Below are 109,675 nucleotides of genomic sequence, written 5' to 3'. Positions count from 1 at the left end.
TGACAAATTCCCAGCCAGGCCTGATCGCGGCTGCATCGGATCACACCCCCTGGATCACGGCTGGGTCGGGAGTCGCAGGCAGGCAGCGCACTGTTACCCCGTGCTCCTGGCTGGAGGAGAGAGGATGGGAAGGAGGCAGGTGAGCAAACAACGGAGGGGGATGGTAATGGGCGCCGGGCACCTCGTCCTGTCCCTATGGGTGCTGTGCACCCAGTCTTGTCCTTCCCTATGGGTGGTTCACCCTGCCCCTGGGCGTGCCACCCCAAGTGCCCGAGAGGCTTCCTCTGCCACTGCATATGGTGGAGGCTTCTGTTTCTTCTTGCTTCCCTTCACCCTTCCCAGGGTGGAGGTGGAGCTTGTAGGGTCTCAGCCTCATATAATGTTAGCATATCTATTTAGTCCAGGGGTTGGCAAGCTTACCGAACAATGGGCCAGTCAATGCTCTGTCCGTCGGAGGATGGGCTGGAGAGTGTGCGCATGTGCGCTCTTCCGGGTCAGAGGAGCGGCTGTGCACGTGTGCACACACTATTTCCAGCGCTCCTCCGACTCAGATGTGCACTGGAAATAGTGTGTGCGCATGCGCACAGGCACTTCTCCATCCTGCATGCATGTGTACACACTATTTTCGGTGCACATCCAGGTTGGAAGAGTGCCCGTGCGCACGCGCACAGGCATCATCAACCCGGAGTCAGTCCCTGCACTGCACCAGTAAGAGCGGAGGGCGGGGGGGGGGCGGCAGGGGTCACCATGGGCCAGATAGACGAGCCAAAGACAAAGGAGATGGTGTTGGACTTTCGGAGGAAGAGAGAACTAGCCCCACTGTACATCGGGGAGGGCTGTGTGGAGAGAGTCTCTTCCTTTAAATTCCTAGGAGTTTATCTCAGTGAACACCTTACTTGGAAAATCAATACAACCCAGGTGGTTAAGAAAGCCCAGCAGAGACTCCATCTTCTCAGAGTATTGCGAAAGAACAATGTCAATCAACATTTGATAATCTCCTTCTACCGGTCCACAATAGAAAATGTCCTGGAATAGAAAGTGTATCATGGTCTGGTACGCTGGTTTGACATTAACTGATAGAAAGTGCCTACAGAGGGTGGTGAATACAGCACAAGATATTATGGGCTGTCCCGTGAATCCGCTGGATGACATCGTGGAAGAACATTGCCTCAGGAGAGTGAGGAAAATTCTCAGGGATGATTCACACCCTGGCCGGCACTTTCTGGATCTTCTGCCCTCGGGCAAAAAATATAGAAGCACCAACAGGGTAAAGAACAGCTTCTATCCTGGGCTGTTAGGCTGCTGAATGAAAAGATAACAACAGGGCAACTGACTTTCGGGTTTGGTGGGTGTACGTCAGTAAACGAGGGGAATTAAGACTAAGAGAGCTCAGTGGAGGGTGCTCGTGTAATCTCACTGTATACAAGTTGTACAAGTGACAATAAAGTATTTCAATTTCAATAAGCCTTAGGTTGCTGACCCCTGATTTAGTCAATGAAGAGGTTAAAACCATAGAGTAAGCTGTTCTATGCCATTATTCCCCACCTTGTGAGGAAATGGGTCACCAGCTTTTGTTATGTATCTCTCTCCATGTGGATTTCAGTAAGTAAGGTGGTATGAGCTGGTCTCTCCAGATATATGGCTTTAACTAACCTCTTTTGTTTCAGAACAGAACTGAGTCTGAAACTAGTTTTTTTCCCCCTATACCAGTAGTTTAGAAACTTTTACCATTTGTCACTGAGCAACATTTGGACTGCTTGTTCATTTTTTCTGAATACTGTATGGAAAAGCACAAGTAAACCATATGGAAGGTCACATGTTAAAGGTCACATGTTAAACTCACTGGAAGGTCACATGTTAAAGGTCTTACAGCCTATATTTCAATACTTTCCTTTGCTGCGTGTTTTGCAACGTTACCAAAGTGTGCTTGGCTCAAACTTGGGGCTTTGCTTCCAGGATTCCAACAGAGCAAACATATGGTGGGAAGAGCACTAATAAGTCCTAGCAAATGCATATTAATACCAACTTCCAGGGGTGAAACTAGGTTTTATTTCACCCAGGTCAAAGACTCAGTTTGGCACCCCCTCCATGTGCATTTGCATACATACACACAAGCTGGGAGCCTCAATGGCGCCCCTCTAGAGGCTTCACCCAGGCAAAAAGTCCAACTACCCCTCCCCCACATAGCTACAGTTCTGCCGACTTCTCTTACATCACAAGAGGCATGCTTCCCTCAACATCCCTCCTCTACCCTCCACCCCAGAACTCTCTCTCTAAGTTGGTCTTTAACAACTCTCAATTTTTCCTTTTCTTGTCCACGATGTTTCAAGTATCTACGCAATTCAACTTAATTTGCTTTAAGACTTTCATTGTGTGAGCCTTCCTTCTCACTGTGCTTCAAGCCTTCTTGAACCTAGGCTACCATTTCTTAGGGCATCACTACTCTACAACTTTAGACTGGTTTGAGACCAGATTAGTTCCTAGTGTTTAGTGAAGTTCCTAGTGAAGACTGTTTATTGCTCAGATAAGCCTTGGTGTCCAGCCCACTTCGGCTGTGCAGTTCTGCTAGGCTTCCGGACTTCAAAGGCCACATTCCAAAGGCTCTGAGCAAACGCAGAGTTTAACGCAGCGGTCAGAGAAAGCTGCAAGCTCCAATGCGTTCTTCAGTGTGCTTAAATAAAATCCACTCAGGATCTTAGCAGCTAGAAGCAGTTTTTTATTTACAGCAGACTATCCATTGTCTAGCACAGGGAACAGCATCATAGAATCATAGAGTTGGAAGAGACCACAAGGGCCATCGAGTCCAACCCCCAAACACGTCCTCTCTCCTCAAAAGCAAAAGTAGAAAGAACAAAGGCTGGAGACTCTCAGATATGACGAATCTCCCCCCTCCCATTAGTAGGCAGGGCGTACACTCTGAGCTGTTTTACCCTGTAAGCTCAGGTTCTCCTCACAGTTTACCCCCAAATAAGGGACACGGGTGGCACTGTGGTCTAAACCACTGAGCCTTGAGCTTGCCAATCAAAAGGTTGGCGGTTCGAATCCCCGCGACGGGGTGAGCTCCCGTTGCTCGGTCCCTGCTCCTGCCAACCTAACAGTTCAAAAGCACATCAAAGTGCAAGTAGATTGATAGGTACCGCTCCAGCGGGAAGGTAAACAGTGTTTCCGTGCGCTGCTCTGGTGTCAATGTTCCGTTGCCCAGAAGCGGCTTAGTCATGCTGGCCACGTGACCTGGAAAAACTCTGCGGAGCAGACAAATGGTGGCTCCCTTGGCCTGTAAAGCAAGATGAGCCCACAATCCCAGAGTTGTTTGCGACTGGACTTAACTATCAGGGGTCCTTTTACTTTTACCTACCCCCAAATAAATGTCCAAAGTGTAACTTAGTGAAGGTACTGAGGATTCATTGCCATGGGGGCACAGTTTTTATATTACAAACAAATTTAAAGACTAATATATATTTGTCAACCATGGTTTAACAGGATAAACATGTTTACACCTGTATAAGAGGCATGCTTTCATCATGTCACCCCAAATCAAGTCATGGAAAATATAGATTGTGAAGATATTGAATTTACACTGTTATAGATTTCCAACTCCACCACAGAACTATAGTTTGGTGGCAGAAATGATCAATGATGTAAAGCAGGGCACAAGCTGCAGCTGAGTTAAATTTCAACCACAAACCTTTACAAATGAACGGCTTTCTCCAGGATCTGAAATTTGGTGCTTGTGACCTTTTGCATCATTTCAAATTTACAATGCATTTATCAGTGGGTTGCTTGTGTATTCATGATTCAGTATTCAGGTTATGTAACCTATTTATATAACATGGTAGGATTTGCTAGGTGAATGGAATTTTAACTGAAGCTGTGGTGTGAATTAAGTATATGTAAGATACTAAAATTAAATCCAAGATCCCAATTCAGATACTTGCTTGGGCCAATAGGAAAAGATAAAGACAAGAATTTGGCCACGCTTGGAACATGGCATCTCTTTTTTAAAAAAAACCCCACACAATAACATCGACAACAAAGGAACACACTCATATAAATCAGGTACATGAACTTGTACAGAAAAGTTAGGGAAACTTGGACTCTTAAATACTGTTTGTTTGTGTGATGCACCTGGATCTATAGATGATGTTCAGGGTAAACCAAGACAAGTGAAGCAGAATCAAATTTCATAAAATTCACTGAAAACCTTCCGCTATTTATCAACCATCTGGCCATCTGGGTATGTTTTTTAGAACTCTCCCAAAAGGTTTGTAGGGGGAGAGAACTCCACATTATGAGCACTGCGAGCACCACCTTTCCACCCTCGCTGCTGGAATCTGGCATACAGACGTCAGCAGGAAAACATTGCAGTCCCTGGTGGCGCTATGCTGCTGAACTCAAAGTCAACTGATGACAAAGGGACATCACAAGAAGACTCCATCATGGAACTGGTGGACTAGACTGTTTAAGCAAAACTGATTCTATTCACCTCAATCTAAAAGGGGGGCTGTAGCCTTCTCTCCTTGTAGATGAGAAATTAGTGTAGTTAGAAAAATAGTACTCACCTATAGCTGCAGTTGAGGTTTGGACATACTATTCTTATTAGGGATATGCTTGGTTAATCAAATTGCAAGTGTTTAACCGACGGCAAGGCTGCCCCTGTTTAACTGGACAGCTCTGCTTTTCAAAACCATCAGTAAAATACAAAAGTGTTAATTCAGAGTGCCTCTAGACAGTCACTATTTTGCAGGTGTTCATGTGCACACTGTAAATTTAGGTTGTGGAATTTTTAAAAGTTGACTGTTGCCCTACTACAACAAATCTTACTTTAAAAAAGAATCAGTCTTTTTGCAATTTAGAAAGTGATGCGGAAATGCATTGAAAAATAGGGTATGAATGAATGAATGAATGAATGAATGATAAATGGGAAGACACAAACATCCCGTAAACAAATTAGGATTGAAGCACAACTATTGATGGGTCTGCCAAAGAGCCCTACATATAAGATTTTGCACCATAGTGTTAGAAGTATGCCATCTTATTTTCTGGTTGCTATTCTTTGATATTGTATAGTTTTCTTTGTTGAACAGGCCTGAAGCTAAATCCTAACTTTCAAACAAACAAAAAAAGATGCATTGCAGAGCAGGAAACTTATTCAAAGATGCTTATACTTCGGTCCTTAGAACAGTGTCAGTTTTTCTTCCTTGGTGTTGACTGCCAATCCATACTCCATAAGAACTCCACATTGACTGCAGATGTGTGTCTGTACTATTTCTCCTGCTTTCAGAGATACATTGGATAGGGGACTGTACAGTTTCATAAAATAGATTATAGCCTTACATTTTCAAGGAAGATACAGGTGAAACTCAGAAAATTAGATTATCGTGGAAAAGTTCATTTATTTAAGTAATTCAACTTAAAAGGTGTAACCTGCTTTATTGAACATCCCTCCGGAGCTGGCAGGAAGGTTATACAGCCTCAGTTGTTACCCCACACGCAAGCATTTGCACATCACTTTCCTTACTGTAAAAAGCCTAATGGAGGTGGAGATAGGTAGGTTTGTTGTGTAAGAATGGCAAATCCACTGTCATTTCACAACCTGGATTTTCCAGTATGCTATGCAAAACAGAAGTACAGTGGTACCTCTGGTTGCGAACGGGATCCTCGCAACCTGAACAGAACGCAACCTGCGTCTGCGCGTGCGTGAGCGGCAAAACCCGGAAGTAACCCTTTCCAGTACTTCTGGGTTGCCACGGGATGCAACCTGTGAAGACGTAAGCCCCAGCATCCAAAATGACCCCCAGGCTGCACACATGGTCCTTCAGGGGCAGTTATCCCATTCAGGATCAGGGAGTCCTCCACACCTGCCCACCTCGCCCCCCCAAAATAGTACTTTTGTCTTGTCAGGATTCAACCTCAATCTGTTAACTACCATCCATCCTCCAACTGCCTCCAGACATTCAGACAGGATCTTTACCGCTTTCACTGGAGAGGTAGAGCTGGGTATCATCTGCATACTGATGAACACCCAGCCCAAACCCCCTGACAATCTCTCCCAGCGGATTCATGTAGATGTTAAAAAGCATGGGGGAGAGGATGGAACCCTGAGGCACCCCACAAGTGAGAGCCCAGGGGTCTGAACACTCATCCCCACTTTCTGAACACGGCCCAGGAGGAAGGAGCGGAACCACTGTATAACACTGCCCCCAGCTCCTCTACAGTCCAGAAGGGTGTTATGGTTGATGGTGTCAAATGCCGCTGAGAGATCCAGCAGAACTAGGAAACAGCTCTCACCTTTGTCACTAGCCAGCCAGAGATCATCGACCAGTGCGACCAAAGCAGTTTCAGTCCCATAATGAGGCCTGAATCCTGATTTGAAGGGATCCAAATGGTCCGCATCCTCCAGGCATGCCTGGAGTTGTTCAGCAACCAGCTGTTCAATCACCTTGCCCAAGAATGAAAGATTTGAGACTGGGCGATAGCTGGCCGGATCTTAAGATGTTTTTTTAAGAAGCGGTTTAATAACTGCCTCTTTCAGCAGGTCTGGGAAGGCTCCCTCACAGAGAAGCATTCACCACCCCACAGAGCCCATCACCCAGCCCTTCCCAGCTAGCTTTTATAAGCCAGGATGGGCAAGGATCAAGGAGAGAGGTGGCTGGTTTCATTCGTCCAAGCAGCCTGTCCACATCCTCGGAGGTAACAGATTGGAATTGACTTGTTGCAATTCAGGACTCAGGACTCAGGATTCTATTGCACATGCGTGAACAATGCATTTTTAAAAAAGGTGCCACCACCCATTTCACCTAAAAGCAAAAACAGAGGCCGGGGTTTGTCAGAGAGAAAAGCCATTTTAATCTATTCTACTGGAGGGAATTTCTGCATTTTTATGCTTTTTCTTTTTTGCTTTTGGCCCTGCCCATCAATGGAATGTGGCCCTCCAGAAGTTTACCATATCTGAATCTGTTCCTGGGGCCCAAAAAAGGTTCCCCCGGAACTAGTTACAAACAAGCAAACCTGTTTCTTTCCATCTAACTCTTTCTCTGCACATCCAAGGATACTACGCAAGAATGCTTACTTGCAGACAAAGCCTATATCTGAAAACAGAATAGATGAGCAGGAGTGTGGACTGGGTGACCAGAAGTTTCCAGAAGCAGGGGCTGATCCTAGGCAAAAGAATGTTTCTCTCCATGAAATAGAAAGCAAATGTCTATGCTGCTTGATTGAAGGTGATAAATGCTGACAATATATGCCGTGCTTAAGTTTGATATTAGAAATTAGTTATTCCCTTAGGTTGGTGGTGGTAGTGGTAATACACTTATACTGCAACTGAAAACGTAAAATGGTTTATTTTAAATAATGGATTTTTATCTATACCACTGCTACTTAGCATTTTCAAGCCTCATTTCACAATGCAGTTGAGAGTGCATTGTGTGATGGATCCCTTTTCATTAGAGATGCTAATTATCAAGTTTCTATGTTGACACTTCTGACATATCGGAGATAAGCACTCAGCATATTTGTTATGCAAGGAGATTTTGTACTATATCTATGCCTCTCATCACCACATGGCAATGCAAGCATTTAATTATGTCTCTGAAATGGAGAGAAAGGGAGGGGGAGAGGATTTGGTCATTGGGGATGTTTCCTGCAGGTTGATGGTAGCAAAATTATTTCCAAAGTGGACTACAGGTTGAATATTGGAACCCGAGGTCCTCCTTTGAGGACTGCAGTTTCATAACATGTTCCGAAGCACATTTAGCAATACAGTTTTCAATTAGTTTAGGGAATCCAGGCATTAAAATTAGTCCTGTCATACTGTTTCAAAAACGTTTAGTTCAACAATCACCCATGCTTTAATCAATTGATGAAAATGAAAAGCTTGAGAAAGATGTCATTTGAGCTACTGAGGGAATCATACAAACTTACAATTTAAAAACAAATGCTATAGCTCCTTTCAGAAAGAAACTCTGTCAGCAATATTTTCATTCTCTGTTCCCTATGGAATAGGCACACTGGCTCAGAAAGTAAACAAGCGCACCTCTTACTAGCAGCCCCATCAATTAAAACTTTTCCTTTGTCATCATGATCCCTAAAACTTGAACCCAACACTGCCCAAAGGAAGACCCAGATGAGGAACAGATACAGGTGCCTTCAGCACCTCCTCCCAGGCTGAAGACAAAAGCAGGGAAGTGGACTGGCTGTGTGAATCAAGCATGGCAATCCAGCAATCTTGAGCAAATTTCCACTGATTTCTAATAAATCTGAGTAACCAGCAAACATCACACTGATCAGGCTGTTGAACCTTTGCTAGAACAAAAGTTGCAATAGTTGTTCCTATCTGTACTCAAATTAGAGACCAAAAGTGGTATTTTGATGGTGCTACCTGAAAATTATCAAATTCATTGAAAACTTGTAAGTTACTGAGTTTGAAATATTTCTGTGAAAAATCTTATCCAATGGGAACATCCATATTTTATCCTAGGATTCATTAAATGCGATTTAGGATTTATAAAAGAAAATACTTTTATCCTAGGATAAAGATGGGTATCGGTTAGGGTTATAGGGTTAGGGTTGGAGTTGGTTAGGGATTGGGTTAGGGTTAGGGTGAGGTTTAGGATTAGGATTAGGGTAAAGGTTAGGGTTATGTTAGGGTTAGGGCTGGGGTTCAGATTATGTTTAGGTTTAGAGTTGGATTAGGGTTAGGGCTAAGGTTGGGTTAGGGCTAGTGTTGGAGTTGGAGTTGGGGTTAGGGATGCAATTAAGGTTAGGGTTAAGGTTGGGGTCAATGTTAGTGTTAGGGCTGGGGTTAAATTTAGGGTTAGGGTTGGAGTTAGGATTAGAGCTGGAGTTAGGGTTAGGGTAAAGGTGAGGATTAAGGTTAAGGTGAGAGTTAGGGTTAGGATACAGTTAAGGTTGGGGTTAAGGGTTAGGTTAATGTTAGGGTTAGGGCTGGAGTTAAGATTAGGATTAGGGCTAGGGTTGGAGTTAGGGATAGGGTTATGGTCAATGTTAGCACAGGAAGCAAAGATTTCCAATAAAGAAGTGCAAACACATGTAATAATAAGTAATACACTGCTGTAATCCAGTTTTCCATAAGTTCGCCATAGAGATAAATAGCCAAACATATGTAATGCTGTATGAGCTTTTGCAAATATGTAGGAGGAGGAAGGCTGCTTGCATTCATTCTGACCTGGATCTCACATTAAATACAGGGTCGCTTCTGGTTGATGCCATAGCTCATCTTGGCAAGTTTTTGACGTATAGTTTTCAGTTTGAACAGCCTGAGGACAGAGTATCCTTGGGGATATAAACAAGTGTGCTTGGCCCATACTTATACTGGCTGATTAAAGCTGATTTTTAACTTGGCCATGTAAATCCTCATAGTTTCTTAGCTTGGGTTTTCTTTAAATAAAAACTAATAAAAGAACCTGCCTTGTGGCTTCACTGGATAGAAGAGGTAATTAGTACCTTGTTGCTGGAAGATTTAATTCTGTCTGCATTGCAGATGATTGTGACAAGGTCCATGTTAAAGAAACCCCCCTTAGATGCTGCCAATTTCACCAATTAGTAAGCAGTTTTAAACATACAAATCTTGGATAAACTATTGCAACATATGGTGACCTTGCAAGTCCACAGTTGTTAGTTGGCTCCCAGTTTATTTCCAGGCTCTGTGCAAGTTGCTGGTTCTTCAATTTAAAGCCCTAAATGAATTGGGACCTGTGTATCTAAATAGCTGTCTGCTTTCCACAGGCACAGGATTGGGCCTACTCATTAAAGGTAAAGGGACCCCTGACCATTAGGTCCAGTCGTGACCGACTCTGGGGTTGTGGTGCTCATCTCGCTTTATTGGCCGAGGAAGCCGGCGTTTGTCCACAGACAGCTTCCGGGTCATGTGGCCAGCATGACTAAGCCACTTCTGGCGAACCAGAGCAGCGCACGGAAACGCCGTTTACCTTCCCACTGGAGTGGTACCTATTTATTTACTTGCACTTTGACGTGCTTTCAAACTGCTAGGTTGGCAGGAGCAGGGACCAAGCAACGGGAGCTCACCCTGTCTTGGGGATTTGAACCACCGACCTTCTGATTGGCAAGTCCTAGGCTCTGTGGTTTAACCAACAGCGCCACCCGTGTCCCTTGGGCCTACTCATTAGGAGTGTCCAAATTATGGCATTTGCTGACCTGGGAGATTTGTCTAGCTACCTCTTTGAGCGTGCTCAGAGGGCAGATGGTCATTTGCTCTGGATTCCAATTGTTGTGATTTTTTGTTTAATTTTCATGCTGTTGTCTCACAATTGCTTTTCAATACAGCTTTATGACACTTGGCTATAAACTGCTCTGAGGACCTCATCCAAGTGCAAGACACACAACAGAAATAATTTTATGAATGAGCAAGCAGGGGGTTTGCAGTACCCTAAGGTATAATTCACCAATAAAAAAATGTACCTTGAAAACAAGGAATACTCCAGATGGAGAAGTCAAAGCTTTCTGGCTTGTAGAATATTTGTATGATTTTCTATGCTATTAACTGATCATTCATATTCAACTTGAAATTACCATGTGAGATAATCAGAATGAATTTAAACTTGTTAGTCAACTCATTTTGGGTATGAATCTGCATGTATGATGAAGATGATCACCTCAGAAGCTGAGAACCCAATGAGGGTCACCGTATCACATTCACTGTGAAACCTTTTGATTCCAGACTGAAAAAAGGAGAGAAGAAAAAGAACCTCTTGGGAAAACTACAACAATACATTTGTAATTCAATTCGCACTGCTACATTTGTAATTAAAGAGAAAAAATAGGTTTTAATATAAACATATACACAAAGTTTCTCAAATTTCTAGATGATTTTTCTCAGAACCAGCCTTTATATACATAATTTTAGTCCATGATGATATATTCCATATGTTCTTTTAATTTAATTTATACACTTATTGACAAAGACAAATTCTTAAATACCATACAGTGATGGTTTATTCCAATTCTCTCCCTTGAAATGAAACTGAGACCAGTGTACCTTAAAGCAAATTACCAAAATAGAACTCATTCATACTTTACATACATTGTGATACATCCAGGTTTTTTCAACATTTCACTCACATCACATAACAAAATCAATTCATATAATACCTTTGTAGAGCAATTGCTGCTCCTTAGCCACTCACACCATTGCTGATTCTCATGCTCTCATCATACAAATGTTCGTATCCACACACAGAAACCTCAAATGCTATATGTGTAATAAATTAATTAAGGCTGCAGCCCTAAACACACTCACTAGGGAGTAAGTGCCTTTGAAGACAGCGGAACTTCTGAGAAGCATGCACAGGGTTGCTTTATAAGCTTCTTACACTTTTCAAGCCATGGCTCTTCTTTGTGGACAAGTCTATAGATTTTTCAGCATTCTAGATAAATAGATTTTGTTTGTTTGTTTTTTGTAGTATTCCTGCTGCTGCATGACAGCCTGTTTTTCCTTGTATATCCACATGTAGGCCAAATTTCATAGATACTTCAAAATGCAAGCAGAAGTGATCCCGCAACTGAGGAGGGGTCCATCCGCAAGATCTGACCAAGCCATACGATATATGCATCCATGTGTTACTTGAGAGCTGAACACAATGGGATGGCTTAGCAATAGCAATGATGTTGCTAAAGCAATGGAAGACTTGGCCCATGATTAGGGCAGAACAAAGTTTTATCTGATGGACAATGAACTAAGTGTTTTAGCATCTGAACATCTATGCCCTTTACATTTTAGCAGCAACAGTATATTTATGTCAGCAGTAGATAGTCTTCCAGCACCTGATTAAAATGTTTACATGAACAGTAAAAGATACTTTGCTATCTGTATCTGAAGAACAACAGATTTTGAAACAGAGGAGCAGATCAAACAAACTGAATTTAAAAGCACCACCCATTTCAGAACAAACATGTGGAAGAAATAACAAGATAAAAAGCAATACAGACACAAGGAGCACATAAAAATAGCCAGTGGAAGACATATTGTATCCTCTTTCACATACAGTTGCCCCACTGCCTTTTCTGCATAACACATGATCTCTGCCTGCTTTAAATATGCTTATCAGTAATGCAGATAGATTTACAGAGGTTACAGTGCCGTTGCTCCAGCCCTTGGTATTTCATTTCATAAATATGCCTGAGCAAAGTAATATTGCCAACGTTAACTGGTATTGGGATGATTCAGTCCAATTTTGTGGGAGTTGTGGAATACGCAACTCTTAGGTGATGAAGGCACTTGGCTCTTCAAATAATTGGATTGCTTTTCCATTGATATTGCTGGTTGGTCTTTTTCAGTTCACAATGGAGAGCACTGGAATCTTCTAATGAAAAATGTTTTAAGGCAATAAAAGGTGCATACAGCGAGTACATCAAGATTTTCTTTTCTTGTTTTCTGTGTGCGTACATTCCACATTACATGCCTTTACAAATTTACCTGATTCATAAGTAGATTACATGGTTCAGTAATTTCCTACAGAATTTTAAAGTGCCACGGTACAAACTTGCTTTCTCTTCCCCAAAGCCTTGGCGAGCTCTGCCATAATCTACCACCACAAACCACTTGGGCTTGACATGTGTCTTTAGAAAGATGATCTCCATTTCTTCACATTTATGCTAACTGGAATCCAGCGGGTGTACTAGTCCTTCTTTATAAACATGAAGAATAGCTTCACAGACAAATTTGTACTGACTCTGCATAACATACACACACAAAAAGGGAAAAGGTTAAAAATAACCTAAGCTATCTTTCATTTATATAATATCAGTACAATGTTCAGCTTACAATGCCATCATTTTCATACACTGAAGTTAACACCAGCATTGCCTTTAAGACCCAGATGGATAGCATGCCCAGGGGGCAGGGAGAGATCAGCATTAGGTTCTTCAGGTGATTTAAATCCATCTTTGAAGAGCTGAGATAGGCAGCAGAGACAGGAAACAGAGATAAACCAGCAGAATAGAGAAGGACACACAAATCAAAATGTGTTTATCTAGGCCAAATGAAATCTATAGTGCACAGGAAACCACTGTTTCAATTCAGGTCTCGGTGAATACAACAGGATTTCTTGAATAGTTCTAATTCATGCTGGAATCTCGCTCTGAAAGTATTTTGTTGAAGCATGGCAACTTTAGAGGCAATTAAGTGTTCTTCAGTAGAGACAGAATCACTATGTACAATGACTGGCAGAATCCGAGACCAGGGAGAAGAATCGGTAGAAGAAGGTTGGAAGAAGTTTAAAGACTATCTACAGAAACATTGCAAAATTAAGGAATGTTACAAGGATGCTGGAATGAAGTTATGTGGTTTTAGCAGTAATGTTATAAAGGAGTATGTAAAAATGGGTTGTCAACAGGTGAGAATGCAAAGTTACAACATATTAAGATAAATGATTAAGATAAAAACAAAGATGGAAAGGATTTGCTGAATTAACTAATTGAACTAGAATACAAAAAAGGGAGGTGTGAGGAGGTCAAGGAAACAAGTAAATGAAAGATAAGCTATGGAAAAATTGATTTGTTTTTAATTTTTTAATTTTTCAGTTTTTTTATTTTTTTGCTTTATTACTTTTTTCTTATGTTTGTAATTTCTTGAAATTTTAATAAATATTATTATAAAAAAAAACCCAGAATCACTATGTACAAGGGATGCTGCAGCAATGAACTTCCTGCATCAGCTTGAGGGCAGGACTAGATGACCACTGAGGACCCTTTGAACATGACAATTATATGATTTCAATATACTGAAATTGGGTCAAACACATTGAAAATAGCTCCTGTACTTTTTACTTACTGATGTTTGCACCATCATAGCACGATGGTCTCGCATCTTTCGTACAATATCCAGTGGATAAACAGGTTGGCTTTTTTCAATTAAGCACAGAGCTGTTTCCATAGCAACCAATACTCCAGTCCGGCCTATTCCAGCACTGCAAGAGGTAAGCAACAAGACTGCATTTTTTTAAAGCAACAAGAACTAAAGCATATGTTTTGTCCTGAATTCATATTAAAATTATGGCTTTTTAAAAAATACTGAAAATCTCTTGAAAACATTAGGAATGCTGAATACAACAGAACACTTAAAAATCACTTCAGCAACATGTTCTTTGCAAATTTGTAAGAAAAACATTTCACAGAAAAATGGAGAAAACAAGTAAGTTTTGGTAATCAATGCTTAAAAATGTAATTTAATTTAATTCAAGCTAGGAGTTTTGCTCCCCCTCCCCGAAGTAACAGGATATCACAAAGAAAAATTCAATGGTCATAGATGCCCTATTGGGGGAGGGGGGGCAAAAGGAATTCTCTCCTCACAGTTAACAGACTGAGAGCAGGCCAGAATATGACATGCTCCTCCCTTACCCAAGGCAAGCTTCCTCCACCCACCATAACAGTGGTTAAAGAATACACTGGCATCAAAATCAATGATAGTTAAAAATAATCAGGTACACTGCTCAATCAGAAATTCCAGCCAGCTTCAAATCCTGGTTTCAAATAATTATAAACAGCAAACTTAGACAACTATGATTAAAATCATATTGGCATATATATTTAAGTATGGTTTAGAAAAGCAAGAATGTGCTCTATGCAACCAGAGAAGAGATTGTGCATATTGCAAATGAGATGTCTATGAGTGCACAATAAGGAATTGTGTGCTGCCACACAGAAGAGCAGCCCTGCTGGATCAGAGGAAGGGTCAATATAGTCCAGCATACTGTTTCTCACAGAGGCCCACCAGATACCTCTGAGAAGTCCACATGAGGGACATCAAGGCAATAACGCACTTGGTATTCAGTGACCTCTGAAACTGGAGGTTCCATAGAATCAGAGTTGCCAGGAACCATGGAGGTAATCTAGTCCAGCCTCCTAAAATGGAGGATGACAGATGACAGTCCAACCTCTGCTAAAACATCTCCAAGCAAAGCAAAGGCCACCTATTAGGCAAGCAGAATGTTCCACTGTTAAATAGCTCTTAGAATCAGTAAGTTTCTCCTAACATTCAGCCAAATATGCTTCCCAGCACTTTCCATTCATAGGTTCTAGGCCTGTCTTCTGGAACAGTTTTGCTCCATCTTCTGCATAACAACCCCTCAGATATCATGTCCCTCCTCCATCTTCTCTTATCCAGGCTAAACATCCAGCTCTTTCAACTATTAGTACTTAGTTTTCAGACTTCTTGCCATCTCCGTCACCTTCCTCCAGACATACTATTGTTTGTTGATGCCCATCTTAAAATGTGGTGCCCCAAATTGGTCACAGTACTCCAGATGTGGCCTAAACAGCACAGAATAGAGTGGAACTGTCACTTTTCCTTCTGGGTTCCAACCACTTTTAACTTCATAATATAACTACATTACTGGTATGTATCTTCTTTGAATTTTTCTACTCTTAAAGCTAGTTAAGCTAGTGGCCATCACCACATCATATGGCACAGAATTCTATGAATCAACTAATTGCCAGGTGAAGAAGTACCTCCTTTTGTCTGTCCTGAATATTCTGCCAATCTGTTTCACTGCATGACCCCAAGTTGTAATATGAGAGAGGAATAAATTAATAAGTCTTTGAATGACTACTAGACATGGTGATTATACGGAATCTTCAGGTTTAGAGAAAATATGCCATTGAGTGCCAGCTACTGAGTTACGTCTTCATGCCTTGTTTGTGGGCCACCACTAGGAAACAGATGCTGAACTAGAAGGACCCTTTATCTGATCCAGTGGGATTCCTATAAGTTCTATTTTTAAAAAAGAAAACAATAACAATAAACCCCACCCCACATAAAATCACGCAACCAAGTTGCATTTACAACCAGTCACATTTAAGCTATGTTTTCTGTCTTTTGGGAAAGTCCACTGAAAGAAATAAGCACTTCAAATACATCTGAACAGTCCCTAAGCAGCCTGAAGCAGCAAGAGCAGTTTTGATTCACTATCAGCTATAACACATTCAATATTCATAAAGCAGACTCAAGAACTATCACAAACTATTATGCCAAATGGTTATATGCACAATTATTTACTGCACCTGCAGTGAACAAGAACTGGCGCATTTCCCACTCTCTTTGATCTCATGTAGGTCACAAATTCCAAAAAGTCTGTGGAATCGTCAGGGACGCCATGATCAGGCCAAGCCACATACTGGAGATGAGTGACTGTGTGTTCTTCCTCTGTCTGAAATACATTAACATTTTCACTATAAAGGACTACAGACATTACTGTAAAAACAGCCTTAACTGAAAATTATGTAATGGGAAAATATCAAACAAACCATTTGTCAGTTCAGAGTCTTGCATTTAGATAGCTCAACAATAAATATTGTTGATTTGTGGTCAAAACCAGTGCATCATTTATTTATTTATTAGCTGAATCTCTTTCCCCACCCCCCATCTCCAGAATAGTATTTTCTGTTGTCTCTCTCAGTAGACCCTCACAATGTACAGTAAACCTACTAGAAATCTAGTTAAATTCTAATCTGAATGTTTTCTGTACTCCATAGACCAATCAAATATGTGAAACTGTGCTATAGCTATTTCTCATAAAAGCTCAATTATACATTCAACATAGCAAACTGTTTGTATTTCCATTTTTATGAAGGCAAAATACTGTCACACACAGAGAATCCTAACTCAAAGGCACCTGTAACACACTGGGTTCCCTGGGGACTCCCTCTTAAGGCACTTTGTCTCTTCATGGCTGGGACTGCCACCTGGTGGGAAGAAAGCTGCTTCAGCTAAATAACAGCTTAGGTGTTGGGAAGAGCTTGGAGGTCAGCAGTTTGAAGCAGACTGCAGCAGAAGGGAAACATTAAACCCACCTCTCTATGCACCTAATCTCTCTGCAGCCATTTTTTTAAAAAACAGGTGAGTTCAACACAGTAACATATATAATGCAATACATAGTTTGGTCCAAAGCGGGTGCTTCCATTTTGCAAAAAACTCTGCCAACTCTGTCACAGTAAAGCAGACACAAAATGTAGGCAGGGTCTGTTTAATGAAAAAATGATGCAACAACGAGAAATCAGCTCCAAACCAAATTTGCCATATACCAGTTATGCTGCCATAGCCAAGTCTACATGTGGCAATATTTTGCCAAAGTCTGCATGAATACTCAAAGCTCATTAGAAGTCAGTGGCCCTAGCCAAACTGAAACAAACAACAGCTGGATAGGTAAAGCTGCATCAAAAAATATGGACAGGGACAAGATGTGGTTTCCCAGTGGTTTCCATGCAGCTTCCTATGCTTTGTTCTTCTGCATTTACTGTTCATTCATCATAGGATGCTGTATTTGAAGTGTAATAAGAAGAGCCTAGCTGGATCAGGCCAAGGACCCATCTACTCCAACATGCTGTTCTCACAACTGTGAGATACTGTCCAGATACAGTATTCCAAATATGGTTGCACAATAGATTTGCATAGTAATATTATTCTATTAGCAGGTTTTTTTGTTATTTTCCAAATTACCCCTAAAACAGAATTGATGTTTTTCACAGCTTCTTCACACTTGGGTCATTTGAGCTATCCACCACAACTGCAAGATTTCATTCCTTCTCAGTCATCACTAGGATCTGTTTGTGATAGTTGTGAAACTAGGATTTTTGGTCCAATGCTTATCACTTTGCAATTGTTTACATTACACTGCATTACCATTCAGGTGTGTAGGATTCTCTCTCCTCATTTTTCTGTGCAGTAAAATAAGGAATTGAGTGCTGTACCACTGTATTGCACATAGATTTAGTGTTCATTTAGCAATCACTTATTCATATAGAAATGGGAGTTCTAAGTTTTGGCATGTACATGCAAACTTGTATATGTATTCTCACGCATGTAAGCATGCACATGCCTTGGTGACGAAGAAAGCATCCAAGCTCTATATTGAATCTCATACCACATACAGCTAAAAGCTGTTTGAATGGGCCCTTACTAATGAATAAAGACAAAATAAGTAACAGCACAAGCACTTATACTTGAGTTGCTTCTTAATAATAATAATAAACAACCAGAGGACTCGAATAATCTTTGTAGACACATATTCCAGTAAGGCTGACCAATGGACCAAGAGCAGCAGCATTTAGATCAGGCAGCAAGCAAGACATGTACATAACCACGTGAGAAGTTTTAATGTGTATTTTTTCTTGTAGCAAACTAAAAAAGTAAAAATCACTTACTTCAATATTTGTAATAACCATTTCTCTAAACACGTAAGCAATGGTACAATCTTCAGATCGACACTTGACACGAAAGTTGCCATAATCAAGAACGTCTGGAGGATCAGGCCAATAAGGATGGCATTTGGTCTAACACAAAAGAAAAACTCATCCTGTCACATTTATATCTTCTATGGAAACATATCTTAGAGGGTTGTTCAAGCAATGCTAATAATCAACATAGAACATACCATGTACTAATTGACATGGCAAAAGACCCAGGTCCAGGCCAAAGAGTTAGCAGAAGCAATCCCCAAAATATCTCCAGCCGCCACAGCAGCTGGAGTTAGCTTATGTTCTAGCAGGCCAGAGTATACAAGGCTTTCATCTTTAGCCTTTCAGTTGCTGGAAACAAAATAGCTCCTTAGTTCCTGAACCTTGATATGCTAAAAAATTTCACAAGCCACAACTTGTCCACCTGCTAAGTTACACCGAAGAATGAAGAAAGAGGGCCTAGTTCCAATGTGCCAAGCAGACTAGCAAACCACATCTCAATTCACATACAAACCTCCACCCCCAGGAATGGCTTGATAATCAGGAAAACTGTACCTACCCGCCCTCGTTCTGTAAGGGTTGTCAGCATGATAATCAGTGATAATCTGTGATCCCAAACTGCTTGCCAGAAATGAACACAGGTGTGTGGAAGAGGCCCTTGAGTGGCTATGTATTTGTTCACAATGCCTGCAGGAGGAATTTCCAGCTACGAGAAGAAAGCAAGCTGTAAATAAGGTTGATTCTTACTAGTAATTTTACTGACATATTAGCAAAGGCAAGAGGATAATAAATAACAACAACAACTACTATTAGTATTTCTAGTCATCCTCAAATACAACATCAACCCACACAATTAGGTCACTAAATCAAAATTGAAGAAGAAATTGTACAAGAAATTGATAATTCTGATAATTCTGATACTTTTAGTTCTGTAGATCCATTGAAATTAATGGACCTAAGTTAGTCCTGTCCATTAATTTTAATAGGTCCAGTAGCATGGAAACAACTTGTAATTATTTCAAGACATGTCTGTGTTACTTACGTTAACATAATTTGCATTTATGTAATCATCATTTCCTTGTAATATTACTCGAGTGATATCATCTAGCAAGAGAAAAAAATAGTAATTAGGTTTTATAGATTAGTATCACTTTTCACAGAGATGGGGAATCAATTAGCTGCACAATATGGTCTGCAAACACAGTATTTTGAAAACTTAAGTAAATGAACAATGACCAAATAGGACAGGAAATAATGGAATGTGCCGGATTCAAATGAATCCTGAATCTTGAGCAGAAGTGGTTGCTTCAGAAAGATCTGGGGCTTTCAAACCAAAGTGGGGTCACTCCAAAGGTTCCCAGATAAAAACAGGAATCTCCGAAGTGAGAAAACAGTGCAGGCAGTGGGTTTGCCAAAAGTGAAAAATTATCCTCAAGTGAATGCCATATAAGCAAATGTCAGAATGGGGAGGGGGGGGCTCTTTTCTTTTGCTGAGTGTTTTATAGCTTCTAATCAGAGGGAATTATTTTATCAGAAATCTCGAATCACAGTGTTCCGAAGCAGTGATGTAATATATCACCTTCTGCTCTGTTCTGTGCTAGTTCTGCTACTGCTGCTTACTTGAAACAGTCCTGTCAAGTCAGTTTACACTTCATTTCTGTGACTTTTAGTGCTAACTCAGCAGAGCCAAGTCTGAAGGTGAGTCCCCCACCCCTTCATCTTAACGCCTTAGCTCCTGCAGCTATACTTCTGACAGGTTTCTTAGGAGGACTTCTATGATTTATACAATGTTCATAAAATTGATGGCAACAGAATACAGGAGATTAACCCCACCAAAACTGCAAACGTTTGGCAGTGTTCATCCCTCAAACATACAAATTTCATTCAATTCAGTCAAAAATTTTAAAAACTTATATGCTGTTAAAAATAATAATCAAAGTTTAATGTGCCCAGCACAACCCCTCCTGAACCTATCCTACTGGAATTTAGCAGAATAAAGGAGGGTCTGCCCGAGGGCCTATTATGCCTGCAAATTCCATCTAATTCTGTCAAAAATGGGGAGAAAGAATTATAGCCAGAGTGAATGGGAAGACATGAAGTTTCGTTCCCCCAAAATTAGGCGGCCTCTAAATTTGTCTGAGCCAAATCAGGTTGTTTTCTGAAGCAATACTACAAAACACAGCACTGTCTAGGGGAGGCGGTCTCAACATCAAGTTCCTAGATGTTGTTGAGACAACCACTCCCTGATCTTTGACTGCTGTCCCTCCTGGCAAATGATGAGATTTGTAGCCTAACAACATCTGGTCCAGGTCAAAGGGGAACAGGGGGGAAACAACACTTTCCTCCTTTTGAAACCTTTCTGATTTCCATCCCCTGCTGTGCTATATGGTTCTAAAAAGCCCTGGTTCAAGATAGGCTTACCACACAAACATTCTTTATTATGGTCCAAAGACCCGCAAAAACAATTTCAAGAGCAATTTCAAAAGCAAAGTACAGTAGACATATGGAAAAGACATTACTAGATAGTCACTGTGTTTTATCCAAGACATGTTGATTTCTAATTCTAACTACCTCTGAGAGAAATTTTGCCATGACTAAAATTCCTTATCTTCAAAGAGATACTTGAGATAAAAGATATCAGAGTTTCCAGGTAAATTTACCAATAAGGACTTAATTAATTGGTTCTTGGCTTGTGTATACAGCCCACATATAGTAAGATACGTTTCATGCAACCAACAGCCTAAGAACATAGAGTATTCTGGTAAGTTATAGCGGTTAGCTTAGGACTTCAGATGACTCAAACTACAGTACTCTCTTGTTAAACTTTGAGTGGAGGACAGGAGCAGTTTGAAGCAGATGGGATATGGTCAACAAGCACTCAGGTGACACCAATCTCTCTTTACTCCACATACCTATAGCACAGATTCAGGGACTATTATGGTACTGTGCATGACCTGATGATTAACTGTTTGCTGGAGCTTTGTACTGTTCTGCACTGTGCCTCAGTGGCTTTCCCTTACTCCCGATTCTCCTGCCTTCCCATATGCTCTCAACACACTCAACTACATTGCATGCAAATGAAAAGAGGCCAACTAAAAGATCAGGCCAACATGCTACCTGCTGTTCTTTTACGAGCAGCAGGGATTGGTCATCCATTTGCACTAGTAGTCTCCTCTTGCACCTTGTTGTTTCTTTGTTGGGGTTGGCAGGTGGGGACAATGAATCCTGCTGGGATGCTACTGGGCAGGGCTAGCCTGTCAGCTAAATTAGTTAGCGGATGGATTGGTCCCATGGGTTGTCAAAAGGAGTGGTGGGTCAAAGAGGGATGATTATCTTAGGTATGCCTATTAGAATACTAGGGGTGGGCTCACCCTTTTCAAGACCAGGTTTGAACCACGGTCCTCTAGCATGCAAGACTTAAGTTGTTTTATGAGACCAGGGTTTCACCTTCAGTCCCTGTGCTCCTAACACTGATTGCTATGAGGGAAAGGCCAATGCCCCACAATGTCAAGACACCTGTCTGATGCTGTGGTTGAGCAGTTTGGGAACTGCTCTGTATAGGCTGCAAATTGGTTTGAGTTTTCTAGATGCCCAGAGATCAGTGGTAGCTTCCAGCCTTCTGTCTGGTGGGGCTCAGCCTCCAATTTCTGCTTTCAAATCCCATATCCTATGGGCAACTGGAGGGTACTGGTGTCAGTGTATGCTTGTGACTGCTTTTGTTGCAGTTTCTGTGTGGTAAAAGGGCATTACTCTCTGTGAATGGGTCTTGAATCACTGTTCCACAAGCACTGTGTATACTCTGTGCAAGCTCCCTGTGTAGGGAGATATTTGATCTACTAGTGGAGCTGTCATGGATCTTTAGATATGGCATAAGGTAAGTTCAGGATCAGTTGCCCCATTTATGTACAACAAATGTACTTTTGCTTACCGTGAATATGTAGAAATCACCTTATTTCGGTCCTGATTCACTTTTAGGCTGATAGGCATGGAATTACTGTTAAATATTACAAGCTAAATATTAAAGGAAATAAAAGGCAAAATGTAATTTAATACTCACATGGCAGAACATCTTTGTACCGATTTTTGTCCATGTTTTGAGGTAGCTTTGCACAAGTAATAGCTAATCCTGGCTTTTTTCTATAAAGTTGCTGAAAGAAAATAAAAGCTCTTCACTGAATAATTAAATAAGGATCAAGTTGAATCTAGGCAGTCTAGAACCTCCATACACACTGCCCAGACTTGCTTGAATTATAACAAATATAAAATAATTCCCCACAAATGAACAACTGGCAGTTCCCAATCTCTGTGGATGGCAGCTTGACTGGCACTGGAATTTGCGGTGGTCTTGTAATTGCTCCGTATCTCTGGCCAGATCATATGACAAGTGAGTTGGGGGCTTATTTTATTTTGAGGCCTTGTTGCAAAGTGTTAACAAGTTAATGACAATGCAAGATTAGGCATTTACAGAAGAGAGTTACAGGGCAGGAAGGCGTTCTTAATCCTTGGCTTGCCTATCAAGTCAGAGGAAAGCTGACTAAATACCCCTCAAATTTTGATGCTAGTTCTTAACAGGATTACAGATTAACAAAAATGGTAAAAAGATAAACTTATTATTTTGACAGCTGCGTGTCATTTAAATACACTGTTAAATAAAATCTAATTAGGGCATTATGGTATCTACATTGCACTTCTAAAACTGCCAATTAAAAGACTGCATTTAGTTTTTAATTTTGTGGTGAAACACAAGGGTTTGTAGGCCTATCCACGCAGCAATTATTATCAAAACATTACATTTTTCTGCTTTTATATTTTTAGAAACTTGCACTTCAGTATAGTTAAAACATGGTCATTGTGAGAATAGAATGCTGGACTAAGTGGGCCTTTGGCCTGATCCAGCAGGGCTCTTTTATGTTTTTAAAGTCATGACTTACAATGCTGCTTTGGCCAGCACCTGAATGAACCCTTAGCTTCTGAAACACCAAGTGCTCCATTTCTGGGCCAATGCTGTCAACAAATATAGCACACGATCACAGAGAGGAGAAGGTTAGGAGGAGAGTAGCCAAGAGAATAGTGGCTTTATTTGCATCTGTTTAGGAAGGGACACATTCAAACCAGGGGTCTGACACTGTGATGGTTGCTTACTTCAAACTGAATTAGGACAGTTCCACTTTCCAGTCCTTCCTTTAGTTGCTCCATTGATTCTTCTAAAGTCTCACCATACTCAGAACAGTTGGGAATAATTGTTTCCAGAAAACTAGATCCATCAGCTTCATCTTCCAACTTGTTCTCAACAAATGGTCTAAGAACTAAAAAGACACAGGCAAATCCAGATCTTTAACATTCTTCAAACAGTAATGTCTAGGTATTTTAAAGAAAATGTACATGAAAAAGGACAGATTTGTAAAAGCTGCTTTGCTAATTGCTGCTCTTTGACAGTTCCAAAGCAAATATCCTAAGGCAGGTGAATATTAGCAGGGAGGGAGATGCAATTCAATCTCTTTCTGTGTCTCAGCAACTATCTTTTTCTTTGGCAAATTGCTGAAATATTGCTCTCATGAGGGGGAAAACAATTTTAACTCCAGCGACTTATCTCAAAACCTTGATTTGAAACCATGCTGAGATCAGTTTGCAAAGATTGGGTCTACAGTCAAGGCCAATTTGGATGTCACAACAAACCATGATTACAGAAAAATCTTGATATAATGGCATGATGGGGGGTATCTTGGAATCTCAAGTCTCTAGTGCCTTGATCCAGACCAGTAGTGTTCTGAAATTCAAAGATGGAAGGGAGGGATCAAAACACTTCCTTCCCTTCCATGCCAGAAGGAAAGTCGAGCTCAAACTACTAATTGCCCTAGGAGTGGAGAGCTAAAGGGAGGCTATACCCTCTTCCTCCCCAGAGCAGCTTTAGTTAACTGTGAGATTCCAATGTTTCAAGTGACTCCTTGTAGAAATTTAAAGAAAAACTCGAAATAAAATAGCTTCTAGTGTACAGACAATAATCCTGATCAGTTATGCTCCAAGCAGCATGATCCCACCACAATCCCACTCTTCAATAACAATATATCACATAAATACTTACCTTTCCGCCTGATCAGAAGTACAAGCTCACGTGTATGTGACTCTCTGCTGGCTTTTATAAACATCACTACTTGGTCATGTGTGTGCTCAGAGATGTCCCGGCCATTGATTAATACTATCTGATCACCTTCAAGCAATTTTGGAATGCATTTATCAGACTGCCATAAGACAAAAGAAAATGAAGTCACCGTTTTCAAACCTTTCAGTCTAAGAAACAAATTGGATATTAACTTCAGTGTGAAGGATTTGACTGAATCTCTAATTAGCAGTGCTATTCTTTATCTTGATGAAGTATTATCTGCATTAGGAAACCATGGAAAATTTGTTTAATATATTTGGAACAATTTTCCATCAGCAATGTCTGACACTATTCAGTTCAGATTGAAAATGAAGCTGAATGAATAATCCAGGGGCCCACATTTCAGTTCAGGGGCCCACTATTCAGTTCAGATTCACAGGGGCCCACTATTCAGTTCAGATTGAGAATGAAGCTGAATGAATAATCCAGGGGCCCACATCCTGATGTTATGCATTTCTATTGAGATAATGTCCAAGTTTTCTTCCCACTCTCTTATTCTACTAACAATTAGCAGCAGCAGCAGTTATAGTTATAGTAGTAGTAGATTTCTATACTCTGCCTTTTCCCCTGATAGGGACTCAAGGAGGCTTATAGATAAAATAAAATACAAAAATGACGTAAGTTCAAAAGTTTATACTTACAGGGGAACCTGGAATGATTCTGGACACAACTAGAGGTATCTTCTGATCAATGCCCCCCTAAAACATGGTGCCAAAGTATTTTTATTTATTATATTTTTAATTATTATATTTATATCCAGCTACTCCTCTCAAAGCACCCCAGGATAGCAAGCAACAGTAACAAAACAATACAATCTTTAAAACATTTAAAATACAACTGAATAGTTAAAGTATTAATACACTTAGGCTGAAATCCTATGCTCTGGGGAAAACTTCAATTAAACGCAATGGGGTTTTCTATTGATTAGACATGTAATAAGCTGGCATTGTAACTGTGTAATACATGATTTATCTAGAACAGTTTTCAAACTGTGATGGGGCATTCCAGAAGTTTATGTGTCAGATAAGCTTAACTTAAAACAAAGCTTGTCCAAAATCTTCCCCCTGTGATCTAAAGCTGCCAAAGGTATGATCTAGCACATCTTCCTAATTGTTAATATTAGGGGATCATGAAATCCAACCAGCTTCACCAGAATTCCAAGCAAGCAGCAAGAATCCTATACAACAGAAGTCTGCAATCTTTCTATCACCAGAGCTTAGTTGAGAAAGCTGAAAATTACAGATATCCATCAGTCAACAAAATGGTAGGAGATGGAGGAAGAGTTTGGTAGACAATTACTATCATTTTCTCTTGTATTATTTCTCACCCCATCCCCACATGTATTTTCTCATCTCCTTTCCTTTCGTCTTCTCCTTCCAACACTCGACTTGTACCCTATTTCCTTCCTGCAATTTTCTTCATTCCTCCTCCCTGCTCCTTTTACATTGTGCGACATAATGATTAGTGTGTTGGACTAGGACCTGGGAATCCAGGGTTCAAATCTCATCCTAGCCTAAGCTATCTTACAGGGTTGTTGCAGGAATTCATTGAAGAGGGGAAGAACCATGTACACCACCTCAAGCTCCCTTGGAGAAGGGGGTGGGATGTAAATGGAATAAAATAAATAAAAACAAATAAGTGCCCTACTGTCAATCTTATCAGTATGAAAAAAGAACTATTTTATTCTACAATGAAATGAAAGAGTATATAATTTCTACACAGAGCCATGTGTAGGAAAATGAGCCATGTGTAGGAAAAGAGCTTATTTTTACACTACATTTCACTAAAGGTTGTTGCGAAAAGACATATAGCAAGAGCCAATGCTTCTTTTCTGGTGGTACAAATTGGTACGTCGTACTGGCACTTTTTCCCCTTCTGGCTTCTTGCCATGATTATAAGAAACCACCCAAGGAGGAAAAAGCAGCAAACAAATTATAATTTCTGTGCAGCCTTTTCAAAACCCAGAGCTGCAGAAGCAAGAGAAGGAGGCAAGACCTGATGAGAAGGAAGGAGGTGGCAGCAGCAGGAGCAGCAGAGGAAAAAGCTCCTGGGCACCTTGAGACAGGGCACAGCCAGCAGAAGTAGCGTTGTAGTTGAAAGAAGCTGCTTGGGATGGCTGCTGAGGAGGCGGCTATGAGGGTCACTTGGTCCAGGAAGTCTCGTCTTCTCCAAGTGGGAAGACTCTCTCCCCAATCTCACACTTAATAGAGGGCTGCTCCCAACTCTCCTCCCATCTCTTGTAAGTGGCTACTAAACAGAGGTGGGAAAAAGTGGATGGCTACCACGGGATGATCTATGTGCTCCACTCCCCTCTCCAGCAGGAAAGTGGTGCATAACTCACTGCATTCTTTAGGCATGAGGAGTCCCGTGCAAACAAGCACAGTAACAGCCCACCGTGGAAGGGGGCGTGGGGCCGGGGGCACTGTGGCAGAGACGGGGGCAGTACTGGAACCTTTTTTTCTAGAAAAAAGCACTGGCAAGAGTTATATATAGCTAGATAGATATATACTAACAGTTCCTGTACTAAGAGGTAGTCTCTAGACTAGGACTGGGTGATATCTGATTTTCAACATTGTGATATATCACCAGCTAAACAATGCAATATAGCAATATATTACGATATCTGAAACACAGAACTATATAGGGTGGACATGAAGGTCTGGCATGTGGATGGCCAAAGGAGCAGCCATGGAGATCTGCAGGAGGGGGGGTTGGAGATGGGGCTTGGGAGAGAAGGAGCAGGCAGTCTTGGATGTTGCATCAGCTGACAGAGAGAGGGAACTCCGCAGCTATCACAAGATGCTGAGGTCAAAACTGTTCTGTCTTCAGCTGAGACAAACCACTGTGAAGCAGCCAGAGCAGGGAGAGGGAACACCCCTGTTATTGCAAGGTGCTGGGGCTGAATCTGTTCTGTCCACAGCTGAGACGTATTGCAAGGTGCCGAGGCTGAAACTGTTCTGCCTTTGGCTGAGACAAACCACACACAGGGACAGGACTGCTCAAATTGCTCACAACTATACTGCTCTCTGGTGTTTTGAATGATATATTGGCAGGTCAAATTTAATGAACTAGTTATCGTGATGCATTGAACGATATAGCGATAAATCGCACATAGCTGTAAGATTTAATCTTTAAAAAGCATTCTGGGTGGGTGGGGGGTTTCAGCATGGTTACCTGTTAAAAACACATAATAAAAATCCTTTAATAGGTTTACTAGAAAATGCTTAGTAATGAACTAGGTCTCATGACCAATGTTTATATTTGATCTAATTTCTTTACAATCTGTGCGAAGATAGTTTTACTCCAGGAAATTTACTAGCATCGCTTGGGCAGATGACAAATGATATGCACATAACATTATTCCAAATCACTGTGTAGGGGCAAATGTACTGTTAAAACAATGCAAAATCTTTGACTAAAAGAGAATCAATATCTTAATCAGGGTCAATAATGACTTACACACAAAGCAAAACTTGAGGCAAATTTCAAAGTTTCTGTTCAAAACAAAACATGCATAGAATTTTACCCAAAAGGTGAGAATAGCAAGATTTGTCAGGATTTGCTCACCCCCAATATCCACTTGTAATTTGAAGACCCTTGCATTCCCATTTCTATCTAGTGCACAACGCTCTTTCATAATTAGCATCCACATGACAACACTAATAACTAGCTGAAGGCAATAAAATTTGGTTTATTCAGGGAGAAGATAGGGAGGAAGAACTATCAATACTCCATTAAACCAATCAGTGTTTTGACAGCACAGCAGCATAATACTTTATCACAAACTGGGGAAAGCATATTTTAAAAGATACAAGCAACATTTCCCAATGGTTCCCCTGCAATGCTCACTCCCAAGTTATATTTAATTATCAATATTGCTTTACTAGTGCCTTTTTACCTTCAGGTTAAATCCAAATTTTCCATCTTCATCTGGCAAAATGCGTATCAAAAGCAAGTCTCCATCAATAACTTCATTCTGGAAGACAAGGAAAAGAGGCTTTTTATCTGTGAAACAACAAGTACTATCTCAGTTGGAGGACTTGGATAATCTTCAATATACCTATCATGAGAAATTTTTGCAAACTGGGCATCCCCTCCACATAGATTTGTCCATTTCAAAGGAGCTATCTAGCCAAAGGCTGAAACTCTATGATAAGGCTAATTTCGCCCCTCTCTCTTAAAAAAATAATAATCCAAGCAAACAAGGCAATTGACAAGTCAACACAAATGTACAAACAAAGTATAAATAGAACCATCAGTGTAATGGAACATACAATTCACATCCAGAAACCCTCCAACTTCTCAATACATATTTACAAAGTATTTTTAAAAGCTTAGTGTACAGATACACACCTCCTCTACAAAATGACCAGGATGGGGGCTGGGTTCCTTAGGACTGGAATTGATGTATGAAAGAAATGGCTGCTTGTCAACTGAAAAGGTATCCTGTTCTGTCTCACCTACACTGCTGTTTCAGCTTATCAGGAAGTGCCAGTTTCATCTTGTTTATCATACCTTATCAAAGTAGTACTGATTGGAGTCATCCATTAAAAGTCCTTTTGAAACATTTTCATTTGTTTCTAAAGACTGTTTATCTTTTCCATTCAAAGGATGAGACCCTGAAAGGTTGCTAACTCCATTGAGAGTCTGAGACAAAACATTCTGTGTTGAATTATTTTCCAATATGTTCCTTCATTAAAAAAACAAAACAAGTTAAACATTAGTAGCCAGACCTCAATATTTAGTGTAAGCCAACAATTTTTATGCAAAATGATTTCTTCCGAATATAAGGATTTCTTTTTGACAAGCCAGTTGTGGGATTTTTTTCAGGATTTCAAATTTTTCATTTACTTTAGCTCACTATATTCCAGTCCCACACTTTAAGATACAAGAAGAACATAATTAATATTCACATTTTCACCTGCAATATCAGCTCAAGACTCAGAAAGTTTTTCTGGTGCAGCAAAAATTAATATGTTAATAAAATATTTTACACACACACATGCTCACATGTAACACTAAGTCAGACTTAAACTATGGTTTACCAGGGACCAGCTGAAATTGCACCCAGCCCCTCCTCCCTTTCCTGTCCTGGAGGTGTGAGCATCAAACAGACCACAATAGCAAGCCAAAAATAAACCATGGCTTATTTCAAGAGAAACAAATCAGCAACACTAGTTTATGAATGAACAAATAATACATCTTATTCTGTTTTCTGGGATTTAACTTGATTAGAATATCTTAAAATTTCAGCTACAAGGGGAATTTGTGACACTGTTGAAAAACTCACTTTGGTGATTCCTGTTCTGATGATCTGCTGAAGAAAACACACACAAGCAAAGGATAATTAAACAAAATGTTTTATAACAAAGATTTTAAGCAGTAGACAAGTGGTGTATTCAAAAACTAAGTATCAAAAGCTCATCAGTTTTATTTTATGCAGAAAGCAAAACTTGACAAGACTCTTTCTTCTATGAGACTAAAAATTATTCAGGCATTCACATGCAAATTCAAAACAGGTATACAGTGGTACCTCAGGTTAAGTACTTAATTCGTTCCGGAGGTCTTTACTTAACCTGAAACTGTTCTTAACCTGAAGCACCACTTTAGCTAATGGGGCCTCCTGCTGTTGCCGCGCTGCCGGAGCCTGATTTCTGTTCTTATCCTGAAGCACTATTTCTGGGTTAGTGGAGTCTGTAACCTGAAGCGTATGTAACCTGAAGCGTATGTAACCGGAGGTACCACTGTAGAACAAACTGCACTGGTACTCTACAAAATCATTTAAGCAACACTCATTTGTCTCTCTAGAGTCACTGTTTCACAATCTAGGCGAATTACATGTTCCATTTTAAAAATTGTAACTGTTGCAGAAAACATATACAGTACATTCTTAAAAAGATGCAAGGAAAATAACTAGTTTATCAAAATTCACTCATACACTGTTCCTATGCCCTTGAAGAAACGAAGAAAATATTTTGTTCACTCACACTGCCATCTGGGTCTATTAGTTTCATGAACCCTAAAGGCTGATTTGGATGTGAACAACAGATAGAAAAAGCAGAAATGGGAATGACATATGCCTTCTGTTTCTCCTGCTTGTTTATATAATAGGGGTATGAACTGGGCCCAAGATTTCCATCATTCCCTGAGTTCCAACCCCACCCCAAATGTTATGCATCATTTGATAAGTGTTCCATGCAATATTTGGATCCTATGAATCCTCAAATATCTTTATACAAAAAATTATTTTCAGTATAAGATTTAACTTTCTATGGTACAGATTTTGAGCTGCATGCATAGCATATATGTGAATGCAAAAAAGCAAAGAAACCAACAGTACAGTAGGGTGGAACTGTTTTGTGGTGTTTCCAGTGCTATTTAGATGGTAATTTCCAGAGTGTGATGCTTGGCGAGTGCTCTTTGGTCCCATGGAAACTTCAGTGCGCGTTTCCTCAGAGTTCGATTTTAATCCCTGTGCTGTTTAACATCTACAGTGGTACCTCTGGATATGCACACCTCTGGTTGCGTATCCTTCAGGATACAAATGCGGCAAACCCAGAAGTATTTTTGCAGGTTCCACCGAGCGTGCATGAGCAAAAGTGTTCTACTGCGCCACGCACATGCACAAAAGAGGCACCTCCGGTTGTGAATTCCTCAGGATCCGACTGGAGCTCTGGAACGGATCCTGTGCGCAAGCGGAGGTACCACTGTACGTGAAAATGCTGAGTGGGGTTATCCGGAGGTTTGGAGTACATTGTAACACTGATGACACATCTGCAGGTGAGGCAGTGGGTGTGCTGGACCACTGTCTTGCTTGGATGAGTAAGGGACTGGATGGGAGCCAACAAACTGTAGCTCACTCCACGTAAGACTAAGGCACTGTTAGTGGATGGTTCCCGAGAGCAGATGAATGGGGGGCTGCTTGCTCTTGAAGGAACTACACTCCCTCTGAAGGAGCAGGTACTTCTTGGGGCTACTTCTGGATCTTTCACTGTCACTTGAAACTCAGGTGGCCTCAGTGCCTTCCACCAACTTCGGCTGGTGGCCCAGCTGCACCCCTATCTGGACAAGAATAGCCTAACTTCTGTTTATGCTGTGGTATCCTCCAGGTTTGATTACTGCAAAGTGTTACACATAAGGAAGTCAATGGAGATGGTTCAGAAACTTCAGCTGGTGCAGAAATCAGAGACCAGGTTGCTCATTGTGGCAAGATGGTTTGAGCATATTACACCAATTCTGGACTGACTGCACTGATTGCCAATCAGTTTCCGTGCCCAATTCAAAGCACTGGGTTTGACCCATAAAGCCTTAAATGGCTCAGGACCACAATATCTCAAGGACCGCCTCTCCCCATATGGATCAACCCAGACCCTATTATCATCATCTGAGGCCCTTTCTTTGAGTGCCTCCTCGATGAGATGTCTGGCAACATGAAAACAGGCCTTTTCTGCAGTGGCTCCATTTGTGGAATGCTCTCTGTAGGGAGGCTTGCCTGGCGCCAATGTTCCCCTTCAACCAGGCCTTCGACTGATTGACATCCTATCCTTTTAAATGTGTTTGTGAGGATATTGGTTTATTTTGTGCTTGTTCTTATTTTTGTGTGTGTGTTTTTAATCTTTTATTTTTATGCTGTGAACCATCCTGAGTCCTTCAGATGAAGGGTAGTATACGGATTTAATAAATAAATAAAAATGCATTAGTGATGTCTCTAATTAGGAATTTGGTACTTCTGACTAAACACTCAGGGTTATGGTATCAGTCTTCGTTACTAGCATTATTATTTTACTACTGAAATATTTAATATGAAATGTCTTCTTAATTTTGTTGTTTACCAATTATCAGTGCAGAGTAGCACTGAAATCACTGTTTGTAGAGGTTATTTACCTTCTCCATGGGCTGCGACTCTGGGACAACTCTGAATCACTATCCTTGGAAGCTGGGGAAACTTTATAGGTGTAAAACACATCTTCTGTTTCAGTTATATAGGAAATCTCATTTGCAAGGTTATCTACAGATGAGTGTCGTGGTTTACGAATCTCATGACGTAATCTAGGACTTCGCCTTAAAAGAGGTAGGATTCAGAAGTTAGTTGTGATAGTATCTTTCTTAAACTTTTTTTAAATATGAGAAGCTTAATATATTATAACACACACTCAGAGGCTACAATTATTTTATCACTTTTTAAATAATATTTTTAAATTCAAAGCCCATTTATTCCAAGTAGACATGAGCTATAACATGCAGAACAGACCACAGACAAAACCTATATAGACGAAATGTGTTTACTCATTATTAAATGCTATTGTGTTCAATGAGGCTTACACTCAGATTAGCATACACAGAATTGCAATCTAAGCACAATTTTCTACTTTTAAGTAGAAAAACAGAATGTGAAATTCTGTTTAACTTCAAGCAAGTACTACAACTACTTAGGATAGGCTCCTCCTTCTAGAGTCAGGAAGTCAGTCTTTATATATTAGAATTGTGGGAGAAAGAACCCCTCACATATTGAAGCTGTTGAATCAAAAGCCATATCCAACAACCAAGCACTGACTATTGGAAATAATTGCAGTAACATTTTGAAATATACCGGTAGCTATTTTGAATCTTTATTATTCATCTTTAAGAGAGATCTTAATCACATCAAAATTATATTTTGACACAAATAAAACTTTGCCTTGTGCTCATGTCCCCACCCATTTTATGGAAGATAAAAAAGATAATTCTTACCAGTTTGGGGTAACTGGAGGAGACCGAGAAGGAAGACTTTTGGTCTCTAGGTGTTCAGCTGAAAAAGATCTCCTCATAGCTGCATTCCAAATCATACCACCTATTACTTTTTTGCAGTAATGATTGTTAGAAGATCTGAAATAAAACAACATACTTTGTGCATAATAAATCTTTATTTTAGGTGCAGAATGAGGAAATTCTTACTGGAAATTCTCTAAACTCCCAGAGGACATTTTAATTCTTCAGGAAGCTCTCTGCCCTTAGCGCATTGAGCAGAGCCAATGACTTGTACTGCCCCCTCCACAGAGAAGGATGCCTCTGCCCTCCCAGACTGGAAAAACAAAGATCCCTTCCACTTAAAACTATATCTCTATAAAAATTTAATGAAATCGTTAGAAATCAGCACTGCCACAGAAACATCCAGCAGCAGAACTTTGATGATGCTTTGTGGAAGCAAGCAGAGCTGTATTTAACCAAGAAATTAAGCAGATTGCCTCTAGCTCAGGGGTTGGCAACCTAAGGCCCATGGGCCAGAAGTGGCCCGCGGAGGCCATTTAACCGGCCCACAAGCTGCCCCCGAACCAAGCTGCCTGCTCAGCGAGTCCCCATGCACTGCGCTAAACTGGCACAGCGTGGTGCAGCAACTCTCTTCTGCAGCTCAGAAAATCGCTTCTGCGCATGCCCAGATGCCGGAAATCGCGTCTGCGCATGTCTGCTTCTGTGCAGGTGCGATTTCCGGCACCACGGACATGCGCAGACGTGATTTCCAGCGTTGCACTGCGCCGGTCCGGCCCACGGAGGATCTCTGCGGGAGTGATCCGGCCCATGCCTGGTAAGCCTTGCCAATGTCCCAACTGGCCTTTCAAATCCTGATGAAGGACTCAGGAAAATGTACTTTGTTAAGAGGTGCCCTGGAGAAACACCCCTTTAGTTCTTTTGGATGTTGACAGACTTTGTACTTTTCCTTCCAGCTTGTTCTCCATGAGCAGCAGCATGCAACATGTCTTGGATAGAATGACTGGAAACAGCCTGGATGGAAAGTAACCTGCCAACTCTCCCTTCAAAAGCTAATCCTCCTCTCTGTGACCAGACTCCAGAGAAGTTTGTGACCTGGCTTGTGGTAGCTGGGAAACAATATTATTTATTGAGAATTCTCACCAGCACCAGAACTAGGAATCACTACTGTATTGGCCAAACTGAGGTTTATAACAAGGAAAACTACGAACTCCACAGCTTCTGGGAAACTGAGTAAAGAGAGAAAAGAAGAAAAATCTAGTTCACACTCTGAAGAGCAAGGCATTAAACAGAAGTTCTTTAGAAAGCTGCTGCTGTGAAAGTCAAAAGGTTGCCAGAGAGAAAGTGGGAGCTACACCCCTTTACTGCATGCACTCAGAACGGGGACAGGCTTCCCTTCAAAATGCTCATCTTTCTGTCAAAAGTTCTGATTGCAGCTCTACAAGAGAACAGAACCTGTAATGCGGAACTGCACAGAGAACATGAAGAACATCAAGTTTCATTACACTAGTTGTCGGACACATGCCAAATATAGTCCAGGCTAGCCCTTGCTGTATTCCACACTGGCAGTTATTTTAAAGTTCATTTATTTGTATCCTTAGAATTGACCCATTCCAATTTTAACAGACTCCCCTGTGGGACAATTTCCAGGCTTCTAGTAATGTGCTGGGAAGTCAACCAGAAATTTACAAAATCAGCCTTAAATTATTCACAAAACTGTTTAAGTATTAGATATGTAAACGGGTTTCAGAATTACATTCAGAAGTATTCTGTTTAGGAGCTCATACTCACTTGGTTGGTGTTCTAGAACTGGTGGTCCAATAATGGGAAAGTAACTTCTCATGAGGTAGCATCTTCTTTGCCTGGAAAAATGTGTGAAGCTCCACACAAGATTTCCACAGGTTTTTGCATGCTCGGTAGTTTAGCATATTGAAGGCAACTATGTGTTCCCTGGATTCATTCTGTAACAATAAAATATGTATCAGAATTATTCTAATCAATAATTAGAATATGTATAAAGTATTGCGGTAAGAGGTTACCACAGTAAGAGATTACCACAGGACAAACAACAGAGGCTATCCCTGTCCAGATAGGGGCACAGCTGGGCCACCAGCTGAAGATGACAGAAGTCACCCGTGCCACTGAGGCCACCTGAGCTTCAGAAATACCCCCAAGCTACATACCTACTCCTTGAAAAGGAGTATACAGTGGTGCCTCGCAAGACGAAATTAATTTGTTCTGCGAGTTGTTTCGTCTTGCAATTTTTTTGTCTTGCGGAGCGCGGATTCCCTGGGTATTAACGGCTTTAAGAAAAAGGAAACAAACTCACAAGACGTTTGCGTCTTGCGAAGCAAGCCCATAGAGGAAATCGTCTTGCGAAGCAACTGAAAAAACGAAAAACCCGCGTTTTTCGTCTAGCAAGGCATTCGTCTTGCAAGGTACCACTGTACCTCCATCAAGAGCAGACACCCTCCCATCCACTCAGTCTAGAGAAGCAAACACTATCTTATCTGGACTGAGCTTCAGTTTGTTGGCTCTCATCCCTTGGCCTTGTGAGCTTACTGGAGCAGCTGGTTAGCCTATGATGAAGTTACATAAAGTTTGGGCATTCCTGGGGACTACTGTCTTATAAGAATTTTATATACAAAGCAAGATCAATTTGTAAATGTTAACACTGAAACGGAAATATATGATGTATTTTCAGCTTTGACTTAAAGTAGAATTTACAGATGCAAATACAGATGTATGGTTACATGTTCCCAGTGCTTGGCAGTGCTGGGTAATAGCTGCTTTCCACATGTACAGACTGTGGGGGTAATTCCAAATAAGCTGTACTACAAATGTTGCAATTCTACCTTTTGCTGCAAGATGGCCTCATAATACTGTTTGTTTGCAACAGAAAAACAATTCTGCCAACATATATCTGTGGTAACAGTGTGAATATTGTCAGATTTGTACAAGCTTTTGTATATACATATACAAAATGTATATATTTCAATCGGTTCCAAATATTCTCCCAGCTCCCCCCTTCCCCTTTCCATGGATTGCCCTGAGCGCTTTACAATGATTTGAGGTAGAGGGCCAGAAAAATTGGACAGAGGAAAATGGTAGCAAACTCTTCTGAACAATTATAGCTTGGTCTGCCAAAGGAAGTACTGAAATAAAATGAACGTGAACAGATTGAATAAAACTGCAGAAATTATAAGTTTATTTTTTGTAAGGAGCAAAGGAAGAGTTATTGAACCCATCAGTCAATGAGACAGCAAACAATGCTTAAGGTTAACATTCTTCACTATGAAGAAATCTGATCCATCTGCCACTTTGCAGGACATGCCATATTGGCTTTAATTTAAAGCTGCTTTTGTAACGCTTTTCTACAAAGCAGAAATCTGCAGCATGATCACCAGTAGACACCAGACACTTACTTGCAAAAGAAAATATGTATTTGGCTACAAATCTCTAGGGACACCAGCAGAGAATTTGTATGGATCAGATTTAGAAATAACCCACATGAAAAATTTCTAAAGTGTTTACTGCTATATTCCACATGCTTTCACTCTAAGGGCTTCTCCAGATATTCTTTTCTTTGCACATCCTTAATGATGTGTGCTCCTGATGCTATGGGGGCAGCTATACGTAATTCCCCTTAATATAAATATGTGTTGGGGGGCAGTGTTTCACACTGCTTCATTTCCAATCAATGAATATCCTGCAGCAGCCTGCTGAAATAGCATAACTTTTCATGCCACAAATATATGGGGGAGTGAGGGATACTGGCCGGCTTTTGTTATGCTATAGGCCCCTATAGCCCTTCAGGACAGCAATACTGCAGTAACATTAGGGAAGCACTGGACAACCACCATTAAAGAAGAACAAATCAGCTATCAATGAACTATTATTACGTCAATAATGTTAACACTGTCTGACCACCAAGCTTAGGGAGTCAGGAAACCTATCTGGCCTAAGTCGGTACAAAAATCAAACCAGAGCCTTCCAACCAAATTCTGCAAGTCCACTCTGCCCTCTAGGCTTCAGGCAGTTACACTATACAGAAGGAGTTAACCAAGAAGTCCAAAACACTGCAATTAGGGACCCAGGATTTCCAGAAAAGAGCACATCAAATTTAAGTGAGGTATTTTATTTACAGTGCATAAAAATACAAGTCAGAATAAAACAACAAACCTAGCTGATCTAGCCTGCAAGGTACATGGCCCCACACAACAGGAACAAGCAGTACAGTGTGAAGGATAGAATAAAGGAATAACCCAAGAAACTGGCCCAGCAACTGACCCAGAGATTCCCAGCTAATTAGAAGCTCTGATAGCTAGAACCTTGAATTCATGTGTTCCCACAGAGGCAAATTAATGATCAGATCTCATTACATCTTTTCTTTGAATTAAAAAGCAGGTGCAGGGCACAGGGCAGGAAGAAAATCTCTGATCAAGTATTCCGTCCAAACATCAATCGCCTCTACATCAATTAGCTTCACATATCATCAGTGTATTATGAAATATACACTAGAAGAAGGATCTCTGTACACCTTGTTTTCCAACTCATAGACATGGCATTTAATTCATTGCTTCATCTTATGGCAAGATTGGAGGTTAATTGTAAAAAAGTAAAGAGGTGGGGTGGCTGGGGGAAACAAACTATACTCACAAGTTTCTGTCGCTGCTGGATAAAGAACTTCTTTCGTTTAAACGAAATTTTTATTATGTTCACCCTGAAAAGGAACAAGTTATACTATATCATACTCTAAAAACATAACACAATCAAAACAAACATTGATAGAAAATACGGGTACAATAATGCACACCAGACTCAATGCTTGGATTGTAAATTACTGTATTTTTCGCCCTATAGGACGCACCTATTTTTTTGGGGGGGGGGGGATAAAGAAAAAAAAATATATTTCCCCCCCAGGCTGGAGCAGCACTGCGCAACCCTCGGGAGCACGGCGGGAAGCCGCGCCGGTCTCCACAGACCAGCGGAGAGCTGTGCTGAAGAGCGCGCCCGAGATTTAAGAATGCAGGCAGCTCTGCGCAAACTTTGGGAGCCCAGCGCGTGGAGCCCGGGAGCGCAGGCAGCACTGCGCAACCCTCCGGAGCCGGCGCGGCTTCGCGCCGGGCTCCCGAGGGTTGCGCAGAGCTTCCTGAAGCCTGGAGAGTGAGAGGGGTCGGTGCGCACCAACCCCTCTTGCTCTCCAGGCTTCAGCGAAAGCCTGTATTCGCCCCATAGGACGCACACACATTTCCCCTTCATTTTGGGAGGGGAAAAAGTGCGTCCTATAGGACGAAAAATATGGTAAGTTAACTTAGAAGGTTCAGATAAGGGAAGTTTCCTTTCCCCCCTTCCCTCTCAAGCCTTTCTGGAGAATCGAGAGTCCCTCCTGAACCATGTGGGATGTTGCTGGGGAAGGGGAAGTTACCTCCACCCCAGTCAGCAGCCCCACACCTTGTCACACTATTCAGAAGGGCTCCATTATATCTGAAACAGGAACTAAAATCTAAGTAACTAGCTATAATTAACTGAAACATTCTCTTTTCTCAGAAAAGCATTATCACTACCATAAGCTTGAAGCAAAATTTGAAATGAAAGGGAGAGCCTACATTCAAAAGTGCTTTCCTGTGCAATCCACTCAACCAATATCCTTACAATTTGTAGGTAAGCAATAAAAATGTTACTTTCTTTCACATTTTGCATGGAAATAAAATAGAGGTAATTACACACTAAAGGTATTGGGTGCAGTCCGCTATTTCACAACACAAACAATTGTTTCTAGGAAACAGGATTGATTTGGATTGCACAATTCCTGACAAGACTCCTACGCTCTGCTCTAACAAGCCTCATCCATCAAAACCAGCTGACAATACTGTCAAGCAAGCTTGGACTACATGCCCATCAAAAGACAGACCTGAGCCTAGGAACACCCATTCTTTGCATTCCTTAATCTAAAAGGTTGCTGTGCACATCCATGGGTTACAGGTGTGGCACATTCCATTATTATGGGCTGTCCACAGAAGTACTAACAAGCTTCCTATTGCAATCAGTATGAATGCCTGAGAAATTTGGTATTTGTGAATTCCAATGCAAACTGACCTGATCTGCACCCTGTAGATGACATGCAGATTAAAACGTCCACAGAAGTACTAACAAGTACTTTGGATTTTGCACTTCTCTGAATTTTGTGGCACAATTTTATATTGTGATAATATTTTTTTTTAAATCACAGATTAATGGGAAAGAATTGGTTTATGAATGAACACAGAGAAAATTGACATGGAAAATAAACATGTACCCCAGCGGGATGTGGGTGGCGCTGTGGTCTAAACCACAGAGCCTAGGGCTTGCCAATCAGATGGTTGGCGGTTTGAATCCCCGTGACGGGGTGAGCTCCAGTTGCTCGGTCCCTCCCTCTGCCAACCTAACAGTATGAAAGCACATCAAAGTGCAAGTAGATAGGTACCGCTCCAGCGGGAAGGTAAACGGCGTTTCCATGTGCTGCTCTGGTTCGCCAAAAGCAGCTTAGTCATGCTGGCCACATGACCCGGAAGCTGTACACCGGCTCCCTCGGCCAATAAAGCGAGATGAGCGCCGCAACCCCTGAGTCGTCCGCGATTGGACCTAACGGTAAGGGGTCCCTTTACCCTTTATGTACCCCAGCAATCATGATTTTTTCTGTTATTGCAACTGGTAAGGATTTTTATTTATTTTATTATTTTATTTTATTTCAAAATTAATAATTTCAGTAAAACGCAGGGCCTTTATGTTAGCCCAATTGAACATTTCCCCCTCAACTTTTGTCAAGGGCAGATATTTAAACATTTTATTTACAGCTGATTTGATGTTTTTGTTTTTTAATGTCCCTTAATCTGGTTTGAATATTGTGATATATATATTGCTCACTTATTCAAGTTAATGTTTAACTATTCTTATTTAACTATGCTTATTCAAGTTAACGTTTAACTATTCAAGTCAATAACATTAGATCTAACAGAAGAACTATTTGCTCCAGAGGTATCAAAGTGGATGTATCTTCTCCAAATTGATTTGGGGTTTTGCAGAACACCTTCGAGGTTTAATGTGAGTCAGCAATTACTTAGGGTCTGGTTCAGAAATTATCTCCCTTCCTGCTGTCAAAATAAATGTATCTGGGGAAAAATGAAAGCAAGCCTTAAGTTCTAATACTGATTTTGTTTCTCAGAGTCACCAAGTTTCAATGTTCAAACAACACTGGATTCCCAGTTCAGTTGGTCACTGCCGTCTGTGGGGACGAGAACAATGGAGAAGCACCTGAGATCAAAAACCCAACTCCTGATTTCTCTCTAGGTATAACAGGGGAAAATATATAACCTGAACAAAAGTATTAAGTAATAATGATATTAAAGAGAATGACTGAGCATGTGCAGAGCAGCTCAGCTCAGAAACAAAAAATAGGAAGGGGAGTAGCTCAGTGGTAAACGACAACCTTTGCATGCACAAGATCCTAAACACAGACAGTAGCATGTCCAACTAAAAATGATTTCAGATAGTGAGGCTGATAAAGATGTCACAGTAGAAAATAAATGAGACTAGATAGACCAGTGATGTGACTCAGTAAGAAGCAACTTCACATGTAACCATGGCTCAGTTCCACACACCAAGCATTAGAGGGCTGGATTTCTAAATAGACTTCAATCTCAACACCTTCCATCTTCAGTAGTGGTCTTTATGGGTATTATTTAAAAATGAGAGATTTGTTATTTTCATGTTCAGTCTTAAAACTTTACACCCACACCCACACCCCAAGTATCTTACCAAGGATAGAAGCTTGTGCAAATGAGTTTCCTATATACAGCAATACCTCCTGAAGCAATTCCAATCATAAGGTCAAGATTATGAAGATCCTAAAAATAAGAACCACAGAAAAAACTGATAAATTAAAGCACTAAGAATCCTATTCTACAAATGGATACGTGGAAGTGTGATGGGGGATAAAGAACTGGATGTCTCACATAAAAAGGAGCTGACCAATTTCTGTATTTGGGAGAAACAACCCAGACATGCTTAATTAAAACACACAAACACCAGATATGCAAGTTTTTGCATGCTGTCATTACTGTGAGTATGTATTGTAGCTTAGTTGTCAGTGGGTGCTAGTTATGATGCCGTTTACTGGAGTTGAAATCCAAAGAAATGGATGACTATGTCTGCATTTGGAAGGAAAGTTAAAGTTGGTCTTTCCTCAAACAGCAATTCTTCACCACATAGCAACCCCCCATTTAAAACTGAAAGGACTTTCAAAAACAGTTGGCAATATGGTGAGGACTGGGAGGATGTGTTTCCCCAGAAACATGCATACATACACACACATCACAAAAATCCTGCTGAGCACCCAATTCCAAGGCAGCCCATACTATGCAAGTAAACATTTCAGTCTAAAACTATAGCTTAACTGAAGCTTTCTATAGAAGCAACTGACTTATGCCACCGAGAATGCTTCTTGCAGTGTCAATTATAAATAAAAAAGGCAGAAGAATATGTTAAAATCTCGGTTGAGAATTGGCAATATTGCAAGTTTTTCTCAAATCCATATTTTAACATGGTTAAAAGTAAAGGACAACAAGTCCTGCTTAAGAAACTAAGTTATAAAGATGCAAATTACTTAATTGTACTGTCCCCATAGGTGTATAAGAAATAGAGGTTTTTTATGCTTAGCTGTTTTAGGTGCAAAAAAGAGCGTTTTCCTCTTACTTAGCTATTTTAATATTAAGGTATGTATGAATTTTTTTTTAAAAAAGTACAAGTTGCTCTAAATATAAAAAAAGAACTGTAAACATACTCTACCACTGTGTAATTCTACTCCATAGAATTCAAGTGTTCTTGCTATATTAATGAAGCAGGACTCTGCTTCTGACTGACTGAGGCCCCTAGGGGAAAAAACCAAGAAGGTATTAAAGGCAATAAAATCCTAATTGGAAAGTAATTTATCTATAACAGAAATTTTAAGTACCATTATGAAAATAAATTCAAGGCACACATTCAAAGAAAAATCTGAACTCTTTTTCCACATTTCAATCATGGGGTAATCTCATGATGGATTCACCTACAGTCATTATGTAGAAATACATCTACAGTTTAAGTTTCTATTACTGGGAGCAGATCTATGTCCCTCCAAAAATCAAAGGACTTGTTTCCCATATAATGAAACTGTGTGTTAGTATTGTCATACAATGAGATGCACTCCTATTTTGAAGCAGAAATAGAGCAGTAAATTAGCAGCCAAAACTTTTAGGAAAACTCCAAATTTTCAGAATTTTTGGTACCTATTCTCTCCAGTGTATAAGTAGAACCAATGTCACTTAATAGTCATCAGTTCACCCAGCACATCTGGGTATCTCATGCATACAGGTTTGGGGCTGCCAAATTTCTAAAAAATATAAAAATCCCCACATTTGGAACCATTTTTATTAATGTTTCTTATAGTCCAAGAACTAACATATCTTTGCCAATTACTGGGAGCCTACAGTATAAAGTCTGAATATACAATATGCTGTGAATTAATAATTTGAATCACATTTAAATTCTATACTTCATGCAAATTATCCGTTTATGTATATATCACAATACAGTGGTACCTCGGGTTAAGAACTTAATTCGTTCTAGAGGTCTGTTCTTAACCTGAAACTGTTCTTAATCTGAAGCACCACTTTAGCTAATGGGGCCTCCTGCTGCTGCTGCCGCTGCTGCACAATTTCTGTTCTCATCCTGAAGCAAAGTTCTTAACCCGAGGCAATATTTCTGGGTTAGTGGAGTCTGTAACCTGAAGCGTACGTAACCCAAGGTACCACTGTATATATTACTATTTCAGAAAACAATACCTGTGCTGTTCATGCAGCGATTCAACTTTGGTTGTGAAATCTTGATTTTGCTCTGGAATAAAGCAATACTCTGAAAGGTATCCTGGAAGATGTGTGGAACCATTGTAGTCTCCAAGCTGAGCTTTTTTGGGATAGGTGGGTAGGTGGTGGGATGAGAAATTAAAGAACACACATGATAATTGTTTTCTTAATGCAAATGCAAAGGTGCTTAACAAAATCTTACTCTACACAAATGGAACAATGAATAATGTCACGTAACTCCTACAGAAGTTCCTAATATTGCTCCACTTTCTTCCATTGAGATATGTGAGAAAATACAGCTAGGAATAGGATGCCAACGCAATACTTGGTTCAAGATGAATAAGGGTCAGAGACAGGAAGTATACCTAAAATCAAAGGTAATGAACAGTCCTAAATGTAAACAAAGAGCAGTGATTTTATGGATTGGCAGACACCCATTTTTAAGAAAGAGCAATAGATTTAACAGTTTAGGCCCTCTATTATTTTACCTAGTTTAATAAAATGTTAATTTTCACTATTTCATAAAATCAGCCTTTTCAATGTATATTTTATATAAAAATGCTTAAAATGATAAAGCAGCATACAAATTATGTTAAACTGAATTTAAATTAAACTGAATTTAAAAGTTGCATTTAAAATTGAACTCAAAAGAGCCCTATCATTAGGAATTAAAAACCTAGTTCAGTCTGCTCCTGGTCCTAGATTTCCACAGAATATCCAGTTGTTTATAGTAATCTTCTATGTCACAGATCTGTAAAGTTCCCACCATGAAACGATCAAACCAGTTGAGATCCCACTCATATTTAGGATTGGAGGTTCCTTCTGGCTTTAAAACCAGTTGAGAATTATTCTGCTTTGATTGTCAAATACAGGAGTATCATGTTTTAAGACAACTGGAGCAAGCTGGGGGGAAATTATGGAGCCAAAACATGTGAAACTGAGAAGAGGACATTCTGTATTCCCCATGCCCTTTGAGAAAGAAGGTACAGTAAGCCCACAACGTATTTGGGGGTTATGTTCCAGGGATGATGCCTGAAGCCGTAATCACATACAGTGGTACCTCGGGTTACATACGCTTCAGATTACATACGCTTCAGGTTACAGACTCCGCTAACCCAGAAATAGTGCTTCAGGTTAAGAACTTTGCTTCAGGATGAGAACAGAAATCGTGCTCCAGCGGCGCGGCGGCAGCGGGAGGCCCCATTAGCTAAAGTGGTGCTTCAGGGTAAGAACAGTTTCAAGTTAAGTACGGACCTCTGGAACGAATTAAGTACTTAACCCAAGGTACCACTGTTTAATTATAACACATTGGCTCCAAAGTCTTTTTTCCTGGATTTAGCTGCCCCCTTTTTAATTTTTTAAAAACTTTTTTCAAGCGCATAAAGTTAAATACACACAAGTTAAATGTGTGTAAGTTGAGGGCTTACTGTACTGTATTTCAAATGTGGCCTTATATTAAAATATTAAATAATATTTAAATATTTAAATAATAATGTCTTGATGTACTCTTATATTTAAATATTATCATATGAACTGAACTATGCTCTGAATTGGTTAGTGAACTTTTAGAGGCCTCAACTGGAACCAAACTGGAACAACCTCAATTGCAACTGAAACTAAACTGAACTATTCTCTCTTTTCCATCCCGTCAGTCATATTCCATCTTTCTGCACTCCCATCTCCACCCTGCAGAAGTTCTTAGAGGCAGCACAACACTGATAGAGGTGGCAACTACTCTGATTTGTCAATCCAGACTACACAGAAATTGTCCTGAGCAGCAACTCCAACTGTTCCAAACAACTAAAGATCCACAACATTATGTGAATAGGCATCCATAACCTCTCTGAAATAGGAACTGTTAACTCTTGATAAAGTCTCTACATAGCTAGCTTTCTGGATCAATGGCAACTCCTGTAACTTTAAAAACAGAACCAAGGCTGTACAGTATAAACATTTACTCGGCTAATAATGTTACTTGTATATGCTGTTAGTGCAGAGACTGCAGAAATTTGATAGCAGGTCAAATGGATCATGCTAACAAGTTTAGACACAACGCTGAATAGTTAAACATTAACTTGAATAAAGTTTGCTTAACATTAACACTTTCCAAGCAAGGTAAATGGAAAATCTCTCACAAACCACTTTTTAATTTTGGAGTCAACACTGGCACCAGCTGGTTAGCTCAGCTGGTTAGAGTGTGGTGCTGCAACACAAAGGTTGCAAGTTCGGTCCCCATATGGGGCAGTTTCATATTCCTGCAATGCAGGGTCCCTTCCAGCCCTACAATTCTATGAATCTTGTGTAGAGGACTGCACTCTAGGTGACCTTAAGAAAAACCACTCTCTCTCTCAGCCTCTATGCTAAAACCATCAAACTTTTATTACTGATAAGCAAATTTGAATGACATTGACTATGCAGGTGGTGGGGCTTAATTAAACCCACCAGGCCTCTGAGATGGGACAGACAAGCCTTTTTGGACTAAGCATGCTCACCTTTCCCAATATTGACATTGTATATGACAACAGTTGCAGGAAAGTGTGCTCCCTATTCTTCCTTCACAGCCCAAAAATTGTGGTGGCGGCATTTTTTGGGCTATCTTATTAATAACACCTTTTCTGTCACCCTGCACAATAAGTGAAGCAAGTGTTAGAAACAATGAACCAAGGAACTTCCTTGGGTGAACTACAAGGGACCTCATGCAGGCTGTATATTTTATCTATCTTATAGCAAGATGTTGGTGAAGAAATGATACAAGAGAGGTTGCATTGCATATCAGACAGAACTTTGTTTCCATAATTTTAAAGTTATACTACCAACATATAACCAGAGATGATAGGCACCAGGCATTTCCTGAATACAACAGGACCTGAAATCAACTATAACCCATGTCCATTAAAGCTTTCATGATATCTTTCTTCACAAGACACATGTTTAAAATCCTTCAAATGTGTTATATTAAGCTAAATACTGCTCAAAGAGCAGTCTTATGGCACCTCAGAGATGGAAAGAATTATTGTTGTGAAAACTCATGGACCAGAGACCCACTTCATGTGAATATGAAAATCTAAAAACTGCAAACAATGAACCAAATAGGAATGAAATGTAAGATGTGCAGTTTCTGACAATTCTATGTAAGTTTAAAGATATACAAGATAAGCAGAATGACCATTCACAACAGTAGTAATAGGTGGTAACACAATTTCCCTATTTATGTAGAGGAAACCACTGGATTATATCCAACTACAACTTTGACTTACAGAAAGAAAGCCTATGTCCACAAAACAGGGCACCTGAGTATTACTGATCCCCCAGTGCAAATTCCCATATCCTTCAAAAATCTCCTCCTGAGAGTTAAAGGACCCTACAAAGCTGCATGGACATGGCAGAAGGCTGTAGTAGAAGGAAAGACAAAAATTGGGTGTCCCACATTGCATAAACGGATCATTTTCCACTAATGCAAAGCCACCATCACTGGATGCATCCCACTGTCTTGAATAAATAATTTTAATTTTAATTACTGAAGATCTATATAACTTTCAGATCAGCAGTAACATCTCCAAGGAAGCTGTATTTTTCCTTCACTTCCCCCTCTTCTTTTTTTGTTAGATATTTTCTGATTATCGTTTGTATAAACACAATCTTATTTAGATAGCAGAAATGCTTTACCACCAAACCTGATCTGTCCAGGGAAAACTCCATTCTCAGACAAGCTTTGTAATATTTTCCAAGAGCTAAAGATTCCAAAACAGTGATGAGTCTGTTACTCAAGAACAAATTAGGAAACTAGCCTGTGTGTGTGTGTGTGTGTGTGTGTGTGTGTGTGTGTGTGTGTAATCTGACTGGAGTACAGACCAATAGGGACCAAAGAAATAGTGAAATAGGACCAAATATTTTACTAATATACATCATAACTTACACTGAACTGCATATGATGCAAGTACCACAACTGAATTAACAGGGCATAACAACCTGAAAGGAAAAATTGAAATATGTTGATAACATTCTGTCTGAACTATAGGTAAATGTCACAGCTCAAACATTATATGCCAATATATTTAGAACGCACTTACACATCCACCAAACATCACAAAATATCCATGGCAATTATTGTCATTTGTTATTAAAACTATGGTTTCTAACTTTAAAACTATTACCCCTTCATCAGATCAAGGTGTAAAGAGATCTGTTGTTTTCATATACAAAAGCAATTTTATTCATTTTGTTTTTCTCCCATATTTCATGCCTAAAGCACCTTTCAGGCAGCTGAGAGAGACAATACTGTGTGAATGCATCCACAATCTTTACAGCATACCTAACTGGAACACCAGCACATTGTAGTGACACATTTCACAACAACCACCTTAAAAATAGGTAATTATGTTTCACATTTGTTTTGGAAATCGAGAACAAATTTACACTTCTTAAAAACTGGGTAAAGCTATCCAACATATTGAAAATGAAAATTATGATCAGTCAGATGTACCAGTGAAACAGATCTGCTATTGTTTTACTGTCAACATACTAGAAATATTGAATAAAAGTTAACTTATGTTGTGGTTTCATATGTGCACAAAAGACAACTCTCCCACATGCTGTGCCTATCACGCAAGGTTATTTTACATGAGTAACAGTGCCTTTTGAAGAATGCTTACTTAGGAGAAAATTTGCAATGGGTTAATGAACTTTATATAGTGCCCCCTTTAGCAACTCAGTTATAAGCCTTGTATTATGAGGAGAATCAGAACTTACAGGGTTAAACAGTTCTGTGTGTCGTCCTTACCTACTGAAGTGTGGCTTATTCACATACGGGGAATGTTTTTTGTTCTTTGTCTGTAAGTTACTTTCGTTTTCCGCTGACAAACTGGGAGGATGTCTGCTCGATCTCCCGGATGATTTATTTTTGCTATGCTGTACATAAATTAAAGCTTCTTTAGATTAGGAGGAAGCTGGCGTGTGGACTGTTATTTATTGCACCTACACAAGGCACACACCGCTGCTGCAAAACTCTGCTTGGAGCCAGGGAGAAGTCCAAAGGCTCAGAGTCACAGGGAAGTGTGCTGGACGCAAATCTAACTCAATATGTATACCTTATGAAACTCAATTCCTACAGAAGTTTAAAGGCACTAAGTTTTTTGACATTCTTCCTCTTAACACTATGGAGACGTTTTCTTTTTCTTTTAACCTGGAGTGTTTCAACAGCTAACCAGTCAAACTACTTTAATAAAGATTTCTTACCTTCCTTCCAAAATGTCAGCCTTCAATTGCAGAAAGAATAAATGTCTAAAAAACAAATTGAAAATAGTTGTTACATCTGACTAATCAAGCCTCTTGTGAATCTGTGTAATCTAAACATATTTCCTAATTTACTTTCAGACCCTATAAATATAGAGACAATTAAGATGATTATACACATAAATTAGAAGTTCAACATCTGAACTGTGACAATGCCTCTGGTGGCATGGATTGCGGGTGGAAAGATAAGTGCATGTAGATACCTTGCTTTTTGTGTCTAGAATGTACTCAGTACAAAAAACAGGAGTCAAATCTGTTGTTCACCCACTTTTGGCTCTGGCATCTCCCATCCTTGGCATATGACCCTGGGGAGGTTGCCCATGATGAAATGTGGCCCTTAAACTAAAAAAAAGTTCCCTGATCTTAAAACACTAAAAATGACTAAGCTTATACTTCACAAAGCCATAATTCTGTGTGGATCTGTTTACCTCGCAACAAATATTATTAATGCTCCACTAGAGCACATTCTCCTGAAGACAGGAGTGCCTGGCGTGCTCTGGTCCATGGGGTCAGGAAGAGTCGGACACGACTAAACGACTAAACAACAACAACAAAGAGCACATTCTATCATGCTAGAATGCTCACAATTTATATCCCCTGCTGATAATAATAAACAATATATTCTTATACATTTTTGGAGCACTCTGCACTTCATGGTGCCATTTCAGTTAGATGGATATTGCTAAGGGAGCGTATTATTCCAGCATCCCTGAACCATTTAATCTTACAGGTTCTGCTAAAACCATTTTGTGGTTGGAGCAGAAGCAGCATTTTCCTACATTTGTGAGAAGGATTAATTATTACCTAACCTAACTCCTGCAACATTTAAATCTAAGAAAATACATGCTGAATATAAACAGATCTTGTCTAAATTGACACCGGATGACCAATACACGCAGCATTTTGCTATTGTAGTATTTATCTACCGGTGCATATTCTGAGGTTCTTTAACAACCAACTTTAAATTTACAATTATATCATATAGGTGTTTATGTGCCAACCATAGATAAAAGACTGTAAACCTGGTGTTTTACTGCAAATACTAGGATGTGTGAGATGTCAGCAGTTCTTAAAACATAACCACAGAACTTTAGTAAAGAAACAAAGTTTACCTGGTTTGCTCCTGCTGCAGTGTGTTCGGATCAGGTATAAAAAACCTTACTCGAAAATGCAGGCTACAAGGGAAACCACCTAGAATATTTAACAAAATTAAAATCAGTGTACATGATTTCTTCATCTATACTTATTTAGATTAATAAAAATATCATATACAATGACAAATGAAATTACCTTCTAAAACAAACTTAAACAAAAAGTCAATATGTCATTTATGTAAAACCTCAATTCACAGGAACACTTCAATAAAAATGTTAATGTAATTTGATTTTTAACCCCCCCCCCCGAAGGATTAGCTCCAGATTTAGTCATACTTAAGAGCAGACTCACTGAAATGAATGGGATCTAAGATAAGTCATAAGTGCCAATAGCTTCAATCTGCATACTCTAACTACACAAGTAGTACATTTTCTGGATTAACTCAAATAATTGTTCTTTCTAGAATAAAAAGTAGGTTTTTTCTAAACTGACGCAGAAATTGCATTAGCCTAAATTGGGTGAAAACTGAAATTTTAAGAAAATTCTGCGCCCAATTTTGGACCAACAAATCTAAAAAAATTAATTTGAGGTATCTACATATAAAAATTTTTTGAAGAAAATCTGAGAGGTGAGAGCACGGTCAAATATTTAAATCAGGTGCTTTGGCATGGAATGACCCATGAGTCAACAGTCTGAAGCAACAACAATAAAAGCTGCAGCAACAGAAGTACAGTATCCAGATCAAGGGAAGCAATGTTGTTGTTGTTTAGTCGTTCAGTAATGTCCGACTCTTCATGACCCCATGGACCAGAGCATGCCAGGCACTCCTGTCTTCCACTGCCTCCCACAGCAATAGTACCACTCTACTCTGCCTTAGACAGACCACACGTGGTATACAGTTCTGGGCACCACAATTTAAGAAGGATATTGACGAGCTGGAGCATGTGCAAAAGAGGTCAACCAAAATGATCAAGGGTCTGGAGGCCAAGCCTTAAGACAAATGTTTGAGGGAGTTGGGTGTGTTTAGCCTGGAAAAGAGGAGACTGAGAGAAGAAATGATAGTCATCTTCTAATATCTTAAGAGCTGTCACATGGAAAAGCAGGCTTGTTTTCTCCTACTCCAGAAGTTGGGACACAAACCAATGGGTTCAAGTTACAAGGAAAGAGATTCTGACAAAACATCAGGAATATCTTTCTGACAGTAAGAGCTGTGAGGTTATGGGACTGCCTTCATTGGAGGTTCTTAAGCAAAGGTTGGGTGGCCACCTGTCATGGATGCTTTAGCATTGCAAGGGGTTGAACTAGGTTCCTTCCAATTCTACAGTTCTATATTTCTATTAACACTTTGAATAATGTGTACAGTTCTGGCCACCACACCTCAGCAAGGACAATATAGAACTGAAGTTCAGAAATAATAGACCAGAATTATTATGGGTCTGAAGCAACTACCCTATGGAGGAATGGGGCTTTATTTTAGAGAAAAGGCAAAGTGGGGCATGAATTATGCAGCAAGTGGAAAAAGTGGACAGAGAGAATTTTTTCTCCCTCTCTCATTATACTAGAATCCCAAGTCATATGAGATTTTAAAGCAAGAAATTTTAAAGCATTACCTTTTAGCTGTTTCCGAACAAGTTTACCAGATTCGAGCCATCTCTGCAAATATTTAAAAAAAAACAGTTAGGAAGCTTTCTGACTGCATTTTTTAAAAAAAACACGTGAATATGAATATGTTTCCTTACTGTTGAATCTGCTGAGTCTTCACAGTGCTGCAAACCAAAATATTCCTTCTCTGTCACACCCAAGTGATTAAAGGCCAAATCCAACAACACCTGGCCAGTATCTTGTTTCTGCAAAATAAAAAAGTATTTAGAAAGCTAATCTTTGCCACACAGAGTGCCTTAAAAATGTAGTTTCACTAACATTTACATATAAAAGTGAAATTACTACTAGGAATAAATGGAAGAACTGCTATCATTATTAAATTGAATGTCAAGCTCTCTTCATAAACAGTTTATAACTCAGCCGCAGGCCAGAGCCTGCCCACTTTCTTACACCAGATTAACTAATTCTCAAACAATTTTTTTTACCTCTCCAGCAGCGTGCTTATGAACACTCCATTCACAAGATAAAAATTTTTGCAGGACTGCCTGTATAGCTGAGCCTTCAAAATTCTGTTACATGAAAGGTTCTGGGCACCTGGGATGCCATATTTACTATGACAAGCTATGTAAATTTCCTTAGGACACCCCTAATTTCATTGGAGAAATCCTTTTAATATCCAGAATTTGAGAACTTCTTAAAACTTTAAAAGATTAATGTAAGCACCATCCACCCTCTATCCCTTGATGGGTGCCATGTCCTCTCAAGAGTGTTTTCTTGTGTAAACACAGATAATGGGACTCCAATATTGGAGATTCATCAGAATAAAACAACAAGGAGATGTCAGACTTACCGTATGTTTATGTTTGTGGCATAAACAAAACAAATATTTGTAGGCTACAGCTGCCTTCATGAGGTGCATTCAGCAGACTGACAAAGTGGGCTTAAATGTGCAGTCTTAAAAATGCCATAATATTCCTCCTAATATTCCATAACATTTGTCCTAAATAACGGGGTTTGGGGAAAGAGGGGAGGTCACAAACCTCTCCAAAGGAGCCTTCAGTTCAAAAATGAATATGTACCTGTATTAAATATACCGTATTTTTCGCACCATAGGACGCACTTTTTCCCCTCCAAAAATGAAGGGGAAATGTGTGTGCGTCCTATGGTGCGAATGCAGGCTTTCGCTGAAGCCTGGAGAGTGAGAGGGGTCGGTGCGCACCGACCCCTCATGCTCTCCAGGCTTCGCGGACCTCTCAGCAAGCAGTGGGAACTCTCCCGCTGCTTGCGGAGACTTGCCTGCATGCTGAAGCCTGCGCGCGCTGAGCTCAGCGCGTCCAGGCTTCGCGAACCTCTCAGCAAGCAGTGGGAGCACTCCCACGGCTTGCGGAGACTTGCCTGTTTGGGGGCTGGGGTTGGGGGAAGCTCGAGCCTGGGGGGGAAATAATTTTTTCCCCTTTATTTCCCCCCCAAAAAATTGGGTGCGCCCTATGGTCCGGTGCGCCCTATGGTGCGAAAAATACGGTAAACAGAATTGGTTTGCTGTATACAAACACACCTCCTGTAAGCAGACCTATACAATCATTAGTTAGCAACCATCTCCTACATGAATACTATGTCTAAAGAATGTGTTTCTATTAAAAAAAAAAAAAAAATCAACAGGTCAGCATGCAAATAGCCTGAGAGCATATCCAGACATCTTTTTAAATTTTAGGAAGGGAAAGGAAATAATGCTCCAGCCAAGTACCAACCAAATATTTTATATCAAAAGAAATAACTTTCCACACTGCTCTGCCTCCGTTTCTGAAGCATTCTGACACTCATCTGACAACTCATCTGATGTCCTAACAGTTCCACAGTAAGTGCTATCATGGGTCCCATTGTGACTCAGGTCCTGTTGCTAAGGATATGCTGCCAACTGCATCAGCACAACAGTACTGGTTCTCTAGCAGGAGTGCACTTGCAAGCACAGTCTTCTCACTTGAGTCAAGTTTCTGTCCCACTCTTCAACAGTTGAGCAGGAAGAGCATGTCAAGTGTTGGGACATCTCAACTACTGATTTGGCTATTAATTTTAGAGCTATGTGTGATGGGATAATGAGCTGCTTGTGCGTAAAAGCTTGATCCCTCTGGTGTTTGGCAGTTCAGCCAAACCGAGGCACTAACGGAGCCTCCCAAGGCATGACTCCGTTAGTCGCTGGTAGAATCTGACAGTGGGCGTCTACGAAATTTACGCCAACATAAAAGTTGTTTCACGGACATGCGCCTTCGTGACTCTCTACGTGACAGCTTCCGGCGAAGGGTGGGAGTTGCCAACGGGGGTCTTGTTACCTCTGCACTATTCTCACTAGAAGTATCCCAGAGCCCTCCCTCCTCCGACTCCCCTTTTGCCGGAGCTTCTGCTCTCCCCCTGCTGGTTCCCTCCTCCGCTGCAGAATCTCTCCGAGTCTGCTGGAGCCTCTGCACCAACTCTCTTTCCGATGACAGTTCCCTGACACTATGCTTATAGACTTAGGAACTGTGTATAATGCTAAGACCATGCACTGACTTTTTGAGCAATGCTTGCAGGTTTCCTTGAGCTGAGAGTCCGAGTTTCATGACTGAGGCTTGGAGCTACAACAAGCGCTTTAACTATGCATTGACTTCAAAGTGATGGTAAGGGCAGGGTTAACTCCATATCTAAGTACAAAAGCAGTACCTGGAAGTTGGGTTTCAGCATATCAAGGAGTCCGGATAGCTTAGTTGGCTGGGGCGTGGTGCTGATAACACCAAGGTTGCAGGTTTGATCCCCATATGGGACAACTGCATTTTCCTGCATTGCAGGGGGCTGGGCTCAGTGATCCTCAGGGTCCCTTCCAACTCTACAATTCTATGATTCTAAGGATATACAGTGGTGCCCCGCAAGACGAATGCCTCGCAAGACGAAAAACCCGCAAGACGAAAGGGTTTTTCGGTTTTTGCGTCGCTTCGCTAGACGAATTTCCCTATGGGCTTGCTTCGCAAGAAGAAAGCCCATAGGCAAATCTCCGGGGACCTCTTTTAAATGCTGGCGTTGGGGAGCAAAGCCTTTCCCCCCCCCTCCGGCCTTCAGAAGAGGTCCAGGAAGGCCAGCGGGGGCCGAAAGGCTTTGCTCCCCACCACCAGCATTTTAAAAGCGGTCCGGGATAGCAGGGAAGCGCTTCCCGCTATCCCGGACGGCTTTTGAAGGCAGACGGGGGGGAGCAAAAACTTTCGCCCCCCGCCGGCCTTCAGAAGAGGTCCTGGACCTCTTCTGAAGGCCGGCGGGGGGCGAAAGTCTTTGCTCCCCCCCGCCTGCCTTCCCGGGGGCTTTAAAATCGCCCCGGGACAGTCCTCTGCTGTCCCGGGGCGATTTTAAAATGCTGGCGGGCGGCAGCGCCGCCGCCCGCCAGCATTTTAAGATCGCCTGGGACAGCGGAGAAGTCTCCGCTGTCCCGGGAAGGCAGGCGGGGTGGAAGCAAAGACTTTCGCCCCCCGCCGGCCTTCAGAAGAGGTCGGGGGACAGACTGTCCCCGGATCTGGTCTGAAGGCGGTTTCCATAGGAACCCATTGATTGATTTTCAATGCATTCCTATGGGAAACCGTGCTTCGCAAGACGAAAAGACTTGCGGAATGAATTAATTTCGTCTTGCGAGGCACCACTGTATTGGTTTCACATTCTGAGCTTTCTCTCTGATTAGCATATGAACCAGAAGAGACTTCTAAGGAACAGAATATGCCACGACAGGATGATGAGCTCCTTACTATCCAACAATTTTCTCAATTTTAAACAAATCTGCACGTTGCATTATAAAGTTTTCACTTGGCAGGTATCTTGGTCCACATTCAATACTGAGTGTGTTCAAAGTACTGTCTCAGCAGCAACAACCCCGGAAAAGTACCGTAACAGCAGCAATAACCCCAAGATTCTTAGCACATGGAAATATAATTGTCCCAATGAATTTCAGACATGATTTGCTTTCAGGCTACATGAGACATGTTAATGTCAACAGAGGCTGGGAAGTGGACCTTCTAATTTGGAGGAAATAACAGGTGGGATGCACCTTCCATGCATCTCAAACAGTTCCTTTCCACAGAAGTGTCCATGGGAAAGAAATATCAGAACTGAACTATCAGACTAGTTGATATTCCTGGCCTACATACCATTTTCCAACCCAGTTTTGGCACAAATAAGACAGAAGCTTCATTTCAAGGACCTGTGCAGGTTGTCCAGTATAATGCAATGCTCTCAATGGTAAAAGCTATAGACATTGCATGATTCAATCACCAGACATTCCCCAAGAGCCAATTACACATGATGTGCTGAATGCACATAAATAAAAAACTGCAGACATTTGTCGCTGATAAACTGTCAACCTACATGCACCAAATCCAAAGAAAAAGTTATCAAAATATTTCTTCCATATATGCAGTGCAGTTGGCATTAAAAAAAAACAACATACCTCAGCTATCTGAACTGATTGTGACCTTTCATCCATAGATGCTGGCAGGTCTATTGATGTCATTAACCTCTTGAAACAAGAGATGTGGACTATGCCACTATCACTGGCTACAAGAAGAGAATATTTCACAGCTAAGTTTGAAAGAAACCTGGATTCTAACAAGTTCTGTAATGGATGGTATGGCAGTAATCAGACCATGGGAAACCCAAGGATGTAGTGACCTTTGAAGACTAAGCAGACTTGTTTAAAGTGAGTACGGTATCTTGTCCAGTTTCAATGAATGTTATACCACAACAGATGATGTATTTGACTGCTTCAAGAAGCCATCTATTAAGGATGTTACCATGCCAAAATTGGAAAAGGAAGGAAAACAAAGAGTTTTAGCAGCAGTTTTTCAGAACCAATTTGCTTTTGTGAAGTTGATGTTGTGCAGTGAAGGATCAAATATCTGATATGCAACAGTTTCTCAAGTTTCCAAATTGGACCAGAAACCCCAAAACACAGGGGCCCCATGCTTTACAGATATCACACATTTCAAAATGCCAAGACTTACACTAACTTTGAAGCTTTGCATTGAGCCATCCAAAAAGCGGACACTGCAAATGATCTCAGACCGGGTCCGTTCCTTTGGTAGTTCTGATGCTCGAATGTTATTTATTCTCCCACCTAGTGCTCGTAACCGAGAGTTCATAACTGTTGCTGAACAACCTGCAAAGAAAGATGCCAAAGTATATTTTTACATATAACAGACATATGCTTTTGGTTATATACAAGCTTTCCTTTAAACTGCTTTGAAGTTTTACAGTATATAAATATACAGTATATAAATTCTGTGCATGTTAGTAAGTAAATCAAATCCTTTATTGTGAGGACCATGCCTGTGCACAAAAATCAACACTACAATAGTTAAAAATATTAAAATTCATTACATACTATGCCAACAAAACCTTCTTCCCACAAAATAGAAAAGGAGGGAAAACGAGCAGCGAGTTAAACAGACGATGAAGGGGTCTTTACATTGTCGTCCATAAATTTTTCCCTGGCTTTCATGGCCTTCATCACAAAGACCGCTACCACATGGGTAATGCGTGGGTTTGCATCAACTAACAAAAATTTTACTCTATCTTCAGGACTGGTTATAGAGTTGGGTATAATTTGCAGCAATGCGTCTCTAAAGCCCGAGTAAATGGGGCAATAGAGGAAGTAATGTGTAAGATCCTCTTTAATTTTCATAAGGCAAGGACATAAACGATGTTCTACTGGGGTTTTTGTGTATCTACCGGTCAGATAAGCAGCTGGCAATGTTTGAAACCGTGCCATAGTGAAAGCTCTCCGAAGGGTGGGATCAGTGATCTCCACCAAGTAGTTGGCACAGATTTTGACTGCTTTTACTCGGGGGATCCAGTAGGAAAACCCAGAGTTTTTTATCTTGGTGGAGTCCAAAAAGGCGTCTTTTTCAAAGATCCATTTCCGAACTTTATCAGGGCTCCACAATTTGAGAGTATTAAACTCAGGTAGGTTGTATCTGGATAGAATGTCTAGTAGGCTTTTATGCCAAGTGGTATCCATGTAAGTAAGTAAATAAAACTCTTCCTCTAAATTCACCACACATGCCACATCAAGATGTACAATAGTGGGACAATAGTGTTGCAGTTAAAGAAACGCAAAAAGAATGTCATAATATTGTTGGAGTTTCCAAACTGCTTAGGAAAACAAGAACACACACAGTGTAAGATGATTTTTTTTATGTACAGTGGTACGTCGGGTTAAGAACTTAATTCATTCTGGAGGTCCGTTCTTAACCTCAAACTGTTCTTAACCTGAGATACCACTTTAGCTAATGGGGACTCCCGCTGCCGCCGCACGATTTCTGTTCTCACCCTGATGCAAAGTTCTTAACCCGAGGTACTATTTCTGGGTTAGCAGAGTTTGTAACCTGAAGCATCTGTAACCTGTAACCTGAAGCGTCTGTAACCCAAGGTACCACTGTACTGATTTGATCATTTAGATGGCTATTACATTTTTATAACTTAATTTAAGTTACCCAAATGCTGTTTTGTTTTTATAATTTTTTTGTAAAGCATTTGTAAAGTCATGGGGGGCATTTTCAAAATACAAGAGCCCTTAATAAATACAACAATTATTGTTCACTAACTTAGCATGCTAACAGTCATTATAACTATAGGGACGGTGTTCCCGGGGCCATAGATTTTTTTTCTTAACAGCAAATAACAATCATCCACTTATAAGTAGAAACAAAAGGGTTCACTTTTGCTGCATGACCAGGAAAGGAACCAAACATGCTCCTTTCCCACTAACACTCCACATATGGCCAGCCCTTGCAATTTTGACCTGGAAATAATAATATTATTATATCAATAGAGAATATTATATCAATAGAGAATAATATTATTATATCAATAGAGAATATTGTAGGTCCTGATCATTTGCAGATGGTGATTTGCATAAAAAGTCAGGTTTATCAACACAAGTGAGGTGTATCATTTTAGATTCTATATTGTCATTACGTAATGCAAATTTTGTTTGAGGGCTGCCATTTTCTGAGTGCATTAGAGCCAGCAGCATGAATGCTGATAACACTATGGCTAAGATGGGGACTTGTGTAGTGGAAGACTCTGTAGAGTTTCCCCCCAGCATCATCCAGTTCTCCAGTTGTTGTGAACCAAATCTTGTTCTCTGGATCACCCCTCCAGGAATCATTTCCTCTTCCACTTCATGTGCATGTGGCAGCATTTCACTCCTGTCAAAGTGGAGGGGCTTCCATTTGGGGTTTCAGCCACTCCATTATATTAGGGGGGGTTTCCTCCCCCTCCAGCAGTCAGTTAGCATTCTATACCCAGTGAGAGTACGTAGTCCTAACATACCTGGAATTAGGCAAATGTATGTCCATTTGCCCCACCCAAATTTAAAATAAATAAATAATGGAAGGGAGAGCCCAAAATAGAAAAAGGAAAAAAACAGGGCGCATATTCAGAGGGCACAAAATAGGACAAAAACGGGACATGGGGAGGGAGAAAAAATGGAGTGGCTGGCAACCTGAACAGAACTGCCACATTTTGCTATAGGCCATGCTTGTAACCCTTGATCACATTTTTAAATCACATTGCACTTTCATACAATGACTGCCAATTCACTCATTTCCTTAACTGAAGCCTTGAGGAATTCTATTGCTTCCTTGAGAGAGTGTTGTCACTTGAATAGCAAAGCCATAGTATAAAAAAAAAAGACAGGTTCCTATAATAGGACTGCAACATCTCTATTGCCAAGGTGGAGCTTGTGTATAACTTCCACTATTTTTCATTAAAGCAATGATGCACCTCAGTACAGTCATTGTTACATGCAGTTTGCCTAATAGAACAAGAAGATGGTCCAGGTTCCTGCAACACATTTTATGCTGCTTGCCTGAGATGTACAGACTTAGGTATATATATTTTCTCCCAGGCACCGGTACAGTCTGATTAATGCTCTCTACCTATAGTTAAACTTTAAACAGTGTTGACCATGCTGTGTTGACTATGCTGTTTATAGTTCATGTGTGAGTGGTGCTTTACACTCTGGTGTAAAGAAGGGCTTTATTTATTCATGAATTATATGCATGCAATGTAGGGATTTTTCAAACTTGTGAAACACTCTCTGCCGTACTATTTTCTTGATTGTCTGTAACTTCTACAGTTTCCACAGTTCTTGCAAAAGTCTCTGCTATGAGCCACATCTTAATATTAGTGCCCATTTTAGAAGAGGTAAAGGTAAAGAAGCCATGGACGGTTAAGTCCAGTCAAAGGCGACTTCATCTTGCTTCAGGCCAAGGAAGCAGACATTGGTCCAGAGGCAGCTTTCTGGGTCATGTGGGCAGCATGACTAAACCGCTTTGGCACAGGGGAACATCGTGACAGATACCACAGCGCACAGAAACGCCATTTATTTTCCCATCGTAGTGATAAATATTTATCAACTTGCACTGGTATGCTTTTGAAGTGCTAGGTTGGCAGAAGCTGGGAAACAGCCACGGCAGCTCACCCTGTCACAGAGATTCGAACTGCCAACCTTCTGATCAGCAAGCCCAAGAGGCTCAGTGGTTTAGATCACAGTGCCACCCGCGTCTCTTTACCACTTATCTTTACCATTTTAGTACTTTCTGCTTTCAAAGAGATGCTGACTCTTAACAATAGAGCTCCATCTTGGAATTCTGAGTGCTTTAGACTTTGAGATGGCATCTTGCCACATGAAATCTCATATTTATAGCATGGTTTTTGTGCAGATCACACTTCTGCCTGTCTGTCCAAATCAGTGTTCCATTACCACCAAATAAAAGGGTTCACAGTACAGAACTTAAAACATGGGGAAATGAGAGATTGTTTCCTTCTGAACTGTTATCTAAAGAACTGGGAACAAAAATCTGTTATCCCCAATAATATTGTTCTAGTATCTTTAGAGAATACTAAAGGAAATAATTTTAAGAACAAATGGAGAAGAAAGAAAAGACATTCAATTCCAAAGTCTTTTGGACATCCCCCCCTCCCCAGAAGTAGTTAAAGAGTGTAACTATCAGATTCTACTCCCTTGATTCACGTGTCACAGTAAGGCAAACTATGACTTACCCGGATTGCATAAATGTAAAGGCTCCCAAAGAGGAGAGTGCAGCTGCTGTGTCCCTCCCCAGTCTTTATTCCTGTACTGTGCTGTACTAAGCCAAGGTTTGGCTTAGAATATCAGCCAAAGCTAGGCTTGTGGTTAAAGCTCTCTCCTCAAAGATCACAAGCTGCAGCCAACCTTCATTGCAACCAATTTTGAATCCACTTTCCTCCATAGCCAATTTAAACACCCAAAAGTTCTTAAAGCTGCATTTCTGTCTCTCTCACACCCAATGGAAAGAGACTAAGAAATGCTTTAAGTGGAACATTTTGAATCAGTCTTAAGGATCAACCTATTAAAAGCAGGTGCTAAAGATACATACTACGTGAAAAGTTACATTAACAAATCTGTGTCCAAAACCTCATGACCACAACAAATGTCCTACTATTATAATCCACTAATGAGTTCACTTCTTTGTTACAGGGGCTCCAGGCCAGACTCACTTATGCACCTCTTCACATAGATGGTGGTGGCTTGGATATATAAGCATCCATAGTCAGAAAACTGAAGATGTTATACTTAAATGTTCCATTGTGAATTAATTACCTTATAGCGTGTTTTCACTATCATTCATTTTTATTTGCTTCAAAATAAAGTCTATGTGAAGCTTTTAACCTGGACACTAATGGGAATGATTAGAGACAGTCAAAAGCAATCAACTCTCAGTATTTTATTGTTTTTCTTATTGCAATGTGTGTGTGTTTTTACTGGCAACTAAAATATTTACTTCTCCATAATTAATTTTTGCATGCTGAAGTGATTCCTGAAGAATGTGGGCTCCGTGCCAAGTTGACAAGCTGCGTAAATTAATCTCACACAATGGCAAGGCACATGGATTATTCCTCATGGTCCAAGTGTTAAGTTTCAAGAGGCAACTCTGCTGCACTGAACATTTAGTAGAACTACTTGCTCATGGGAGGAGGGGGAAGGGAAGGTAAATTAGGAATAATATAATTTTCTGCACCTTCCATTATAGAGAGCAAAACTACCGATACTCATTTTACAGCTACCGCTATCAACTGTGATTTCTTTAATCTCACTGAACTGGTAAACACTGATATCTTCTTCAAGAAGGATAGGTACTTCAGTGTGAAAATGCTACCTAGGATAGCAATGGGAATTTTTTTTGTTTGGTTCACATCTAAATAAAAATCTAGGTAATATACACTTCCTGAAACAATATGTGAACCAAAACCTAGGTATCCTTCAAAACGGAAATCCTTTGAAGTCCCCCAACCCAAATGAATGTGTACAAAGTATGTATATTAGGGAAACAAGTGCATAAAAATGACAGCCAGTGAGTGTAGTGGTTAGGGTGTGAGACTAAATCCCCACTCATGAAGCTCGCTGAGTAACCTTGGGCCAAACACTGCCTCTCATCCTAACCTACCTCACAGGGTTGCTGTGCTAATTAATGAGGAGGCAGAGAACTATGTATACCACCTCTGGAAAAAGAGTAACCAGTCTCAGCAGTGGAGGCACATCACATAATCTGAATCTGTCAGGCAGCGATGTTCTGCTTTGCTTTTTGATTGATGTGGTTACTTTTGGATGTTCTTGAGCAGGCACAGTGAGTGGCTGTGGCAGTAGTAGCAGTGCAGGAGGCCATAACAGTCCTAAGACTTTGGGGGCTGATAAGGGCAGCCCACACAGATCTGTAGCCAGCAGGAATTCACATGCCATTGCCTAGTTTGTTCTCTTGGGCTCCAATGGTAGTAGATGGTTCATTGAAGGTGACATCAGCACCCTGGAGTATGGGAGGTTCTGTTACCTGGACAGAAAGTAACAGTGGTACGTTATCTGCAAGCAACTCCGAGGGCCTTGCTCTGTCCTCTCTCTAGTATTTTCACCAGGTATGCTACTTGGGAGTTTTTAGAGCTGGGATGGGGTGAAGCACAACATTCTGGACAGATCACGGTTCCTTTGCAGGTAGAAGGATAGGCCTGGGTTATGGGGACACTGAGGGTTAAAGGTCCTCCTAGTTATGGATTGTCATTTGCTTCAAGTGACCAAATCAGAGGGAATAAGTAGATGAATTCACTCTTACATATAGGGTGCTTACCACTAAACCGAGGAATGCTAAGCCGTGCAAGATTCATGGCAAGGAGGAACTAGGATAATTGTTTGATGTATTATTTGAGAGGGTGCAGACACAGTTGTGGAGTGGGCCCCTTTGGTAAAGTATTCAGATGCTATTCACAGAGCTTACTGTTCACATTAGCTTGACAAGGGGGCAGCATCCCATTTGCAGATCTTTGCTGAGGTCTGTAGGGATTGCCTTGACTGAATGATCATCAAGAAGTATCTGGAGGAAAGTCCTTTATTAAGCACTCTGTGCGGTTTTCTCTTGAACAGTTTGAATTCACTGGAGTTTTCTGCAGTATAGTGTCTGCACTGGGCTACTTCTTGGGAGCTTTGCCTCTCATTCTTTCTGACTTGGGGTTGCTGCTATGGCTGCAAAGAGGATGCAATGGCAGCTGGCATTCTGGGACATATCAGATGTGCATGCACCCTGGTGACTCGACTAGCACTAAGGGCTACTCTAAGGGCCAAACGGAACTGTCCTTTTCCTGTAACTGGTAGACCACTGGTGAAGGAGCAGCCAGGTTATAATCCAATGAGTGATGTTATTTGGCACTAGGTAAGGGGGAGTTTGAATAGTTGCCTCACCTGACCTGACTGCATGGTCCAGGAGGCAGCAAGAGGCTGGCACTCCCTCCTCAACAGCTCAGTACCAAGTCCAAGGTAGTTTGGGGACTCTCCTTCATCACCCTTTCTGGGTTGTGCAATTGCTAGTACCATTGTGTTGGATTTGAGCAGTGGATTTGAGTGAAATTCAGAAATTGCTGAATTCCAAAAAAGTGGTGCCTGGTGAATTACCTGAGAAATGAAAAATATCTCCGTGGCACACTTTCTCAGAAATCTCAAGAACGATAGGCCTCAATAAACACAGCACAGCACACCATTGCGCACCCGCATGGCCCCACAGTATGCCAACATCTTCATGGCAGATTTAGAACGTTTCCTAAACTCCTACCCACTCAAACCTCTCTTGTACCTGTGACACATTGATGATATTTTTATTATCTGGAACATGGTCAACAGACCCTGGACACCTTCCACCAGGCATTCAATGACTTTCACCCCACCATCAACCTAACAATGAACCAATCTATGCAAGAAATACACTTTTTGGACAATACTATAAAAATACAGGATGGGTGTATAGACACCACCTTATACCGTGAACCAACTGACTGACAAACATATCTACACGCTTCTAGCTACCATCCCAAACATACCAAACAATGCATTGTATATAGCCAGGCCCTACATTACAGCCACATCTGTTCCAACTCTACAGACATAGACTCTCACCTAAGAGATCTACGGCAAACCTTTTTAGAACTAAAATATCTGCCTGATGAAGTTAAACAACAGATCAACAGAGCCAGACTGATACCCAGAGAGAACTTGCTGCAAGACAGACCCAAAAAAGAAAGTAACAGAATACCACTATTAATCACATACAGCTCCCAAGTTAAAACAGTTCAATGCATCATCAGAGATCTACAACCTCTCCTAGGCAATGAGAGTTCTGTTTCTCAAGCTCTGGAAGACCTTCCACTGCTTACAGACAGACACCCAATCTTAAACAACTCCTCACCCACAATAATACAACAACCAGACTTAACATGGACACTGGTACCAGAGCTTGCAATAAACGCAGATGCCAACTTTGCTGCCACATACACCTGGACAACACCATTACTGGCCCAAACAACATCAAACATACCATCTCAGGGCTATTTAATTGCTCATCTTCTACCATTGTGTATGCCATCAAATGCCAACATTGCCCTTCAGCCCTCTATATTGGACAAACAGGCCAAACACTACGCCAAAGGATAAATGGACATAAATCTGATATCAGGAATCACAAGACAGAGAAACCAGTAGGAGAACACTTCAATCTCCCAGGACATTCTATACAAGATCTCAAAGTAGCTGTCTTATTACAAAAGAATTTCAGAAATAGACTGGAAAGAGAAATTGCTGAATTGCAACTTATTACAAAACTTAAAACCATGGAGAGACCTGGTCTGAATAGAGACATTGGATTCTTATCTCATTATACATGATAAAGCTATTTTTAGCCATCTCACCCCTTGCTTTTTCCTGTAAGACCAACTGCAGTCGTTAACAGTTGTCAACAGGTTTACCACACCTATCAGCCAATCACCCATTCCCACCACCCTTCTGAGTTTGGTGACTTCTGTTTCAGTGTATCTGAAGAAGTGTGCATGCACACGAAAGCTCATACCAATAACAAACTCAGTTGGACTCTAAGGTGCTACTGGAAGGATTTTGTTTGTTTGTTAAGACATTTTCTGATAGCTAACTTCTGGTTTCGAAATGGCAGCCCCAGCAGGTGGTGAATGTTTACATATTTTACAAATAGATACTACAGTCTTCGCTTTTAACTTTCCAGATGAGAAGAAATGAAAAGTTGAGCAAATAGGAACAGATAATTTTGCAGGTATTAACAATACATGATAATTCAATACATGTAATTCTGAAAGTACATATCTGTACAGTGGTACCTCCGGTTACAAACTGTCCTCCTTATGCATGCTTCAGGTAACGAGCTCCACTAACCCAGAAGTAGATGCCTCTAGTTGCAACCACTGCCCTGGGATGCGAGCGGAAGTCACACGCCGGCGGCACGGCGACAGAGGGAGACCCATTAGCAAAAGTGTGCCTCATGTTAAGAACAGTCCTCCAGAACGAATTAAGTTCATAGCCAGAGGTACCACTGTACTCAGAAATAGATAAATAAAAGAATGTGGTACAAAACTTGATTTCAAGTAGTGAACAAAGCCTAAATAAAATATTCAGACAATATCATTACGCCAGCAGTGTTAGAATGACTATAGATTCAGTAGCAAGGGTACTGCTCTTATGAGCAGTTCCATGAGAGGGCTTACCCTTTTGTTAAAAACACTTGTAAACATAGCACTTCAACTAGGATATATGAGAATCAAAAAGCTAAGTGGCTAGACCTTCTTCATGCAGGCTGTTATTATCTGCTGTCAAGGTATACACTGGCTTTGATCATCCTAGAGCTGTTTTACGGTTGAACCAGTAATTCACATTTCACTCCTTCAAAATTCAATCCACCCACCCTTGCCTGGTAAACAGAAAGTCAATATAAAAACCACTGCATTCTAATGAACAAAGTGAATTGACTGTGCTTATTTTTAATTATATCATACAAAGGTAAGTTTACCTCAGTCTTGCCAACACACCCACAAAAATTACATGGATGCTATGAGATGGCTCTACCCTTCTTGCCCATTGCATTTCAGTGCTGGGGACTGAGGATGGTGCTTCCTTCCTCTCATGGCCCATTTGGTTACTAATTTGTGCACAGAAGAGGGATGGAGCATCACCTACTGCAACCAGGCAAGTGCTTAAATATGACGTTTATTTATCTGTTTGCTCAAAAACTGTTGATAATTTACACAAGATAATACCACCAAGGCAACCATCTGTAAACAAACACTAAACGTCCATAAAAATGGCAAAAGTAGTTTCTTTCCCAAATAGGTTTTATCTTAAACAATAGAAAACACAGTAAATAAAGAGTTCACTTGTAATATATCAGTGGTTCAGTAACCAAATGGGTTATTACAAGGTGGCTTAAATCAGACTATGACTACCTGGAGTACATCAACACACCATCTAAGATTAGAAGAGAATGATAAAAAAAGAACTGTTGCAGCCCTGGAATCCATTTGGATCCAAGGCTGCCTGAGAAACAGATGTTCAGATCTTCAGCAAGAGGCTTTGCTTCATATCCTGCCACCATCAGAGGTGCAACATGAGACAAGGTCTTTGCAGTCGCAGTGCCCAAACCAATGGTGGACAGACTGCAGCCTATGGGCCTAATGTGGCCCACAAGTTCTCCTCATTTGGCCTGATCACCAATCTAATCCTTAAATGTATGTGAAAAATATCACAGGAATGGAAGCAAAACATTATAGGAATATATCACCTGCTTATGGCCCCTAGCACCACAGCAGACTTGCCTACGTGTTATACATATACCTCATTATGCCTTTGAGCCATATTCAGTAAATGACACTACCCACAGCTTACATGCACCCTTCTTGCCTGTCTCTCTCACCTATTTTATTTTTCTCTCACCCCACCCATGATCTAAATTTAGACTGCATGGGCACAAACCTGTATTTTTGCTTACATAGGTGTTATGCCCCTAAAGGTATTGTATGAAAATTGCAATCCGTAACACCCAGTTTCTAACTTTCTGTCACATATGAGTGTGATCAAACAGAAGCAGAATTCATTGTCAACTGGTACAATCACCAGGGGCAGATTTAGCACCACTCCAAACAGCTTGTGCCCACACACTTTTTGCATATAAAAGTTAATGCTTATAGAAAGGAGAATAAAGGACTGAATTTGAAGACAATGAGTGTCCCAGCCCTCAGTAAAATAAAACCTGGAGTGGTTAGATGTTCAAACCAAGCACTCAATTGCATGCAGAAGTCTTGTGCGCTGTTGACTTGCTGCACTTTTAAATGTTCAAAAACTTTAAAAAATGATAATGAAGTAAAACATACACACACACCGAACCACAGGCTTGAGGAGTATATGAATCAGGGCTACACTGCAACATTTTGTTATCGGGCTTGTTTATACAAACTCCTCTACAGGAAGAGGCGTGTCATTGTTCATGTAGCCAAAACAGCACCACCCTTGCACATGAAGGAGTTATCAGCTACTTTGAAGGAATCCCAAGGTTTACAGAAGTACAGAAAATATTTAAGAAAAAGCCCTAAAGAGGATGAACCCAGAGTGGATAAAAATTAATGCTTTTTTTAAAAAAAAATGTTTGTTATTTAAATAGGATTATTTATTTTTTAAAATCAGAATTTTAAAATAAAATGCTTTTGGAGGAAAAACCTTTCTAAAGATAGTTTTCTATTTAGGTAACATTATAGTCCAAAGGCTATTCATCAGGAAATAAGGATTTGTTTTACGTTTTTCACGTGTGCTAAAACTCAAAGTTGTGTTTTTCCAAAGTCTAACCACACCCGTTAACAAACATGGATACATATGCTATAATGTTATTGCTTTAATTAAATTGTTTAAATTGTTATTAAGGAAATTATTATTTTTCTCCTTCCAATAAAGTACAGCAGAAAGGTTGTCCGAATATAAACAGTTAACTTATTAAAGCTCATAATAATTTCATAATGATCTATGTATTTTTAATAGTATTACCAAATCAGTAATTTTTGATATACAGTAACTGTAAAAACTACTCTGAAAACTTATTATTCCAAAAATGAAACCTTCATCTGGTTGTAAATACATATTAAGATTATACCAGCAAGAATGAGTCTTTCTGTTAAAAAAAGTGATTTAAATCATGATTTAAACTAATTTGATTTGATTTAAATCATATCCACCCTGGCTGAACCCCACAAACAGACCAAGAATGGCTATGCCCAGTGGTCATAGATCAGAGAGAGAAAAGCCAGAAGCCAGATGGGAAGGTGAACAAAATGGAGTATCATGGAGAATGACATTTTTAACTAACTGGAACAGTAAACAGAAGAACTCCACATAGCAACATTATTTTGCAGGTTCTACTTATTGTTGTTGTTGTCAAATGTATGCTAGTCTAGTCAATACAGTTGTGTCTACACATGTGGCAGAAAGAAGTGACTGAATGGATAACACCATCCAGTCTGTAGGGAGCAGGTGGCACTGTGGTCTAAACCACTGAGCGTCTTTGGCTTGCTGATCAGAAGGTCAGCGGTTCGAATCTGCGCAGTCAGTCACGACAGGACCTAATGGTCAGGGGTCCCTTTACCTTTACCTGTACATTGGTCCTTTACATTTTTTACCTTACCATCCAGTCTGCAGGGTAATACTCCATATACTCCATTACTCAAAATACTCCATAGAAGAAACCTAACCAAACCTAGTGAGTCAGTTGGCCTTGGATCTTTATCTCTGATGTTCTAGGTTTGCTTACTTGTAGTGGTTTTCTAACATGATAATTATTCAAAATGGCTTTCCCCACCTGCAGGATACATCTCAAAACTACTACCAACACAGAGCATGGCAGAGACACAAGCATTCCTCCCCTTCCAAGACTGGGTGAGTACACCCCACATTAACTCACTCAGGCAGTACAGTGGTACCTCAGGTTACATACGCTTCAGGTTACAGACTCCGCTAACCCAGAAATAGTGCTTCAGGTTAAGAACTTTGCTTCAGGATGAGAACAGAAATCGTGCTCCGGCGGCGCGACAGCAGCAGGAGGCCCCATTAGCTAAAGTGGTGCTTCAGGTTAAGAACAGTTTCAGGTTAAGAATGGACCTCCAGAAAGAATTAAGTACTTAACCCAAGGTACCACTGTACTACTGCCAGAGGTCTGAACTGGCAGGTAGCTGTTGAGGGTCAGCAACTCAAGGGGTACACAAGCACAAACCACAAGCAGTGGCCACTGAGGGCACAGTAACCACCACTACCAACAGAAGAGTTGCTGGGAGTTGTTGTTGTTGCCACCCCACTCCTTCTGTGACATAATGTGATGTCACCTGTGCAGGCAGCAGCACTCCTCACCACCACCACATAAAGGCAGAAGAGTGGTGGTTAGAAGGAGCCCTGCCCTGGGTGGCAGGCTGAACTGACTGCTTCTCTGGTGGGTGATCAAGCGGCAAAGAGCAGCCACCAGAGAAGTGGGCTATTCTCCTTGCAGTGTCTATTGCTGCTGCTGCTCAGGAGACAAGACTACTAAGGGAACTCATAGCCGTTTTCTCTCTCTCCTAGTGCAACAGGGAGGCCTGATCCCAAGCACCTCACTGCCCAGAGAGAGAGCAGACCTAACACCACCATTCCATCTTCATCCATTCCAAACCAGGACGAAAGCATATGAATCCCCACACTCTGTAAGACTCAAGGGGTGAGTGAATGTCGTGGTCCCCCAAGTCCACTCTTCAAACAGAAGTTCACAGGTAAGTACCCATTTCCAGGGGGCTTTTTTTGCCAGTGTGGACTGGAGGACACACAGTTGATAGAATGCAGCAAAGCAGTAGAGGACAGGGTGGGATCCCTCTGTATCAAAACCCAAATACAAATGACCCTCTCTTAGCACCTTCCTACCAAAAAAACCCACAGTGTCAGCTCAGGAGAAAAACAACAACCCTGCTTTATAGTGATTCACACAAAAGTATGCAGAAACAAGACCCGGCAGATATGTCAACAAGTGGAGGAACTAAGTCCCTGGTCGGGGAGCACGGTTATAAATATATTATTGCCTACCCAGATGTTTGGAAAGTTTGTAGATTTAATTCTGTTATGTTTTAAATTATGGAGGTAAGAAAACATTTTAGTGATGATTTTATCATTTTTAAACTGATTAGTCTTTTTCCCCTACAATAAAGAGGTATATTAATTTTATTCATTAATTGAGTTTTAATTTGTTTTAGTCAGTCTGTTCTATAGTGGTTTTAACCTGTGTATATTAAATCATGGAGATAATGTTTTATTTAGCGATCCTTGTACAGTCATACCTTGGGTTACAGACACTTCAGGTTGCGCGTTTTTGGGTTGCACACTGCGCCAATCCAGGAAGTACTGGAATGGGTTACTTCTGGGTTTTGGCGCTCACGCAGAAGCGCCAAATCATGCTTTGCGCATGTGCAGAAGTGCCAAATCGCAACCTGTGCGTGAGCAGACACGGCGCTGCAGGTTGCAAACGTGCCTCCCGCACGGATGACATTCACGACCTGAGTTATCTTTTAGTTGTAAACTGCTTTGAGGGTGTTGTTTTTTCTACAATCAAGTGGTACATAAATTTCATAAAATAAAATTGTCATTAAAAAATAGCAGCAGCAGCAGCTTCCTTCCAGCCACCTCCACATACACACACACACACATGCTGCTTGGCCGCAGCAGAGAAGTAGTCAACTGAATCCCTGACAGCAAATAAGACAGAGTACAAATAAGTATGTAATGTAATAATAATTAATTGCTCTTAAAAAAGGTGCTCTTTTCCAGGCATCTCCGACCACACACATCCCACTTGGACAGGTCGGGAGGACATGTGGTCATGAAATAAAACCAACTACAATAAAATTTAGAAGCAGCTGCTTGGACGTGGTGGGTAAGCGGCCAGCTGAGTCCTTGTCAGGGGGAAAAGGCGGAGAATAAATAAACCGACATTCCTTTTAAAGCAGCGCTGCTGCTGCTGCCGCCTTCCAGCCCCCTCACGGAGCCCGCGGGGAAGCCGCCTCCTCCGCTGACATGGCGGGGCGCGGCAGCCCCGCTTCGCTCTCGGAGGCGGCGCGAGGAGGGCGGCGGCGGCGTCGGCGTCACCGCCCCTGAAGGTGTCCCGCGGCGGGGCGGCCCAACAAGGAAACGATCCCCTCGTTTCCCCCGACACGTCCCTCTCGGCTGCCCCGCCCCCCCCCCGCTTCTCCTGAGGGAAACTGGCCCCTCACACGCGCGGGGGCCGCGGCGGCTCCCTCCCGCCCGCCCGCCTTCCCCTCGCGGCGCCTACCTGCCGGCTCCGCCCTCGGCCCCGACCGAGCCTTGTCGGCAGGTGCCGCCGCCGCCGCCGCCCGGGGCCGCCCGCCAACACCAGGAAGCGCTCCTACCTGCCCGAGGAGGCGGAGGCCGCTAGACCGCCCCTCTCCCAGCACCGCCCACCGCCGCTGGGGCGCCGGCCCCCGAGCCGAGCCGAGGGAGCTGCGCTTCGGCGGGGAAAGCTCCGGAGCCGCTCGGCTCGCATCGGAAGCTCTCGGCTCCTTCCGGGGGCTGAGATGGCAGCGAGCGACGTGCACGGACTGGGAGCTGTTTTGCGCCTGCGCAGTGGAGCTGCCGGATTTCCCCCATCCCCCCCCTTGCAGGACCAGGCCCCGCCCAGGCCAGCATCCTGCTCTCCCAGTGGCCAACTAGATGCCTGTCAGAAACCTGCAAGAGCAACTCTCTCTTCCTGTGAGCCCTCCCTTCCTCCATCAATTTGTCTAGTCCCCTTTTAAAGGCCTCCTTCACTGCCTCCTGTGGGAGGGAGTTCCATAGGTTATTTATGCACTGCAAAAATCCCTTTTATAATACAGTGGTACCTCTGGATGCGAACGGGATCCGTTCTGGAGCCCCATTCGCATCCTGAGCAGAACACAACCATGTACGCGGGTCGTGATTCACCACTTCTGCGCATGCGCATGCCGTCATTTTGAGCACATGCGCGAGCGGCAAAACCCAGAAGTAAGCCGTTCCATTGCTTCTAGGTCGCCACGGTACGCAACCTGAAAAGATTTAACCTGAAGCTACTTTAACCCAAGGTATGACTGTAATGGGGACGCAGGTGGCGCTGTGGGTTAAAGCCTCAGCGCCTAGGACTTGCCGATCGAAAGGTCGGCGGTTCGAATCCCTGCGGCGGGGTGCGCTCCCGCTGCTCGGTCCCAGCGCCTGCCAACCTAGCAGTTCGAAAGCACCTCCGGGTGCAAGTAGATAAATAGGGACCGCTTACCAGCGGGAAGGTAAACGGCGTTTCCGTGTGCGGCTCTGGCTCGCCAGAGCAGCGATGTCACGCTGGCCACGTGACCCGGAAGTGTCTTCGGACAGCGCTGGCCCCTGGCCTCTTGAGTGAGATGGGTGCACAACCCCAGAGTCTGTCAAGACTGGCCCGTACGGGCAGGGGTACCTTTACCTTTACCTTTATGACTGTAATAATAATAATAATAATAAATTTTATTTATACCCCACTCTCCCCAGCCAAGACCAGGCTCAGGGCGGCTAACACCAGATATAAAACAATTGATTAAGATACAACTTAAAAACAAGATTAAAATACAACTTTAAAATGCAGCCTCATTTCAATAGAAATTCAAATCAGAATCTTTTTGGGGATGAAAACGACAAATCTTCACCAAGGCCAGCTGTCCAGACTGGTCCTACGTGGGCCAGAAAAAGCCAGGGAAGTCCCCAAATAGGAGTTCCATCACAGAAGGAAAAGGGAAAAGGGGGGAGGGGATCAATTAATTCCAAGCCAAAGGCCAGGCGGAACAACTCCCAAATCTTATCACATTCTGCTTCATTGGATGCCCACGAGGTCTAATGTTATTGAAAGATTATTGAAGGGGGGGGGGACCTTTGTCTATCCACTTTCTCCGGGCCATGCATAATTATATAAACTTCAATCATGTTTCCTCTTCCTTGCCTGTTCTCCAACTAAAAAACCCCCAAACACTGCAACTTTTCTTCATCAGGGAGTCACTCTATCACCTTTTCTGAACTTTTTCCAAATCCATAATATCCTTTTTGAGGGGAGGTAAAGTGTACCACTGTGCATTAACCTAAGCTTTGGAAGCTCCTATAAGGGCATGTGTGGCTTGACATCTGGTTCATCTCTGGCAATTCACCCACCTTCCATGTTACAGTATAACCCCAGTCCTAATGCCTGTTTACTCTGAGAGCCAGTGTGGTAGAATGATCAGAGTATTGGATTAGCACCTGGGAGACTAGGGTTCGAATCCCTGCTCAGCCATGAAGCCTTGGGCCGTCACAATCTCTCAGCCCTAACCTACTTAATTAAGCATAGAATTGTAGAGTTCAAAGGGACCTTGAGAGTTTTCTAGTCCAACCCCCCAATGCAATGCAGGAATCTCAACTAAAGTATCAAGGACATATGGCTATCCAACCTCTGCTTAAGAACCCCCAGTGAATGAGGGTCCTCCACATTCTGAGGGAGACCGTTCCACTGTCCAGTGGCTCTTGCCGTCAGAAAGATGTTTAGCCAGTTGGTGGTGGTGTAAAGATAAAAGGGGAGGGGGAACAATTTACACCACCTTGAGCTCCTTGGAGGGAAAAGGTGGAATTAATGTAATAAATAATAAAACTAAAGCCCACTTGGTTCAATCAGGAGGTTGTGGACTCTCCTTCCTTGGAGGTGTTTAAGCAGAGGTGGGTGTCATGGATGCTTCAGCTGAGATTTCTGCATTGCAGGGGGCTGGACTAGATGGCCCTCAAAGTTCCTTCCAACTCTACAGTTCGATGATTCTGTTATTCCAATGCACTATTTGCTCAGGAACAAGCTCCATTGATTATAATAGGGATTTCTTGAGAATTTAGGAACAGCCCTGCTAGATCAGCCCACAGGCCCTGCTGTCACAGCAGCAGACTAAATGCCTTTGGGAAGACCTACTTATTGGTAAACTAGCATGGGATAAGGCTGTAGATATCACAGAAGGCAACTCAGCTAAAAGTTGGTTGACAGAACAGCTGTCAAGCTTCACATGTCACAGGAAAGAGAGATGCCACCTTAGATCCAAAAAAGCTTTAAGTCCTGATCTGACTCATCTGGACAGGCATAACCTGGCCACTACAACCCATGCATTGGCAACCTTGCAGCTGGGCTACTGCGATGTGCTTTCCATGTGGGGCTGCCCCTGGGTCCAGACCCTCCAAGTGTCCCTATTTTCCAGGGGCGTCCCTGGTTTAGAGAAGCCGTTCTGGTTTCTGATTTGATCCTGGAATGTCCCACTTTTCCTTAGGATGCCCCTATTTTCATTGGAGAAATGTTGGAGGGTGTGGAGTTATCCGACCCTCCAAGCTGTCTGAAGGCAAACCTGCATAGGGAAGTTTTTTAATGTTAAATGTTTTACTATGTTTTTATAGATGTTGGAAGCCACCCAGAGTTGCTGGGGCGACCCAGTAAGTTGTGTGGAGTATAAATAGTAAAATTATCGTTTCTCCCTATTTTCATCGGAGAAATATTGGAGGATATGTGTGGTGCAGAATGCCGACAGCATGTTAACACCTTTGCTACAATATCTGCACACGGTTAGATTCAAGGCCCTTGTGTTCCTATATAAAGAGTTGAACAACCTGAGTCCAGACACCTTAGGGATGGCCTGAGCTTTAATCTCTCAGTTTGATCAAACTGAGATCACCTACAAGAATATTGCTAGCTGTCCTTCATGTTACAGGCCTGACTGGCTTCCACCAAAAGTCAGACATTTAGTGCTACCCATGGAACACCCTTCCAGCAGAACGTCAGCAAGCACCCTCACTTCTTATTTTCAGGCATCTCTTAAAAGACCCTTTTTATGTACATAGGCACATGTAACTGTTAAAAATGGAGCAGCCACTCATTTTAAGGATCATTTTTTACTGTTTTTTTATGGTCTTTTATATTTTATTGTATACAGTGTTGTATGTCATTGGATTATATTGTATGAACTGGCAATAAATTAAAATACTTTTATATATTAAGAAGAAGAAGAAGTGTACAAGGCAACTTCCAAGATTTTAAATCAATGCAAGAAAAATATGCAAAGCAATTAAGAACAACTGAAATCAGTGGAGCAGCATCTAGATTATAAGCAGCGTTATGATATTCCATGAAGACCTTGAGCAGCAAAGCAACTTGCACCTAAGGTGTATTAAAAGAAGTGGTTTCCAGGTAAACATGTTTGGGGAGGGTGTTCCAAAGTCAGGGCATGATGACAGAAAAGACCTTTCCCTGGTAGCCACCCAACCAACCTGGGATACCCAAAGTGAGACCATCTTAGTACCTCCGGCAGGCTTGTGTGACCTACATGTAATAAGCCTGGCATAAGGTAATAATGTTTTCCCCTAATATTGTTTAGCTCATAGAACAAAGTCCTCTTGGCTTCTATATGCCAGACCCTCTACTGCAAAGTAAATGAACGTAGCACACAGGAGATGAAGTGCCTTTGGCAAGTGTTCAAGGGGGAGAGAAGGAGCAGCACTCGAGCAGCGATGTTTCGTGTGAGAAAAGGAATGTTACAAGAATGCTTTTATCTGCAAAATGTTGGAAAGCTATATATGCCTGGGTGAAAACAGTGGACCCCACCAGTTGTGCAATCTGTGCACTGCACTCAAAGCAAGCAATTTGTCATCATGCTTTTTAAAAGGGGAAGGGGGGGTGAACGGAGCCATTTTAATTTGAAGGTCACAATTAATGTAAAGAATAAAATCTGTGCTCCGTTCATTTAAGTGGCTCTTCCTGGAATAGCCTAGCCTTATGGTGTGTCCTCATTTAGTGTACAGCGGTTATGCCCTAGTGGCATCTCTCCAGTTATAAAATATCTACAGAGGAAGATAAATAAATAATTAGATCAGGAGTCGCGATCAGAAAAGCAGCAACTGAATTAGACTAATTGATTTTCAGATTGACGTGTTTCCAAAATGTGTACCAAGGCACAAGAATGTATTTCTATATTTGAGTCTTAGAATAAGATTTGCCATGTATATTGCTACCCTGTTCCCTCTCACGCTGCTAAGATTGACAGGTGCCACAACAGCTTAATGGGTAAAATTAGAAGGGTCTTTTGGAAGCTGCCACACCTTTCTGACCTAGAAGCCCTGCTCCCCAATTTCATATGTGCAAGAACTGCCGGTGCTTATGCAATGGTGCAGGAAAGCTCAGACTATTTCCTACCTACCTTGCATTTCAGAAAACCAATAGTGAATCCTTGGTACAAGAAATGTCTCTGAAGCTGAAGAATGGCAACTGCTGTGGGGAAGCATGGAACAGGACAGCTCTCACACAGAAGGTAACAGGGGAGGAAGGGGAGTGAGCCTGTGGAACAAGATTCCTCACTATAACCCAGCAGTGGTGATCTTCTAGTTGTTGCCACCATCCTGGACCATTGACCATGTTGGCTGGAGATGATGGGAGTTGGGGTTCAGTTCAAAAATATCTGGAGGGTCACAGGTTCTCCACTCCTGCTATAACCAGAGGGCCCTAAACATTTTGAGGCCTGTGGTCCCCTCTTTTCTTCCCAACCCTATACTGCATAGAACACCAATGTCTCACAACAAATGTAACCGAAGAACCTGAAGAAAGAGACAATGCATGCGCTTTTCAAAACGAGGGGAAATTATTTTAAAGAAGAAAAAGCGTGTGCGGCAGCCCCCAGTATTTAAAGAGCCCCCACCCCTATTACATCATTAGAACCAGAACATAAACCTGTGAAACTAGAAAAGAGCAAAAAATATCAATGTTTGGTCCTGATACTAGGTACTGCACCCTCACTAAAGGAGACTGCATGGATGATTCACTTAATGATTGTAGGATGACATGTGTACCTGAGCTTATGGCCTCAAATTCTCTTTATCTTATATGCGGCTTTATTACGATGACTAGACTACTGATCCTAAACTGAATAGTTAGTTGCCCAACCACCCCTCCAGAACCCACTGCTCTCAACTGATTCTCAACGGCCTCGTATTCAAACTCCCTTTCAAATCCTCATCCAATCATCACTCACCACCAGAATTCCACAGTCTCTCTTTCCTCCTCCCTCCCTCCTTAACATTCCCATAATAATTCTGATACAATTACCTTCATACAGTGGTACCTCTGGATGCGAACAGGATCCGTTCCAGAGCCCCGTTCGCATCCTGAAGTGAACACAACCAGTGTCTGTGCGTGCGCGGGTCACGATTTGCCACTTCTGCGCATGCGTGTGACATAATTTTGAGCGTGTGCGCAAGCGGCGAAACCCGGAAGTAACGCATTCCATTACTTCTGGGTTGCCGTGGAGTGCAACCCAAAAACGCTCACCCTGAAGCAACTTCAACCCAAGGTATGACTGTAACCCTATTACACTCAATATTTTATACATGCTGCTCCCTATAACCATACTCTTAGAAGCACTTGAGCTTCCCATTCTTGGCTCCTAGCAAATGGGGGTGAGCAAACTGCAGGTTCTCCATCCCTTTTCTAAAAACCAGAAGTCTTCCCTCAAATGATCCTTGGAATTGAAGTGTTAGGGGTTCTGGGGGTTGTAGGTCTGTGAGAGGGAAGCCACAATGGCACGAATCATTTTGGGGGAAGTCATGTGTTGGAAGGGACCCTGAGGGTCATCTAGTCCAACCCCCTGCAATGAAGGAATCTCAACTAGATGATTCATGACCGAGGGCCATCCAAGCGCTGCTCAAAAACCTCCAAGGAAGGAGAGTCACTGCTTCAGGCCCTAAGGGCCTCTGGAGCAGGAGAAAACAAGCTTGCTCCATCCTCCATGTGACAGCCCTCCATGTGACTTTAGTTATTGAAAGGGCTGCATGGTGTGGATCTCACATCAGTGTTATGAGAGTGTCAGCAACACATTTCTCTCTCCCCTTTTTCCACACCATGCAGAATTGCAATGGTAACCAGAAGGCTGGAGTTTGGCGCCCAGCCAGGGCTGGCTGTGGGCAGGATCCTTGCATTGCCGGGAGTTTGATTAGATGACCCTTGGGATCCCTTCCATGGTATGATTATATCAAGCAGCTAAAGGAACAAAAAGATGCTTCTGAAATATTTGGGAATCATAGAAACACTCTTCCCCACCAGTGGCTTCCAGCAAGAGCTTGCATCTTCCTTAGGAGATAGGCAGGCCAAAAAAGGGGGGAAAGGCTCAGAGTTCAGGTAGGTGGAAATGCCAATTGAGTGCCCTATACTGTAGGAATGCTTCCTTCCCGTGTCCCCACCCTCATGCGCCAGACTGGTGTTAGCATGGCTGAGAGCCAGCTGCTTGCTGCTAGCTCTGTTTTCTTTGCAAGGAGGGATCCTTTCCCCAGCATATACTTTGTTCTGGCCAAATCCCTGGAGAGACGTGACAACCCTCAGGTACTGGGGCAGGGGGAGGGAAGGGGTCCTTGTGAAACACGTTTCGGGAGTCTGTGGCTTCCAGCAAGTGCTTTTCAGAAGCATTGCTCCCTCCATGAAATATGCTCAGAGTCGCAAAGTGATTTCATGCTCTTTATTCAGCTCATAGTGGTGAGGAGGAATGAATGAATGTCCCCTCAAAGTATCTGCTTTATATACATTATTTACACAATAGGCTGCACATGATTGGCTAATTCCGGAATTCTACTGTAAGCCAATCAGCTTGTGGATTCACTGCTATCTGGAGCATGATTGGGTGGTTCCTGCTAACCAATCATACTGCTGCATTGTTCTAGGACCAATCAGACTGCTGCATTCTGAATCCTATTGTTCTAGGACCAATCAGACTGCTGCCTTTTGGAGCCTATTGTTCTAGGACCAATCAGACTGCTGCAGTTTGGATCCTATTCAACTCAGTACATAACACCCCTCCCCTCTAAGTTCCAGTCCTGCCTTGGAGGTCGCATTCATAGTCCTCAAGGTACGCCGGCGGCCTACGTGTGCGTTGCGGCCTGGGGTGTTCCCTGGTCCGGGGTTCAGGTTCTGGCTCGTGTTCCAAGGATGCTGGCTGTGATGGGGCTGTTTGGTCTGGTGCAACCGGCTCGCTCAGTCGTGGTTCTGGTTCCGGTGTCCTTTCGGCCTCACGGGTCATCTCTGTATTTACTGATTCTGCCTCTCCTGCTTGCCCCTGCAGCTCTATGGGCCTCACTGCCCCACTGTTCCCTTGGGACTCCTCTGACCTGTCCTCCTCCTCCTGGTTTTCTCCCGGGAATCGTCGCCGTATCTGGTCGCAGTGGCGGCGCCAGCATTGCCCCCCATCTGTTAGCACCTCGTACGACACGGGGCCAGTGACCCTGGTGACTGTGGCAGGTACCCATGCAGGGCCTGCCCCAAAATTCTTTGCGTACACTGGGTCCTGGGCCTCGAAGGTCTGGGGGTTCCTGCCTTCCCCCACCACTACCTCATCCTGAACTCTATTGGGGTGAAGGCGGTCCAATCTGATTGCAAGGCGCTGACCCATTAGTAGTTCAGCGGGGCTCCGGCCAGTCGTTGAGCTGGGGGTGCTGTGCTGTGCTAGAAGGAATGTGGCAAGGCGGTACTCCCAATCCCCTTGCGTCATGCGGCGAAGGGTGTCCTTGGTGGTCCGCACCATGCGTTCTGCTTGGCCATTGGTGGCCGGGTGGAATGGCGCCGAACGGATGTGGCAGATGGCGTTCTGCACTGTGAAGGTTTGAAATTCTCCTGACGTAAATGCAGTCCCGTTGTCTGAGACGAGAGTGTCAGGGAGCCCGTGGGTTGCAAACAGCCTGCGTAGTACCCGGATGGCTGCGGACGTAGAAGTGGACGGTACCAGTGCGACTTCCAGCCATTTGGTGTAGGAGTCCACCACTATGAAGAATGTTTTCCCCTGAAAGGGGCCAGCGAAGTCCACATGCAGGTGTGACCATGGTGCTCGGGCGGACTCCCAGGACTGGACTGGGGCCCTTGGGGGATCTGGGCGGGATTCTTGGCAGGCCTGGCAGTGTTTGACCCAGGCCTCTATCTCTCCGTCGATCCCCGGCCACCACACATAACTCCTGGCAAGGGCCTTCATTCTTACTACCCCTGGGTGTGTCTCGTGTAGGGCTGTGAGGACCCTTTTGCGGAGGGGCTGGGGAACAACGACCCTGCTTCCCCATAACAGGCACCCCTTGTGGGCTGACAGTTCATGTTTGCGGGTTGTGTAGCCGGCGAATTCTGGCCCGGGGCTGCTGCTGGGCCATCCCCTCCACACCCAGTCCAGGACCCGGGAGATGACCCTATCTTTCTTGGAATGGTGTGCAACTTCTTGTGCCTGAATGGGGCGGTCGGGAAGCAGCTCCAGGCTCATAACCTCTTGTGCAGGTGCTGGGTCGGGGCCTGTTTCCGGTAGTGGTAGCCTGCTGAGGGCGTCTGCATGGCCCATCGCCTTTCCAGGGCGGTGAATCAGTGCATACTGGTAGCTGGCAAGGAAAATTGACCACCTGAGGACGCGAGGAGACAGCACTTGGGGGGTCTGCTTTTCGGGGGCAAACAAGCCAAGCAACGGCTTGTGGTCAGTCACCACGGTGAAGGTCCGCCCGTAAAAGAAATCATGGAATTTTTTTACTCCCTTCACGATTGCCAGACCCTCCTTGTCGATTTGCGAGTAGTTCCGCTCAGTTGCGTTGAGTGTCTGGGAAAAGTATGCCACCGGTACCTCTCTTCCATCTGGGAGTTGGTGTCCCAGGACAGCGCCGATGCCATAGGGTGAGGCGTCGCATGCTAGCACCACCGGCAGCCTCTCGTCGAAGTGTGCCAAGACTGAGTTTGAGACAAGCAAGTCCTTGACTGCCTGGAATGCGGCCTCCTGGCGCTGGCCCCACACCCAAGGGGCCCGCTTGTCCAGGAGTCTGTGTAGGGGCTCCGCTACCGCCGCCTTGTGGGGAAGGAAGGAATGGTAAAAGTTCAATAGTCCCAAGAAGGCCTGAAGTTCAGTCTTGTTCTTGGGCGCTGGGGCATCACAAATGGCCCGTACCTTGTCCCCAGTCGGGTGGACCCCTTCTGCATCCACCATAAATCCCAGAAAGTCCACTTGAGGCACTCCTAGTAGACATTTTTCCTGCTTCACCTTGAGACCCGCCTTCTGGAAACGGTGCAGAACGGTGCGGAGGCGGTCCTCAAACTCCTCTGGTGTGGGCCCAGCAATCAACGCATCATCGAAGAAGGGGGTGACACCAGGAATCCCTTTAAGGAGAGAGTCCATTAGATTCTGGAATATGCCTGGTGCCACGCTGACCCCGAATTGCAGCCGCTTTACCCTGAACGCTCCTCTGTGCGTCACAATCGTCTGTGCCTCTGCTGTAGCCTCATCTACTGGCAGCTGTTGATATGCTTGGGCCAAGTCCAGCTTGCCAAAAATTTTCGACCCAGCCAGGGTGGCAAGGACATGGCTGACCACTGGCACTGGGTATGCATGGGCCGTGAGGGCCTTGTTTATGGTACATTTGTAGTCTGCGCAGATGCGGACCGAACCATTAGGCTTGACAGGTGTGACGATTGGGGTTTCCCAGGGGGCATTAGGCACCGGCTCCAGCACTCCTTGCTCCACGAGTCGGTCCAATTCCTCGTCAATACGGGGTTTCAGGGCGAACGGGACCCGGCGGGCCTTGAGCCTGACCGGTCGTACTGCGGGGTTAAGCTGTAGAGCAATGGGGGGGCCCGTATGCTGTCCCAATTTTCCATCGAAAACCCCCAGAAATTCCTTGCATATGGCATCCACGTCCACTTGTAAGCTCATGTGGTTCACCCCGGTGATGGCTAGCCCCAGTGGTCCAAACCATGCCAATCCCAGTAAGCTAATGTAGGGGCCTTTGACCACAAGCAAGTCCAGTTGCCGCGTCCGCCCTCGGTATTGCACCCTGAAGGTCCCCACCCCCATTGTGGGGACCTTACGTTTCTGGAAGTCCCGGAGGGTGAATGGGGCCGGCCTGAGTTTGGGACCCCCAGTAGGACACAGTTTCCTTAAGGTCCTTGCCGAGACTATGGATAGAGTTGAACCCGTGTCAAGCTCCATGCGGCATGGGGCCCCCTCTATCTGTACCTCTACATAAATTTTCTCTACGTTGGGGTGGGGCAACTGGTATACCTGGAGGTCCGTGAGCTCCGTCGAGTTGCCTTGGTGCGTTGGGCCCCGGGACCTGGGGCTCTTGGATTGGTCATCTGATGCCTGGCGTCGGGTGGGCCGAGCCCGACACACCCGGGCGATGTGTCCCAATTTTCTGCACTGCCTGCACTCTGCGTTGCGGAAACAGCAGGTCCTCCTCTCGTGACTTTCTCCACAGCTTGCGCAGTTCCCTCCTTCTCGTCGAGGCAGCTGTGGTATGTGGGCTGCTTGAGTGCGCTGCTGTACTCGGTGCACCTCCTCCCTGTCGGATCCTGAGTCGTTGGTGAGGTCTTCGTGGTGGACCCTCGGTTGGGACGGCTGGCTCGGCCGTGCCTCTTGCGTCGACCTCTCGGCAGCTTCCGTTGCCAGGGCCTCCTCCAGAGCGACCTGGAAAGTTAGGTTCTTCTTAGCGTAGAGGCGTTGTTGCAGCTTCTCATCCTTCAGGCCACCGACAAGGCGGTCACGAAGCATGTTCTCCAGCTCTGAGAAGTTGCAGAACCGGGCAGCTTGGCGGAGAGAGGTCACAAACCCAGTTATGGTTTCCCCAGGGGCTTGCCACTTTGCGTAGAAGGCATTTCGACGAGCCACCACTGAGGGCTGTGGCGAAAAGTGCCCCTTCAGCTGTTCCATTATTGTTTTGTATGGAACAGTAGCGACGTCTTCAGGTGCAAGGAGAGCCCGGGCGATTTCAAACGTCTCCTCTCCGCAGACGCTGAAGAATATTGCCCTCTTCTTGGCGTCTTCTTCATCGGTCATCCCTTTGGCTTCTAGGAGGAAGGTGAAACGGGAGGCGTACGCTTCCCAGTCTCCAGATGCTTGGTTGAACGGCGAGAAGCTGCTGTCGGTTGCCATTCTGAGTTCCTTGGGTCCCGGAGCTGAAGCCTGGATACACGGTGTGAGGCAGCAGTGCGGCAGGTGGCGGTGCTGCGGTGCTGTGTGTGGCAGTCAGCTCAGCGGGATCTCATCCTCGTCGCCAGTGAAATATGCTCAGAGTCGCAAAGTGATTTCATGCTCTTTATTCAGCTCATAGTGGTGAGGAGGAATGAATGAATGTCCCCTCAAAGTATCTGCTTTATATACATTATTTACACAATAGGCTGCACATGATTGGCTAATTCCGGAATTCTACTGTAAGCCAATCAGCTTGTGGATTCACTGCTATCTGGAGCATGATTGGGTGGTTCCTGCTAACCAATCATACTGCTGCATTGTTCTAGGACCAATCAGACTGCTGCATTCTGAATCCTATTGTTCTAGGACCAATCAGACTGCTGCAGTTTGGATCCTATTCAACTCAGTACATAACACTCCAAGAGGAGAGGCTGAGCATAGCCATCATGGCTAGTTGCCTTTGATAGGCCTCTCCTCCATACAATTGTTTCGCCCTCTTTGAAAGCCATCCCATCCAAGATGCTCTTGTGATGCATCTGATTCTCCTGTGCTTCCTTGCTTCTTCAAGGGGATGACTATTGTGAGATCCTTTGGTTAACATCTATCTGGGCTGGAAAGGATTAAAGAATCAGAGGACTGGTGAGCTTTCCTTGAAGCACAACTGATCAAAGGCAGGCAAATCTGTTAGCATCTTGATAAAGATGCTCAAATGACAAAGGATGCTATCATACCCCGTAAGCCTCAGAAAAAGCTCCCAAGCTGATGGAGAAGAGAGCAGTTAAGTGGTCAGTGGGGCTCCAGGTTGTCGTTTCTGGATCCCACCACAGCCCTTCCAAGTTGCCAAAGAAATCAATGTCACAACAGTTTTTTCCTTGCACCTCCAGGGTTTTTTCCTTGCACCTTCCAAGATAACAATGCCCACTCACACTAGGAAGAGCTCATAACCCACCGACAGCATACAATTCAATATGGCTAACTTAACCCAACAACCCCCCTCACCCACGAACAAACAAATCCCACTGCAGCCGGCCAAAGACGATCAACCTCACCCTAGGCCACCCCAACCTCTCTCACCACCAAGGAAGCATAACAAGCGAATAGAAAGAGAACTTCCCCAAGTGACTCTGAAAGAAACCCCCCAAGCATACACTAAATAAAAGAACTTAAGCTTTGCCACCCCAGGCCTTCTCTCCTGTCCTACCCCCACCCCCACGGACACACATGGTATGTCTAAAAGCTGTCATGGGCACGGGTTTCCGGTTCCAGTCTGCCCGATGGCGGAGGAGAGAGGCACAGACAGAGAAAAGGGGAATGGAAGGGGTTAAAGCATTCCCTGGAAACCTCCTGGGGTACCTCAGCTGAATAGGCTGACCTCCCCTCCTGTCCAGGGCTAGACAGAACCCTCCCAGATCACCATCGGAAGCAGAGGTTCTCCTAATAATTGGGTTTTAATTGGCATTAAGTGAAGGTGCACTGCTTGTCACCGCAGTAGATGTGAACACTAAAACTCTGGACTGTCCAGATGCATGGAACTGAGGTTTGAAATTGGGAGAAGATGTTGTTCTGTGTTGGAGGTGGGTGTAGGAGAGGGAAGCCTTCTGCTATTTTTTTACTAAAGTTCCTACTTTTATGATTTGGCAACCCTCTCCAAACACAAATTTATATACAAGTGAAGATGGTTTGACGTACTGTGTAACTTTGAGATTTAAAAGAAGATTTAAAGCTGTGTGTGGTTTGAACGATGTGAAACGAGGAGCCTTGTTTCGATGGATGTTGCTGGGAAACTTGAACTTAACCCCCCCCCCCAAAAAAGAAAGAGATTATGGAGGGTGGCTTGGTTGAATCCTAAAGAGAAGGTAAATTGTGTTTGCAGAGAAATACCCCTCCCTCCCCCCTCCCATTCCAGATGGAGGAAGAAGGTGAATCTCTGGAAATTGTTGATTCAGCTGACCAGCAGAAAAGAGAGGATTGTTGTTTATCTGGAATTGCCTGAGTATTATGGGATGGAGCTGAGCCCAGGAAGGAGGAGTTAGCCTTGGGATTACAGCTCTACCCTGACCCAGGCCTACAACCCAGCCAGAACAGTGAGAGAAGAAGGCAGCCGGGGGGGGATGGGGGGGCACAGGCATATAAGACCAATTAGATCAACAACTAGATTTATTAGACAGGACACAAACAGACTGAACAGAAAAGGAGTTATTGCTCCTCAGTTGAAGTTTTATGTAAGGTTAAATAATAACACGTATAGAAATCATTGAGAGTGCAGCTGTTGATTAAGTGATTCTTTTGTAAAACGGAATGTAACTAGAAGTAAATAAGAATATGAAATGCAGTAATATTAGAACATAATGGATGCATCAAGAACAGCATATAGGAAACTGCTTAAACAAAATTGATTTGGAATTAATTGGTATTTTTATAATTGGGTCAAAATTGGAAAATCAATAAAAATAATTGGTAAAAAATTAAAATAAAAGCTGTCATGGACACAAACACCAAATGATCTCCTTGACCCCTGATGCTTGACCCTCTAGGCTTATTAAACTTGCCAAAGGGTTTGGTCCAGGGTTTGGTCAAAGCATCACTGTGTGTCAATTTGTTGTCGGCGGCTCTTGGCTGATTGCCCAGGAAAGCAGAGAGACAGAGAAAACACAGGCTTTTTAGTCCTTTTTACTATTATTCCAGATACCCAAGGCAAGGCAATCAAGCACCTTTCAGTATCTCGCCCCCCCCCTCCGAACTTCCCTCTTCATCAGTTTCCTCCCCTCTCCTACGGTTGCTGTTCAGGGCCACCTGCCTTCAAGCCCTCTGCTCTGCTATTCTCAGTAAACTCCTGGTTTGGAGGGAGGGAACGGGTTCTGGGAGTCTCTCCAGTGACAGCGTGTCAGTCAGCTGCTGCTCGGGCTCTGCCTGCTCAATGCTACCTGGATCCTCATCTCCCATTATTTCCCAACTTTTTCCCTCTTGTTCTTCCTCTAGGGCAGGCATCCCCAACCTGTGGCCCTCCAGGTGTTTCGGCCTACAACTCCCATGATCCCTAGCTAACAGGACCAGTGGTCAGGGATGATGGGAATTGTAGTCCAGAACATCTGGAGGGCTGAAGGTTGGGGATGCCTTCTCTAGGGTGTGCCCTGTGTCGAACCAGTCCCGTTGATCTATACTATCTGCCCCTTCCTCCTCTCTGGAAGGCTCCAGGGGAGGTGGTCTCTACCACTCCTCTTCATCTGCCCAGTCTCTGACACTGCGGGAGGGAGTGGTCCGAGTTGTCGTGAAAGAAGTGGTGATCCAACCACTCCTGGAAAAACCCAGCCTGGACCCACTGGCTTATGACAACTGCCAATTGGTTGAAAATGCCCTCCTTTTAGGGAAGTTGACCAAGAGGGTTGTGGCAGAACAATTTGAAGGACTCATGGATGACACAGATTATCTTGACCCATTTCAATCTGGGTTCAGGCCTGATTATGGGACTAAATTGGCCTTGGCATCCTCACTCCAATTAATGAGGGGTGCAATTGGGAGGTTTTCCTTTGAGAGCCCTACTGAAATGAACAGGAGCCATGAAAGAGCGCAAACATATTTCAGAACATAGTTCTGCATTAAAATGTATGACTCTGGAATCCAAAAAATATCTGTCTTCAGTGGTTATTTCTACCAAGATTTTGTTTTTGTAATTGTACACACACGACTGGTTGTCAATGGGTTTCTTTTCGCAATTAATATGCATTGCAAAGCATGTTGCTACAGCTTTTCTGAAATTCAAGGATACAGGATGCTTTCATGAATATTTATGGTCACACTTCTGCTTCCTATAGTATAATTTAAGAGCCCCAGTAATGATTCAGTCTAACAATTTCATGAAGAAAGCTGCTTCCCTTCCCATAGAGGTTGAATTAATTGTATTCCCTGTGGTCGCCAGAGTTTTAAGCCTCAGCTTCTGGCTTTTCTTGGCAACATCACATACACAAAATGAGAAAGGCCAGCTGAAATTTCCAACATGGCAATATGCTATTCAGCCACTGTTTGCCTAGACGTGCCATGCCTTTAACCCCACCTCATGGTTTTATGGATCCTTCCAGCTTCCCACTTGTACAGAGCAAAAATCTATAGCAGGGAGCCTCCTGCAGGCTCTCTGTGTGATTTTGACGGAGCATAAATCTGCTGCATGTTTGCTAAGGAGCACAAGAGTAACCCCAACTGACAAAGTGCCATGACCCCACAGAGCATCAAAGTACAGAACAAGTTACGCAGCTGTACAAAGAGAAGGTAAGCGATACATATTTATTAATTAATGCATCCGCTGAAACTAAAACAAAGGCATTGTAAAAGCATTGGGTGCCAGGAGCTAAATCCTGGGAGCATAAATCTGTGCATCCTAGGGGACAATAATCTTGTAGAAACTTAAATGTCCTGTTCAACTGCAGCAGCAAAGCACAGGCAAAATCCTTGATTAAATCCATTTTTTAAGAAGAGGTAAAAACTAATGTATATTTCCACGGTATAGATCTAGTTGGTAAAAATAAGACCAGCCAATCAAAAGTTATAGACTTGGGACTCATCCACACTTCTTTTTGTGCCACACTCTAGGCAAAGGTCCTGGTTGCCATTGGCTCCGATTCAGTGGTAAAATGTAGGTTTTCCTGGGGAAAGTGGAAGGAAAAAAACACTTGGACACAGACCTCTGCCTAGAAACACATACCCTCCAAGTGTCCCAATTTTCCAGGGACAGTCCCGGAATTCTGATTTGATCCCAGAATGTCCCTATTTCCTCTGCCAGTGCTGCTGCCACTGAGCTCAGGAAGGATGATGAGCCAGGGCTTGTCCAGAGTGGCGGCAGCAAAGGAGCAACCTCTACAGCTGGTAGGGGCTGCTGGAGAGTGGGTGAGGAAGAGAGGCTGCAGCCGCTGGCTCTGAGGGGCTGGCAAAGGGCAGGGCTCTGTATCAGCTGAGCAATACCAGTAAGCGGTGTCTCCTGATCTTGAAGTAATTGTGGCTTTAAATCCTTGTATATCTAACTGTATAATGAGAACGTGGCACCAGCTTTGGCACCAGCCAGAGGTCTAGCCAGCTGGCCTGATAAGAAAGGAAGTCGACTGGAAAAGAACAGGGTGGCCAGCAAGGGAACTGTACTTGGCTCAGCCTGAAGGACAAATGACATCATGAACTCTCTCTCAACCTTCCTCTGTGCCAACCACAGAGAAAAAGCCCACACCTGCACCCACTCCCAGACCATATCAAAGGATGGAATGGAATTCTATCACGAGAACACCTGCTGATCTAGGCATTGGCTACAGCCTTGGTGTAGATCCCAATGGTGCGGACCATTGGGATCTCATATTGGAACCATAACAAAGAAGGTGCCAATACTCTGGACCTGATTAGGAAACCATCTTATAGGATTGCTGGCTTGCCGCTTCAGAGATCCCCAGCAGCAGTGGGATGTGCCTTATCAGAGAGCTGAGTCAGCCAGCTGTTCATTAGAAGCCGAAGGGGCAAACTACTGAGTTTCGTTCCGCAAATTCTAACTACTTTGCTTATCTTAACAGTTATTCTGCTGATTACATGTTACTTAGTGTTAAGTCTTCACTCATTGTAGGTTTTTGCTTATTGTAGAGCTTTATATTTCATACTAGTGATTAGATCCTATTTTGTAGTATTATTCTGCCTTATTGCTAACATTTGTCCATCGATAAACTACTTTCTTCTCCACCTAACAGTCTGCTAAGTCCCCCATCCACTGGGATCCAAAAGAGCCTCTTGCCTGCTCCGTGCTCTAACCATTAGACAGGATATCATTGCAGCAGAGCCGCCCTGGGCAGGAAGGAAGGGGGAGCAGGGCAGAGTGGAGTGAAAGGAATATTGACTTTTTAAAAAAATGCTGTGTGCGTACATGTCTAAACTAGCTCCTTTCTAAAATTTACTTACTGCTTTGTGATTTTATTTCTGTAAATGTACCAAAGGGAGAAAAAACGTGATTAAAGGGTTTTCTCAGGAGTGTGGAGGATGTGTGTGTTTGCTGTGTCCCATTGGTGAAGTGGTGATGGCATTCACCCTTCTACTGATAGGAAATACTTGGGGGGTGTCAAAAATGGGGGCGGTCAAGGAGGGTCAGTTGGGGAGAGTGAGAAATGTCTCTATTTTCCCCTGAGGAATGTTGGAGGGTACGGCAACGCGGCACAAAAGGAAGTGTGGGTGAGCCCTTGCTTTTCACTAAGTGCACCATTTAAAGAAAAGTGCAAGTGTAGGCCTTATTCCTAGTTGAAAATTCACTGTTTAGTTCAATTTAAAACTAGTTAAAAGCTACCACAAATTTCAAAACTAGAGTGCACATTCAGGCAGATATTATAGGGAACCAGACCCTTGCTTTCCCAGAGGGGCTGAAACTGCCCACATCCGTACCTTAACCCTTAATCCCACTCTCCCCTCTGACAAAATTTACCATTCCCAGGGGACTCAATTTGCCTAAATTGCCCTGTAAAATTTCTACTGACTGGAATCTGGTAGATCCCAGCAAGCTGAGTCATACTGAAGCAGGACAAATCTGCTATTCTCACTTGTACCATTAACTACTCGTGAGTAAGGTTGAAGAAAGGGTACAGAAGTTTATTTACTGCAACAAAGTCTTTCAGCAGAATCACTCCACAAAGGCTGAGCCCCTTCCAAACATGTTCTTTATAGGTTTCTCACACAAAGCATTACAATTTCCTCCAATCACATTCACAGAAACCCTTCCGATACCTCATTCAAAGAAGCAAAACAAGCTGTTGCTGGCGGGAGTTCGCTTAGATACATTTCATTTCAGTGTCCCTGCGCTTCTAGCATAAGCAAACTTGCATACAGATCGGTTGTATTGCTGACATAGCTTTAATTCTGATACAGCCAACATCCAGTGTCCCTGCAAGGCCTTCGCATAGATCCATTTGGTTGCAAGAGCTTTTGAGCTTTGTACTGAGTGCTGTGAACCTGAGTGTATCGCTGCTTGTGTTCCTGCGATAAGACTTTTAGCTTCTCTCTGCCCCATGAGGGGCGGCTGCTTACAAAGGAAAAGGCACTCTCAGCAGTTTCTTAAAGTGATAGGCTACTATAAGTTCCTTTTTAACAGCCACACTCAGGACCACATTATCACATTTTGGGGGCCCTTGGGGTCCCCCCACAATATACCATTGAGGTTTTTTAAATGAGCCCCCCCCCAACTGGTAGCAGCTGGGGGAAGCTAGACAAGGAAAATTGAACCAATTTGAGAGAGAAACCACAAATGCTATCAAATTCAACTTCCAAACCAAGGAAGTTCAACACATTGAACTACAAAAGATAAAGCATCTCCAAAATGTTGAGATTAGTAAAAAGGAAGCTGAAATTTAAAGTAACGAGGGTCAAATTTCTCCAAAGATACAAATAATAATAAGCTCACTAGATCTGGAACAGGGTCATAAAGTCCAAGAGGTGGTTTAACACGCAGAATTGAGATAGCTCTTAAAGGCAAGGAGACTTCCTTTAGAAAATGGAAGCCTGTCCAAATGAAGAGAATGACAAACTGTGGCAAAAAAAAAGGAAGCAGACAATAAAGGATGCAAACCCCGCCCCCAATCTATGAGGAGCGTGTGTACTAAAACTTTTATGTGCAACAATAAAAAATAATTTAAAGATATTAGTAGCAGCAGGAGACCATCTTGGGAAGCAGTTGAACCTTAGCATGACAAAACGGTCAAGGGTGTTATGAAGGGTGGAAAAAGGGACTGCAGAGATGCTGTATGAATTCTTAGCCTCTGACTCTATGCCTGAACTTATTTTCTCAGGAAGAGAGTCTAAAGAACAGAGGCATTTAACAGACCCTCCAAGCGCCCCTATTTTCCAGGGACAGTCCTGGTTTTACAGAAGCCATCCTGGTTTCTGATTTGAATCCAGAATGTCCTGAGAAAAGTTGGAGGGTCTAGAGCTATGTGACCCCCAAGCCAAGGAGAGAAGTGGAGACCTCTCCCCCTTCCAAGTTTTTTTTTTCTTTTTTCTGTCTGTTGTTGTGGCTGGTTGGGAGTGCTATGTAGTTCTCTTTGCCAAGATTTCTAGAGGGTTGGACATGGGTTAGAACTGTTTTTGAAAGTTGGAATCACTTTGTGATATAGAATACTCAATATAATCAGAATATCCCTGTTGAAATACTGGCTTTTTGACCAAAGGTATGGGATTTATATGGCCAGCAATTAATGGGCAATTGGTGCTGTTCTAATATCATACTACAGTAATGCTAGCTAATGATAATTTTAAATGTAGTAAAGCAATGCATTCTGATAAAGGTAAAGGGACCCCTGACCATTAGGTCCAGTCATGACCAACTCTGAGGTTACGGCGCTCATTTCGCTTTATTGGCCAAGGGAGCCGGCGTACAGCTTCCAGGTCATGTGGCCAGCATGACTAAGCTGCTTCTGCCAAACCAGAGCAGCACACGGAAACGCCATTTACCTTCCCGCCAGTGCGGTACCTATTTATCTACTTGACTTTGACATGCTTTCGAACTGCTAGGTTGGCAGGAGCAGGGACTGAGCAACGGGAGCTCACCCCGTCACGGGGATTCGAACCGCCGACCTTCTGATCGGCAAGTCCTAGGCTCTGTGGTTTAACTCACAGCACCACCCGTGTCCCTTTTATGCATTATGATAGGGATTCAAAAATAAAATGGATAATATTTGGGGGGGTGTCTTCAAAAGCCAGATGAATGTGTTTCCTGGGTCAAATTCAGTTGCCAAAAGGCCATTGCAGATTTAGATTCGCTGTCTGCAGGATTCAGGGTTGCCTACTGACAAGTCATTGCTATTTGTAAAGTCTGAGTAAAAGCCACTACCAGCAGTTGTGTTTCGCGCACAGTACACTGCAGAGACTGCATAAGCATTCGCTGTGACCTCAGCTCTCCATTTCACATCTTGCTGTAGTTCAGACCACATAAGGTCTTCACGCCAATCAAGCCACAGAGGATGCAGAATTGGCATTTATTCCTTTCTCAACTTTCTCTCTCCTAACATGCCCTTCTGGCTCACACTCTTCCTAAAGACTTGAGGAATGAGGTTATCACCCCTCTTTTATTGTCCATTCTGGGTCGCCCAGCCACTGCCACACTGCCCTTTCTCTTGGCAGATCAAGATGAGCAGGAGACAGCAAAGGTTGCAATTTTTTTAGCTGGGGCAATTAGAATAAGATCCACTATTTGACTATTGATTCAAAACCCTAAAATGCATTTTATATAATTGACTTTTTATTTCTATTCTTTGCATATTGTATTGTTGTTTTATTGTTATGGCTGATGGCTGACGCAAATAAAGATTCATTCTCTCCTAACAGGAAGCTGTCTTGTACAGAGGGACTCCATTGGTCCTTCTAGCTCCGCACTGCCTACTCAGACTGGTAGTGGCTCTCTAGAGTTTCAGACAGGGGCATAGCTGTCAATGTTTCCCTTTTTTTTAAGGGAAATTCCCTTCTTCCGAATAGGATTCCTCTCAAGAAAAGGGAAAGGTTGACAGCTATGGACAGGGGTCTTCCCAGTCCTGTAAAAACAGGCGGCATAGCTCTGTGTGTAGACTCTGCACCAGGAAGCAAGGCAGTTGAAGGCAAACAGTCACTGCAGAAGTTCAAGCAAGTTATGTGCTGCAGCTGCCCCTATTTCCTGGTACCTGTCTCTAGTAAATAACTGTCCTTCTTTTTACCTTTGGGTGTGCCTTATTAAAATTTAGCTAACAAAGTTTGCAAGAGTTATCTTCAGCGTTCAGCTTCCTGCCTGGGTTCTCTAAAAGATGATTGTGCAAGCATATACATGTCTACTCAGAGCAGAGGTAAGTCCCAGTAAGTTCTGTAGATTTCCTCCCATTTAAGTGTGTACGTATAGTGTTGTGGTCGCAGTCTGAACGGCAGCTGAGTGTGTTGTGGCATATAAATGCATGTGTGTGGACTCTTGAAGCAGCATGGCACAGCCTGCCATTTCACACGTTGTGGCTGGTGAAGTATTTGCATGCTGTCTATTGTTTAATGCATACCTATTGTGTTTTTCTACTATATCTTTAGCAGCAGTTGCCATTGTATGTTGCTTTTAAAACAGTAAATAACAGGCTATTGCAGTATAAATAAATTAAGCATGCAATAGGCAAAGTAGAGCCTTCTGCAACATGTCATTGTGGGAAGAGGGCAGCAATTCTGCATATACGTTTGCCCCTATTTTCATGGGTCAGATGTGGAGAGTCCTTTGTGCTGCTTTATTTCCCATGTAGTCTAGGGCTCAGTCTGTGATAGCAAATGATAATCATGCTTGCCTTCCTGCTTGCCTTCTCTAACTAGGAAATTGCCCAAAGTCAATTCTGTAGTTAACAATTTGCCAAAATGCCACACCCCCTATCCTGCCAACACAGGTTTAATTTTCTGCTGGACTCTTTACCAAAGATTTACTTCCTTGCAAACACAGGGCTCTGTAGCTCAGCATGGAAATTGACAACACCACTCACCAAGGGCCTGACTCACCAGAGGTGGTATTAGCTGAAAATGCCTCCATTTAAAAGGAAAACACTGCCAACTCCAGTAATCTGTCAAGTCAGCAACTTCACAGCTTCAGAAGAGAGGCCTAAATCATCTTAATTGCAGCTATGGCCCATGTATAGATCCAGCATTAACTACCCTCCACATCCAATAATCAAGGTGCCATTTCAGAACTGAGTGTGCATAAAATTTAGCAAGGTGCACTGGTTCACTCTTACAACCCATTCTGTTTAAATTGCAAGAATGAGGTGTATTTGAAGAGCATTTGTTGGGATTCTTTAATACCAAAAGGGCTATAGCAAGCAGGCACCATCCGGATGCCCCGTGCTCTGCCCCCTAAACTAGGGTTCTCACAGTACTCCTGCCAAGGTATCAGAATTCTTTATTAAAATAAATAGAAACCTTCCAAGTAGCGTACTTGGATGGTCAATGAGTTTCAGGTTCCAGCCCCCAAGTCCCTTTAAGGAGTGGAGAAACGTCATTCATGCGATGCCAGCATGAGAAACTCTTTCCCACTTAATTTCCTTAAGAGCTTCCTGTATTTCCCCTTTAAGATGGGCCGGGCCTGCAAAGAACAAGGCTGCTGAGTCCACTTGAGATACATTGCATCATCAGCATTTCATCGTTTCCAGTAAGGGTAAAGAGTCTGAAAACATAGCTAGCCAATTTAAGTGCTACCATCAACCATCATATGTTATGTGCAGAGAAATATTTTCTATTCAACCAGCACTTGATGTCCAGCATCTAGCTGATTCATTTCTAATAGCAAAGTGGCCACATCTGCCACGGCTACAAACAGCAAGGAGTGAATCCATTTCTGCCTGCGCTGATTTACAAGCCTGACTGAAGCAAGAAAGAGGCATTTCCTTCCCATCAAGTGCCTCTGGGACTCTGGCGATTTGCAACAGACAGTTTTAGGCAGTCGCCTGAGTTCTACAATCCATAGTCTACATAAATGGATTTTATATGCCTGTCTAAAGATCAGCAGTGTTCATACTCCCCACCCCGCAGACTGGTTAGACGGGAGCAAAAACATATGTTCCAGTCTAGGTATACAAGTGTGTCAAAAGGAATAGCCACACCATCAGCTTTTCAAGGAATATGTACCCTAACAAATGACAAATGCAGAGGCAGTAATGCTTCTGAATATCAGTTGCTGGAAACCACAGAAAAGAGACTGCTCTTGTGCTCAGGTCCTGCTTTCAGGCTTCCCTTAGAAATCTGGTTGGCTACTGACCCCGAAGGACCAGACAAAACTATTTATGTATGTGACCACAGCTGTGCTTAGCCCAGAAATGTAAAGATGGTACAACTCCGACCAAAGAAGAGTGGCAGACAAAATTGATGAACTATGCCAAAATGGCAAAACTTACAGGAAGAATTACAAACCAGGAAGAGGAGGTCTTTAATAAAGAATGGGGGAAGTTTATAATTTATTTGAAAAGCTATTGTAAACAACTACATACATTGGTAGGATTGACAGAAAACTTGTAGTAAAAATTTGAACTATGGATTGACAAAGGGTTTATAAAAATAGAGTTATGATAGAGAGGCCGAGGGGGAAATCATTACATTAAGATCCACGGTGGTGGGGAGGGAAGTCAGAAGGGATTATACGTTTATGTATTTAATTCATTTGTTTATGTAAAATAGAAAATGCAAAAATATATATTGATTTTTAAAAGAAATTGGTTGGCTACTGTGAGAATAGGATGCTGGCCTAGATAGCTGGTGTGAAGCTACTAATGTTTAAATCAACTGCAGACTCCGAAATTACACATAGATTGGTTGGTTGGCATCCGCCTGTCTCAGGATACAATGGAGGAGTGTGCCTTTGTGGGTGAAGTTCAAGGGTTGGAAGATTGCCTGCTGTGGAGCTCTTTGGAGATCTCTCCAAAGTGGCCCATTTCACTTTGAGTAAACACCAGTCCGTCTCCAGTCTAATCAAACCCCACTGCACTTCTATTTATGGGCTTTGGAGAAACCCCCAGAGTAGTAAAGAGCGCTGCACAGGAAAGCAAAGTAAAACCCAATGCTATAACAACACCACAAATGAATCAGCATCCATTCAGATTAGGAAATCACACTGCTTCAAGAAGTGGCAGAAAGATATATCCAAATTTGTCTGGCAGGGCAAAAAGCCCAGAATAAAATTTAAGATTTTAACTGATGCAAAAGATAGAGGGGGCTTCGCCCTGCCAGACTTAAGACTTTATTATGAATCAGCAGCATTTTGCTGGCTGAAGCAATGGCTACTTCTGGAAGATACAGACATTTTGGATCTGGAAGGATATGACAATAGTTTTGGTTGGCATGCATATTTGTGGTATGACAAGGTAAAGGTGTATAAAAGCTTTAAAAACCATATTGTCAGGAAAGCATTGTATAATGTTTGGAATAGATATAAGGATCTATTGGAAAGTAAAACCCCCAGGTGGTTGTCACCAATGGAAGCGAAGGCAGTGAAAAAACTTAACATGGACTCTAATTGGCCTAAATATTGTGAAATTTTAGAATATGATGGTGAAAAACTGAAGCTTCAAAGTTTTGAGAAGCTAAAGCATAAAGTTCGAGATTGGCTACATTATCGTCAGATAAATGAGACATTTAAGCAGGACAGGAAACTTGGTTTTCAGAAGGAGAGGTCAAAGTTAGAAACAGAATTGTTAGAATCCAATACTAAGAATTTATCTAAAATGTATAATTTGCTGCTGAAATGGAACACACAGGATGAAATGGTGAAATCAGCTATGATTAAATGGGCACAGGACATCGGTCATGATATTATGTTTGTTGACTGGGAACAGTTATGGACCACCGGTATTAAATTTACGGCATGTAGTGCCTTGAAAGAGAACATAATGAAAATGATCTATAGGTGGTACATGACCCCAGTCAAGCTTGCAAAGATCTACCATTTGCCCAATAATAAATGTTGGAAATGTAATGAGACTGAAGGTACATTTTATCATCTTTGGTGGACCTGCCCAAAGATTAAGGCCTACTGGGAAATGATCTATAATGAAATTAAGAAAGTCCTTAAGTGGACATTTGCAAAGAAACCGGAGGCTTTTCTCTTGGGCATGGTCGGCCAATTGGTACCAAAGAGGGATAAGACATTTTTTATGTATGCAACCACAGCAGCAAGAATCTTGTTGGCAAAGTATTGGAAGATGCAAGAATTACCTACTCTGGAAGAATGGCAGACGAAGGTGACGGAATATATGGGATTGGCAGAGATGACTGGCAGAATCCGTGACCAGAGGAAAGAGACAGTGGAAGAGGACTGGAGAAAATTTAAAACATATCTTAAAAACTATTGTAAAATTGTGGACTGATAAGATGTCAAGGGGTGAGAAACAAAGAATTACAGCTGTAAATGTTAAATCTTAAGTAAGTTTAAAAGAGACTTGATTAAAAATTGACTGAAGGGTTGCTTGAAAAAATGGCAAAATAAGGATGTGGTGAAAGGAAGGTATGGGGAAGTCAAATTTTTGTTGTATGTTTTTGATGTATGTGTTTTGTTTTGTATTGTCTTTTGTATGTGTAAAAAACCAATAAAAATCATTTTAAAAAAAAAAGGAAATCACACCCTAAAGGTACACATGGATCCCTTTTGCAACCTTCCACACCCTTTTATAACCACCACCACTCATGCCAGGATATGAAAAATCCTACTGGAACTGTAGATGCCCTTTCCTTCCTTTGTTAGTGAAGCCGTTCCTTGAAAGACCAAGCCTTTAAGGATAATCCCAACTAGGTTTGGTTAGGAAGAATCAAAGAGGTTAACTGTGCCTGCATTTCTCCATCACTGCCTTTCTCCTGGATGTTCCTAGGTAATAAACCAGGGGCGCCGACTTATAAAAAATATTGGGGGGGCCCATACCGACTTATAAAAAATATTGGGGGGGCCCAAGACCTCCAAACCGCTGCTGCTGGGGGAACGAAAGGGGCGAGCCCCGGGCTGCCCCGACCTTAAGTGAACCTGTGAGGGCCCGCCCTTTGCGGCAGCCGATTGGCTGCCGCCGTGGGCGGTGAATATTAATGATGTATCATTTTTGTGCTTCATGCTGTGGCCACAGACATGTGATCTGATGGTGAATTTGGGGTGACCCAATGCAAAGATCCTGAGGATCCCTGTGGATCCATGCTTAGTAACCACGTTTTTGCACCATTGCAGCCCCAGGCAACAGTGGGTGTGTGATTTTGGGGGGGCAGGCTGTAGCCATGGACATGCTATGTGATCTGATGGTGAATTTGGGGTGACCCAATGCAAAGATCCTGAGGATCCATGTGGATCCATGCTTTTTAACCACATTTTTGCACCACTGCAGCCCCAGGCAACAGTGGGTGCGTGATTTTGGGGGGGCAGGCTGTAGCCATGGACATGCTATGTGATCTGTTGGTGAATTTGGGGTGACCCAATGCAAAGATCCTGAGGATCCATGTGGATCCATGCTTTTAAACCACATTTTAAGTGGGGAGGGAAGGAAAAACACAGAAGGGACAAGGAGCACGAGAGGGGTGTGCAGAGAAGCAGCTGGCTAAGAATGCAGGGGAGGGGTATAACGGCAGGGAGGAAAGGAAGGCAAAAGTTTTCCCTCACCTACCCACCCAAGCCAGCCAGCTCTCTCTCTCTCTCTCTCTCTCTCTCTCTCTCTCTCTCTCTCTCTCTCTCTCTCTCTCCCTCCTGCCTGCTTGCCTGGAGGGGAGGGGCTTTCCCTGCTCTTTGTTCCGTTTGAGCAAACACAGCAAGGAAACAGAAGAGGGTTGGCAGTAAGACCCTGAGGCAGAATGCAGGAAAGCAGCCGCTTCCTCTTTTTGAGGGAAAAATACGGTAATAATTTTCTTAAATTATTGGGGGGGCAGAGCCCCCCCAAACGAATTTTTGAGGGGGCTCGGGCCCCCTCAGGCCCCATGGAGTCGGCGCCTAAATAAACTGCTATGGCTATGATGTCCTAGCCATCACAAATCATAGTGAACAACACCCTGTGAGCCCAGTGCACTGGTGCAAAAATTGGTCTCCTGGTTCATAGTAGAGTAGACCCCCTGAAGAAGACTCCCTACCTACCCACTTGGAAGAAGCAACATTCACCCTTCACACTCTAATTCTGTTTCCTTCCTGGCCACTCTAATTCTCCAAGACTTTGGATTTGTTGCCTACAAACAAGGTGCTATTTATACTTTCTCACCTTTTCACTAATCTTATATGTCTTCCTATCTTCTAATATGCTCCTATCTCTTTATTTGAGTCATTAGTCACCCCCTCGCTTCTGCCTTCTCATATCACACCTGTGCTGCTCCAACTTGCTTGCTCTTCCCCATCTCTCTCCCCTCTAAAGATATAACCGAATAATAGTTAATTCAATCTGAGTGCTGCACGCTCTGTTTTTGTTTTTAAAAAACACAAAACCCTGCATATACAAGTGCTCTGAACTCTGTCTTGTCTTGTTGCTCATTCCCTTTTCTGGAAATACCAGTTTTGTGCATGCTGACTCTAGGTTAAAAATTCCCTCATGTGTTCCATCGGTGTATGCATGTATATTATATATATATATATATATATATATATATATATATACACACACACACACACACACACACACATACATGTATATACATATTATATACATACACACACACACAAGGCTATATGGTAACAGATGTAAGCAGTAAATAGTAGCCACCAGCCAACATGGCTGTAGTTTTGTCTGTGAAAGTAAACAAAAAGCGGGGGCCACCAGGTGGCGCGTTGGAAGATGGCCGACAATAACATCTCTCTGACCCATACGAGGTAATTAAGGGGCTGCTATGGGAAGTATGCAGTCTTCCTACCCCCCCCAGGAGATGGGGGGCACTGCCTTGCCAGCGGTGTTCACAATGCACCCCCTGATCTGAGAGATGGGGGTGCTGAACACTTGGCACGAGCCCTCGGTGAAGTCAGATCTTCCTGACGCCGATTCCAATTAGCGCGTGCTGCTTGCTTCAGCTCGGAATTATAATTGGAAACATATGAATGGAAAATGAAGCTGAAGCACATACATCAAGTAATGTTCGAGAGATAAGACTGCTGATTAATGGATCTCTGTGACGGATGGATAAGTAAATCTTCTGATGAATCACCACTAGGAGACTGTATGTTTGGAACGAAGGGGGGGTGGGGGAAAAAACTTTTTTTCTTTGCACGATGTGATATTAATAACCCTTCACCCCAGATAGAAATAAGATCGTTGCGTTTTTATTAATCACAAGCAGGAATTTAAGAACTGTGTGGGATGGATTATAACAGGAGAGAGGATTGGTGGACGGTGAGAAAGAGGAAAATTTTTATGACGCAGTTAAAAAATGGCGTCTCGCCAAGACAGGCTTGCTGGAGAAAGAACAGGGGGAGGAGAATCAGGATCGTTCGAAAGAGAAGGAATGTCGGAACACAAGCTTGACCTGACAGAGCCCCCTGATTCATTTGATTTATTTGGCAAGCCTGAGAAAAGTAAAGGACAGACCGAAGATTAATTTTGTTTATGGAAGCGTTGAACAGAGGCTGTCCCTGAGCATTATGATCTTTGAAGAGTACAAAACCCACACAGAGATGCCTGTTTTCAATCTGCTTGTGAAAATCATCAGAGATCGCAAAGAAAGGAATATATGATAACAACAAGAAGCGAAAGAAAGTAATAAAGGACTATCCGGATCGAACTGGATAGAACTGTCTAATTAAAGCAGTAATATAAGTGATGCTGGGACTTGTCCGGAGTTTTGGACTCGCGCGGAGCTTGATGTATGGGTACCCCAACAAAATTTAAAATTTGGCTGTATAATTTGGAACTAATGTGATTTGGACAATGTGATGTGATTGGTCTGTTAATAAAAATTATTTTTTAAAAAAGTACACAAAAAGCTATGGTTCAGTTAAAGGCGAAAGATTTATATGATCTGAAGAGAAACCAGAGTTAGATCAAAAAGTAACTGATTGGTTATAGTATCATCAACCTAACAAAACTTTAAAAATGGATAAAAGGAATGATTTCTCACATCAAATCTCGCAGTTTGAAAGAGACCTACTAGAAAATACCATTAAAGTATTTCCCCACATGTACAAATTGTTATAAGAATGGGAGAAAGAAGAAGAACAGGTAAAATCTGTGATGATACACTGGGCAAGAGATTTAGGATATAACTTGCTATGCAAAGAACTGTGAGAATGCAAAAAAATGTAAATTATTTATTTGCTGCCTCCTCCCAAATGCGGGGGGTGGACCTTATGGGCCTAATTTGGCCCAAGCACACACCTGCTTCATATCTGATTTCATATGTCTGAGCTCCCAACTGTTCCTTTGCAAGCGGGACTCACTGATGCCATCTGCAGAGGGGAAATGTACATTTGCAGGTGTGGTTTGAATCTAAACAGGACTTTATAGCACAACCAAGATGAAAGAAAATGCTTTTAAATAGTTACTATCTCAAGCAAAACACACAGTGGTACCTCGGGTTAAGAACTTAATTCATTCTTAACCTGAAACTGTTCTTAACCTGAAGCACCACTTTAGCTAATGGGGCCTCCCGCTGCTGCCGTGCCACTGGAGCACGATTTCTGTTCTCATCCTGAAGCAAAGTTCTTAACCCGAGGTACTATTTCTGGGTTAGCGGAGTCTGTAACCTGAAGCGTCTGTAACCCGAGGTACCACTGTAGTAGAAAATGATTATTTTAACACAGGCTTTTAAACCCATTTGAACCATTTTGGATTCATAGAATCATAAACTGTAGAGTTGGAAGGGACCCTGAGGGTCATCCAGTCCATCCCGCTGCAATGCAGGAATCTCCACTAAAGCATCCATGATAGATGGCCATCCAACCTCCAAGGAAGGAGCGTCCACAGCCTCTGAAGGGAGTCGGTTCCATTGTCAAAGGGCTCTTACTCACAGTCCAAAAGTTCTTCCTGATGTTTAGTCAGAATCTCCTTTCTTGTAACTTGAAGCCATTGGTTCCGGTTCTGCCCTCTAGAGCAGGAGAAAACAAGGTTGCTCTGTCTTCCGTGTGACAGCCCTTGAGATATTTGAATTCATCAGCTCAGTCATATTTGTCAACAAGAGCTTATTCCCATTCAGAGACCAAAATGTCATACTTCAAGATATGCATGTGCATTTCATCAAAGTGATATGAATAAATATGAATAAAATGTGTTGCTAATAAAAAGAAGCAATAAAATTATTAGTCTGAAAGAGCCATTTGACTATCTGTGACTGTAATACAGCACATTGATTTCAAGAATATTTCTCTATAGCAAAAAGATTCTACAGTAAAATATGTAGAAAATGTTGCTATCACAACGAGGCTTATGCCCAGTGTTTCTAAATCCTGTCCAGACCCTACAGTATTGAAGGAACAAACCTATGTGTGCCTTGGCTTAATGTTAATTGCAAAATGCATTTAACAGATCGGCAGCCAGAACAGCCCATTGGAGGACTCAACTGGTGGCCTGGCTGAAATTCCAGTTTGCTCTTGGGATGGGCTGGGAGGTTAAAATAATAGCAGGATCCTAACAATGTGTACTCAGAAGGAAGTCCTATTGAATTCAATGGGGCTTACTTCAAGGTAAGTGTGGATTGGATTACAGCCTAAATCATTCTCTGATAGATTGTAGATGGTTGTAGAATTATATCTGACTGCAGGAAGTCTGGGGTCAGATCAAATGAGGGTTAAGGGACCTTCTTAAAATTCAGGCATGCCAATCAACAGTTGTTGTTAGGAGAATTACAGGTAAGTGAGCCAAAATGGCTTTAAAAAAACCCAAACAGCTGGAGACACCAGCTGGAGGTGGGTGCATATGAGTAAATAATAGAATTGGGGGGTTTTTTGGAATAGGCAGACCAAGAACGAGAGTGAGTGCTAGTTTTGAGACCTGGAAAACAATGTGAAGGCTCTGGCCTGTCTCTGATGCAGGACAGTGGATTTGCTCAAGCAGCTTTCCTCTGCGCTTGCTCAACTTGCATATTTGCAAATTTTTAAAAATGTCACTCCATCAGGCTGCAGCCAAAGGAGAGAAAGAAAGTTGGTTCTGCTGAGATACCAGATGCTTCAGCTCTCTCTCTTCCTCAGCAGCAGTCATCTCATCAGAAGCTCACCTGACGGTCACTCATCTTTTAGGTGCCAGGGTGGTGATGGATCTGGAAACCAAATCCTCTGAGGATTGAAAGAGCTGGGTGTGCTTAGTCTGAAAAGACAGGTGTGCATTCTTCTTCTTCTGAAGGGCTGTCAGGATGAAGATAGAGCCAACTTGCTCTCTGTTGCTCCAGAGGGCAGGACTTTAACTAGAGGGTGAAAACTTCAAAGAAGCAAACTCTAGCTAAACATTAGAATAAACCTTCAAAGGTATCAAATAAATGGTTTGGGGAGGTGGTGGGCTCTATGTTTAAGCAGAAGCTAATTCCATTACAGTGCATGCATTTATTTCTAAATTCATACAGATGCTGAAAAAGCATTTTAAGACCACATGGATGAGAAAACAAGACTTAACAGCATTGGATCTGACCCAAGTCCACCTAGTCCAGCATTTTGCCCAGGAGTGTGCTGCCATCCCTGTCTACTCCTCTGGCATATCTTCACAGCAGGGCTGGCCCACCCTGAGGCTAACTAGGACAGCTGCCTCAGGTGGCAGAATCCCACAGGGTTGCTGTGCAGCACATGCCCTGCTCCCCCTGCTGCTGGCGCTGGAGAAGTGGCAGTGGCTTCCAGTGAGATCTTGCAAGAGTGCCATGAGATCTCGTTGGACGCCGCAGCAGCATGACCCCAGTGGGCGAGGCTTTGGTGGGCGAGCAGTGGCACCGTCCCATTTTGCTTCAGGCAGTGAAACAGAATATTATAAGAATTTTAAGGTCTTATATATATATATAATAGTTGTTCATAAATGTACCAAGCAAACACATACAAATATGTAAACCACATGTCTGAAACCCACAGAAAAGTCCTGAAGCCATTTTCTCTCCCAAAATGACCTCAAATATTTCTCTGCAAGGTCGAAGGAAAATGGGAAATCTCCCCATTGTCTCTTTCACAAATTCTGTCTTAAGGGCACATTTAAGATATGAATAGGATGTGAGCCTGTGACCTGTGACCTGGATTCAGGAATTGAGTAGTTATCATAACAAGAGTGGCCAGGATGCCCAGGTAATCTAACCAAGTAACCTAGCAGACAGGAGAAAAAACAGCTCACTCTGATTTCTGTTGTAGTCTGCCCCTTCTCTGATTTCTTAAAGGGGTGGTCTTGGGCTACACCCCTTCTGTGATGTAGGTATGATGTATCTAGGGGGTGGTCTTGGAATCCAGAGCGAGCAATTTAAAATAAGGGCTTGTGCACACGGCTCGGGGTCCCTCCCCCCCTCCCGTGTGTGGGGGGAGCACCCTGTTGCAACAGCTTTAATAAAGATCAGGCTTACTAGCTGCTTTGCTTCTCAATATTCTCTGGTTGGTCTCTGTTATTTTGTCCTACCGACAGAGAACCTACAAAAGGACTCTATATGGGCTCTTGGATACCCCATAAGGGAAAAGGAGCAGTTTTTTTTCCTTATAACAAGAACATGCTGCCCTGCTTCACAGCCATGAGGGCTCTGCCACCTGAAGGTTCTGCTGGCATATGAGGGGAATTGCTCTGGCATCTATATCATGCAGGGGCAATAACTCAAGCTCAAGCTCCACCAGCCTCTAGATCCTAGAGCCCCTCATCCAGAAGACCTGAAGTATGGGAGTGTGTCCTAATTTTCCCCTAATTGAGATCACTGGGGCTGAAGTTACAGGCTTAATTTTGCAACCTTCACTGCTACAGACAAGCTCAGGGTAATCCATCTGCTGCCTCTCTTGCTCATGGCAATGATTAGCCCACAGAAAGTTGCTTTGCTTTCAATATTAGTGCAGGCAAAGGGATGAGTCACTGCCTAGGAAAGAACAGTCCTAGGCGTCACATCAGCCTATAAAGCCTCTAGTCCTCCTTATGTGGCTGTAAAAAAGACAGTGAGGCAGGTTTACTAGAAATAGAACCTATTAATATTGGAAGCACATTCATTTCCCCCATAATATTTCTTGCTGGCTTCCTTGTGCTCAAACAAGGCTTCAGAAATGGCCCAGTTAATGGATTTTATCAACTACTAAACATTTAGGCAATAAATGAAAGGATTTCAATGTTGCTTAATCAAAGTGCTACTGCAACCTATATGCAGAATAAAGCAAGCAGTGAAAATGCAATTTAATAGACAATATTTAATAAAGGCCTTTTGTTTATGCATAATAGTTCCTGTGCCTCTAGCATCACAGTCAATTTAAAATGACAATAAATAGACCAGGCTAAAGGGCCCAAAGGTGGAGTTGTACCTGCTGAGACGGCTTCTGCCCTCCGTGATCCAAATGAGTGACTCACTCCCTCTGAATGCTGCTCACCCAGAGGTGCCAAGATCAATATCTGAAGTGACTGAATATGGCTCTACTGAACTTGGCAGGAGCTGATACACTCCTTTTTTCCTGCAAACTCCACAAGCACGTAAATGTCATTATCCAAAAATTATCTGTTGCTGGCCTCCAGTCTGATCTTAGTGTCAAGCATTCACCTGCTGCAGCACCTATGGCAGGTGCATGAGTCTTTGTGTTGGTGAAATGCCACACAGAGAGAGGGAGGGAACTGGAGGCTGCAGGTTTCTGTGCATACTATCACTCTTCCAGAATAATGAGGTTGTGACAGGAAGAATTGAAACAACAAAGTTATTAATGAATTCAAATCCCAGATATGTGTTTGTGAGCAAGGCAGGGGCTGGGTAGAATATAAGATCTGCACAAGCTGTAACCACAGGCACCCTTGACAAGATTTAGTCTCCTGCATGCTATCTCAAGACATGCTTATCTCCTAAGGAAGGCTGTTGTGCAAACAGTGAGCAGGAGGGAGGTGCGAAAAGGAAGACCAGAAGACCCTGTTTTGCAGCCTTGCTGTTGTGAAGTGGGAAATTCTTTCTCTTGCCATGTGTATCTCTTCTATCTAGAAGCAGAAGTGTCTCAGCGGTTGGAGCGTATTGCAGTGTTGTAATAAATGTAGACTGCTGTGATGGGACAGTAGACTGTGCCCAAGGTGTGGAGGGATAGGGAGTCAAGTGCTGTTGCAGAACACACAGAGGTGTATGCGCCAGCCCGGCATCTCTTCTCTTAGCCAGCTGCCCTCAAGTGCTCTGCTCCAGTGACAGCATTGGAGTGAGTGGCAGGCTTCTCCCAGGCATCTGGCTGGCCATGAGGAGAACAGGTTGTCAGGCTCGATGGGCTACTGGCCTGATGCAGCAAGCTCTTCTTAGGCACAGCTCTCAGTTCAATGAGCTTTTATACATAGAAGGAGAGAGGAGGACTCCTTCTTTGGAGGTCTTTAAGCAGAGGCTTGACAACCATGTGTCAGGAGTGCTCTGATGGTGTTTCCTGCTTGGCAGGGGGTTGGACTCGATGGCCCTTGTGGTCTCTTCCAACTCTATGATTCTATGATTCTATGATTCTATGACACTGTCTTCTTGTTCTTTGACTTAGGCAGCAAAATGTATTAGACTGGGCTGACTGTACCAGTTCAGGAGGTGGGCTAAGGAATCCATTCCTAACTTCTTCCCCACATTTAGATAAAGCCAAACCAACCAACAAACAACAAAACACTTCCCACTCCTACCTGGAAATAAGAGCAGCTTAGGACAATATGGAGAGGGATGCAGGTGGCACTGTGGGTAAAACCTCAGTGCCTAGGACTTGCCGATCGTATGGTCGGCGGTTCGAATCCCCACGGCGGGGTGAGTTCCCGTCTTTCGGTCCCAGCTCCTGCCCACCTAGCAGTTCGAAAGCACCCCTAAGTGCAAGTAGATAAATAGGTACCGCTTTCTAGCGGGAAGGTAAACAGCGTTTCTGTGTGCTGCGCTGGTGCTGGCTCGCCAGAGCAGCTTCGTCACGCTGGCCACGTGACCCAGAAGTGTCTCCGGACAGCGCTGGCCCCCGGCCTCTTAAGCGAGATGGGTGCACAACCCTAGAGTCAGACACGACTGGCCCGAACGGGCAGGGGTACCTTTACCTTTAGGACAATATGAAGAAACAGGTGGGGATCTTTTTTTCAGCCTGGGACTACATTCCCTTTTTGGCAACCTTTAGGGGTGAAGCAATGACTATAATTTTTACCTTTATACAATTGGCCGGTCTCTGTGCACACTCACAGTCCTCTCTATACTCCATTCAGGCAAGCAAAGGAATGACGAGAAATAAGGACGCAGAACATCCAGGCAAAAACTCTGGGGATGTGCTGGAGGGCCAGGGAGGTGTGTGGCCTGGGGAGAGTTGAGGGGCCAGGTGTCTGGGCCCCTGGACCTGGGAGTTCTCCAGCCTGGCTTAGGGCATCATCTGGTTCAAGTTCAACCCGATACTTGGTCTGTTGGTTTTCTAGTTGCAGGGAGGTTTTGTTTATGTTTGGTGTTTGAATAGAAGAAACTCACAGCTCACAGTCACAGAAAAATGACTAATCTGGGAAATTTATGTACAGAGGTGAAAGCGGAGCAATGCTTCCCAGGCTCTTTTGACCTTTGTGTTGGTTGAGATTGTCACCTGGAGAGGCTATGTGTGGGTGTGCTCTTCACTGCAAGGTGTGCAAACATGCAATGCTAAGGCACAACTTGCAACCTTGATACACGTGTTGTGGTTGTGTAAATACTCTAGAAAATTCTGGGAAATTATCTATACATAACCTACATTTCCTAAAAGACCTGAGGCCTTCCTACTAGGGATAATAAGAAATGATTTACTAAAGAAGGCTCTCAACCTATATTTATATGTGACTGCTGCTGCTAGAGTTGTCTACGCAAAAAAATGGAAAGAAAAAGAGTAACCTATGAAAGATAACTGGCAGAATAAATTGATAGAATGTACAGAATTAGCATCTATGACTGTGAAAATAAGAAATAAAAATGAGACACAGTTTAAAAAAGAGTGAAAGTGCTTGGGAGAATATTTTAGAGGGTATAATATTCAATCAAATCTCCATATAATCTCAAATAAAGAAAGACTTGAGACCAAAATGTGTGGAAGATCGGGATATGCAGCTGTTCAGGGTTTGCATAGAATGCCCCGGAGAGGTGGACTGGGAAGTACAGTACTTAGGAAATGGATAACTGATGGACAATGTATGATGCATGTACAGCAGTTGTAAAAATGCACAAATAAATAGGTGCAACTTGCTAAGCATTTCAGGAAACGCACCTCTTAAGGCGGGGCAGGGGAACTGTGGTCTTCCAGATGTTGTTGGACTCCAGTGCTCACCATCGCTGACCTCTGGCCATGCTGGCTGAGGCTGATCAGAGTTGAACAACATCTGGAGGAACATAGCTCCATCCCTGCCTTAAGGAGCCTCCACCCTCTGAATTGGTGAGGCATCTGTGCAAGGCTTTATCGTGATGACCAGGACTTCATGTAGCTTAAAAAGAAGAAGTTTGGACAAATTCATGGAGGGCAGAAAAAACCCAGCAGCTAGTAGCCATGAGACACCTTAGGAGAGCCTCCGTGCCCAGAGGCAGCAGGTGCTTCTAAACAGCAGCTGCTGGGGACAAGAAGGTGCCTGTGAGCACCCACTGCCTCTGCCTGGCTCTTGTTGGGGACACTTCTCTGCTCTGATCCTGCCAGGCAAACGTCATGCTCTGTCTTTTCAGTCACTGCTGTGTATGCCTGTGATACAACAGCACAGAAGTTCATTTCAGCTCCTATTTCATTTACATACTAATAATTTTCTGCTTTTATTGTCTCTGTCATTGTCAATGCTGAAGAAGTGGAACAGAAATTGAAACAAAATGAAATATGGCAGTTTCTACTGCATTAACTGGTATGTTATTTTAAATTCTAGATTATTACACAGCTAAGCATATTTACTGTTCTCATCATATGATCGAAAGTGGAATGTTGCCTCTTCCAGGAATGGGGTTCTCATGCAATCCCACAAGTGGAAGGGCCTTTCCTCTTCTGTGAGGAAGAAGAGGCCAGTCAGGGTTTTCTTACACACTTGGGTATGCAATGTGTAGCCGAGCTTTTAGACAAGCCAGCCTTGCTGCCTGTGGCTGATGAGAATTGTATTTGGCCACCGAGACCATATTACACCGGTCCTGAAAGACCTACATTGGCTCCCAATACGTTTCCATGCACAATTCAAAGTGTTGGTGCTGACCTTGAAAGCCCTAAATGTACTGGTGGAGGAAGAGGAGTGTGCGGAGAGTGCACCACCCCTGGCAGTGCAATCCCAGTGGGGTGCCATCGTATCTGGGGGCCCCACCCCCACCTGCTCTCCGCTCCCCGGTGCCAGAGAATGAAGCTCCGCCACTGCCTAAATGGCCTTGGCCCAGTATACCTGAAGGAGCATCTCCACCCCCATCGTTCTGCCTGGACACTGAGACACTGGACAGGGGCAGTTCCTTCCCTGCGAGAAGTGAGGTTACAGGGAACCAGGCAGAGGGCCTTCCCAGTGGTGGTGTCTGCCCTGTCAAATGCCCTCCCATCAGATGTCAAGGAAATAAACAACTATCTGACTTTTAGAAGGCATCTGAAGGCAACCCTGTTTAGGGAAGCTTTTAATATTTGATAGATTATTGTATTTTAATATTTTGCTGTAAGCCGCTCAGAGTGTCTGGGGAAATAATAATGTGGGATAATGATGATGATGATGATGTAGTACAAGGAATTTGGAGAGCACCAGGTTGGGGAAGGGTGCCTTAGACTCATGCGTAAAAAGGCCTACTATTGATGCTCTCTCTGGAAGCTCAGGGCCAATACATAGATTGCAAGGTGTTTTAAGTACACATCTTAAAATGTAACAAAAAGTGTGTTTACAAACATATGAAAAGGACAGATCAAAGAGTTCAGGATGCAGGTCACAATCAAGTATTTAACTTAGCAGAAAGGTAGGCTGTAAATATTTAAAGTATATAATAAAATAACGTGTGGAAAGGTTTTCTGTAACTTCTCACTCTCTCTCTCTCTCTCTCTCACACACACACACACTGCTCTGAATCTCAGCTATTACTGAAAAAAGAACCTACTTCTGTAGCAAACAACCTAGTGTATCAAAAGGCACTTCCAAACATCTTTCCCCTCCATTTCAATGTGCCAGAAACTCATTTTCCTTATCTGCCCCTGCTCCAGCAACTGGGTTTTTTTATAACAACTTTTCCCCATGATTCGCATCAGTGCCTTTCACCTTTTCATTTCAAATGCAATAATCCCATTAGATGCCCAGAAGCTTGTAATTAATGCTGACTTCCCGGCTTCCCACTTCCTGGACTTCCCCATCTTCTGAATGAGGCTGTTGCCCTCCTGGCTTTTATAAACTTACGTTTCTCTTGAGTCGAGGCACATTCTGGCCACAGATCTTGTTCCACCATTGTTTCCCCTGCTGCGTGTTCCTGTTCTCCCTTCCAAGATGGTCAGTTTTGTACATGGAAGAACCCAGAGTCTCACGAAGCACGAATCTGCCTTGTCCTAGTTACAATAGCGACAAGTTCATATTGTTTCTGCTCCAGACAAACCTGTTAAACAGGCCCAGGAGCTCTTGCGCTTCATGTGTCAGAAGAGGCTTTAATTGATTCATGGCCACTGCATCCGCCCTTCGCACAGCCCTGGGAAGACGGGGGCAGATAAGGCCTCCCTCAGCATTGCCTTCTTTTAGAGGCTTTTTCCCTGGTGGGATTTCTGGACCTTTATCAACTTCACCGCAGGCAGAAATGGAGGGGGCAAAGCTTTCCTCACCGCAGCAGATCCAGAAGG

The 109,675-nt window shown here is 42.8% G+C and overlaps 1 protein-coding gene and 2 long non-coding RNA genes across 12 annotated transcripts; 2 read left to right on the top strand and 1 right to left on the bottom strand.

The window, feature by feature from the left end:
* Positions 1-5,479: 5,479 nt before the first annotated feature.
* On the top strand, positions 5,480-11,981 carry LOC309355239. The gene is made up of 2 exons (XR_014162469.1): positions 5,480-7,645; positions 8,972-11,981. It is a non-coding gene; the product is annotated as an uncharacterized lncRNA (long non-coding RNA).
* On the bottom strand, positions 10,893-109,425 carry PTPN3 (protein tyrosine phosphatase non-receptor type 3). 9 transcript variants are annotated; one of them, XM_081885827.1, is made up of 27 exons: positions 109,245-109,425; positions 55,992-56,146; positions 51,120-51,227; positions 50,991-51,033; positions 49,398-49,476; positions 48,229-48,273; positions 46,910-46,962; positions 42,973-43,093; positions 41,934-42,021; positions 40,910-40,998; positions 37,772-37,835; positions 34,904-35,073; positions 33,098-33,232; positions 32,252-32,428; positions 29,658-29,681; positions 28,883-29,057; positions 28,266-28,343; positions 25,009-25,065; positions 24,290-24,446; positions 23,350-23,513; positions 22,265-22,355; positions 19,250-19,311; positions 18,767-18,913; positions 18,175-18,303; positions 16,036-16,181; positions 13,808-13,943; positions 10,893-12,708 (listed from the first exon to the last, which is right to left on the bottom strand). In XM_081885827.1, exons 1-27 carry the CDS (start codon positions 109,291-109,293, stop codon positions 12,631-12,633), a joined length of 2,820 nt encoding a protein of 939 aa, XP_081741953.1. In that variant the 5' UTR covers positions 109,294-109,425; the 3' UTR covers positions 10,893-12,630. The 9 variants fall into 9 exon arrangements, with proteins under 9 accessions (XP_081741953.1, XP_081741952.1, XP_081741956.1 ...); XM_081885826.1 differs by having other exon boundaries at positions 29,658-29,684; positions 109,245-109,424; XM_081885830.1 differs by lacking the exon at positions 109,245-109,425 and adding an exon at positions 76,253-76,271 and having other exon boundaries at positions 29,658-29,684.
* Positions 53,504-94,957, top strand: LOC309355234. Of its 2 annotated transcripts, none has more exons than XR_014162463.1 (5): positions 53,504-53,633; positions 55,477-55,687; positions 68,963-69,095; positions 75,619-75,717; positions 92,088-94,957. It is a non-coding gene; the product is annotated as an uncharacterized lncRNA (long non-coding RNA). The 2 variants fall into 2 exon arrangements; XR_014162464.1 differs by having other exon boundaries at positions 68,963-69,147.
* Positions 109,426-109,675: the final 250 nt, after the last annotated feature.

The sequence above is a fragment of the Podarcis melisellensis genome, assembly GCF_964234715.1.
Source record: "Podarcis melisellensis genome assembly, chromosome: 13".
Lineage (NCBI taxonomy): Eukaryota > Metazoa > Chordata > Lepidosauria > Squamata > Lacertidae > Podarcis > Podarcis melisellensis.
This window is presented reverse-complemented; position numbering and strand designations above follow the sequence as displayed.

Bases quoted from the DNA above. Each gene is read 5' to 3' on its own strand.
- PTPN3 (XM_081885826.1), bottom strand. From the start codon at position 109,293: ATGGTGGAACAAGATCTGTGGCCAGAATGTGCCTCGACTCAAGAGAAA. The intron at 46,963-48,228 runs GTAAGAAATCTT...TTTTCCTTTCAG, and splicing joins GCTGACATTTTGGAAGGAAG to GTTGTTATGCCCTGTTAATT. The intron at 24,447-25,008 runs GTAAGTATAAAC...GTCTTATGGCAG, and splicing joins GAATCATTCCAGGTTCCCCT to TCTGATAAATGCATTCCAAA.